Here is a 124,719-nt window from a genome sequence, read left to right as displayed (position 1 = left end):
ACCGGGAGATATGTCTATTTATGCCACAGCTGTAACACACAAGTTGCAGGCGCCAGCAGTAAGAATAAAAGTGGGTGGAAACTTGTTTTCGATGGCAATTGTAGTCGGGCCTACGTTGCTGATGAACCACCCCGCCTGTGTAGGCGGTTCTTCGTCCAATCCACTGCTGGGAAGAGATTAAGTCATCATATTGTCTGCGGTCGTCAAAGCATAGCGCATTTCGAGCCGGAGTCCAGAAAGCCGATGGGGTCGCGCGAGTTCTGCCTGCAGCGCACAACCGTCATATTTGTGTTCCTCGCAGCCACGTAGAATCTTTGCTGCGCAGCAATTCTTCTCGATCGATCCGGCGTATCAGACCTATAGATGGGTCGCTCAGGAGCGAGCCGGATCTTCTGAGCCGGCTCTTTCAAAAGAGCGAGTGAGCTACGGCTCACAGAAAATGAGCGGCGGTTCTTCTTCTTCCTTGATATTTGGCACATACCCACGAAGGGGGATTGGCCAGGGTTCTTTTGGAGCGCCGGCTCTTTTTCTTTCTCTTCCGTCGAAGCTCCGGGTGCGAGAAAGTAACTGCCCTACTGCCCTTTCTTACAAAGAGTGGCAGGCATAGGCATCCCCTCCCCTTCGGCTGTCTTTTGAGATGCTCGTTCAAGGGAGCGAGTGAGCCACGGACTCACTAAGCGGCTGTTTTTTTTTTTTTTCTTTTTTTTTTTTTTTTTTGAGAGCCATCGCTCAATGAGCTGCGAAGAGCTGTAAGCGGCCGTTCTTTTGAGAGCCGTCGCTCAGTGATCAGCGAAGAGCCGTGAGTAGCGGTTCTTTCGACAGCCGTAGCTCAGTGAGACGCGAAGAGCCGTAAGCGGCGGTTCTTTTGGTGAGCCGTCGTTCAGTGAACCGTGAGGATCCGTTCCGTTAGAGCTGGATCTTCTCTAGGTGCGATTTGCGCGTCATCCACTAGTAGCGCGGAAAACTGCAGTGAGGAGAAAGGGATCGAGCCGGCATATAAAAAAAAAAAAGAAAACGATCGAAACAGCTAGGGCGGTGGCACTCGGCACCTGTGTTCGCTCGAAAAACTTGATAGTCTGCCCGTCTCTACGTTCTGCTCTCGAATGCTGCAAGCAGTCGGAGCGTGGTCGGATGGGTCGGCCGCCTCGCCGCTGTCACGTGACTCCGCGCCGGTGACCCAGCAAAGCTGCGGGTATGCTTCGGATGGTCGTCGCCGGTTTCGTGCTTCTTGTCTTGCATGTCGCGACTGGAACGCTTTCCATGCTTGCTATACGTAGTTTACTGAAGCTGCGTTAGAACAAGGTGAATGCCCGCAGCCAGCCCAGCAGAAAAAAAAAAAAAATTAAACAGCACCGACTGCAGCGCGTCGTCTGCTCTAAACGAGAAACAGATGACTTGGAAAATTAAAAACCACACATTACAACCTGAACTGCTAGCGATGCGGCTTGACGTAGACTCAAAATGAATGAATGAATAACTGAATGAACGAATTAATTAATTAATTAGGTAATGAGAACAGTTGGTGTGCATTTGGCGGCGAAAACAGGAAGGTGGAACAAGTGGGAGCTAGGGGACCGGAGAACTGGTCACCACCAGATAGAAGGAAACAAGGAGAGAAGCCGAGGGGCTCAGAGCCGTGGGCTTTGAGATAAACTGACACAAAGTTGAACAAAAGGCCGGTTATAAGAATATTTGAAAAAACAAGAGATAAGGCAAGAAAATGGGGAGGAGGGCTAAAGAAGCACAATTAAGAAAACAGAAAAAGCGGACTCAAGCTTTAAGCGCATACTGCATTTAAAAAATGCTTTTAAATTATAATTCAGGCTCGCCCCTTAGCGATCCATGCAGTCACCCAGTCACAGTTACAGGTTCAAATGAGCCGGTGAGCCGTTCAGATGAGCCGGCTAATTTCAATGAGCTGAGCCGTTCTGCCCACCCTAATCAGTTCAGCCATCGATTCCGGAGCCTTACATCAACGCTCGCGACGGATATGACGTTGGCCAGTCGCCCAAATTTAGGTGTGATGCGACGCAACTTCAAGCTTTCGGAAGTGCGGCAGTGCCTGATGACGCCGCAGTGGAGTTCAAATTATATTTGCTAACAAGGAACGTGTATACGCTTTTAGCGATCCCTTTGAGCAAGTGTCCCACGTTATTTTCCTCGCACGTCCGTTTTACAGTCTTGCACTGTTTCGCCAGGTACCTGCTCGCTGCAGCAATGTTTGCTCTGCGCGTTTCTTTTTCGCGGATCCGTCGCCAAAACACTTCTTGATTTTTTCTGTGAAACGATCTCAGCATGTAAGGGAGTCTTCATGGTTGTCAAACCAAATTAGCGCCCTGCCAAGAAGAACACTGCGTTCGCTAGTTTTACGGTCGAATCCCGACGATGATACGGCTCACCCGTTTGTAGTTGGTTTTAACCACTCGTCGACGTCCTCGTCCGATTTCCGGCTCGCGATAATGCTGCCAGTTGCTCAATGCAAGTGTAGCTCGGCCAGTGTCTCGTCTTGAGTAATACATGGCTCAAGACGGAATTGGTCTTACTGGTTTATGGAGCAATTCCCATTTGGTTCCCATTGAGTTCCCATTGGAACCAATGGGAACTCAGTTGGAACTCAATGGGAACCATTATTAATATAAACAGCGCGAACACGAAGACAAAGGACAAGATAAAAGAAAGCCCCAGTACAAGCGCTTGTACTGTGGCTTTCTTTTATCTTGTCCTTTGTCTTCGTGTTCGCGCTGTTTATATTAATAATGAATAAGTACCAACTCGCCCAACAAAGTATCTTGGGGATGGGAACCAACTGATATACCAACTGGGAATTGTTCCATAAACCAGTAAGACCAGTTACGGTTTTCCCCAGGGAATGGCAGGGCCGGTAAACCAATGAGTCGGCGTCTTCGTCGAAGATCACGGGGATCCATGTTGCTACCCAGCACCTCCACCACAACTCTTACGTACTCAGCACAAAGGGTTTGTAGTGTAGGTACGGCGAGTCCCTAGGGCATGCCAGCTTGTGCTTCCTCTTTTCTACCCTCCAGCTTCATCCTCTACCTTCTCATGACGCCCCAAAGTACGTGACAATATTAAAAACAATATGTACCTAAAACATGAAGGCAACCATCCGCTTTCTCTCTATCTCTATTCATCTCGACCTGTGCCATAGTACTACCAGTACTACTGTGCCCGAATCAACAGAGACCCTGGCCCAGCCTCTGGTGCCGGACTTTAAATAGCTGGGCCTGTTGTGACGTACTCGCCGCATTCGTTTTAAAATTATTCTAAATTTAGAATCGTTTTCTTTAATGCCCCATGGCCTCGAAACTCAAAACAGGAGAATAATAAGCGGCGATAAAAAAATAAATAAAAAAAAAGGTTCATTTCTTTGTGTGCTTGGGCACTATATATAGTTTGGTTGCTATGCGTTGACTCTTTCTGGCGCAGGTAATATGCACAATACGCACAATATTCATACGGGCATCCCGTCGCCAAAACTAGCTTCTCTCCTGATAGGAGGAGGAGGAGGAGGAGGAGGAGGAGGAGGAGGAGGAGGTAAACTTTATTTAAAGAAGAGGTCGTAGGCGCGGGGTGGGTTGACGTTCCCGTCCCCGCGGTGGGCTCCTCTTCTAGGCCGGACGCCAGGTGGCCGACCGACGATGTCGTTCGGCGACCTCTTCGGCCCGCTCCGTGACTCGGAGTTGAACCTCCGGGTCGGAGCTGAGCAGCGCGGCCTCCCACTGAGATTGGGTAGAGAGCTGCAGACTCTGTGATGGCTTGTCTTGATTACATGAGTATAGGGTGTGTGGTGTGTCTGCCTTTTGATGTCCACAGAGAGAACAGACAGGGCTGAACTGCTCTGGGAACCATATGGAGTACATGTACGGATTAAAGAAAGTGTCTGTTTGAAGCTGCCGCCAGGTGACTTGTGTTTTACTTAGAGATCGATGTGGTTCTGGGAAGGTTTGTCTTTCTTTCTTGAAGTGGGTAGTAATTTCTTTGTAGGTTGTCATCCGCTCCCTGGCCGACCTGAGCTCAGGGCAGCGCACCTCCCGGTTAACTACGAATCCTCTGGGCAAATTGGTGCGCTGCCTCGTTCCCAGGATGGTCCGAATGGGCAGGGACCCAGAACAATGTGATAAGGCGGGTATGGAAGTTTTTTTGTAAGATTTTGATGGCTGCGAAGTGGGCCCTTCCTTTTGCAAAATTTTGAATTGCGGTTTTAGAGTCGCTAAGGATGTATTTGGCAGTGGTGGAGGTAATGGCTAAAGCTATGGCAGCCTCTTCGGCCTCCTCCGGAAATTTTGTTTTATTGATTGTCGCCGATGCGAGGGGATAACCTCGATGATCGACAACTGCCAGGGAAAAGGCATCTCTGTCCGCATGTTCTGCCACGTCCACGTGCGCCGTGTCTTTCTGTATTTAAAATCTTTCGTGTAATTTTTGTGCCCTAGCCCTTCTTCTGTCCGTATTGTATTCTGGATGCATGTTTAGGCAGAGGACGGACTATTAATTGCTCGTGCACGTGTCTTGGAATCGGCAAAGTGTGGGCCCGGGTCCCTTCATATTGTATTCCTGCTTTTTTTAGGATGAAACGTCCCGTTTCAGTGCTTGATAGTCGTTCGTATTGTGCGGTGAGGTGTGCTTCCATCATTTCCGCTAAGGTGTTATGAATTCCTAACTTTAGTAGTGTTTCATTTGGGGTATGACGAGGAGGTTAAGCGCAATTTTATAGGACTGCCTAATTAGTGAATCCAGGTCGTCCCTTTCTCTAACTGTACTTGGCTGTGGATTCAAAATACGCTCCACGCGAGCCCCTTCCGCCTCAACCATTCGAAACCGAAACACTCACGGCCTATTTTAGACCTCTTTCACTTTCACTTAACTTCTTGCATCGTCTGAACTCTCTTCTGTTTTATATATCTTCTTTTTTTGACTGCAAAGTGACGCCAGTGACGCGCTGTTCTCATTATCATCATCACTATCGTCCCCTTCTCTTGGCACGTGCTGCCCAGATGTTTTTAGTTTATGGTCCTGTTGTATGTCGTGCAAGCTGCAAGCCGTCCGCTTCTCGTGTGCGCTGCTTTTCGCGTCGAGCAGGTTGAGCGGGCTGTCGTCCTTGAATAGTTTGCTGTGCATTTTCTGCACCTGGCACTCCAGGAAGAACTTCCACGACCTTTATATGTGCCCAGGCGCGCCGATAATTGCAAGTTTGTGAAACGCAAGCGAATATAAAATGCTTGGTGCATCAGAGCGTCGCGCGGGAGCAGCCTTGTGGTCCCGCGTCTCGCGGTCCTTTACGACTCCGTGGAAGGATGCAGTTGACAGCTGGCACAGCTGACGCGGGCTCAATCGTAAAGCACTCCTCTTGGTTTGGGACAATCTATGAACTGTACATCCAACGCTTCGAGCGATGCTGCCAGCAAATGGTTCGTTAGCGTCCCGTGAGCAGGCTTGCTCGTCGCCACCTCTGGTTCTGGCTGAGGACGATTGCGGGTAATGCTTCCCCGTCTCTTCCTTTTCGTGTGACATTTGGCCCGTGGTCCGGCTGATTAGGGGTGAAAAGCGTGATCGCTCCGTTTTCTTCATCACATAACGATTGAAAGCTGTTGTTTTCTTTCCTGAAATCTGATGCCTAGACTCTCAAAGATACCGGGGCGAAAACTTGGAATGCTTGTATCCATAACTAGCAGTAAATTGTACGATCGAACTTAAACGAGTTCGTATTTTCTTGCGAAGAATTTCTGGCATTTCAGTGTGTGCGTGCCGTTTCTCTCATTTCTCTCATGAAGTCGTTGCTTACTTATCTTCAAACACGTTTCTGCTGTGCTGTTTGCTTGTTTCCTTAAATACTTAGTTTAATTAGTATTTATACATTGCGCATTGGTGTTCATCGCTCAAATGGTCTTTGTGAAAATCAACGGACATTCCGGGAACATTTCTAGTCAGAAAAGGGAAATGTAACTTTCGGTTTGGTTTGGTTCGTTTTATGTGGTTGATCGTCTCAAAGCAACTCTGGCTATAGACTTGCACTGCCCAGGGGGCGCCGCGAAAACGGGGCTAAAAAGCGCCCCCTAGGCGTCTGCTGGGTAGTACATCCCCGGCGTCTGCATTCGAATGCATGGAGTCAGTATGGATCCACCGCTTTAATTTCTATTATGTATGAATTACAACGAATTTAAGGCGCTGAAAATTCGTTTAGAGCTGCCACGACGTAAACAAAGGCAATAAATAATCCAAAGGTCAGGCATTATACGGCATGCTGCAATCGGAGGCAAAGTCTCGGCGCGCTGCCAGTCGATATAGCCAGGCGAGTGTCGCGCGAATTCGTGGAGCTCTACGAAAGTTTTACACGCAGCTGAGCTAAAGCAAGTGAATCCACGAAACCGCAACACGGATAGGCAGCGTAAATAACCCCTCCGAGGCACAAAAAGTCCTTCCGATGGGCACCATGAGCCGGCCGTGCACGGGTCGTTGGGGTTTGCGTTCAATGCATGCCTGTGATCTTGTAAGTTGATCCTAAGCTGGTTTTTGCTTTCTACGCCCTGTTTAGCTGATAAGTCACACTCACACTCGTAATGTTTGCAGATACAGTCCACATACTGGAAAGTCCCACAGAAAGCTGAAGCTGGGACTGCAGATACGTTCGAATTACACCGCAGCAGGCGCTTGTGTTCGTCGTTAGGTGCAGATATCATAAGGCACGCTGACCTCGTTTCACTGCTCAACTGATACATGATTTATGTGCTTGCAGCTCTCGAGCCAGAGTTTTTGCCTGTTGGGGGCAGTGGAGACTTTGCATATTAGAATTAAGCGCTCTATCAGATCAAGAACGCGCAGTGCATGACCGAAATGCTATTGTCGGCTGCTTAGTAATTATAAATATGTCCCAAATGACGCCTTTTACTGTTTTCTCTTGAAAGCGAATGGCCGCTTTCATCGAGATAGCAAACGTTTTCAGTAAACTCTAGTTTATCGTCCTCACTTTTCGTTGCTTGACGTACGCACGTGCAGTTCTTACTTACACAGCTGCCGAAAACAGTAGCATAATGGACGGTTTCGCTCTCGATCTCAAATAAACACTCGTATATAGCTGCACTCTACATATTTCAGCTGTGAGACGGCGGAGAGGCCAGCTTAAAGCGAACGGCGTTTCTCTAACCAGTGCATGCATGCCCATGACCGCCCGTACCAATCGCACCGTAGCCCCATTTTGTGCGACTTGAAAGAAGGCAGTAGAGTTGAACAATGAAATTGTTAACTTGTCCGTGGCACCCTACCACACGAGCAAAAAAAGCAGCGGTGACGATGTTTCGAGACGGATGGTACACGGCAAGATCAATTTGCCGCATGCTTTGAACATTTTGCCGGAAGGCAGCCACAGCGCTTCTTCTTCTTCTTCTTTTTTTTTTAATGTTAGGCTACTGTTGGTTCACAATGATGTCCATGATACATGACGACTCTTTTCACGCTCACGAAGGGGCAAAAAGAAGCAAGAATCGACGTAGAAAGCCTGCGAGATATGCGCTGCAGCATAGGCAGAGCCACCGTTGTACTACCCAGCCAGGCTTTACTTGGCTGCCACGAGGCGGCACCACCTTACTCAAAACTCCTGCGCAAGGTCCCTATGAGGGACTCCGTAGTGGAGAGCTGCTAATAATCTCGACCGCTTTGGGCGCTTTAACGTACGTACACTGACTTTGTACAGCTAGTGCGTGGTCGCCTTGCATTTCACCCTGACCACTCAGCCACTGCGGCGGGGAAAATTCCAAAAGCGTTAATGTAGCTGGTTGGAAACAGGTAAAGCCTCGCATATAGACATTGTGTGGTTGAGAGACATGCGCGTGTCATGCCATTTGCAAGTGCTGTTACACCTTTGCAACACTTCTTTCTTTTCTTTTTTTGATCTGACAGGTCACTAGATGATCTTCCTGTGCAGTCACCATTCCAGCCACCTTCTCAAGTATGGACACATTGGCTTGTGTCAAGCAAGCATTCATTTCATGAACACAATCATGTTCACTTCCCAAAATCAACTTGCTTTCAATAGAGGCACAGTGTCCTTGTACTTATACTCTGCACTGCAGAAATCACACCCAGATTGGATACTGTGTTATAGATAGATGCAGCTAAAAAAAAAAAATGTGGCAGATTCCTTTCAGAGGAAGCCTTTCAGCCACTGGCACTGACCAACTTTCATTGTGCCGCCTTTAATCCAATTATATGCCATGGCATACCCCCATCTCCCACATCCTGTGTTATCACGCTAGCATATCTAAGGCCTCCTGTGATGTGTAAAAGCTGGCTTTTTGTTGAGTTTAGCCAATTGTAGAAAATTATAAATATCAAATAAAGGGACTTCTGTTTTTAGGGCTCCTTTATTCGGCCCCAATTGCTGTTTCTGAAACTCTCCTACAATAAATTAAATGCAGAGTGAAAAGATGAATGGCTGAAGCTCATCAGGATCTCTGCAAGACCTATGGTTGTGCTTAACATTCACAAATTTTCACATTACTTCAGAAAAGTTGCGAGCAGATGCCAGTTTTATTTTTCCAGTTCCCAGAAACTTGAAAAACTGTGATCTCACGTTTGGAGTAGAAAACGTTAGGCAAGTTCAAGCAGGGTTAAACCTATGATCGTGTGAATGTTGTACGACATTCCAGTTCAATTATGTGTTTAGCGTGTTTTTGATCACTATCAGCCTCTAGCCTCGCATCCTGTTCTGGTATTTCAGGAGTTTGTACCGTCTTGTGCCTCGTACATTTTCTCTTCAGTTCTTACTGTCTCATGGCCACATCTTCAGGATCCATAGAAGTTTTATATTAGCCAGACTGAACATTGCATCAGGAACCATCAAAGGGAGCGTTCACTACAAATAAATTGAAAAGAAGACAGATGTACACACTCGGTTGTGCATGTCATCAGCTGTGAAAGATCTGGCTTTCCAAGTTTGAAGGCACACAGATTTTAGGAAAGAGTTCGAAGAAGATGACACGAATCAGTTTGGAACTCTTATAAGAAAAATCCGTCTGTTAATTATGTGTTTACACTAAGTAGGTATAATAAGATTGAGATGTACCAGATTGCCCAAAAAGAAGCTTTTCTGAAATGCATAGGCCATAAACCAACAGCCAAACCAGTCACAAACAGAAGCTGTGAGCGTTGGGTCTCTAACAAGGGATTTGCATATCCCTCAGCTATTGATGTAAATGACTGGTTATGATTTTGCTTTTACATGCTGTAGAAAATGTTTTGAAATATGTGCATATGGTGTAGAAATGTGCTCCCCCCCCCCCGCCCCCCCCCCCCCATTTATTGCAGCTACTAAGTGTTTTCTATTATGCTCTTGCAGGATGGTAAACCCTTGGCAAAGTTTCTTGAGAGCACCACTCTGGTATCGCAGTCGTTTGCCCAGTCTCTCCTGCAAAGCATCCTGACCAGTGTGGAGAGCAAGGACCCAGGTATGGTCTGCTTTTGAATTATTCTTTTGGTCTAGAGATAACAATATGGTTCTGGAAGGTTTGTTTACTCTTCATGTTGCAACCTGAAATGGTCGTTTAAAATGGTCTGTCATTGATTTGGCAAGCCTTCTTGGGCTAGCCGTCTCATTGTTGCACAAAGTTCTAACTTGGTGAACTTTGTTACAGGTGAGGAAGGAAGCAGACACAACACCTGTGCTGGTCTGTGCCGGCTTCCTTCCTTTGTCCATGTACACTCCAGATTGATTTTATGCTGAATCGAGACAAATAGCCTTAGAAGTCCTCTTCTAACTGCCAGTACCGACCCATCATGATGGTGCAGTAGTTAGGGTGCTCGACTGCTGTGCCCAAGGTACGAGATGGAATCCCAGCCATGGTGGCCGCTTTTTGATGAAGGTGAAAAGCCAGGCGCCTGTGTGCTGTGTGCTGTGTTGTCAGTGCACATTAAAGAACCCCAGGTGGTCGAAATTTCCGGAGTCTTCCCCTGCAGCATCTCTCATAACCTGAGTCACTTTGGGACGTTAAACCCCATAAACCAATCTTTTTTAAACACCCAGCACAGCGGAAGAAGGAGAAGCAAGTAGACGGGAACAGTGCTTTTCCCGCCTACTCGCTTGTCCTTTGTCTGTTGCGCTGTATGTTTAAGAAATGTTGCACCAACTGATTAAACTCTCCATTTTATTGCATCCCATAAATCAAACGAAACCACTATCAAGAACCCAGGACTGACTCTGTAACTCTAGTCGAAACAATATTCATATCTTCAAAGCTTCAAACTTTTTTTCAGTCTTTTTTCTATTGCTCATTTTCTCCCGACCTACATGGCCGGCAGATAGAAAACCAAATGCGGTTATGTATTACTTTTTGCTGTTCGTGGCTGGTGTCGATAACGTTTCAGTGATATAGGTGAAAAGGTCCAAACCTGCGTGGCTGTGATCGTTATTAGTCAGCAGAGTTGTTTATAAAGGATTCTCCCTGTTTTTTTGTCATCGCAAAGGAGTGCGTTGAAAGCCGTAGCCTGTCTGTAAGAGTTGCGTTGATCTATATTCTGCCCCACATGTACCAACAACTCTCGTTGAAGGAAAGTGATTGGGAGCAGCCTTTCGCCAAGCACAATTACAGGGAATTCAGCGCAGCACAAAGACACAGAAGAAAGGGGGCATCACGGGTGTTTACTCCAACTGTTTAATCAGTTGCAGTTAACACACATATATAGCCTTCTCAAATAAAGCGCATGCGTGCAAGGTATCAAGGAGAGGCATCAATCTAATCAAAGAAAGCGTGACAGAAATGTTTGCTCAGCGTCATAAAGGAATACCGACGTATCACTGATACAATTCGAACCTACTTGTTTTATATAGAAGGTTTCTAAAGTTTCTCGAGCCATCTGAAGCCTGCCTCTGTCCAGGATCCTCACATCGCGGAACTATGGTACACAACTGGTGCAAGCCCTACAGTGCTAAACAAGTCGCTCACCCTCATTATTTTCAATGTCTTTTGCATGTTTCATAAGTCGGTCCTTCATGCAACGTCCCGTCTGTCCAATATAGGATTTTCCACAAGACAGTGGTATCGCATAGAAGACACTGGTGGTGCACTTAGCGAACTTCTGGCAATGCCTCTTCTTACAGCCAGCCATTTTTTGGCCTTCGCACGTTATGCGACGGCTTAGCTGGGCAAGCTTGCGGGGGGCAGAAAGTACCACTTATATTGGAAGATCCCATATTGGACAGACTGGACGTTGCGTGAATGACCGACTTATGGAACGTGCAAAAGACATCGAAAATAAGGAGGGTGAGCGACTTGTTTTGCACTGTAGAGCTTGCACCAATTGTGTACCACGGTTTCGCGACGTAAGGATCCTGGGTAGAGGCAGGCATCAGACGGCTCGTGAAATTTTAGAAGCCTGTTCGAATTGTATCAGTGATACGTCGGTATTCTTCTATGACGCTGAGCAAACGTTTCTGTCACGCTTTCTTTGATTAGATTGATGCGTCTCCTTGACACCTTGCATGCGTGCGCTTTAGCCAAGAAGGCTGTATATGTGTGTTACTTGTTTTTGATTAAACAGTTGGAGTAAGCACCCGCTGTGTCCCCTTTCTTGTGTGTGTTTTTGTATGCGCTGTATTCCTTGTAATTATCAGCAGTTAACTCTGTTTCGCCAAGTTTTTCAATTTTCATACTAATCATTTTCTTGTCAGTGGCCGCGGTATTTCTGCATAATATCTGTAGCATTGGTCCTCCTTACATTGATTTGATTCCTCTGTCTACCTTAAAAACATTTAAAGTGAGCTGAAATTAAAATTTTCAAACTAAAGAAAGTTTTTCATTTAAATCCACCCTAATATACGAGGTTTTATTATTCAATTGCGTATTGTGTGTACTCTGCACGCAAAGACTTCAGTGCCCAATAATATCTGTGAGTACTTTTGGCAATAAAATAGAGGACGAGCTTTAAGTTTCTTGCTCAGAAAGAAGTCTCGACCTTGCCAGTTGTCAAAATGAGTTACTGGACTAGGGGCGTCTCACTTGGTCAGTTGTGTCCGACAGTAGGAAACAACTTAGAAAAAGTGCTACCTATGAGCCATAGTACACAGTCTCTGCTAAACAATAAACAAAATCAGTTTTTGAAATCTGCCTATACCAAATAAGTCGGAGGCATCAAAATTGTTTAGCTAGTAATTTTATTTGACGCTGAGCTTTTTATTTGGGTAATCAGAAATGCTTGAACAGCGAACTACTTGCTGCTGTGGTGGGATTTTGTGTAGCGGTTACTACAGACATGAGTTTTGTCTGACTGTAGTACTTGCTTTGTCTAATGTGTGTGGATTTGGCATGGGTAAAGCATTTCATTTTCATTTCTACCTTACATGTCTTTGAATCTTTCCTACAAAATTAAGTATCGTTCAACTATGATACAATCAGCGTGTGCATGCATGCCATATTTAAAATCCCAGGTTGAAACCAGGAAGGTCACTTGTGCTATCCGAGCATGTTTGTTTTTATTCATCAATCTGGCATGCAGTTTTAGTGCAAAAACAGCAGTTCAGACAACTGAGCTCCTCTCATCGCTTATTATCAGCAGTTCATCTGCAAAAACGCCTCTTGAACACAACTGAACAGAATGAGATGCACTCCTAAAAGCTGTTGTTCCTTCTGCTCTGTCACATCCAGGTGCTGCTTGCTTTAAGTGACCCCTCTTTGCAATTTTTTTTAGCTCGGTAACTTCTTTTTGTTCCCAGTGGTGGCAAAGGCGTGGGCTGACACTCTACTGGATGTTTTGGAACTACTTCCAAGGGCCACCATTTCTGAACAGGTGAGCAGTGCTTACTTTTATTCTTTTTTGAAATGTTCACGTCAGCTTGTCAGCTTTTCAAGCTGTCAGTGTCACGGAGGACTTAACCTTGAACAACCTTGAACGTCAAACTCCCCCTTCCTTCTCTCAAGTCTGGCAAGTACTGCACCTTTCCTTTCTTACAAGCCAGTGTACAGTATACAAGAGAAAAATATGAAAACCTGATCTTGACTTGGTTAGATGTAGGTGTCCACAATTCCATGGCATCCACTCAAAAGTATGTCTCCTCCTTCCTTTCTTCAAAACCTAATTTAAATAAATATTATGAAAAACTGTGGATTGAAAAGGCGGGTGTTAAGAGGCTATCGCTGCAGCACTCACAGCTTTCGCTCTATCACTAGGTTCAAGCCGTGCTTAAACCCCCACAACTTTTGTGACATTCTGTCAGCAATAAATGAAATGTAAACCAGAGAACTTAAATGCCAATGCAAAACCACGAAGATATTATCTTCTGGAGAAAAAATGCGCTTGAGGTTGAATAACCCTCTTAAAGGGCAGTCTTACTTTTGAGATGAAATGAACGCTTTCTGAGCATGGTCGCAAATACTGGGTCACACGAAGATGCCATGGGAAAATTTTATTGTGAGGTCTAAGAAGGCGAACCACGTAAAAAAAGAATTGCTGCCACTTCTTCATTCCTGGCCGTACAGCTTGAATAACTAATGGGACCTAATGGTGACCCTTGACACTGTGATCATGCTAACCTGTGCTTCCCTGGGCTAATATCTCATTTTGCAGTTCATGTTTTAGCTTTCTTGTTTGCATTTCACTTGTAGCCAGTGGTACACATTGTGTGCATCTAGCTAGCATCTGCATAGAATGTGACTTTTCATTTCAGTGTGATCAGAGCAATTTGCAATCGGGTATATTTGTATTGTTAGAGGACCTCTAATGAATTAATTAGTACTATTTACTCGCACATGTTTGTGTGCACGCCAGACATGTTTGTGTGCACATGTTTGTGTGCAGGGTCATGCCTTGTTACCACTCATAAGCTTGTCTTCCGAATGCAGCGGTGTAATATACAACTTATTTTTTTTATGCTGCCTGAAAGAGATTAGAGGTGTTCTGTCTTGATGCACCAGTTACATTGCTCAACTTTGCTGTTAGTCACAGCCAGGATCGAATCCCGGCCTCGGCGGCCGCTTTTCGATGGAGCCGAAAAGCAAGGCGCCCGTGTGCTATGCGTTGTCAGTGCACGTTAAAGAACCCCAGGTGGTCGAAATTTTTGGAGTCCTCCACTACGGCTTCTCTCATAGCCTGAGTCACTTTGGGACGTTAAACCCCACAAACCAAACCAAGCCTTATTCGTAGGTGCTGCAAGTCGCAGTGCAGAAAGGGCATGCCTCACAGTCACCCTTGTCTCGACTTGTCTCTTGTCGGCTTCTGGGGGCATTGGCTGCGCTACTGGAACCTTGCCTGTGAGTTCCTGCCACTTTTTGTTTGTCATTCTTTTTCGCAGTTATAAAATTTCTGCTGAGTTGAGTACCTTTTTTATTTTTTGAATAAGTGTCTGGCTATTATTTTTGGAAAAATACTTACCATCTACATAGTGCAGCTAGTTTCTGTACCACTGGTGTATTGAATATGGTGTGTATTATTAATTGCACTAAAGAGACTACAGCTGGATATTATGTCGGATTAAGCACGTGTTTAGTTCCTGCCAAGAACCTGTGATGTGATAGTAGTTGAGGTGAGGGATTAAGCACGTGTTCAGTTCCTGCCAAGAACCTGTGATGTGATAGTAGTTGAGGTGAGCTGAATGGCAGCATTAGTGATCAGTATGTTAAATGTCATTGTTTTTGTCTCCCAACCTGGTGTAGTCTGAATGGCAAGTGATTGTTCATCCAGGTCTCTTACATTCCGGATTTGGTGATAAGACCAATTGCTGAGTATTGCATTGCCTCCAAATAAGACGCTGTCTCTCAGTTTACTGGTATGCTTTTCAAATATACTCTCTGAACTATGAAGAAGCACTTCTTTGCCCAAGTAACATTCTTTCTTGTGAATAGCAAAAATATTGTGGTTAAATGCAATACTGAATGCTATGTGACCTCATCTCCGCTAAAGAAATTCTTCCTGTTGAATTCTTGCCACTTGATTACCACAATAAGTTGTTGCTACTGGGTATAAAACTGACTCCTTGTTGAAAGTGTAGAGGCATCACATTTTTCTACCGTATTTATGCTTTAGACTTACTAGTAAACATGTATCATCACTTCAAATTTCCTTACTCATACGAAATAATTCATAATTGCATTTCTTCTGCCACACAGTTTCAGTTTCACGTTGCTCAACAATGGTTGCAATGTCGCAAGTGAGTATGAGATTACGTGAATCTTGCGAAAACTGCAATACAGTACAGTGCAGTCCACTTAATGACAATATATATTGAAAAAACAGAGAATTTGATTTTTGTGACCGATGGGCATTATATATCTGGACCAGTGGCAAAAAAAAAAAGGAGGAAGAAAAGAACACACCCACATATTTTTCAATTCATGCAGGCTTGCCTATTTACCAGTGATGAGTGAGTGATTTGAACAAAGTAAATCGTCGTAAAGGGTACTGTACACTTTATTACAGGACACTTAAATAGCCATGAAATAACAAGAATGCTTAAAAAGTCAGAAATTTGCATTCACGTGAGCGGCAGCTAAAGCTTTACAATCGTTGGGAGCATCGGCTTTGGTAGCGCGTACACTAGCGGCAGTCCTTTTTTGTGCGTGAATCCATCAGCGACTGGATGAACTGCAGGACATCCCCAGCCTTGATGATCATTATAATCGTAGAGTGTGAATGACCATACATATTTACTTGCAAAATTCCCAACCTTGAAACCCTGTCAGAAATCTCAATGAATCTGCATTTTCACCTTGACAGAAATTTGCATCGGGTGAGGAGGACCTCAAAACGCTTCTTTTCTGAACTGTTGCAAACCAGTGCCGCCATCATTTCCACTGTGCTGACGTCATGCACTCACAGCAGCCCAGCAAACAATATGGCGACGCCCTGGAAGCCCTCATTGCAAAGGTCTACTGCCAGCGTCTTGATCAGCGCTTCTCTCACGGTCACGCAATCGTGCGATGGTGATAAGGCTGAACCATTTGTGTGGCCTTTGCCGCGCAAATGGTTCAGCCTTGACGATAGCACTCATTTCATAACCGCACATAATGCCCCCTTGCAAATTTCTCCACACCCATCTGTTTTCGGCACGTGTGTCAAGTTTTCATGTTATTCTCTTCTCAGTGTTTATTTTTTTGTCAAACATTGACAAATTTTCAGGGTAAACACATCTTCCGGGCGTCCAGAAAGCTATCTCTGTATCTGATATGCTGCCGATAAATGATCATTATATATAGTTTATTTTTACATAGGGGCAATGGGAAAACTGATAAATCCCAACATTTGAATCGTTATAAGCGATATAATGTTATATTTGGTATCGTTGTAAGTGGATTGCACCGTATCTTTTTGTCCAGTCGCTGTCATTCAGATTTCTGAGGCAGCTTAGTTAAGTTTGTGGGAACTAAAAGTACAAAGCAACAAATGGATTGCTCCTTTTTTTTTTTTTTATGCGTCATGTGGTCTCATATCTGCTTGTGACGTTGTAGCCTTTGTTCGGCCACTTGAAACCAAAACTGAAACTGTAAATACACTATTTATTGAGTGCTGGCAAATTTCATGCTCAGTCCACGTGTGCCAATTTCATATGCACAGTTTCAAAGTAAAAATATATTTGGAAAAATTTTGGGTCTTTACGCTTCTAAGAAAAGACAGAGCTGGACTTTTTGTTTTCCCCCTTTTTTCTCACTGTTACTGATATATATTCTTGGCTTAACCTTTTCAGTGACTTGCACATAATCAAAATGGATGAAATTGCTTTGTCAGTGCTTGGTTGCTCAGTCTCACCATGGGTGAGGTGTGGGCCAGTCAGTGTGTGTCCATGCTTCGGTGCATGCGTCAGACTGATGGGTAGCCATGCTTAACACAGCTTACACTCTGATAACTAGTTTTAACAGGGACAAACTCTGCAGTATTTTTGAGCTAGCTTTATCAGAGCCACAGATATCGACAATGCAAAATGGTGCTTGTACTCTTCTTCCTCTTCCTCAACTCGTGCGCTCCAAGACAGCTGGAAAAATAAACCTTATTGAGGACTGCGCCCAGCCATAAATATGTCATGCAGTGGTAAATTGCAGCCGCATGCACAAAGGCATTGGCCTCACTCATGCATGCCTGGGGTTGTCATGCAGCAACAACAAACGGATGACTTTCGCAGCTGCCGGAAGTGTGTCTGCAACATCGTGGCTGTTGTGGCAGTAGTAAATGGCAGCCTCTGGTGGCCTATCATTTGCTTGACGTCAACATACTTTTGACATATATCTTGCTGAATAATAGTTCCAAAAATCACCATCACTTTCTGATGAATCAGCCCACGAATTCTAAAAATGTGATATTTTTAAAGTAAATAGTGAATAAAAACTGTTGGTGCATGCTCAAAAACATTTCTTCTACACATTGAACACATTTACCAAGAACCTTTGAACCCACCTCCTGGTCCCTTTAAACGTCCCGTTGAATATGTTGCATGATCACTTGGTCTGAGTGCCTCTAACTTTCGAAGAAACCTTTACAAATTTTTCGGTTGCCGTACACTCCCAAATGCACTTTCAAATAAAAATCTTGGTAAGTCATAAGGTCACTGTTGGTCTATTGTACCAGATTTACTCACCTGGTGAAGTCACTCACGGTATAGCAAATGGGGTCCCCTTTCGTTATCAAAATCCGGAAAGGTTGTAATCGATTGCAGTGCAATTTGTATTGTAACATAATAAATGCACCTCCCAGATTAGCGCCAAGATTGTTCTTTTCTTTTTATTTTTACAAAACGCTTGTCTCCTTTTTGTGAGAGATGCTTCATCTCAAACAGTGTGCAGAGAGAGCTCCTACCTTTGGCGGAATCCCTGTGCCAAGACCCCGAACCGGACGTGCGAGCTGCCGTGTGCCGTCAGCTGGGAGCCCTCACTCGGTCAGCTGGGTGAGTGTGCCATCTCTGAGCAAAGTGCTCGTTCATGATTCTTTCACTGCCACAGTTCTTGAATCGTAATGCTTGCAAATAGAGCTGATGTGTTGGAAGAACTGGCTTCTGTGCACAAGTTTTCTTTGTTGATGGATGTTGATAGTTTATTGCCATTTGTTGATTGTTGTTTTTGCAGGCTGGGAATGACCAGGCAGTATCTTTTACCATGCCTTGTGGAGTTGTCGAGCGATGGCGACTTTGCAGTACGCCGTGCCGCTTTGGAGATGGCTGTTACTATGCTGAGCCTCCTAGATGACGGTTGGTATTCTCTTTGAAATGCCCTTTTAAAAGAGTACAGGCACCAGGTTTTGAAGCAGCCAAATATGATTGCTTTCCTCTCATACAGAGATGCTCCCAAGCAATGCCAACCTCTCGTGTTCCCATGAAGATATTTTATTTTAATTTGTCCTTTATCACAATCCAGGTAAAGACTCAGTTTTTCAAAACCCATCATCAGCGACATCTTTGTGGCGAAAGTATACACATATATACTGTATGCACTCGCATATGCTCACCATTTGTTTCTCGGAAAATTGATGCAAAGTTGGGGGGTACGATAATTATGCGGGAAAGATTTTCGAGCAAATGTTTTGGAGCGCTAGAAGCAAATTTAAATAGGTGTTAATCGGGATTCTTAGGCCAGCTATTGTAAATATAAATAAAAAATTACTTTCAAGCGGAATTTACTTTTAATTATAAGTACAGGGTCGCCAAAAGTGCGAATTGCTAAAACACTTTATTTGCCGCATGCAGCCTCATCATCACTCCCCGTATTTCATGGTATAATATTCACAGCAGACCAGACAGTTCTACTTATGGTCAGAGAATTGATCCGAGTCCGTGTCGACACTGCAATTGCTGCCTCCAGTAATGTACAGTACTACGCAGAACTTGTTGATGCCGAAGTGCCTGCTGGCAGCGCGGTTGCTATGCTGTAGCGCGTACTCGAAAGCTTTCAGCTTAAAAGCAGTTGTACGGCTTGCGTACCGCCCCATCGCAGTGCATCACCAAGAACACGGTAAATGGCAGAACAAAGCAAGTAACATGGTCAGAACAAAGGAACAATGACGAGACGCAAAAGCACCTCTCAAAATGGCGACGACTGCAAGCATCGTGGAGGTTAAAAAAACGACAAGCATAACCTATGATGATGATCTATTCGAGCATGCTATCGCCGCCTGATAGCGTGCGCTTAGAACGAGGCCAGCTAGGTTCTGTAGCAGTCCAAAGATGGTGCTTGCTACTACTAGCAGACGACTGTTGCCGTGGTCGGTGGTGTGATGATTATGCAAGGAAAAAGAATTTTTATTTTTGACGCCCAGTGCGGGGGTTGCGAGCACTATGCGAGTAAATAGGGCAGTAAATAACACGATGTCATCAAACAACTGTGGTAGCTTAGAGTCAGCAGAGCAAAGAGCAGTGATGACACGCTTTGGAAAGGACCAACACTGTAATAAAAGTTGGGCTTTTGTCACCCCTTCACTAGGAAGCCCATCTCATAATAAAATATGCTCGACTTACATTACGCCTTCAATAGCAGAACTACCAGTCACCAGGTGAGTTGCGTGGGGCAGCAAGTGCTAAGTGGCATTGAGGAAAAAAGCTCGCTTGTATTGCAGTAATCACTACTACCATTACCTCAGCTTGGCCAACAATCTCCACAATTTGTTTATTATAGACGGTCCTGTACACAAGGGCTGTTATGTACACGAAGAAACAGTACTAACCCATTTTTCAGATGCCAGATTGGCTGGCAGTGCTGGTAAGTCGGGATGAGAGAGCAGCATCTTCAATGTATTCAACACATCTCTCCAATCGACACTCCCAGCACACCAACCCAAGCTTCCAAGCTTGAATCGCTGGCAAGCATGTTGAAATCAAAGTGGTTAAGTCGGCAACATCTGCGTCATCAGGCGACAGAATGTCAGAGTCTGAAGAGGTTCTTGGCGATGACATTTTCCTGTGCATGCGATCGTAAGCAGACGAAAAACGCCACCCATATGCATTAGTAGGTTCTGTGTCCAGGTGATCCCGAGTCATTCAATCGGGGGTGTATTTGTGACATTTATTAATTTAGTTACTATCACATTACCCTCAACACCTTTTGGCATTACAGTAGGGGGAAGAATTACAATATGAATAGTGCTACATGCTGGCAGGAGGATATCACCCCACGCTCGTTCTCAGAGATATTGAAGATGAAACTGGTCTTGATAGATGCCCTGATAACTAATTGAGCTGTGCTGGGGCTTTTCGCATTGCAGTCCCTATATTTTGTACCATTCGATTTAAGCAGTAGTCCCAAAACAGAGAATGTATGTACGTGTCTATACTCCTGTAAGCGTAATGTGTGATTGCCTGTTGGCATTAAAAGATATATGAACTTGGAATTAGAATTGAAGTTTATTAAACCAGGTTCCAGCCAAGGTCTCAGCTACCATTAATGTACTTAACTGCACAACACTGCATGTCTAATACACTTGGCTAAAACTTTATTAATTTGGTTCGTGTCAATTCGGACTGCTACTAGGCTCCTGCAAAACGCCTGTCTAAGTCTAGGGCTTCAGAAGCTAATTTGTTCAGCCACCCTTGAGCTGGCGTTGAATAATTCGGATGGGCTCTTGAAGTTACACTGTGCCCTGCTCAGCGCGAAATCTCCCTCGGGCCAGAAGTGCACATTTCACTGTTTCCCGCATGCAAATGATGTGCTCGCAGCTGCAGGTGTGTTGATGACTAGCTAGCTGCGTAGTTTCGTTTTTTAAGGTTCACCATCAGCCCACGGTGATGGCGACTGGTTGGAACAATGATAGCCCTATCACTCCTTTTCTTTATGCAAGCAATCTTGCCATTGTGGCACAAACACATGTTTTCCTTGCATCTGCCCATGTGTTACTTTTATGTAGCAACACATGTGAAGAAGCACCAGCATTACCACATTGCACATGGAAAGAAGCCATAGAAATCCTTGCCATTATGGCACAGCTATACCTTTGATGCTATCGGCAGAGTGCACAAATCAAGTCATCACAAAAAATCACTATTGTCTTGCAGCTTTTGTCCCTAAAGTAGATAACCTCTGAGTAGCTTTTTTCTGGACTAATTCACCAGGATGCAAGTGGCTTCCGGCAATTTTTTGATGGCCGTTCGGTAATCCAACATTAGTATCATTCTAACGCTCCTTCTACTCCTTAGAAGTGTGAATTAATGAGGTGTTAACTTTCCTGGTTCTGCTGTTGGTTTTTGATTATTTGGCCTAGGAAGGGATTGCAGTATTGATATACTTAAGTGTCGGGCTATCGGTTCAAATTAACAAAAGTCCAGGGTAATGATATGCAGTCCATGGCACTGCTTTTTCATAGCTTTGCTTTGTTATGCATCCGTTTTACCGCCAACAAGACATCGAAGCACCTTCTCTTCTTGTAAAAACTTATTGCAGGTTGTGTATGCATAGCAGTATTGGTCCGACAGAACCGACACTAATTCCGAAATGCTCACATTATTGCTCCTTGTCTTCTAGCATCATGCCGAGACAGCTTGGTGTCCTTGGTGGTTCAGTGGAAACACCGCCCTGTCCATGAGCTTCCCTTCCTGGCCAGTCAGATGGGACCATTGTGCCACCTGCCGGCAGGTGGGGCACTGTTTCTTGCCTGTTCCTTATTTTTCCTCTTTTTTATTGCCTAAGTGTATATATAAAAGACTCCACCTTTGAAGCAGTGCTAATATTTGAGTGGCAAAAAATGCGACACAAGGCATTGACTGCACATGCATTGTTCACAATGGCAGTCCGGCATTGGTCTAGTATGTCTACTATAATTTGGCTCTGTGTCATATTTAACTGCCCTGTTTCTATGCACTGTTTTACATCACACCATTTTGATCACCATGTGCTAATTACCCAGCAAAATGGAAACCTTTCCTACTGACATTTGATCTGTATATCTATCTGCTTGAGATGTCCAAATGTCCATCTCAAGTGAGACGTCTGCATATCACCATCACAAATAGGCAAGCCCATCCAGTTTGCGATAGTTTTGCTACTGTTTTCTTTTACGTTCGTTGTCTCATTATTACACTGGGGTGTCACTTTAGTTCTTTTCCAGAGAAAGCGACTTGCACAGCGCAGTTTCGCTGACGGCAGCAACTGTGGCCCGTGTAGGAGAAGCGAGTGCTCTTAGCTCATTAGCCTACAGCGCTTTCATTTTGCTTTTTTCAACGTGCTCGCTTCACTGAAGCCAGCCACAGTCGCTGCTGCCAGCACAACCTTGCTGCGCAAGTTGCCATCTCTGGAAGAAAGGAATGTGGCACCCCAATGGTAGCTGGAACTTTTCCAGCTGCTCTGCTGTTCGCATTTTATTTGACGCTGATACTACATACAGTTAAACCTCCATGTAGAAAATTCCTCAATATTGCGAAGTTTTCCGAATCCCCAAAGCCGCCCCCATGGAAGTGCGTGCATTTTAAAACTCCATGTAACAAACATGTTGTGGTGGTTGACCTCGATATAATGAACTCAGTGGTGCCGACTCTCTTAGCTGGTGCTGATTTACTGGAAATTTGGCAGAACCCCGTAAGTTTCAGAATGGTAAAACATGAACCGACATGAGAGGAACGTCTACTATAGTAATGAGTGACCGCAGTTAATACAATATGCCGCATTTAAGTGCCGATGGTGCGTTACATGAAAAACACAGCAGTCTCCGCTGCTTTTGCTTTCAGAACAGGGCACTACGGCCGCTCAAGCCGAAATTCTAAGATGAGAGGCTACCATCTAAGAATGTTGGTTCAAGCTCAAAAGCAGCGAAACGTAACAGAACAAAGGAAAAAGACACAGGGCGAGCGCTGTGCGTCTAATGCTGCCACGCGGTTGCTCGCAGGCTCCCACACATCGGTAGAGGAAATAACGTAGCTCGCTAGCGACGGAGACAGTGCCGGTTTCCTAAGGCAATAAGGGTGGGCGAGCGTGAACATGGTTGAAGACGCAGGCGTTTACTCGCTCGGTGACGCCGCCCTCTCTCCCCCGACAGATTCCTTCTCTACTCTTTCTTCACTCTCTTGTAGACTTGTCCTGCAAGCCACGGCAGAGGCTGCCGCTGCAGTCGTGCAGCGATCGCAAAATTTTCACCGTTTCTATGCCTTCGAATAAATCTGATTTACTGTAAACACTTGCAAGGTGGATTCGCTTATAATGAATTCCTTATCTGGTTTTCACTATGCACGGGCCTTCAGGGTCTTCAAGCGAAAACTGCATATAACGAAAACCTGGACGTAAAGAAAAATTGCGAACATATTACAAATTTGTTATAAGCAGGTTTAACTGTACAATACAGTCTGAATACGACGGCAACAGTCCTTGAGATCAAACCCAGCATTGCTTTGTAGGCATTTCTCTGATCCTGCCTCATCCTAAACTGTTTGCAGGGATTGTGGACAAAGATGGATGGCTCCTGGAACTCTACCGAGAGTTGTCTACAGTTGGTTTGCACGAGTCTAAGCATGGTAGCCCTGCTGTCATAGATGCATCCGCATCCCAAGCCAACGCCATCCTGTGCCGTCACGCGTGTGCCCGATTCTTTCCAGTAAGATTGTCTCGAGTCCTTTGATTTTAATTTGTCGACCTTGGCGTTATCATTGAGCTAGGGCTCTGTGAAAGTGACAGTGTGGCAACAAAATATGGAAGGGTCACAGAGATTATGTCTTTCTCTTGTGAGGGGAAAACGCAGCCTGCTTATAAAAGGGGGACGGATAAGCCAATAAACTGTGTGATAAATAAATAAGGGTGTGCGAATATTGAAATTTTCGAATACGAATATGAGGGAAAAATTTCGTTGAATATCGAATATTTGCTCAGTGGGAAAAAAAATTGAAAATAAGAAAACAGCACACATTGTTCATCTTGTTTATACCGAAATTCTTATAGTATTTGCTAACCAACATTAAACTAGAATTAGACAGTATCAATTTTTATACTGGATCGATACAGCAGTTTTTTCTACAGAAATGACGGGCATGAAACTTAGTGGAGCAGTCATATCGCTGCTAAATGTTATAAAGTTCAATGAAACCGGAATAAGACTAAAGGTTTTTTTTACTCTTTTTCGTCATGTGCTTAGCATGCGTATACTTCTGGAAGGTTTCCCTTCACAAAATGGCCCCGTTACATTTTGAGGATGCTTCACTGCACTGTCAACACGGTCAAGCATTGCAGTGAAGCTCGAAGTCTGCGATGAGTTAGAACATTTTGGTGTACTATTCGATAATTCTTGAATATTAGAAAATTTCAAATATTTGATTTTGGAATATGAATATGAATTGCATGACAACCATGCTTTATTTGTATTTGAAGTTGTTAATATTCGTTCACCCCCATAAATAAGTTGTGCGGCATTTTTAAATATACCACAAGAATTTTTTTGTTCTTTTCTTCACCTCTTACATGCACCCTTTTTTTTTTCTTTTGTTTAAGTGAGCAAACTGGTATGTTCCTATTGTCTGTCCAGTGCTCTTTGATGGATGTATTTTCATCGACTGTGAATGCTGTTGCCAGTAGGAATGACTGCGTTGATCTTGTTCATGGCAGAGGGTTCAACATAAGTATTCTATTTATGCTACATCAGTATGCTTTTCATAGTAATATAGCCTAGCCCTTTTGGGCAAGAAAGCAAGAACATTATTCACTATGCTTCTCTCTTTTTTTTTCTTTTCATTATACTTGGGTTCATTTTCTTTTGAGGTCTTTTTAAATAGGTTATTAATGATTCTTGTCTTCTGTACCATCTCTTTCCCACTGTTGATGGCACGGAAGTTACTTTTGATTGAGCATACTAGTATAGCAGTTCGCTTTTCTTTTCTCTGTGGTTAAAAGAATTTGGGCATCCTTGATGCTAGCAATCAAACCTGCCGAGCTTGCCCACTTTGTTTTGGATGTAAAGGTATCACTTGATTACTGTTATTTTGGATATATTGGAGTTTCTGCTATCTCAGCGACAGCTCTTGGTGTGCATAAAGATGCGACTGTTACATATGGTGCAGATTGCTATGCTCAGATTTTATTCGGATTGATTATGTGTTTTGCTTTCTGTATTCCTTCTGTTTTTGCCAAACATGCGACTGGACTTTTCAGGATCATTGAAGAGCAGGTAATATTAGACTCTTTCCAACTTTCACCTGTAGACATTTTACTTTCTTTTCTCTTTTTATAATAATTTTGTTTTGGCTGAACTCATTGAGACACCCCCCCCCATTTCTGTTGAAACCGAAAACTCTTCCACTTAAATAGCCTGAACAATCTCAAAAAATTCAATTATAGGTAGTAATTTTGTAGCATGGAACACTAAATTTTCATTTCTTGTGAGCATATTTAGAAGAAGTCCACAAATCGCAGTATCAAAATAACCAGACAATATGGTAAGCACTTGAGCAAATGCACAAGCATGGTGGTTTCTTTATTTTTTTTTTTTTTTTCAATGGCATCAGGAGCTTAAATGAAATGACAGTCTACTTTATATGCAATGTGTCTACATAAATGTGCCAAAACGCATGCTGCCCAGCTCACTGTTGCAAAAAATAATTTTTTGCACTTGCTAGCTGACTTCCTAGCTACGATGTGAGGAGGGCTGAATCTACCTGAATGAAAGAAACCCTCTAAGGTTTAGGACAATCTGAGAAAAGTTCTGGGTTCATTGCATACAAAATGGTGTGCATAGCAGCTAAAAGGGTCGAAAATAGGGCTATGCAAATATTAAGAAGTTTTTAACACAAATGCAAATGTGTTTGACATTCGGGCCATATTCAAGTTCAAGGTATAGATATTAGAGACTTTCCATATATGTTCAACAATAGGCGAATACCTCGCACTGACTTTAATAGGTTTGACCATGGCAAAATGCAATACAGTACTAGAGCCCTTTTATAGTAAAGTCACTTGGACTGGCAAAATTCTTTACTATATCAGAGTCTTTACTAAGTTGTAGGTGATGACATGGCCCTGAAGATTGTATTAGGTAATTAAATGGCTAATTACTGAGCACGTCTTGTTGATTTATGAAAAAAAAAAAGCCACTCTAACATGCCTTCCATTCCTCTCTTATCGTCTCAATGTGCAGTTTTCTTTCTTTCAGTTATCAGATTTGTGTTTAGATCTTGTGTAAGTACCTCTTTAGCATGAATACAATGTGGCTACGAATACAACTGAGTTTGGTTTAATGTGAAAAGCAAAGCTTCGCATTAGCATGGCGTCTCCTTTTGCTGTTTTTGTCGTTTAAGAAGGAAAAGGTGAGAAATGTGCACGACAGTGAAGTGCACCAAAATTGCATAGCCATACCTCCACCACTTCCTCGTGCTTCGTGCTGCGAATGTTAGGCCATTTCTTCCCTTCCCTACTTCTTGCTGTACTTTTATTATTTTACTTTTTCAGCAAACTGCCCGCCTTCTTTCCACTTCATAGTCCGCTTCACTTTTTTGTTTTCCTATTTGCCGCATGCTTTCCCTTACTTCTAAAATGCATACGTAAAGTTGCCTTCTCCTCACAGCTGATCAGCGTGGTGCTAAAGCCAAATAAAATACACTTGGGGAGATTTTTTTTTTTTTTTTTTTTTTCAGAAAAGAAAAAATCTTGCGATAAATTTACCTTGCATCCTAGGTTGCGTGCATGTGGTGATGTCATTTTTGTGGGGAGTAGGTCACTGTGGCCAAACACTTTATCAAAAAATCAAACTTTATCAAATTTTTTTATCAAAAATGTCTTTAAAGGAGAAAAAATGTAGTAATCTATGCGAATGTTAGGCCATTTCTTCCTTTCCCTACTTATTCTCGCAGCACCTTTGCTCTCACTTTTTCAACTATCCTATGATGGAAGAGGAACTGGGACTTTACTTACACTTTACTATTTTTAGCGCTATCCAAATTTATTATATTGAGGTTTCACTGCATTTGAGTAAATCATCAAAAGATTGAATTTGAAGTGCCAGTAAAACAGCACAAAACATTTTCTTCTCTTTCTTATTGCTCATTAATTATTTCGTTGACCGATTGCACTCAAGTGCAGCTAGGCACGGATCTATGGCAAAATTCTACAAGTCTGCTTTCTCACATGGCGTCTAGAAACCAGATGGCCATTTACCATCAGTTCAAACAATCGCGAGGCGAATATGTTTACTTTTGCAGCAATAGCTGTAGTCGCTTCACTGCATGCTATGGTGGCAGCAGAGGGGAGGGAGTGCTGCATCCCCGCCCTCATCGCGCTACCCTGCCAAAGGTTCTCTTGGGGCTGGTTGCTTGACCACGTGGACGCAGACCAAGTCAGTGGCGGGCCATCAATTAAACAAATAGTGGGCATAATTAGGAGCAGGCCCTTGGCAGCGCAGCTTGCTCGCTTTTGCCTGGGATGCTTTCTGCGTAGAGATACAAAAAAGATTCATCTATAACTCCAAACATATGAGTTGGTGCTCTCAAATTTTTCTGCGGGCAAAAAAAGATTTTGTTACTATGTATTTGATGAAATTTCTTCTGAACAAGTACTGCATGTCATCGCTTACTCCTGGACTTCATAAGATCAACCAACCTTTTCCATTAATTTAATCAGTTCTTCATTCTTCATCACATACAAAGCTCATGTCCCGAGGCAATAAATATTGTTACAAAAAAAGTGCTGCAGTGAAAACTCGCAGGTTCGATCACCGACACGAAGTCAAATAAAATGAAGTCAATGATGACGATGGCCCTGTAATCTACACCTTGTAATCTTTAGTGATGAAAATTCTGGACAGCAATGGCTTTTCTGCATTTTCAACATCCTGTTTTGTTCAAATTGCGCAAAGTTTTGAATGAAAGCAAACTTGTTTATACTGTTGGTGTTGACAACTATCGGCTTCAGTTTGCATAAACTGAAAGTTACAAAATTAGCAAGTACGACTTGACGGCACTCGGTTATATACTTTTGCCATCTGGAGTTCTGCAAGCTAGATGAGGCAGTGCCTGGCTGGGTAAAATACAGGCACCTGCTCATAGCGGCCCCACTTGTTCTATCTAGCCATTGAGCGAACATTGTGCACATTGAGAGCACTCTGCTGTTGAGCATTAATTTTACCCTTAAATGCAGGTCGATAATGTAAGTTTTTCCCAGTGATTTCACTGCTCTGTTTGCTTTCAGGACTTTGTGCGACTTGTTGGTGCAAAATGTTTTGAAGCCGAGCTGCTGGTCACGTGGAAAGGACTGTGCACTGATCCTGACCTGTTCGTGCGGACTGCCATGGCAGAAGGAATCGGTCAGGTATGGGTTGCGCATACATGTAGCATCCGCAAAAAGGACAAAGCATGAAAAAAAGTTTCACTAAAGACTGGCTGTCAAGTGGTTGTGACAATAAACGGACAGCTAGAACAGCCCCATCCAATTTCTTGTTATTAATAAAAAAAAATTGACTATTGTAATACCCCATGTCAAGGCCCACCCCTCCCTGCCACCTGAAATTTGTAGAAAAATATGGGGTGAGCCCTGCCTCAGGGACAAAACAAAAAAAAAACAGATAAACTCAACTTTAATCGTGTGGTGTTATCTTGGTTGCTAGGCTCATTAAACAGTGTTTTACTGCCCATGAAATCCACTGCTTGCGTTGCATGGGGGCATCTTCAGAGGAGCACAACTTTTGAAGCTGTGATCAGCCTGTGCCTAAAAGCAAATGCAGTACAAAAACAAAACAAATAAAGAAAGTGTCAACACAAATTTAGAAAGGAAAATGAAGAATGTACAACTAGGTAAAAGCACAGTGAGAAAGGCATCCAAGTTATAAGCTAGCAAAGTGATGAGGGTGTTGATGTGCTTCAAAGTGAACGCAGAACAAAAATAAAATGGAAAAGAATAAGACCAAAGGCAAAGTGTTGTGAAAATTCAAGATGATGTGTTAACAAAGCCGTCACTTGCCTTCGCCTAGCTCATTCGCTATTTTTTGCTTGTTTGTTTGTTTCTTGGTCACAACGTTCGGGAGGGTATTTTTCACAAATTGCTAGGTATGCGGCTTGCATTTTCTAATAGTTAGTCAATGGCTTGGTAGCCTTTACATAACCGACATTTTGCCTAAAGGGGGGATGGGCAGTGACTCAGTATAATATGTTACGTATGCCTCTTTATGATGTACATTTATTACTGTGTAATTTAAAAGTTCAAGTTGAAATTTGGTTTACTCTAAAGCGGAAACCTCACTCGGTTGACTCGGTTTGCATTGCAAGCCATATTGAGTGTGATAGTATGCAACAAGACAACCACACTACATCTTCGTGCACTTTCCTTATTGGTCTGTTTTGGTACTTGCATCCAGGGTGAACCTTAGTTTGCCAATTATTACACTCGGATGAGGGCAGCAGAGAAAAGCATGGAATAACGGCACACACAGGTGGTAACCTTGCTCAACGGCCAAGACATTGTGGGCTGGCCACGCCTGCTCCTCTCCGAGGCCTGCTTGCTGCTTGCGGAAGGCCTGCTGGCGGATGGCCTTTCAACCATTGTCCAGGAGCTGACGGCTTGCCGTGCTCGCTGTTGCTTGCCATGTTGTGTTGGCTGTGACGACTGCTGTACGGTGAGCAGGAAGCCCCGTCGTTCCTCTCTCAAACTTCCTTTATTTTGGAAACGTGTGTTCTTGCTCGGACCAGCAGTTAGAGTAGACAGAGTATATATGAGCAGTCACTGCAGTATCTTTTGTGCCTGCCTCGTGAGAAAGCCTTGAAAACGTCTGCAGATGTGTTGTAGTAGGCAGTGGCTTCATTCTATTGATAATGCATGTTTCAAAAACTGGCACAAGATCTCTTATATTTTAATGTTGTAACAATTATTTGGGGACCCTGTTCAAACTGTCGTCTATTTTATACATACATATGTTTATAACGTTTTTGCAACTTGCATGCTGGTTATTCCCAGTCGGCAAAGGCAAACTATGTTTTCTCACCTGGGTGCACCTAGAAGAAAGTGTTGACAGCGAGTAGACTTTGAAACTAAGTAGGCTGAAAAAATGCAATCTCTGTGCAAGACTAAATCGCTACTGGGCTAGCCGTGCAAACAGTGTACACAAAGGATTTTGTTTCAGGTTGCTTCATGGCTGAAATGTTAAATGAAACAGTAGGTTTGCACAGAACGAATTTTGCTCCTACTCCTGTACTGAAGTCAAGAATGTCCACGATCATCCAGAGGCAAACTGTCTCCAAAAAAGAAAAGCATATGCTTGTCACTCGTCCTTGTGGAGTATTTATTTTTTTCTCTTAGTGTTCATACTGGTCCTACTCTTACAAGACACTGCACATGCATCGTTTTTTTATTTATTGTGAGATTTAACATCTCAAAGCAATACATAAACTACAAGGGATGCTGTTGTAGATGACTCGGAATTAAACCCCTGGGGTTGCATAACATGCACTGACATTGCACGGCTTGCAAGGAACCCGTTTGCTTTTCGCCTCCATCGAAATTTCGCGAGAATTCTATCCCGCGATCATCAGTAGCTGAATGCCAAAGCCAGAATTGTGCAACAAGGCTTTGTGCTTAGTCATTGTAGTATTGAACTATTTGGTTAATTGTATTTCATGAAGGCCCTCAGTTCACAACCAAGACCGCTCACATTATTTGGTGTTGCAGGAGGCCCATCTGGTCGAGCTGGTGTCCAGTGCAGAGGTGTGTCTGGAGCATCTGGGTTTGAGGTGGCGCCAAGAAGTAGCTGTGTGGAAAGCTCTTGGCTGCCTTGCTGGTCCTCTCATTCCTCTCTGCCTGCAGGAACAAGTCACTCAGCGCTTGCTACGACGGACTCAAGCAGCAGTCAGTGCTTGCCGAATTTCAGGACAGTTTGCAAAAATGACAGACTTGCTGTGCTGAGCTCTAGTTAGGAGTGTGTTAGGGCTTGAGAATAATAGTATGCATTATGTTCAAGAAATTTTTGCAAGAAAAAGAATGAATGGATTCCTAAAAATGATTTTTTCGACTTCTCTACGGCAGCCTTGTTCACTAACAACTACACTTAGAAAGAGGCACATGCTGGTAGTGTAGCTGTTAGCGAATGTAGTTGTTAATTAACAGGATTTCTGTAAGGAAGTCAAAACATCTTGTTTCTGCGCCCAAACCTTTGGTTGGCGAATCCCCCTTTTTTTTTTGTTAAATTAACTTACTACCCAACTAGAGGGGATTTCGTCAATCCTTAGATTTCATGTTCAAGAAACGATTGGCATCACAATCATTCTTTCTTACACTCTCTTAACCTTTTCTTCTGTTTTTTGAAGTCATTGTATGTAGTTCCTTTATATCCAACGGCCCACACATCGTTCGAATTGCATACTCAAGACAACCGTGTACTATAGTTGAACCCAGATATATATATCGAACTCAAAGGGGCAAAGGGATTGTGTGATATATCGATAACTTGATGTACAGAAATCTTCTTGACACCTGTCATGGTGGTGACAAATGGTACCGTATTTACTCGCATAATAGACCCACCCCCCATTTTCACGCTGAGAATTCTAAAAAAAAAAAAAACGTTAATCATTATTGCGTGCCCCATTTTGCATTGTCGTTGCAGTCCACAGTGCATTCCTTGGCAGTGCGCCAAGATGCTCGCGAGGATAACATGGCATGTTTCAGCTTTTGCGATGGGGGACTTCGTTGAGTGCTAGGGACTTGGTAGTAAAAGCATCTGGCACTGTTTGAAGACAGAGAAGAGGGAGGAAGGGGAGAGAGAAAGCTCGGAAGAATTTTTCCTTCCTGCTCCCATGGAGAAAAGAAAGAAGGGGCACACCCTTACGCTTTGCTCTTTCACATTGTTTCTCCTCTCCCCAACACCACGACTACATTGGTACGTAAAATGTGTGTATAATGCGTACTCAGGTGCAAAATGTGTACAAGCTGGCCATGTTGAGGCCAACTTGTTGTGCGCACAACCTTCTGTTATGTATTAGGTTGTAGACAAGTTGGCCTCAATTTTCAGCAAGCAGTAGCTTGTGTTGTGCAACTTAAGTCTAGTTAACCAACTTGGTTGGAACAAGTCAGCCAAAACGTTTTGCTTGTCAACAGCTTGAAAATAGCTTTTCTTTTTCTCATTGGAAATTAGTGTAAGTATGCTTGTGCAGGGACCACTACCCTGTCGCATAGCGGCCGTCCAGAGCCTGGTGGCCTTTCTTAAGTACAGCCTCTGTGGCCAGGAAAAGCTTCTCAAGGACATCGTTCAAGGTCAGTATGACTGCAGCCTAGTCTACCCTTTGGGAGAAGGTTTCCAAATGCGAGAGTGCATGCCCCAGATTTCGTAGTGCCTTTGTGAAGAGACGGCTCTGGCAATGGATTTTAACAGCCAATTAATAATCGATAATGTTCTGGCCTAGAGCAAGCAGCTACAGTGGGCACTTGTTAACTTGAACTTGCTTGATTTGATATAATTCTGTATTGGTTGGACTCGTGCTTTTTGTTTAATCATGATTGAGTGTACGATAATGGCCTCTCTTATTGCAAGTCCATGAATTTGAATACTTTCAATTCAGTAGAAGTTTGAATCATTGAGGGTTGGCCGTAATTGCAGTTCAGATGAAAGTGAAAGTGCGTGGAGGGCCGCTTCAAACATGGTGACTTCTACGATGCTCTGTAATTTAATTTGGAAGTGAGAACACAGTTGAGCCCAGTTGAGAAATTAGACATCTTGAATTAACTATTATGAACAAATTATTCTCTTTAGTACCTTGTGTAAAAGACCCACGTGGAGGATTAGTGTATTCTTGCTTTTGGGTTGCAGGTAAGCTCATCTGCTGCCATTTTTTGTGCATTGAACTATTTTGCAATGTTCTTCAAGTATGATAGTAGTATATCTGGGTTCAACTGCGTTAAGCTTGTGTATGCTGAATTTGCTGACAGTGTCTGATGAGGCCCTACAGTTCAATTAAGGTATGGAGAATGGTATTGCTTACTGATTTGCCCCATAAAGTGTAGTGATAAGTGGATCAAATATATAGGGGAATCCCCTCATGTTGAGCAAATTTGTAATAAAGGGGTAATTACGCATTGACATCTACCCAAGCGCAGCCATACGGTTACAAAGGAAAGCTATATGATGAAAGCAGATGATGAAGTTGGGAACAAAGCTGACTAAGGCAGAAACCATTGTGGTTGCTTATTTAATTACCTAGCTGATAAGTGACAATATGAGGTTGTAAAATTTAATGGAGCTGGGATAGACACAGCGAGAGTTCTTGCTGACTCCTGTGATGGTGTCTTGTGGTGTGATAACTGTTCATGTTCCTTATGTGGGGTATTGTGCAGAGTTGGCGCAGGGAAGGAGCTGTCGCAGCAGGGTCATGTTTGTCCAGCTCTGCTCCACTGTGGAAGACATTTGTGCTTTGGCACAGTGGGACCTTCTGCAGCACCTACATCGACTGGCTGGTGAGGAAGGCTGTACCAAGTCTGTGGTGTATGCTTTGAAGCGAGAGATTGTATTGAAAACAGCCTCAGTACTGCGCGATCTGCTTATGCATCACATTTACAGAAATCAAGGTTGACTGATGGTAAAGCACTATCCAGTGTTGACAAAATATGACGGGAAGATTGTCAAATGAATGCCTGTTCTCAGTGGAAAAGTTTCATAATGAACACTGTAGTGCGACACCACCTGTCATGAGCGTGTGATGCACCTTCAAGATACAATTTTAGTTAAATGAATGCTCTCTGGTATTTCTACGAGGGCTGTGCAGTTTGTGTTCTTCCTAAAGTCTGGCGTTTTAGTTGTTCTCTGAACATGATGAAAAACACACAAACCTTATTTTTAAGCAGGAAGACATGATGACAGGTACTGATAAGCAGCATCACCTATATTTTATGCTTTCAGAATAATTGCAATCTCAGTAACATTTAACATATTGTTTTCATTAGAGCCCATCTTCATTGCTAAGTGCTGCAGTCCCGTCCAAGCTCTCACATAGAAATCCATGCAACACAGACCTTGCCTCTTCACTGCAACTGCAACATTGTTCCCGCACACTAGGGTTCGAATGTCACTTCTCAGTATTGCTTCGTCCCGTGATGGCATTCTGACAGCCCACGCTTAGAACGCACAGAATGACCATGGCGGACCACCATGTGAGGCGCCGTGTTGCACCCACGCCAACATAGCAAAGTATGCTTACTGATGGCGTGAATCTAGCTGCAGCTGTTGGTGCAGTTTCTTCTCTGCTGCGCCGCAATTGTGCGGACATCCGCAGGCACAAAAACTAAATTATGTCTCAGCAGATGCAGTGTGGGCAGGGCTGTATGAGACAATTGCCTGGGCTGGCTCCGGAGCGTGTAAAAAGAAATGGCGGAAAACAGTATACACCAAAATAACAGCTTGAGGGTTGAGTTGGTGCTGCATAGTATCCAGAAATGTGGCACAACAAACACAATCACATGAGAAGAAACACAATACAGGCGCACTTTGTGTTGTGTTTTTTCTCATGTGATTGTGTTTGTTGCGCCACATTTCTGGATACTAAACAGTGTACATACATCTCTCATGCATGCTTCCTGACTGGTATTCTTTCTTTTCGCTCCCTATCGTGTGAAGAACGCAATATCTTGTTTCTACTGTGTACTGCACTGCAAGCTAGCACATGTAAAAGACATGCTGTGCAGTTTTACCATTTGGCAGGAATGCACTCCTGACTACACTTCATGAATTTTTCGTTTTGCGTTCATATTGAGCATTGAAGGAGCAGTATGTTGAACCGAAAGTTGTCGCTGATCATCTAACTTGGATGCACCATTCGGTCACTTATTCTCATGCATTATTCATTAGTACACTGACCTTGCATTGACCTCTGCAGCTGAAGATCCCGTGGAGAGCATCCGTCGCGATGCAAATCGCTGCCTTGCACAGTTGCAGTCCATCAGGAAAGCTGAACAATGCGCAGCCACCTCTTCTGTGAGTGACAAAAACGGCCTTGAGGTACGAGGCACTTGTGTAGCAAAGTTCTGCCCCTCCCCCCCATTTCCTAGCTCTGATAGTGCAAACTCGGAGTTAGGACTCCTAATCTCATGCACTCACCGGACTGTGTCGTACCCTGTTACATTCGCATTCCCTTGGAACCCACTGTATATCCTAAGACAGCGTGAATTGTCTACCTTGTTGTTTCTTTGGCAAACAAAGCACTGCCTTAGAGTGTTGTAAGGACAGAGCTTCTGAAACTGGGGTCTTGTTTCCTTAGATTAAAGTTTGCGCTCGTGTGTGTGTCTCTTCCTTGTGTCTCATCTTGTTTTGCACAATGTTTTCTTCATTATCTTGGTTCACCAATTGGCCCAACAATCAACACTACTAAGTTTCTCTTTGCCCCAACATGCCTTGCCTGTGCCCATTCCTCTTCCTGACCTCAGCATCACTTAAACTCGTGAAACAGTAGTCCAAACACAACGCTTACAGGCACAGTAAGCAGTGCCGGGCAGCTATTGGCTAAGCATGTAGCTACTCGTAATATGCAGAGGTGCAAGGCAGACTTCTGTACTCCTCTCCAGTTTTCGAAAAGTACCGTTTCAGCTTCGTAGCTGGGCACATAAGCACGTTCACACTATGTGCACTCTGGTACTGCTAATAACTCACTTAGTTTCCCGTTCCTCTAGTTTCAGGGTTTTTGCTTGAAGTAAAGGTTACGCCAACAATGCTGCAGTGATATCTGTGCAGAGTTCTTTTCTCTGTTCCTTTCTTTTTTTTTTCTTTTTTTTTTTTCAGTAATCATTAGTGGAGTGAGCTTTGCATTAAGATGAGTTGATGTACAGGAGATAGTGTCTTTTAGTTCTCTGTGCTGCATGAGTGCCTTGCCCTCAATATGAAGTTTAAGCAGATGACAGCCCTCATCTCATCATTTCAACTGTCAGCCTGCTTCTTTAACTTTCTATCCTCTATCCTTGCAAATAAACAAACACATGTAGCTCAGTGCTGAATAAGTCCAGTTATTCCCCAGGTAAAATTAGTTCAACGTCTTATCTTATGCACCCTAAACATACAGAGTGTTCAAAATTAACTACCTATATATTTATAAAGAAGTGTTAAAAGCAGTTTGCAAATGTTGTCTGTGTAAATGGGTTTGTACAGCCAGGCAGACAAAAATTCTGGAAAACGTTGTCATTGCAAACTTAGTAAATAACTAAAGTTCATTAATTATGTTTAATTGAAAACTCGCATGCAGTGTCATTCGAAGACTGTTCTATTTTGTACAGTTATTATGGCGCTCCTAGCCCCACTGGGGTGGCGCAGTGGTTACGGCGCTTGGCTACTGTTACCAAGGATGCGGGATCTACTCCTGGCCTCGGCGGCCGCTTTTTGATGGAGGCGAAGAGCAAGGCGCCCGTATGCTATGCGATGTCAGTGCACGTAAAAGAACCCCAGGGGGTCGAAATTTCCGTAATCCTCCACTACGGTGTCTCTCATAGCCTGAGTTGCTTTGGGACGTTAAACCCCACAAACCAAACCAAACCTTTATGGCGCTCCTGTATCCTGAAAATTGCACATCTAAACCTTCAGCCCCAAACCAACTAGTTATGCATGTGCAACACCGCAGCAATCGGCATGAAGCTCCCTCTAGTATGGTACATCTACTGGGTATATAGCACTTCGCTCGATAAGACAAGGGACACGATTTGCTGAGTGATATCTATTTATTCTTGGCCAGTATTCTCATTCTTGAAAGAACATTATCATCATTGGCTGTTAATCCACATTTTCGTCAGGAAAAGCACCATACACAGTTACCCGGGTCACATCTAGGAGGAGGTTCTTGCACAGTTCCATGGTCTCGCATACGTAATTAGATGGTGGGGGCTTTTTGAAAATTTAGACGCGTATCTTGGGGTACATGCATATTATTGAAGTTCTACAACATTGAACAGTTTTAGAATGCCACTTTCAACAAGTTTTCAGTGTAAACATACTTGCTAACTGTAGTGAATAAAAAGTTTATTATTGAATGTTAGTTAACTACTGAGTTTATGATGACAATTTCTCTCAAAGTTTGAGTCCACTCGGCCTCATAACCGATTTACACAAATCATTTTTGTGTACTGCTCTAAGTATCTGAGTACCCTTTGAAAAAGTCGGATATTTCAATTATGAACACCCTGGATAATATGATTAAACAGTGAGTGTCTGTTTTGCATATTGTTCCAGGTATTTTTGAGTGAACAGTCTGCTTTTTACTTAACTCCTTCACAAACTGATGATTTGAGATAAACTGGAAGAAAGCCATTAGTTTGCTGTGTGATGTCAGTGCATGTTAAAGAACCCCAGGTGGTCCCTTGAGCCAGGATATGGCACTATTTGGTAATGGCAGTCACAGAGGTCTTTTTTAATTGTTTGAATTGAGCGCCGGGAGAAGCTTTAGGTCCCATTTTCTCGACAAGACATGCCTCATTTGCTGCTGGACGAAAATTAATATAACCAAATAAAACCAGAGACTGAACTCTTAATTATTAAGAACAAAAATTGGATGGAGTTGCTATCAGCATCCCCAGTGGTCTCAGTGTTGAGACCAGTAGGTAGGCGGCCCCTCATTTCAAGTCCAGCTTTTCCTTGCCCATTGTTGCTACCCTAATTAAGGAGCCAAGCTAATCCTGTAACACCTTCATAGATCGTCAGACTTTTTTAAAGTAAAGTTGGGAAGAATTTATAATATTTCCTGGTCCTTTTAGGATGTGGGTTGGGGTGTACGCTGCGGAACATGGCCAGTGCGTCACCGCTCTTCGCGGCTGCCAATCAGCATGCAACACTTCCAGTCTGGTGAGTTGGGTTGGGTTGGTGAGCTGTTATTCTGGGAACTCGTCCCTCAAGCTGTTATTCGGTTAATCATAATAATTTTGGCCAGTGAGAGACTGCGCTGCGGGCTTTCTTTGAAGAGGACTCTCATAGCTCAGTAAACCTCACTAAAGCTTCCTTAAAGCTTCCTTTATAAAGCTTCCTTTGTGCATGCACATATCTCATAGCTTAGTAAATCTTACTAAAGCTTCCTTAAAGCTTCCTTTGTAAAGCTTCCTTTGTGCATGCACATTGCAAAAGCCTGACTTTTGTTGTCCAAGCTTCTATGTTTAAATATGAACTTAGTGCATAAATTTAAATAGTTTGAACCTATCGAGTAGCACATGCTCTTTTAGTGTCATTGTCCATGCTATGTCTTATTTTTGGCGCCTTATTGTATTTGCGGCTCATTTCATGTAAATTTTGCTGGTCCTTTGATCATATAGCATTCATATAATGTGCACTTGTATTTTTTAAGTTTATAAATTTGAAATTCTAAATACAGTGCTGTGTGTTAAGTGTGAAATATCCTTTTTGCTCCACGCCAAGGCTTATTTAAAGTGTAACAAGGGTGGTAGGTCATGATGGCACATTTGTGGGCAAAATGTAAACTTGCTGCTCCCATGTTTTTCCCGTGGCATTTTTTTTTTAATTATATGGATAATCGCCATAGCAACACTGTGAATCTCTGGAATGAAAAATTGGAGCGACACTCTAATTTTTCCCCCTTTAAGCGTATGGCACAACAGCATCAATGGGCCCCGTCAACGATTCCTCTTGCCGATGTATACACAGACGCAGTTTTGTCTTCACAGTCACAATTATTATGCGAAAGAACATGGGCATACATGAAAAATCCCGCTTTAAATAAGCCATACAAATGTATGAATGTGGTTACAAATGTATGCTGTAGTTGCACAGCCCAATAGGGTCAGAGCTTCGAATTCCTGCTAATTATCCCGCTTTCTTTTCAGCGCAATTCATTTGCAACCTAATAATGTTTAACCATGGTGGAGCGTTATAAACACAAATTATGTAATGTGTTATTTGCTCTTCAGTTCCGTCACTACAAATGTGACATCATACCTTTTGACCAATCCAGAGCTTCACGGCGCAATGCTGGATGCTACTGACAGGATTCCAGATTTCACGCTGAAGGGGATCCTTAGCGCTGTCGCACTGAATTGTGTATACACTACCAAAATCAAAATGCATGCATAGAGTATCATCAAAGCTAGTGCAGTTAGGAGAAGCTTTTTTTATTTTTTCCACTCGCTTTTAACAGGGAAACAGCAGAGAACTCCTTCATCACCACACCTTCACAATGCAAGGTAAGCTTGACAACAGCCATTTCTTAGCGTTTAACTCGGCTATTTTTGCAAAAAGTGGGAGGGAAATGAAATTTTCTCTTTTTCTTGAAGTTGTCAAAGGTCTTTTAAAGAAAAACCTGACATATATATGCATCATTTTTCCTTTTTGCACATAAGTATTTAAGGCACTCGGATGCTGCTGCTTATAATGCCGCTTGCTTGTGATGAGTTGGAAGTGGCTAACAAGGAAAATTTTGCCTTTTTTTTTTTTTTTTCAAACAGTAAATCGTTAGACAACAATGTCTGCTACTAGTTTTTAAACTCAATAAGCCGGATTCTCTGGGAGTTGAATATCAGCCCCTTGCCTGCTAAGTGTTCAATTTGCTTTTTCATAGTGCTTGTCATTACCAAACAATCGAATTATTTAGAATACATTTCTCTTTGTCTTGAGGAAGTGTATGTTTCTTATAGGTTATTTGCTTTCCTTAATAGCATCACTGCCGTAAGTTGTGAGCTAGGACATTTTGTTTGACAAAACGAGGCATTTTATTGTAGCATAGTTGTATTGGTGCAAGAATAGCAACTCATGTCAGTAGGGGTGTGTAAATATTGAAATTTTCAAATATATGAATCGAAATACGAATATTACGAAATGATGCCTTCAAATATTGAATCGAATATATAAAATATTTTATCTGTAAAAAAAAAAGAAAGAAAATTAAAAAATGGCAAACATGATTTGTCTTGTTTATTTCAGAATTCACATGGTATTTGCAAATAAAATTGAACTAGATTTGCACGGAAGTATATGCCTACCAAATATTCAAGAATTAATTTTTTACATGTTTCATCGTTTGTTTCTTTCTTTCTTTTTTTCTTCTTTTTGTACAAGAAGGACTTGCATGAAACTAAGTAGAGCTGTTATATCGCTGCCTAATACAGTAAACTCTCATTGTTTCGGCCTTCAAGGGACCAGCAAAAATGACCAACTTATCGAATGGACCTGGAGACATTGTCGAAAGCATTTATATGACTAACTTTATCTGATGAACTCCTATGGTTGTCTGCATTTGAGACAAAACCAAAGTGAGAACGACGTTTTTTCCTGGTTTAGTATTTGGTTTGGTTTGGTATGCATACCTTGCACGCACTGTTGGGAAGGCCCTGTTCACAAAAAGGCCCCATGACGTTTTGAGGGTGCACTGCAAAGTCCACGCGATCAAGCATTGCAGTGAAGCTAGAAGTCTGCGCTGAAATGTTCGGTGTATTCAGTAATTTTCAAATATTAAAGAATTCCGAATATAAATATTTTTTAAATTTGAATCGAATAACAAACACATTCGATTCATATTCGAAATTTCGCATATTTGCACACCCCTATATATCGAATAAGAAAGCAGCAGTGGGTGTGGGGAAGGTAAAAAGCTATAAGACCAATAATTGGTCTCATATTTACAACTGGTAGGCTTCTGTTTAAATGTGATACTCTACAGCAGAATGCAAGGCATGCTTGTTACTTTTATTTCTGCCAGACGCACCATTTGCAAACTACATTTGCAGGGCTCTGAACAGGGCACTTCAGTCGCCTAACAAACTGGCCGCACGTGGCAGCAAGCCCAGCCGTATCCCAGTCTTGGACTGTGCCTACAGGTAAAACTTAATGGCTTTTGTCCTTTGTGCTTCCATGTCATCATAACTTTACTGTATCCTCATTTCGGCGGCTTTGTAATGGACAGTTTTGTTGCAAAAGCAATACTCCGACAGCCAAAGCGAGACCTCAGGTAGCTGCAGCTACGCCGCGAAGAGGAGCTACGGTGACTTTGAGCCACCGCCGCGCCTAGCAGATGGCGTGCGTTGCCTAGCAACGCGCGCGCTAGCTCCTCCCTCTCGCCGGCGCTCGCTCCGGGGGAGGAGGTGATGCCTCGGGGTATAACCCTGCGCGCTTCTGCTCGGCTGAACTGTCTCGCTGTGAATAAAGGCAAGGAGAGAGCAAGAAGACAGACTGAGGTGAGGAAGAAGCAACGTGCTAAAGAAACAGAGGAAGTGCATGCCGCCCGATGTCAGCAACAGCTTGAGAGAGAGGCAGCTAAGCGTGCTGCTTCTCAAAGTGCTTCGACCTCTCAGTGTGACTCTGAAGCTAGCTGCTCTAGTTCCAATTAATAGCCATACTTCATCCTTGCCTCCATAGATAACAACAAAGCACAACCAAGCTAAACATAACCACAAAGCCTAACCATAGCACAACCATAGCTCAGAAACAAGCTGTCGCCAAGCTGTGTTGCTTTCGCATTCTTGTTAACCAGAGCTAAACCACCGCTTTTTGTGTGTCACTGTGGACGTTTCTAGATCAGTGACTTCTTTCTCTGTGGCTGGTTATTAGTCTCCTTCGCGCTGGCTTTCTATCTATCACTCCTCTCTTGTGCCTGCCGTGGTGTCTCAGTGACTTTTGCATTTGATCCCGACCGCAGCGGCCATATCATTTCAAACGTTAACCACGTTTTACTGTTTTTTTTTCTTGTTTCCGCAAGAAAAAAAATTGGAAGAGCTAAGGTGACACTAAGGCTTTGCACTTTAATCAGAAAAAATTAGTTGTGATTTAGCTCTGGCTAACCCTAGTCGAATTGCGAAAGCAACGGTGAATGCTTTTTTTGCCTGCTACATTATTCCCCTATCACTTCCTATCAGTGTAAGGTGCTACATTATTGAGGACACTTAAGCTCATCTTTTAAGGGTATGACGCTAGAGCTTAAGCTGCCAGCCCACATATAAAGTCATGCTTTAACCAAGCTGTATGGACTTTGTCTGCATGTTGTAAGGGTAACGAGAATGCAAACGGTTCTGGCAGGCTGATTCTGACATCACCCTCCCATATGAAAGGAGTGACCCGAGTTGGCAGCTCCTGCCTGTGGCATAGGGGTAACGTGAATTTAAATGTCATGGCAGGCTGAATTTTTTATGAGAAGACTGTAGCTACGCCTCTTCACATCGTAGCTGCTGCCATCCGAAGTCTCGCTTCGGCTGTCGGAGTGTTGCTTTTGCAACAAAAAAAAGTCATTATAGATTCTGTTTGACGATATGGGCCTGCATTCTTCTGTTGCACATTCCTCTGCCCTCCTTATAACCTCCTCCTTCCATGGTAGCCACTCTCTAGGTTTTTCATGTGACAGCCACTTTTTGGTTGTGTATTCATTCACTCTCGCCATAGCTTCCCTAGGCACCAGGCCACCAGTTGTCTAAAATGCCGCGAAAAATTGGTTAACAACTGTATATTGTCACCAACACACGTAGCAAGCAGCACAACAACCGAGCTGGCCCTTTTTAATCAAGCGAAGCCCGAGAGAGACGAGGATGACGCTTAGCCACGTGCCAAGACATTCGGCCACTTGGTGGCGCCAGAAGATGGTCAGCGGTGTGGCATTGCCCCCCTTCCAAGAGGCATCGACCCGATGCCGCAAGCGTAGGGGAATAATAGAAAAGCAGGGCAAGTTATACGGGACAGCCTCTGGCTCTAGTTTGGACCCTAAAATGGTTTAACGATTGTAATATGGCTTCATTCTGGCAACGTGAACTATTTCAGATTTCGGCTGCCGAGAGAAGCGGACAGTGCCTTGTGGTAGCACCTCGTAGTTCATCGTGCTGAGGCGGTGGAGCACCTCGTAAGGTCCAAAGTAACGCCGCAGAAGCTTTTCAGAGCGCCCTCGCAACCGTATTGGGCTCCAGTGCCGAATTCGCTGTCGGGCAAGCTGGCGTGCAGCTTCTGCATCACGAATAAATTGGTCAGCCCCCACAACAGTGGAGGGAGTAGAATCTGGAAGAAGCATGGCATCTAGCATAGTCAAGGGTTCGCGTCCATGAACCAAATGAAATGGAGTGAAGCGTGTTGTTTCCTGGAGTGCAGTGTTGTATGCGAACGTAATGTACGGCAGAATTCGGTCCCAGTTCCCATGATCGTCGTCTACATAAGAAATCATATCGGCATTTGTCTTGTTTAGCCGCTCAGTCAGTCCATTAGTTTAGGATGATAGTCTGTTGTCTTGCGGTGGGTGGTGCCATTGAATCGAAGTACCTCACTTGTGAGTGCCGACGTAAACGAGGTTCCTCTGTCAGTTAAGACAACTGTTGGCGCACCATGACGGAGTACAAGGTTGTGAATGAAGAAATGCGCAACTTCCTCTGCGGTACCACGGGGAATGGCCTTGGTCTCACAGTAGCGGCTGAGGTAGTCAGTGGCAACCGCTATGTACCTGTTACCCATGTAGGACTTCGGAAATGGGCCCAGTAAGTCCATGCCAACCTGTTGAAATGGGAATTTCGGGGGATCGATAGGCTGGTTTAATGGGTGGTGTCTTCCGCCGCTGGCACTCACGGCAGGTACGGACATAGCGGTGCATAATGGCAGCTAGCCTGGGCCAGAGCTGGCCCTTTTTAATCAAGCGAAGCCCGAGAGAGACGAGGATGACGCTTAGCCACGTGCCAAGACATTCGGCCACTTGATGGCGCCAGAAGATGGTCAGTGGTGTGGCAATATATTCAGTGTGTGAAAGAAGGCTAGGTCGAGACGGCAAGGTTGTGACGGCAAGGCCAGCAATACCTTGTCTAGCGTTTTAATTCGATCACGAACCCAGGCGCATGCCGGAACCGGCACCACGGGACGATGGTGATGGTATGTACAAGTGAAAGAAGATCATGGCATGTACAAATAAAAAAAGATCCATGGAAGGCTCACACAATCGCTACAATATAGTCAGGACATTTGCAGTTGTATTTGGCCATGCTGTTCTTTGACACTTGCTAACACAGGTGGAAATTTTGCCAAGTCAGACAGGGACCACTTGGAAAAATGTGGGGCCATTTGACAACTGGGACCACTTCTCAGTTTAAAAAGCAATAGAATTGACACAGAATTACATGCTTTCGTGGACGTTAAGGCAAGCACACAAGCTTACATATAACACACAAGAAATGAGTCAGATATTTAGTATATTCGATATGTATGCACCCACTGTTTATGTATCCTTTTTGTGAAAACTCTCATACTGACACCAATGTAGCTTGCCTGTAGAGTAAAGTTATTCTATGCATTTTTTTCTGTGGTGATAGCAGAAATTTTAAGTAGAGTTCAGTAGGTTACAGTGCCAACAGCTATTACAATAAGAACCACACTAGTTAGGCCTTATGTTCAAAAATGCAAATGTTTTACGTCACAAATGAACCTTGGTGAGACCACTTGCTTTCAAATGGGACCACTTCGATACCCACTTCATATTTTCACCAGGGAACCTGCGATAATATGCATGAATTTACACAATATTTTTCTTTTATCACACACAGTTAATAGATTGTGTGGTCAATCATGTCATCTGGTAAACACTAGCTGTCCCTCGATGTACACTTTACCTTGCTCCTCAGCTCATCATATGACGAAAGGTCTTTGGCACTGCTTCACGCTGTACAAATAGCCAGTATGCTTTGGCATCATTGCCGCATTACTGATGCATCGAAAAGTGCCTCACAGCTGCAAGGCTGCTAGCGTCATTTTCAGTAGCTGACTCCAGTTTCATCTGTAACCTTAGTTGCAATGTGTGGATGTCTTTTGGTGGGCAGTGGACAGTTGCTTAATGAGTATTCCCTTGGTGAACACTTTAGGCCAGGAAATCAACATAGCATGGCCGCTCACCTTGTTTGACCACAGCTCACCAGATGTCACTGCAGGTGCGGCAGCTAAGGACCCTTAGTGGTGAAACAGGCCTACACAACCTTTCACCACGTAATGTTCGTGCAGGTGCAAGAAGCAACTCGCAGAACCCATCAACAAAGAAGATCCAAGTTGAAGCTTCGTCTTGATGGCCCAGAGCGCTCGGTCTCCTTTTATTGTTTGTTTTTGCTTTGTTTACTGCCAGTTTGGACAAACAATGCGCGAATCAACTCATGGCCCTGAACGTACAGTGAAGTGCCTTTAGGGGTGCCTCAAGAGACACTGCTGTTCCAGTTTCTGCAGCATGGAAGAAAACTGATTTTTTGTCCTTCCCCCAGTGCAAAGAGGTCAAAACAAATGCTATATTGTGACCCGCCCTTGTGCATTCATTCAAGATGCACTTTAATAATGCAGTCTTAAGAGTGTTGTAATGTGAAACACAAAATTATGATCCACTGTCGGACATATCTGCAATGCAGAAATGCTCTCTTGATCCAAGGAAAGACTCGGCTTAACATATTAAGCTCAAATTGAAAAGTACTCAGGTTTTTATAAGTACACCGCTGCTTGTTGCATCCAGTTTTAAATGTGCTGAAAAGACATTTTGTAGACAGGCCCGCATGGTAAACAGTAATACTCGTGGAGTAAACGAAAAATTAGGGTGGCACTGAAGCTCTGTCTTTCAGGGCTTGACGTGACAGCATTAATGGCTCCCATTTGCCAGCTCTCTTTGCGTACATGCACTTTGTTACTAGCCCCAATTAATTATTAATTGCTATTCCTTTAATTAATTAATCTTATCTCACTCATACTCATTAGCATACAGTTGTATGCTACTCATTTATGTGAAAGGCCACCTGGCATAGATATAAAGCACCACTTTAACCAAGCAAATGTGTCTGCATGGCATAGGGGCAGCGGATATAACTCAGGAGCACAATGGTCCCGTTCTGTTAACGTTAACGCGGTCATGTTAACGTTAACACAGTCTGTCCATTCTAAAAGGGGACACCCTTACCATTAACCAATGCTTACTCACAAAGTTGGATATTATACAGTAAAACCTCGTTACTAGAGACACTCAAGGGACCCGAAAAACATATCTCTTGTAAGCAAGGTCTCTTGTAATCAAAAATTCTAAAATCACTGTGTTGATCAGTTTACTGCACGTCAGTATATAAATGCATTCGCACGCATTAACAGGATATTGTTCAGGAAAGCTTAAAGAAGTTATTCATTCTAGTATGTATTTTTGTGAGTGCAGAGTGTATTCCTTCCCAAATTCTGGATGTAAAGCACTTTACTTTGCAAGCCTTCCTGTTGCTCTAATACCTTTGAGGCACTCTTACATGCTCGTCACCCTCAGATGCTTACAGGTTTATCACCCTCAGGTGATTCTCAAAGAGAAAGACATCAGGATTCTAAGCTTTCATCTTGTGATCAAATTTTAACAGCGAGGAGTTAAAAATGCTGAATGTCATTCATGCATTTTGATTTGCTTCGTAGGTAACAGTAATGCGATGCCGTTTTGACTTTCCAATCATGGGGAAGTACTCCTCAGTTCCTGACATACACAACAAAAAGGACACTGATATGGAACAGAATTTAGCTAAGGGAATCTGAAGTGCATCATGTACGAGTTGGTACATTCCAGATGCATTGCATGAGCACACCTGGATTGTGTCTCTTGTAAATAGTGAAGAATTTACTCCACGGACCTGAAAATTTGTCAGTAACCGAGTGTCTCTTGTAACCATGTCTCTTGTATGCAATGTTGTTAACATGGCAGACGTAGGAAAACCAACCAAACCATTTTCAAATGTCTCTTATAACCAAGTGTCTCTTGTAACAGTGTCTCTTGTAACGAGATTTAACTACCAAGTTTTCTGGTCTGAAATATAACCCTCTATTGTGCAGTGCTGTCAGTCTTAGAAAGGGGACAGTACTATAGTGGTATATATAAAAAAAAATATTACTTACAAAGTGTTAAGTTTAAACAGACCTTCTGCTTTGAAGTATGTTTGCTCCTCTACTGTACTACTGTAATATTTCACTAATCTTAAAGTGATGGTCTTACATATAATTCTTTTCTTGAATAACTGATTTTTTCTACTCGTTGCAAGTTTGACGCTTCAGTAAGAATTTTCTGTTGGCCTCCTGAATATGTATCATATGTATACCTTCATACGAAACCAGACAGTATTAGTGCAATCTCTGATCATGGCATTTAATATGTTACGAGGCAGCCTGGATAGTCATGTCGTCATAGCTTCCTCAGGAATGTTAATTGTTTTGTTAGTCTTTTAGCTTGTGCAATAGTGTCTGGAAATAGCAGTAGTCAGGAAGTGCTTTGTTTCCTGAGAGACTGTTGCTGTAGTTGTTGACACGAGCCCTGAAAGAAATGGGCTCTTTTTTAATTTGTTGAAATGTGCGTGCACTTCTTTCTGAGCAAAAATAGTTGCAGAGTTACTCTGTAATCATTCCTTTTACAAATAAAACATTTTTACTTTCCACCTTGCTATCCTAATTGCACTGTTTTCACACTGAAGACCCAAACCATGATACAAGATGTGGGGTTATTTTTGATAAGGTGTACTGTTATCAGTGCATGCCTTACACACGTACTGCAGGTTCAGATCAGAGCAAGCCGAGGGCACAGCCTGCATGCATGTGCACCTCGCGCAGGAAAAATGTACACACCTTCTGCTGCCCGAGTCGATAGCAGTCTCCCTGTTCGCTTTCCACGCGCGGGAAGAACAGAAGGAAAGGTTGAATTACAGCAGTTCTCAAAAGTCCCTGCCGCGGTGGTGCAGTGATGCTAGACTACCATGCCCAAGGATGCGGGATTGAATTCCGGCTGCAGCTTTCCAATGGAGGTGAAAAGCTAGGTGCCCGTGTGCTGTGCAATGTCAGTACACATTGAACCCCAAGTGGTCCAAATTTCCGGAGCCCTCCAGTCGCTTTGGTACTAATAAACCCCATAAACCAAACCAAATCAGTTCTTAGAAGAGCCCCCTTCAGAAGGGGTCAAGAGCATGACTGGTGCCCCCCCCCCCCCCACCCCTCTCTCTTACAGAGACCCTGCCCGTGTGCTGTGCGATGTCAGTGCACGTTAAATAACTCCAGGTGGTCCAAATTTCCGGAGTCCTCCACTACGGCGTCTCATAGCCTGAGTCGCTTTGGGACATTAAACCTCGCTAGCCAAACCAAACCAGTTCTCGGAAGAGCTCTCTTCAGAAGGGGTCAACAGCATGACTGGCGTCCCCTCCCTCTCACAGTGCCCTGGCCCACAGGGAGTCTCTAACGAGCAAAGCAAACTGCAGCGGCCACGTGTTACATGTTGCTCAGGGAGTACAACCCCACAAAGAAAGGAAATCAGGAAAGAGACCTTAAATATCAGTGCATCTTTTCTGGCAATTCAGTCATGCTACCTTTTGCTGACAAGGTTGATTACTGCCTCAGATCTCATCATAAGGGAGCCTTTCCCTTTGGTGAAATGATAGATCAGGATCATCATCACCATCCTGACATCCACTATAGGGCAGAGGCCTCTCCAACATCCCGTAACCCTTGCCTGCTGTGGTTGCCTTAATTATTCCCATATACTTCCTAATCTCAATCATCCACCTAACTGTCTGGGCACCTTCTGTCTTCTCTTTATTTGTCCTTGGATTAGTTGTCTTCATTTATACTATGAGCTCTGGCTGCCCATGCCTACTTTTATTAACCTGGGAAAGCCAAAGAATCGGGGTGGGTATGAGAGGAGTAGTAGTACAGTGCAGTTGGACATTCTGCCGGCAACAAAGGAGGAAGTAAAGAAAGCCTTAAAAGCAACTCTAAGGGAAAAAGCAGCATGGAATGATTAGGTAACAACAGCTATATTGAAAAACTCTGGGGATATTGCACGCTATAGAAACTGGCTGTCCTCTATGTGCAATGTATCATGACCTCGAGCCTACCAGAATCTTGGCGTTACGCTAACATCATCATAATGCATGGAAAGGGGATGTATTTGCTGAGGTAATCGCTAATAGAACCAGGACCACAGCGCACAGGCACCTTGCTTTTTGCCTCTCGAAATGCGGCCACTGTGGCTGGTATTGAACTCTCATCCTTTGGTTCAGCAGTTAAGCGCCCTAACCACTGAGCCACCACGGCAAGAATATAACCAACCTTTATGTGTGGGGTGGGGCTGGGTGGTCAAAATTAAGCTTTACCGATTGGTTTAAAAAATACAAAGGGCAGCACACAAAAATTGTTTTTGTAGATTGGTTATGCTGCCAAGTCGACCCAAACAGAAAAATTGTCATCATAATGTCAGTAATTAAATTCATTATTAAGTTTTTGTTCGCTACAATTGGCGTGCACTACACTACAGATGAACTTGTGCAAGAATCCCTATGCCTAGCTGTCTGGAAGGCTGCAAAGGTTTTGCTGGCCTTATGTGCTTTTCCGTGGCCTAAAATGGAAACATAACCATAATGTGGCGTATTTGTGGGCACATCTGCTCCTGTGCAAGGCAAGAATACTGTGTCACCAATTTTCGTTTGGTGCTTGCCCATTTTTTCATTCACAGCTTCTCTCTAACCTACATAGATATTTTATTGCGAAAGCAATACTACTCTAGTTTTTGAGCCTTCAGCGTAGCGCGACCGGTAGCCACGTCTTACCCCCGTGACGCTGTGACGTGACACCCTACGCGACTGTAGGGTGAGAGCTGGGCTACCAACTCGAGCGGTCGGTGTAGCACGGTCGCAGCCTTGGCGCAGTGCGTGACATCACACCCCACGTGACACAAAAGCGAGAGATGGGCAGGAGCTGCCAACTTGGGTCTCTCGTTTCACATGGGACGGTTATGTCAGAATAGCCTGCTAGGACTCTGGCATTCACGTATGTTACCCCTATAGGTCACTAAGGCACATTCATACGGCTTGGTTAAAGCGGGGCTTTATAGTATGTGGGCTGAGGAAGAAGAAAAAGCTCTTGGTCACCCGCAGCTAATGCTTTCGCTCAATGTTTGGTTCAGCGGCACTGAACCCTTGTAATGTTTTTTTTTTATTGCTTGGAATGTAATCTCTGAGTAACAACCCGGCAGCTTTGTGGGATCATGCGACATTTGCCTAAAAAAATTCAAGAGGGCACTTTGGACCACTACAGTGTGGTGAGGCGGAAGCCATTATAGTGCAGGGGATTGTAGCCCTCCAGTACAGCACCTCTATCTCCCTCTTCTTTCTTTCCCACCTTCCTCCCTTCCTTTACAGCATGGTACATGTGTCCGCGAAGAATTGTAACGGGTGCGGTGCCTTTTCTATCCTGTAAATAAATTTCAAACGCCACTGATGCCTGCTGTACTAACTTCTCCTAAACACCTGGGTCTGCTTCTGTTTGCTGTGTGGTGCGGCAGCACGCCTGGATCGGATGCCTGGCGGGGTCAGCTTCGTATATGCATGAATCGCCTGGGAACGTCATGATCTGTCGTGAGGGTACGTCGCACACCCCTTCTCAAACGCAACCAGCATTTCAGTGTACTCATCAAAGTTCACCACCATTTTATAATTCGTTTACAGGAAAGGAAAGGCGCAGTATCTGTCACTGGCGGAATCCTGCTATTATCCTCGTGGTAGACAAGGGGAATTGTGAAGAGCGTTTCACGATCCGGGGCGTGGCGCAGTTGGTTAAGCGCTGGGCTGGGGATCCAAGGGTTGGAAATCGATTCTCGGTGGAGACAAGGTTTATTCATTTATTTTAACTCTCACTCTGGAAAGCATGACACTTCTGCTGACAACCTTCTGTCGACAACGATGAGGCCTTGGTTGCAACTTTTATCCTCAGCATTTTGTTAGCAAGCTTTAACAATAGTTCCCTCGGTTAGCTCTGAATGCTTAGGATTGTGAGGCAAGATTCGTTTTCAAGTTCTTGGAGAGCACATCCAGCACAGATAGTGTTTTCCGAAAAAGCTGGTAACAAATCGGGAAACCAGAAGGAGCTGTGCATCAACAGCTAAATCCTGAGTAAATTTAAACACTGATAAAACCGTAGGCACCCAAGAACCTTACATTTGGATAGCAGTCATTTGGTCCAACACTGAAAGCCAGTAAGAAGCAACATGCCTAGCATTTCACATAATGGAAGCGTTGTCCAGAACACTATAATAGAAAGCAAGCAATCGGATTTTGTTAAATATGCATTTCAAAGCACTGGGGCTCTGCATGCCTTGTGCAAATCCCTTTTTCATTTTTGAATATATAAATTGTTACAAACTCTACCATAATAAGTAAGTACATAGCAAGAAACTTCAAAAAGCTTCCAGCGAATTCTACATTAGCGTTTGAGGAGACCAAATCACCAGACTCTTCGATAAGCTATGTTGCCACACGGAAATAGTGCAGCAGCATGCGACTGTCACCTAAATGTGTGTCACATACCTACGAGAGTCTATAAATCAGTGAGAGCTCCTTTTCATGTTCAGTAATTAATGCCAAGCTTCACATGTACACGAAGTGGGATACTGCCGCTGATATGTGACATCATCAGCCTTGCAGACATTGAGGGTGTCTGACAGAACAAAACAAAGGATTTTGCATCTTGCGCGTGTTCTGTCACATTCCTCTGGGAAGGCATGTGCTGTGCGCGATGACGAGTATGGTTGCCTTAGTTCTATTGTTTGAGGAATAGACTGTTCCAAGGTCTTTTCTTTTTCCCCATTTCATGAAGCGGGGGGCCGGCCTGCATGACACATCCACAACGTACGTGTAATTACGGTATAATCTGCCTTTTTCACCGCAACATATTCGATTGCAATATAAGCAGTGGCTTTCCACTTCGCTTCTTGAAAAAAAAAAAAATACATTTCAGTAAATATGGTTAGTACACACCCATCAGGGCTGGGCAAGATACTTCGAAAAAGTATCTTTGATACCGATGCTCGATACCCTGAAAAATTGTATTTGCGATGCTGATACAAGGTACTGGCTTGAAATAGAGTTTCGATACTGAATACTATGTACTGTATCGTCGATACTACGATACATCACTGAAATCCTAACATATTAAAAAAGGTGGTAATACGATTGATGACCTAGACAGGAAAAGTAGAAAGGTAGGCTTGAAAATCAATATGCAGAAGACTAAGGTAATGTTCAACAGCCTCGGGAAGGAACAGGAGTTTACATTAGGTAGCGAAATACTGGAAGTAGTAGGCGAATATATCTACTTAGGACAGGTAGTAACCGCAGATCCGGACCATGAAAAGGAAATAACAAGAAGAATAAGATTGGGATGGAGCGCATTTGGCAAGCACTCGCAGATTATGACTAGCAGCTTACCGGTATCGCTCAAGAGGAAAGTATACAACAGTTGCATCTTGCCTGTACTCACCTATGGGGCTGAAACGTGGAGGCTAACCAAGAGAGTTCTACTTAAGTTGAGGACAACCCAGAGGGCTATGGAACGAAAAATGGTAGGGGTAACATTAAGAGATAGAAAGCGTGCAGAGTGGGTCAGAGAAATAACTCAAGTTAACGACATTCTAGTGGAAATTAAGAAGAAGAAATGGACATGGGCAGGACATGTAGTGCGAAGAGAGGATAACCGATGGTCGCTGAGGGTAACAAACTGGATTCCAAGGGAAGGAAAGCGTAGCAGGGGGCGGCAGAAAGTTAGGTGGGCGGATGAGATTAAGAAGTTCGCAGGGGTCAAGTGGATGCAGCTAGCACAGAACCGGGTTAAGTGGAGAGATATGGGAGAGGCCTTCGCCCTGCAGTGGGTATAATCAGGCTGATGATGATGATGATGATGATGAATACGATTAGTGGCCTTAGAAAATTTTACCATGCTTCCTGGAATCTTTAGAGCATTCCTATAGCGTAGTTTTTCTGAAAGGGCTTAAGGAATACGCCAGCACAAAGTTATTATTTGGGAAGCTTACCTTATCAGAACACAACATTGAATTGAAGCCATGGTTGCAGTTCAGCGATTGCTTCCACAAGCAGCCTAATGAAATATTTCTTTATACTAATGCTCTTCATGCGAACCGATCTGTGAGCATTTGGCTATTCATACAAATACAAAGGTGCAACCTGCGTGCATTTGGAAAACTGAGCAGGTATATTGCCATTAGTCCGATAACAAACTTTTGAAGCTCCGCATATTGTTGAAAACTAGAAGGAAAACAAGAAAAATAAAATGGCTGAATGTTATTTAGTCCCGAGGGAGCGCGATGTGGGCATGCTAAAAGCGATGCAAATGAGAAAAGCCTCTCAACATACGCACACGAGCACACCACAGTGTTGTATTAGATGAAGATGCCTTTTATCAAAGTGTAAGAGTGAACTATAGCCGCGTTGACTCAAGCATCCTGAGGATAGTTAGGAAACTCGAGGTTCACTAGCGTCGCTGGAGAACTGCGGCTGGTTGTAGATAAAAATATAGAAGTATCTTTTTTTAACAGAAAGTGGCGGATATGGTGTCAATCAATTCGCATATTTCAAAAATTTTGTTTAAGTTAGGTATATATTTGCAAGCGTTATTCAAGGTTTGCCAAAATGTATTTTAGCAAAAAACATTTCTTGAGAACGCATAATTTGTTATTCGAACTGTACTGGAAAATGGCATTCATTGCTTTCATGCCATGCATTCCATAAAAGTTTGGAAGTAATATTTTTTCTAGAAAATGTCTAGTAGACGCCTGCTCCCTGTGCAGTTAAAAAGGATGGATTTGCTTTCCGTCAAACTCCGTAACTAGTAAAACGTGGTTAGCCGACTGCATCGTGATGGACCGAGGCCTTAGAAGCTTGTGTTCTTGCCACCAAGCAGAGCCAGTGCACGGAGCCCAGGGACTTTGGGTTGTGGGTAAGTTACTGCGTCTAACAGCATACTGAGGACACTTCTTGACGATAATCAAACGCCGCAGAGATGGGGGCGGATGGCAAAAGGTGGGAAGAGAGGGTAGAGTAGTGTGCATGGTCCCTACTGCATGTTCGCCTTGCATTTTTGCTTTGTTCATATCTCTCTGTGTGTGCTCAAAAGTAAAGCACCTCGTAAACACCTACTTACCATCGCCTCCTTCAGTGGGAATCTGGAAATCTGGTTGATGCTGAGGGACCGGGTTATTTGTAGGGAACCCAAGCGGTACTACAAGCCGAGCTGTCTCAGGGCCTGTACTACCATCTGAGTGAGCGCCGTCAACCCAGCATCTCATTGTGGTTTCAATATTTGAAGTTTTCTTTAGTATCGAGTATCTTCAAAATACACGATACTTTAAAAATGTATTTTCGATTATCGATACTTTCATTTTCAGCACACGATACCTAATACCGATACACAGAATGTATCTAAATATAGTATCGAAGATACTGCCCATGACTGACACCCATCACACTCAGGTGATTGTAGCTTCAAGAACATGTGTCATTAGGAGGAGTATGCCAGTGATTTATTTTACAAAGGGCAGTGCTGTACAAAAGTGCCAGGGACCGTATATGTACAATGTGTGGGGTGACCAGGTTCACCTCTGCCCTGGGCTTGCTGGAGGGGAGTCACCGAGAGAGAGTATTCCTTGCGCCGTCAGAATCTTTCCATGCCGAGTCTTGAGGTGGCGCTTGTATGTGTTTCGGGTCTTGAACCTGCGGGTTGGAGGGGTTCAAAGAGCTGCCATTGCTGCCGTTCCATTTGTCCGGCCCTCTCTCATAATATCACCACACATTAATTAGCACACAGATAAAAATGAAAGAAAAGGGTGGTAATCTGAACACAGTTCGCATTTTGACCAGGAAACTAAGCTAATCGAACAAAAAAGCTCGGCTGACCAAGGCTAGTTGGCACATTACGTGGGTTTAAATCTACCTCCAGCTTGGACACGGAAAGAGAAGGAAGTGCGGTTTCTTGCGTAAACCTAACAGGTCCAAGCACCTGTAACCAGAACAGATAATTTACCGGTTACAAATGTTGAGAGAAATGCCACTATACTCCTGTCGATCCTGAGCAAACAAACACAGCTGTTAATTTGACCTCTCTTGTTGTTTCCACACTGGTCATGGCAATGTTGACCTGGGAACTTTTCCAACGACCAATAGATGGGACCGGTGTTGCCGGGGTTCTTCTAGAGCATCCTGAAGTATCAATTAAGAATGCCAGAAGAAAGTGCCAGTACAGCTACCCTTTGACATCAGCTGTTTTTTATGGCGCAGCTCTAGAGGCAGCCAGCCTCCCTTACGAAAGTGGACAGAGCTTTCACTCTCAAACTCTACTCAAAGGCTTCAAAAGCTTTGGGAGTGGTAAGACACGCAGAAAGGAAGCCAGTAAAAGCACTTTCAACGACAAGAAGCCCAGTGGAGGTCTCAACGAACAACAGGATCTGCAAGCTTACCTTTGGTTGCAGTCTGTGCACTGGTATGGGGTCTCGCCAGTGTGACGGCGAAGGTGTTCCTTAAAGTGGCTTGGATGCCTGAAGTGGCGGCCACAGTCCTCGCACGCGAATCGGCTCTTGTTGTTGTGGATGAGCATGTGGTAGTTTAGGCTGTGCTGCCGCGTGAATGTCGCCTCGCAGATCTTGCAGTTGAACGGCTTGATGCCTGTGGGGAACAGGGACAGAGAGGACAGTGCATGAGTGGTTGTACTTGAGGCCATATGCAAGCTGCTTGAGCTTACCATCTCAATTGAAACTCCATTGTGAGCTCAGAACTGTGTGAGCTCTGGAACCTGCATCTAGAGCTCCAGAATGCAGATCAGCCAGAAATCACATTCTGGGCTCCAGAGAGACAGTCCAGAACTCCAACTAGTAGTAAGTTCCAAATAAGCTTTAGGAATGCACTTCATAAGTTTATAATCTAAGAATCGCAGTCCGAGGTCTAAATGTAGAGTTCAGAACTCAATTCTTTTTTCAGAGTGTGAGTCCGGAACCTGCACTCGACTCCTGGAATGCGAGTCCCAAGTCCACATCCCGAGTTTCAGAACATAAACTCTATGAATATGAATATCAAGTCACAACTTCTCAAGACTGTGTAAGTCAAAGCAGCATTATAGACTAGCTCAAAGCAAATCTGAGTCTCTTCAAGTTCCACTGAAAACCCTGCACGAGCCAAAACCCCAGTGTACCTAACACAGGCAATTTCTTTCTGTGAAAACCAAGTAGGTCCAAGTGCAAGTTAAAATGGGTCACCTCAGCAGCCATTTGTCAAACAGCTAGAAGAAATGCTCTGCTGATTTACTGAAACATTACGTTTCCTCAAGGGAAGAGGAGAGGGCTCAGCACTAACTGCTACTATGAAAGTGGACAGGAGGCAGGGAGCGGCATTGTACGTAAATGACTTAAGTGACAAAAGGCTCCTCTCGTAACCTAGTATACAGCACGAAAACACAGTGGGCGCGGCCCCTGACCACGCAGGATTTCATTCTTTTACGGTTAAAGAATGCTGATGCATGCATAAGGCAAAGCAGAATCCAAGCCCAACTTGCCTGCGTGGCTACGGTAATGATACATCAGGGTGGCCTGGGCAGTGAACACTTTGGTCTTGCAAATCTTGCATACTAGGGGACCCCGCTCATCACGTCGCTTGCTCCGCAACGCCTTGATGTGTTTCAGGGCCAGCCTCTGCAGAGAAGAGAGGAACATGCGTGGGGACCATGAGTAGTGAGCCATGTTATCAGCCCACTCTTCTCTTGTTACTAATAATACGTCACTAGTTCTCAAACAGAAACACACAAAAACACATTGGTTCAAACATGCAGAGAACAAGTTCGGCTACAATTAACACATCAGAAGAATAATGTGTGAAAACACTTGCACTTTGAAGCCACGCATGGCAAAGAATAAATGTATGCTACACAATCCACCTCTGGCAGGTGGGTACATGTGCTACCCTTATACCATTCTTTGCAGTTCAAAGCCGTGAAGAAAAGTGAATACCAAACAGATGTGAAAAAAAAAAATATATATATATATATATATATATATATATATATATATATATATATATTTTAAGTTAAGTTGCTTCTGCAAAGTTAAGCAAACCGGTTTACCAAAAAAATTCTAGGGGGCACTTAGGACCGCTAAAGTGCTTTGAGGCGAAAGTGTCTACTGTGCGGTGGTCCAAAGCCTCCCACTATGGCACCTCTCTCTTTTTTTTTTCCTTCCCACCTTCCTCTCTTCCCTTAAAGCGTGGTTCATGTGTCCACGGAGAATTGCGAAAGATACTGCGCCTTTTCATTCCTGTTAACTAATTTGAAACGCCGCTGATTTCTGCTTTACTGCATCTTCTGTATGCTGTTTGGTGCGTGCGGCATTCGAGGAAGCGCCAAATGAAAGACGCAGCACGGATGCCTGGATCGAACGCTAAGCACGTCAGCTCCGTATATGCATGAATGACGTGACTGGATGTGACGTCACCATATGTCATAGTCACAGTCATCTCTCTCATTATTATCATCACTAACTATCATTATCGGCCGCTACCTACCACTAACTAGCGATGGTGGTCTCCATGGCAACCGCACTGGCATGACACTATGCAAGGAGGACTAAGATATGTTTCTCACGTGCCGGTGTGGCTAAGCCAAGAGGATTGACAGCTATAGTGGGACAAGATGCAAGATGCCGTGAGTATTGGCATTACAGGCTTTCACCTTAGGAACGTGAGCAGGCACGCAAGCTTCCATCACTGGAATATGAGCTGACTGCCTAACAAGACAACATAGCATTTTTTTTTTTTTTTACAAGCACCTACATGTCACAAGCTTTCGTCCACAACTGTGAAAACAAGGCATGCTGCAATGGCCTCGTTGTAACAGTTGGCTAGCTTTAACATCCCCAAATGAAACTGCCACACAACACTCACCCTCTCGAAACTGGTCTCGGCAGTCTGTGCTGTTGCTCCCCTTCGACCTGGTAAGCGAGCCCGGCCCTTGGTTACAGGCTGCTGAGGTTGCTGCTGCTTGCCTCCTCCATGCTCCTCTTCTTCCTCGTCCTCATCTTCATCCTCATCATCATCTTCATCTTCAGAGGACTGCAGCAATGGGCTTGGACTGCGCCGTCTCGCATGGTTGCTTCCAGGAGTGGCCACTTCGACCACGGATGAGGTGTTGGGCAGCAGTGGAACGTAGACATATGGAAAGGCTGGTGTGGCAATCACAGACTGGCATGGCACGACGGGGCGTCGTTCCACAATGTCCCCGCACCACTCCTCCAGGTCACTGTCACCGGAGTCATCTGCGAAAGGCAACCAAGCTGATCAGAAAACAATACTGAATAGAATTTATAATAACAGCTGATAAGAATTTCAGTATAATAAGAATATGTAAAATTCCCAGGCTCAAGTGCAGACTTTTGGCTTTTCCAGACCCTTTCTGCCACCTATGAGAACAGTGCAAACTCAGGAGCAGACTGCATCCGTAAGTATGGTAAAACCTCAGAAAAAAAATATAATTATCCAAATTTTGAATTATTGAATGGCCTCTTCCAAAACTGCCAAAAGCCACTTGTAAAGTAAAATTTATCCGGCGAAAAATTCGGATCATTCTGGCAAAAGCCTCGCGACCACAATTTTTCGCAGTTCCGTGAAATGTTTAAATTCATGCTTACTACCACAAGTGTTGGAAGCATAATTGCTCCATAATGGTGAAAGTATTCATGGCTTCTTTGAGCAAGAAATGCGGAAGAGCTTGGGCCGCTTCACATGTGGTGTTGCATATGAGGTGAGTTCACTGCACAAATACCATTTTAGAGTGCAGCTCTTTGGCACCCGTTCCTGCATTTCGCGTCATCGTAGGCATTGTCCCTCGTAACCAGCTCCACAGTCTGGGCAGCGTGCGCTCCTTTCCCCCTCCCTCATAAGAGAAGCACCAGTGACAGCGTACTGTGCAGTTCAAGCATCAGGCAAAATATCAGCAACCATTTGCCAAGCAGGTCATACCTCAACACGGCGCCACTTTGGGAGCCTGGCAAAATTGACCGACGACAGTGGCAGGGCATGCAAATAAACGAGCTTCAGATGTCATTCACATGGCAACAATCCAAATTATCCGAGTTAAAAGGCTTCGAACTAAAAAGGTTTTGCTGTAGTAAGCGCTGCCCTTGTGTAGCCGACATAGCTATCGTCATTTAGTAAGCATGCATGCACTAGAACTTACAAATTTTGTTAATTTTCCAATGATATATTTTTTTTCCCAGTGATATACAGATATTTCTCACTGCCTCATGACATTCATATTGTAACAGTAGTAACAGGACTGTGCATAGAGTGCAGTCCTATTACTATTACGGCTAACAGGCACTCGCATTTCCATGCCCCGAGTGGTAGCCATTACCAGTCACGCCTTTGCATCGTGTAGCAGTTGTGCTTCCGGAGAGGACTACTAATGTAATGCCCTGCTCCTGAGCCAGTTCTAATGCAGTGGCCAGCGTACCTTGCCCAGTTTGGCAAGAGCCAGGACAATATATACTATATATATATATGCGCAATCTTGAACGTGGTGGGTAAGGCTGTGTAGTTGGCAGGGTGACGGCTACCTTTTGTTGTTTTTGTGGTGAAGACGCCAGGCATTCAGGACTTGCTTCCGTAGACCCAGCAGGCCCATTGGCCCACAGGTATGTGCAAAAGTCTTTGATTACAATACACTACACCGAGAGGGACGTTGTCTACCACAGAGAAAAGTGCCTAAGTCAACTCTATATAAGGAATACCGGGACAGTGCCAACACAGTAACAGCAGTTCAATGAGTTGTTTTTTCTCTCTTCCTTCTGCAGCTGTTACTGTTCAAAAAAAAAAAAAAACTCACACATGCATGTTTGCACAAAAAACGAGCACCACCTGCACACAGTGTTTCAAACTACACTTGTTCCTAAACTATTGTAAATTCTTGGTGATCCAACTAAGAATGCAGTCCAAGCTGACATCCGTTAAAGTCCACGGCACCTGACACTCAATTTGGAGATGGGCAAACTTGTGCCAGTTAATTCAGATGAGAAGTCACATCGATATACGGCCCCTGCAGAACCAGATATCGTCCAAACAAACCCGTTCAAACTTTCAATTTTAATAGCGTGTAACAGTGGAGCCCGCATATTTCAGGTGTATACGCTATGGTAAGAGCGAGAATGACTGCTTCGTGCGTTACTGGTTATACAGCTTTATTCTGGGATGGCGCCGTGCCGTTTTAATGTCTATGTACATTTTTCTCTCTCGCATCCACTAGCATACTCCACTTTTCAAACACGCGAACCATTTTGTTTTGAGGGTGCCCGATAAGATGATAAGTGAGACACAAACAAGCCTTGCGCTACACCACGATTGGTACCACGCTTCCCTTACCTACTGCCAGTGGGCATCCCGGCCCCCAGTAACAGTGGTCCTTCTTGACAATCTGCGCTGGCCAGCTTTCGGTGGTGATTGGGGCCTTCTCTTCTTTTGGCGAGACGTTGCCACTCTGAGGCTTGCTAGTCGGGACCTTGGTTTTGCTTGCCATCGTCAGAGACTTCACAGCCACCTGGTTATGAAGCAAGTGGGAGATGACGAGATATTACCTACTTCCACCTTTACATAGGGTGGAATCAGCGGAAGCACGTCTGTTGCACATGCGAAAAGAACGATCCCCTGTGCAACTTGAAGATTTGCACAGAGATACTTCTAATGTAGCAGCCCTCAAAACGAGTCCCTTAGTGTGAACATCAAAGAACACAAAAAAATAATACACTAAACTGGATGCTTATTAGAATATGAAACAGCCTAGGGCACAATATACTTTCAGTCAACATTCTAAATGCAAGTGCATCAATATATATATAGTAATATACAAGGTGCATAACAGTAACAATGCTGCCTTTCTCATTTTTAAAAAGAACTAATTTTTGTGCAGTGGTACTCTTAAAGCATAAGAAGTAACAAAGCTGTTCAGAGAGTCTGGCAGGGTTTGAATCTGGCTCATCGCGCTGTTCTTCAAAATGAACATTGGACACAATTTACAGACCTGTTTGCTCAGCATAGGTAATGAGCTCACTGTTACACTGCACACAGTGTTCAAACAAAGTTTTGCCATCAATATCCAGCTGGTGACAGATCTTTGTCCACATTCAGGGACAGAACACTTCATCGCGATGTTCCTTTTACCTGCTTTTACCACATGGGGGGAAAAGGCTGGTTTTGAGCTAGCAGTTCCTCTTTTGTAACTGGTGTTTCTACGCCAGTGCTCCATAGCGCAATACTTTGTTGCATATTGCAAAAATAAGCCTGGGTCCACCGATCCAAGTTCGTCCAACAGAAACAATTCCCTACTCCGACGTTCGTTTAACAGAAGCATTTTTACATAAACTGCATAATAAAACTACCAGAAATGCTTTAAAACTCATTATGAAAAATTCATTTAACTGACATTTTCACAATAGAGTTTACTGTACATTAAATCTAGGCATTTCTTTCTTTCAGGGGCCATTTAGACATATGCTGTTTTTTGTTTGTACGCCAGGCACGAAGGGACATCAACCAGGACATGCAGGGGCTTTAGTGCCTCTCAAAAGCCGCTGAAGTTCCCATGGCCATTAAAACAACTTGAGAAGCCCTGCTTTAGTATGAAACGCTTTAAGAAGTGTCGCATACATCGCACGACACATGTACCACAGCAGCACTGTGCCCACAAAATAGCCATGCGTGTGACAACTGTTACAGTGCGCCTAACACCAGTAACTTTATAAGGAAACGACTTAGTTGGCGAAACGACTGGTGACGGACACCCAGTGCCTTTCTTTCAGGCAAAATTTTCAGGGCATCAGCAGCCAGAAGAGCGCCAACACAGCAAGTATTATCCCTCGTAACCTACAACTTTTGTACAGAGACGACAGACGAGCTACAATTGAAATCGGCCATGTTGACCCACATTAAGTACAACTTCCACAAGCTCCCAGCACACTTGCTTCATTCTGGGATACCAAACTTGCTGTTAGCCCCATCAGTGACACAATATGTGCATACAGTATCTTGCCTTCTGCCTGTTTCAGTTACCATCATGATGTGCCCAGAACGATCTGAAGCCAGGCATGCAAAATGAAAAGAAAAAACTGCTTTGAAGTAGAGGTGTGCAAATATTGAAAATTTCAAATATGAACTGAATACAGATATGAGTAAAAATGCCTTCTAATTATCAAATGTCTGATCAGTTAAAAAAAGATGGAAAATTAATTAATAATTAATAAATGTAAAGTAAATACTGTTTGTCTGATTTCTTTCAGAATTCACATAGCATTTGCAAATAATAATAATAATGTATAATTGCACAGAAGTGTATACCCTACAGAAAAATTCAGTATACATTTTATACAGGATTCCATGCACCAGTTTTTTGCACAGGAAGAACTTGCATAAAACCGTGCGCAGCTGTAATATTGCAGCTGAATGCAGTAAAATTTCATTTGGCATTCAAAGGACCAGAAAAAATGTCCAAATTAACTGAAAGCTCGAATTATCGAATGAGCCTGAAACAACTGCCAAACACTGTTTGCATCACAGTAATTTTATCTGATGAACACTTCTACGATGAATGCCCGCATCTGAGATCAAAGCGAAGAAAGAACGACTTTTTTTCCCAGTTTCATCAAATGCTTCGCTTCACACACAGTGTCCCAAGGCACTCTTCACAAAAGGGAATGTCCCTGTTCACAAGACGGCTCCGCCACGTTTTGCGGATGCTTCACTGCGCAGCCCACGCGGTCAAGCATTGCGGTGAAGCACGCAGTGAAGGAATCTGCCGAATTCGAAAATTTTCGGTGTATTTGGTAATTTTCCAATATTCGGAAATTTCGATGTCAGTTTTTCAATTACGAATATGTACCGAATAAGAAACATATTCGATTCATATTCGACATTTTGAATATTCGCACACCCCTACCTTTAAGACTCATGCCTCAGGTATTCTACCTAACAGCCAGTATGGCAGTGGAGAGAGTGTTTTCATTTTCTTGCGGTACATGCCTCACAGTTTTAGGACGCCTAAAATAGACTGGACGTCTTATACAAAATGACTTCTCCCAGAAACATTAAGATAATGAAAGCAGCAAAAATATCCCAATGCAGATTTATGTGCAGCCGAACAGGAAATCTGCTTTTATTCGCTAGGGGGGCGGAATTCAAACATGTGCAGCATGGGCATGCTCCTTCAATACAACAATAAAAATAATGAGATGAACAGAAAGACATGCAACGCTCCAAACAGTGCACAACTGAGCAATGCAAAGCAAAGGAGAAAGAAAAACTGCAAACCTTGAGTGTGGTGCGACCACTGTTCTTGGTTTCCACTTTGGAAGTGGCAGGGGCAGGCCTGGCTGGGTTTTTGACTCGGGCTGGCTTTTTGCTGCCACTAGGAGTGGCTCCTGCCGTCGCAGGAGCATGCAGGGAGGATGGCCCATTCGCCGTCCGCCGGTCATTCTTGCTGGACCCGGACTGCTGCTTGACCAGGGGACGCCTCCGCTTTCGGCTAGCAGCGCCACCCTCGCTTTCTATGGTAACGGAAGAAAAGCAACAGCCTTAGCATCAGTACTGAGGTTAAAGGTAAAAGCCCCCCCTCCCCCCCTCTCCCTCTCAATACTTTCCAAATGCGACAATAGAATGTAACACATTTTCTGCAATCCAAACAGCGGTTCCAGATCACAAAAACAGCGGTAGCAACACCATGCACTATTTTTACAGCAAACGCAGAGCGGATTCAGACAGTGAGTGGAGCCTTACAAGCCCGTTCCTTTCAACATTAATGAAAGCATTAATTTAACGTAAAGGCAGTTCCAGTCCCTAAACAGTAGACCATTTCTCAAAATACCGGGTGGAACTACTTGTAAAAAGCAAGAATACCGAACTGAAACAAACCAGAAATAATAGCCTGCCTGACAAAGTGATGATGTCAAATGAATTTCTACAGAAACAAATAGCTGTACAGTGTGTGGAAACTATGATTCCACACATTAAATGCCTCAGACAACCTGATACTACAGTCTCGAAATTTTGTTCCAGTGAGGAGTGGGCGTCAATCTGCCGTGAATGTACTATGTGATGCAGCTAATGTATTGCTGCCCGTAGAAATTTGAACCAACAGCCCCAGAATGGCATACTTTAAAACTGAGTTGCGACGGGATAAAATGCTACACAGCCAGGCATGTATCAGAGAGACTCAGACGCAGTCAATAATGAGCAGCAGCTTCTAGGCCATAGATCACAAGGTCAAAAGTTACCTTGAAGACGGCGTCTCCGGGCTTGAAGTGGTTCTGCAGTAAATGGCGGCTTACCCTGTCGTCCAGGGGCTGTGTGGGTGAAAAGGTTTTGCAGATATTATGAGATCACTCTTGGTTATCTGATGTTTTTCACATTGTATGAAAGCTAGATCAATACAGGCTGCCAGCAACACTAACTCTAGTGCTGCTTGAAATGACAAATGTTTCCCGAGTACAACTTTAGCAAAATGTGCATCTGAAACACATTTTAAAAGCAAATAATGAGAGAGGCTTTGAAATAAACTTTAAAACCAGCTTTGAAAATGTTCAATATGAATGGAAAGAAAAAAAAAATGTGCTCAAGAAAGCATTCACCCAAGATGAGGGAAGTGATTGATAAAGGGATCCGTTCTCTTTTCTTTATCCTGGTTACACAGGCTAAAGATGAAGGTATTTAGATGAAACAGATGGAACTTTCATATTAGTGAAGCATGTCAAAAATTACAGCCACATACCCTCAGCTAGAGTAAAAGAAGGGGCCAGGTCATTTGCGAAAAGATTAACACAACAGTGATGTCATGCATGGCTGCCGCTGAACGAACGCAAAATAGATGCAATAGACTATAAATAACTGGGCAAATTCGTGGTTAAGGGGAAGTCATCTTGCATTGATGTTCGGGTTAGAGCCTCAGGTTCCATTTCTATTGATTGAGTAGGCCTTTGCCGGATGGGTCCTGGGTTGCATGCCTGTGGGGTGGGCAAATTCGTGGTTAAGGGGAAGTCATCTTGCATTGATGTTCGGGTTAGAGCCTCAGGTTCCATTTCTATTGATTGAGTAGGCCTTTGCCGGATGGGTCCTGGGTTGCATGCCTGTGGGGTGGTAGTGCCTTGGACGGCGGCTTTGTACTTTTATGTTGTTGTCTACCTTTATGCCGCGGAATAGGACAGGCAGACGGTATGATGGCATTGGCAATGTGAAAATGGAGAAAGTGCAGCTGGTGCTGTCATAAAGACACAATAAAGATGGCAAAAGACCCTTACCATTTGCTTCAGCCAGAAGCTTGGCTATGTGCGCCATCAGGTGGGACTTCATCTGAAGACGGGCCTTGTTCTCGTTGCCGAAACTGGAGAATGTCTCTGCACACACGCTTGGCATAAGGTAGCACCGATAGCTGAACGTGCGCCGCATCTCATTGCTCGTAAACTCTGAGAACATGTCCAGCAGCATACGATCAGAGAGGATACGGATCTGATCCAGCACTAAAGAATCTGCTTGCAGCGCTGACTTGCGTGCCTGAAAGATGACAATTATGTGGTTTAAATATCCAGCCTGCTTCATTCAAATCAGCCTGTCTAGCCAGCTGTTACGAACTTCACATCCCCTGACATGACACTGTAACACACTATTCTTTCCTTCCATAAACTCTACGACTTAAATCCCTTACCCTTTTCACTTACTGGTATAATAAGCCTCGAGTCCGTATTCCGAGTTTGCGTCATTTTAAGAAGTGTTAATTGTTTTCGTCCTGACCTTGAGTCATCTGATTGGTAGAAATGCCGGAATCGAATGTCACTTCAGTTGCAGTCACTTTCAGTTCCGACAATTCCACCAATCAGATGAGGGCGAAAACGACACTTCTGAAAACAATGCAAACTCTGAATAAGGGCCCTGGTCAATATCGCAAAATGGACAGCGATTCTACCTAGGCCATATTATTTAATTAACACCAGATGTCTATTGATCTACTGTGCCTCTTCTTGAAGCTTTTATTTCTCTTCAAGGTATGTAATAGACATTTATTAATGTGAAGGCATATGTCTAACGACAACGTCTATATGGTACGAAAATCAGAAGCACGCCAGCGGGTGATAGCTGGCAGGTGATATGGCCGGAATCGATTGCTTTGCTGTAGCATGATTCAGCACTTTACAAAGTAATGTAATGTAACGTGGAGTTTATTGAGCCATTATGCACAGCCATGACCCACAGTCATTATGCAACATAACATGACTCCACTCTTTACAAAGTAACTTAGTGCTTTCACATTTTCACACACAAGCAGGCTTACATGCCTCTGCCAAACTTTTTACTTCTTTTGTGGTCTTCTTTTACCCACTGCACTTTCCTTGAGTCATGCTATTTTATGAAAGTTATGCTTTCCACCTTTTTTTCTTTTCTTTCTGTTAAGGCTTTTTTTTTTTTTTTTAATGCTGATGCTATGAAGGAATGGCAGGCGAATAAATCTGCAGCTGAAAGTTTTGTACACTTTGTAAGGAAAACACTACACTGACAAAACTATATTCGCAAGCTGATTATTTATATGGCGCTCCAAACGTTTATTTTGCATTTTATCTTTTGCATTTTATCTTTTCGTTTGCTTAGGCAGGAAGGGGGAGGGGGCGCAAACCGTGACATCATTGATAATTATACTCGGGCACAAGCGCGTCGAATTATTTTCCTGTACTGCAGAAAGTGCGGCCGTGCGGCGCGTCAGTGGAAGAGATGTTTGATTTTTTTTTTTTTTTTAACAATCACTAAGCAGGCAAATCCAAATATAACAGACAAGAAACTTAAGGTAGAGTCGTGGTAAACTTTTGCATGAGTATATATATATTTTTTTACTAGAACTTATCATTAGCCTATAATTTTACAATGAAAAACTGAAAAGGAATCGTTTCGGAACGCTTTTCGAAAGCAAAAGGCGGCGCCACTGTTGCCCGCCATGTTGGGCCGCTAAATTCTGCATTTTTCATGGCGATGTGTTGCGCTCGCTGAGCGGCCGCCAATCAGCCAGCTCAGCGGCCGAACTCCATTTAAAAGCTGAAACCGAAAGTTTTCAAGCAAGTGAAAATAAAAACTTCGTCCAGACACAGTGAGCAGACGAAAGTGAACGTAACGCAACGCGCCTTTCACTTTCGTCTGCATCGGGAAGAGCGCGCGGAGGCCCAACAAAACTGCGCTCACCTTGTGAGTGGAATCCTTCAGCAGCACGGGATCGCTTTTGAGCGTAGCAGAGGCCACTTCGGCAAGCATGTCCAATAGTGGCACCGAGCCGAAGTTCTTTTTCGAGTTTTCCTCGTCCATTTCGGCATCCCCGCCGCCTCCGTTCACCGCCTTGCGCGTAGTGCTCGGAATCATAGCGCACGCAACCTTGTTTCTGCAACAATACGAGAAGCGGTGAGCGCTTTTTGCTAGCGCGACGGCTAAATCTTGTCATACTATCGGCGCAAAGTTACCGAAACGAGGTATACACGTCGCAGCCTCTGTGCTGCCGACACAGCGACGGACAAGTGGTTTCGAGGCAAACACTTCGCAAGCAGCGGGGAACAAGTACCGAGCGCGCTACGATGCAGACGCGCCATGTCTTCTGCACGAAATTTCAGGCCTAGCGAAACAACCAGCAACATTAGGCCTAACATTCTTTCGGCCTCGAATCGCGCTGGCGATCTGCGCTGAAACAATCGAGATCGCGGTGTTCCTCTGGTCCTTGCGAACGTAAAGCATGTTTGCATTCAGTCGCACAGCTTTCCCGGCAGCGAAGAAAGCAGGCGATGCAAACAATGAGCCGCTGTTTTTCGCAAGCAGCGCCTAGCAGTCGACACACAAAAACATTCCATGGCGAAAAGGTTGTACGGGGATACGCCGGCGCTGTGCGAGCGAAACTGAACGCTAGCTCGCGACGGTTCTCACTGTTTCATGCAAACATATCGTCACGTAGCACGTATGCGAGCAGTTTGGATGCATTTCGCCAACGGTTAGCATCGCAGAACGACGCCATCGTCTGTCATGCTCGTCTGCTATCTTGGCGCGCGTCATCGCCGCCCATATATACAAGAACACAGTCACTTCGTTGTGAAGTGTGAAAAACCACTCACCTTCGAGAAATCCTTCCTGTTAGCGGAATCGCATATTCTAAACAAGATAGTTGCTACTACGTTATATTGCGTTTAAAATGAACGATTCCATTACACTTGTTTCTTTCCGACGTGGTGAATTATGGGAAGGGCTTTGACAGAAGACGCTAGTCACTCCAAGACGAAAGAAAGCCATGACGGAGGCGTTTGCAGGAAAAATATTGCATGTAAATGACAAAGCAGGCGTGTAATTATTTTTCCTGTGCAGTTTTTTATAAAATTATAAACCACAAAATTTAACTAGATTGCTTCAAAAATTTAAAGTGCTTGTGATAACAAATAAAATATTACAAAAATTTCTAAACCAAATTGTATTTTGTACTATTTTATATTTTTTATTATCACCGAATGTTTTGACAAATTTGAGCTGTGAAAAATTGTCCTAATAGTTTTCGTTGATGCTTGTGTAGCTGCCAAATTGGCGCTGCTGTAGCGCGTCGCAGGAGGTTCTCAAAATAGCCGTAATGTGACGACACTGTGCAGACGAGATCGCTGTTTGTTATTCGGTTTTCTTGTGTGGTGCGGTGAATGCTTCCCAAGGTGGTGCCTCTCCGACGCTAGCGGACGACAGCAGCAGGAGCCTGTGCGTGTGTTGTGTGTGCGGCCCCGAACATTCCGACCCCACCGCGGCCCGTCTGGGATGGCGATCTGTTGACGGTCACTGTGATGCGAGTAAGCATGCTCCGAACTGCTTGGCTTCGCGTTTCGATAATCGTGTCGTCGCCTCGCGGATCGCCCATTCAGCGAGGTTTCCTGCCTATTTAGACACAGAGCAACGATAGTAGCTGCCAGCCCACCCACACATTCTGCGAGATGTGCGTTTTTTCTCTTCGCGCAGCCAGCTTGGCTGTGTTCTGACGATCGGAAAGCAAAGAAATCGAGGCGGCACGATCACATTTCGTCGCGCCGCAACACAATTTCTCCTTTGAGACCGCTAATTGGTACACCTTTCCCGTCATCGCCTGACGAAACGCGCCTCGCGGCTGTCAGCAGGCCTTTGAGTCGACGGGCGAAACCTCGATTGTCGAGGAATAATCGGAACCGTTCTCTTTGTTGTGTCGCATATTTGTCGGTAGGAGTTGCCGGTTATTTTATTGCGTTTCTTTTGCCTGTGATAAGCGGCTGGGATGTCCATATCGCGCCTAGAAGGAAACGGATGCTTTGGCCTTCCCCTAAGAAATAAATGGAGCGGGCGTCAGTTTCTCACTGCGCACATCTACGGTGACAGCTACACTCGGTCCACGGTGTCGAACGAACCCCTGGCGCGCTTTCGGGGCTGACGTACCGATACCGAAACTGGCGTCACCGCCTCAGACGTCACCCGCTTCAAAGTGCTCGAAACCATGGTCTGCGTCTAATTAATCGGCGCCTTATCGAACTGGAAACCCGTTTCTGTCTTGCAAAGTGTTTGCATAAGACGACCAAATGTTCATCACAGAAAATATGTATCATTGGAGTCTGTAACTAATTAGCAGGCTTTCTTGAAAGTACATCTTCCAGGTGGGCCTGAAAAATGAACCTAAGACATTGACCACCTGACAGAATGAAACTAAAAAAGGCTGGTCTACTGTGTAGTGTGGAGAAGTTAACAGTTTGGAGACATGATGGCCATATGCATGTGTACCATATTCTGAATATGCATTGTGTGTGTACGTTTCCATATTCACTCATGAGAAGAGAGGACCATCACAGAGGATACTGTATAATGAATTGTTTGCTGTATTGTGGTTTTTGTTCATTTCAGTTGTCAGTTTTGGAATACAACTAAAGAAGGTAGGAAATGCACATAGAGATTTTGCTTTTCTGCAGCCTAATAAACAAAAATAATCCTCAGTGTGAATGAATTTACTGTCCCCACTTTTGTTTTCATTGTTGTCAACAGGCGTCTGCAAGTGCAAGGAATTGGGCAATAGATGTGAATAATAAAAATGCTATCTACATACAGTTTTGGCTCCGGTATAATTCTACATGATTAATTAACAAAGGTTGTCCTCTGTGATGCATTGCGTCAGCAGCAACATAAACTAATAGAAGGATGAGAAAAAAAAGTGTCAAAGACATGCTGATGTACACTCACACATATGTCCTTTTATTTGTTTTTTAAAGGGATGCCACTGCGGACTACATACAATTTTTGTTCAGAGTGAAAATTGTTTGTTTTGCACCAAGCGGCTCATTTATTGGTGATAAAACTCTATTTAAAAAATGCAGCACATTTTCATCCCGCCAATTGATTAAAAAATTTTCTCATTACCTCAAGACTGGAAGGGACTTGCCAATCGCTATTTGGGGTTGAATAGTAGTGTAGCCCAGCCTCGGGAATCTTCATTAGTAAATGACTTTGACGTCAATACAATTTGTTTTTAAAAGCAGCTGATGGCACTGACACCTGCATTTCAATTTTTTTTAACCTTTTTGATCTTGTAACTCTATTTTCGGAAAGTAATGTTTTCTTTTTTTAGAAATGTGCTGTCTGCCAACACAAATGGTCTTAAATATTTTCTCAGTGTCCCTTTAGGCACAGTTTGTATTGTCTTGCAGTAAATAGGTCCACCGAGATCTTTTCTATTCAATAATTTTTTTTGTGACTCCTTCAAGTACTTGCAGAGAAGACGTGCAAGATTTATTAGATGTACTGATTTCACTAACCAATTTTGTGCATGCAGGAATTCTTATTGCTGATTTTGATTACTTAATACACAACCGTCATGAAGATTATAAAAGTAGGTCAAGGTGTGGGTCGTATCTAATGGTCAGTGGAAGTTTGCCTGAGGCCAACCTTTTATGTCCTAAGTGTTTCAGTATCTCACACTGAACTACATATGTCACCAGAATGATTAATCACAGAAAGCTGGCTTATAATAAAGATAGCACTCACACTGTTTACGAATGCTCTCTCTCATGGAAGATTATGCATTGCTGATCACCTGAGCATTTTTGTATTTCGATAAAGGAAAAATGCAAATGCCACTGTGTCCCTTTTAGGGCATAAGAACCCAAAGGAGTCGTAGTAATTCTGGATCTCTACAATGCGACATCTCTCCTGTCTAGGCAAAGCTTTGGAAACCCCCACATACCCTACCTGTTGTGTTCCGTGTCTGCATTAGCGCTGCATACAAATTTACAAAATGATCCCAGAAGTAAATGTTCTGTGTATACCTAATACTCAGAATTATAGTAAGTCTTACTGTTACACTAACAATGTGGTTTTCTCCTAATTTTTTTTTTTCATTTGTGGGCTCCTAACAGCATTCTGGAACAGCTGGGAATGCAGTTATAGTTCATTATTTACCAAGCTGGATAGGATATGAGTGGGGAATAGGCCCCACTCCTTGCCATGTTTCTATCATTGTGCTTTTTTTATACCATGTCATTGGTAACGGCGTGTATTATGCCCTATGCTCACACCAGACAACTCTTCTGTCATCTCTTGGCACTTTTCAGAGCTCGGCAGTGCTGTGAAGCCTTCGTCAGATGAATAAATATATCTCCTCTGAATTCTTTATGTTCTTTTGGAAAGCATACATGCACATTAGTGGAGTGTGACACAAGAGAAGATGAGAAGATTTGGTATCTATGAATTCATGGTTTTTTCATGTCCGTTCAGCAGGGTTTGTTTGTGTGAAAAAAAAAGTGGCAAGTTGTCATTTTATTGGAAGAAGCTCATTTTTTACCTTTCCCTCAGGTTCTGTCGAGTGACCAGGCGCGGCATGAGTTCGGTCTGGAAGCGGCTACAGAGAGTCAACAAGCATGCAGCAAAGTTCCAGCTTGTGGCATCCTACCGGGAGTTGATTGTCACCGGTAGCAAGAAGTGGTACGTGCAAAATTATGCATTTTAAACTAGATAAATAAATGATGTTACACCGACTATTCCTTGACCAGCTCCTTTGTTAAAAATATAGACTGCTTCCAACTTTCTTTGATTGCCATCTTATCTAAGAGGCAGCTCTAATTACCAATATGTCAAGGCACTTTTAACTAGTTGCCTTCTTTAGATATCACCACCGTTCATGCACATGCTTTCAGCAGTGACAGATATGTGTCATTAATGTATGCTTTCCCCAGTTCTTGATAGCTGTGTTATGAACTAGGTAATTAATAGTTCAATCAGCCAAGTGTTCTTGTTTCACCAAAAACAGACTTTAGCCTGTGCAGAGTACTTGTGGCAACTCCCTGGGTACTCTTTTGTGCTGTGGGTGATAATTATTTAGTGACAGGCAAGTCTTTAAGCCTAGGCTCATGCATTATTTGTAAAAAATAACAGCAGTTGGAGCATAATGAAACAATAGTTTATGATGTTTAGGCATTATATGCTTTCATAAAAGGGCCTGATTGTTCCTCAGTAACGTTGATGTGTAGATTTATGCTGCTCTTCAGTGTAAACATTCTTATCAAAAGCCAAATCGAAGAAAACATAACTAGTAACTAAAGTTAAAGAACAAAAAAAGAAACGAGATGCATTTACAGCTCTATGTATACCACGTGGGTGTGTATGCTGGATATGTTTACTTTATGAGAAGTCGTGTGATAGGGGGCACGAAGTTTCTCCTTATAATGCTGCCTCATCACAATCAATGCTATTTCGTCCACTGAATTAAAATTAAAGCTTATTTACCAATAATATTATGTTGCAATTTTGTCAATAGACATAATCATAACCATAACCATGCAACATATTCCGGTAATATTTTTCACCATACTAATTGTTCCTGTATATGAGATGGCTTTGTTTGCCAGAAAACCTCATGGGGTCATGTTTTTGTAAGAGCAAGAAAACATTTTTTTTACGGATGCTTTTTGACCATCTTCACTATTTGTGTTAAAGTTGCGAAGCATTTTCAATTTTATTTTTATTGTTATACTTATTACTATTATTATTAATATAAAGATGTGCACGCTGTTAAGCATAGTTGTTTACAGTGTGTTGCACCGGTGACAGTACACATGCTGTGATCCCTTCTGCGCGCAGGCAGCCGCACAAGTTGTTAGTCATATGGACCAGAAGAGGGCGCCGCGTGGCTTCCCAGGTATGTGATCTTTTGGCAAAATTATTAGCAGTCTATCAGGTTTATTTGCATAACCAATGCATTTCTGTCTTCTTATTTCCAAAAAATTTTCAGATAGGTGAAACCCTGCTATAATAAACTCGGATATAGTAAAGTGAAACTGAAATCCCAGTTCATCTCCATAAACAAATGTACATTTTTCTCCCTTCAAAAACATTTTTGATAAAAATCAATTTTAGTAAAGTGCATCTGGTTGCAAAAATGTACTTCTCACGAAATGACATCCCTGCACGCGCACTACCTAAGATCGGGAAACAAATCTTTCTCTTTGAAAACAAAGAAGAAAAACTTGTTTTAAATGGCTTTACCACCAGGTTCAGCAGCTGTGAGGAGAAGCCAACTTTATGTAGGCCTTGGAGATGAGAGAAAAAGCATGCGCTGTGTAGGGAAAAAAAAAAGATTAAAGCTGGAAAAAAAAGTAAACATGGAAAGCAGGCGGTGCAGTTCATTTAAGCAGTAAAAGAGAATAAAAGTGCAGCGAGAAATGAGCAAGGGAACAAACAGCCAAACATTCGCAGCACTGTGCAGCGTGACGCACCGGGCAACGTTGGCAAGAAGTGGAGGCGCGCCGTGTGCGGCTTTGCCGCGCTTAACTGCCACATGCATTTGTTATCTGTTGCCTCTTGAAAGACTATAGACACCAGATTTTGTTGCCATTTTTCTTTTTGTTAAATATGCATAAGGCATTCTTGTATATGGATTACCATGCAGGTTTTGCCTATGACCGCTGGGTAATTTTAAATTGAATTTTCTTTTCTCGCCAGTTTCAGTTTTGGTTTGAAAAGCCGAGATATGGCTGTGACGTCACAGTCAAGTCAAGGTCAGGCGTGGCATAAAAAAACAGCGATATAATCACCGTCTCTTCACCTTTTGTAATTCCTGTCCTTGAGGCAGGCTGGCTTCAGTGTTCTGGTGAATTAAAAGGACACAGGACCGATGATATCGCTGTTTTATTCATTCCTCATGTTACCTAGACTTGTCTTGACGTCACAGCCATCGCACGACTGTTGAAACCGAAACTGGTGAGAAAAGAAATTCGATCATAAATTATTCAGTGGCCATAGGCAATTATCATATGACGATCCGTATACAATATTTTCTTATGCATGATTACAGAATATAAAACATGAACTCAGAAATTAAGTGTCTAGACTCCTTTAAATGACAGAAACAGCAGAAGACGATGCCATGTTCATGCAAGCCATTGGATTTTACATGAAATCAAACTCGGTTGTAGTTGTTGTAATCGTAGCTATTTTGAATTCATGCTAAAGAGGTACTTCCGAAAAGTTTAAACAAAAGAATGTTATAACAGAAAAAAAAGAAGAAAAAACTGCACTGAGATGAAAAGAAATAGATGGAAGTCATTTTAGAGTGTTTTTTTTTTTTTTCTTTTCCATAAAGTGATAAGGCATGTTTTGCAAGTAGCCATGTAATTACCAGACAGAATCTTCAGGGCCATGTCATCACCAACAACTGATTATAGTGAAGGTTTTTGCCAATCCAAGTGACTTTACTAGAAAGGGGTTTTGCTGTTAATTAAGGAGGGAATTCATGATGCGGGGAAAAGTCTCAGAAAAAAGTTGCAAGGGGTAAAAACATCAACAAAGGCAAGGTTGGTGGATTGATAAATACTTCATGCAATATGACTTGCCTTCTGAATAAAACAAAACAATGCACTCTTCAGCACAGCTTCCATAACCTGAAGCATATGTGACAACGTTCATCACTGACCCCTAACTCAGGTTAACTGGCCTGGTGTTCTATAATGAAGTTGAAACTGGAGTTAGTTCATTAATTTAGTAAATCTAGTAAAACAGCATGTACAGCATGAAGCTTATGCAATAGGTTGCTGAATTCATTATTTCTCGGACTCCTTGTGAAAAATTTTTATCTCCAGATGCTTTTGTACTGTGCCGTATATACTAGTACTTGACATACAAGATATGTAGCTTTCTGGGATCACTTAATTATTTTCATGTTCTGAAAATTGTCTGCTAACATTTGCTATCATCGGCAGACTGCACATTACTAAGGATAGGGGCGTTTAAAGTTAAAAGGCCGTGGTGCCACTTTTTGTGAGGCCACCCCTGGGTGGAAATAGTTTGGAAGCTAAAGCCACACTACCTGCACGGGTCAGCTTCCTCCTCTCTCATGTCACTTCACTGCTTGCAGCACCAATGCTCCTTGTGAATAGACATCTAACCTCTGTCGCACTTTTCACAATGCACCAGATATACATGGCACCTTTCCTTGCATTTTCTTCCTCTCTAAGGTGCGTTCATTTTACGAGAAAAAAAAAAGAACATACTCTTTGACAGCTAAAGTTAGGAGTGCACCCACTATGGGAGGAAATGCAGTATGTCCAATAAGTTTTTTCAAACACCATATGACCTATAAAGTGATTTGATTTGAATTTAAAAGCTGCGTATTAACATGGAAAGGTAGGTGGAATGCCTGGCATCATTGTTGTGCTGTTGTTATAGTTTCTGAAGCTGTTGTCCCTCATGGCTTCGCTATCAGATTTTCATTTTTTTGTTGCTTGGTGGTTCAACCTGCCCCCATCAGTCATACCACAGATGAGAGTCTCAGTGCATGCTTATTGTAAGACAAGCTGGGCAGCCATACAGCCTGCCTGTATAATTGCAAGTCACTGTTTAAGAACTTAACAGTTGTGAGGATTTGTAATGAACATTAGGGGAAGAGGTTTTTGGGATGAGACGCATCAACCTCCTCCTCAACTTGCATTAAAAAATATAAATAGAAAGATTGTTTACATTATGCAACAAAACTATTCCAAGCCTCTCTTTTCATTTCTTCTACATTTTGCTCGACATGTGTGTAAATTTTGATCTAACAAACTCTAAGCAAAATGGTGGGTTGTGCAGTCTTCACACCATCTCGTTTCTGCTTCCGATGTCATCACTATTCTTACTTTTTCACAAGATCTTGCTTACAAAACCAAATGCCTGGCTGGCTGGTGTGTCGTAGCCATTTGAGACTAGGTCCAATGCAGCCACTTCCAGAGAAAAAGCGAGTTGAGACTGCCTGGCCATTGCGTGCAGGCACGGTCATGGGAGCCAACCATTCGCGAACCGTACCGGGGTCGCGTGGTATGGCCCGTCCCCGAAAACGTGGAGGTGGCTGTCACTCTGTTCCGGGAGCCCAACAGCAGCGTCTTTGAGGACAAGGACTGGAGCTTTGTCATTGAGGACGTACGTACCTCTACCTCTCTTTCTGTGACGTGCAGTTAGGCATGTAGCCTGCATTGTGGTTTATCATTATGACCAAGTCAGCATTTCAGAACAGGGTTAATGTTCTTTTTTGGACTTCTTCATTATCACAAGAAAACAGCAGCAAGACATTATGAGTGCTGCGCTTGCAAAACATTCGCCATTTGGCTTGATTTTATTTTTAGCTCTTTAATGTGGTTTTAATCTCGTTACAAGAGACACTCGGTTATAAGAGACATTTGAAAATGGTTTGGTTGGTTTTCCTATGTCTGCCATGTTAACAACATTGCATACAAGAGACAGGGTTACAAGAGACACTCGGCTACTAAGGACAACTTTATCAGGTCCCTGGAGTAAAATTTTCACTATTTAGAAGAGACACAAGCCAGGTGTGCTCATGCAATGGAGCTAAAGTGTACTAACTCGTACATGATGCACTTCAGGTTCCCTTAGCTAAATTCTGTTCCATATCAGCATCCTTTTTGTTGTATATGTCTGGAACTGAGGAGTGCTTCCCCATATTGGAAAGTCAAACGAGCCCGCTGTTTCAGCCACTGGCATCGCATTACTGTCACCTACGAAGAAAATCAAAATGCATGAATGACATCCAGAATTTTTAACTCCTCGCTGTTAAAGTTTGACCACAAGATGAAAGCTTACAATTCTGATGTCTTTCTCTTTGTGAACAATGCTTCTTGCAGCACCAAAGGTACCAAAGTTCTCGAGCTCAAAACCGCCAAAGTTATTTTTCCCTCCAAACTCCGCACCCTACCTTCAACCAACAAACAAAGGCATTATGCACTCTGTCAAGTTGCTGTACAAAACAAGGTTGATAGAATGCCTGTTGCTCGACAGGTAGCAAGACTGTACAATAGTAATTGATGCGAAGTTTGCTGTTCAGGTGATTTCAGGTGTCTGAAATGGCCTGAGAAATGAAGCTGTGTAAAACCGTTTCAGACAATCAGGCTTTAAATGTGGTGACATGATGTAAGAGGACCCATATATGGATACTATGGAAAGCTTCCTTGAAGATGAAGTTTGGGCAAGCATCCAAGAAACTGCTGAGGTACCAGGATCTTTTGAGGAATTCATATCTGCAGATGTAGATCTTGTGTGCTCCCGAAGAGCTTACAGACTGTGCAATTCTCACGCAAGTAAATGGTACATGTTTCACAGAGGATAACTACGAGGACATTTTAGAGGAAAAGTGTCAGCATCTGAGGGTGACGAGCATGTAAGAATGCTTCAAAGGTATTACAGCAACAGGAAGGCTTGCAAAGTGAAGTGCCTTACCTCCAGAATTTGGGAAGGAATACACTCTGCACTCACAAAAATACATACTAGTATGAATAACTTCTTTAAGCTTTCCTGAACAATTTCCTGTCAATGCTTGTGGATGCATTTATATGCTGATGTGCAGTAAACTAATCAACAAAGTGCTTTTAGAATTTTTAGTTACAAGAGACCTTTGCTTACAAGAGACATCTTTTTCAGGTCCCTTGAGTGTCTCTTGTAACGAGGTTTTACTGTTCTCGTTGTTTAATTAAAACACTTGTCACATCATGCTGCCAGATGTTCTGTTTGGGCTTCACTTTGAATCTTGTCACCTTTTTTACATCGGTGTATAGTCACTTTGTTGGTCTAAAGACCTGTGCATGAAAATAAAGAAGGAAAAAAGAAATAAGGGGATGAAACTGAGGCAGAATAAATTTGGTGCTAGCAGCCAAAACATAGAGATCCTCAAAAAACTCAGCAACTCTTAGAGTTCTTGGGGCCGTGTCCAGCGCAGGTTTCGTTTGGGAACCGTTCTCTTTCAGGATGACATTAATTTGACTTCAGGGAGACAGCAGGCACCACCTTGGGAAGAGGGCGGGAAAGGCAGCGGCCAATCAGCGATAGCGTCAAATCGTAGGCGTGCCCGTCACAAGCATGGGGTTTTTTCTGAAACCAAATACGTGTACCAAAGTGGTGTTAAGCACGGAATAAATCTAATAATTACGTAGTAATGCAAACTAGTGAATAACAGACTGAAATATTGTTGTAAACTTCCTGTTAACAACTGCCGCGCTATTTTCTTAGCTCGTGAATACCTTTTCCACCGCTAGATGGTGTTGCATGCATGGCGGCGGCGTCTGATTCATTGCACACAGTGAAGTTTTTCATTGAATTGAATAAGTTCTGTCATTTACACAAAATGGCAAATATCCTAAGAACGAGGTATAGAACACCGTTATGATACAGCTCAAAATCACGCTAGCTCTATGACAGTGTCGCTCGTGCCCACGATGGCGGGCATGAGCAAGTGGCTTGATACGGGCACCACGCCGGTGCGACCGCCTGCCTATGCTGTGGGCAGCGTCCTCAGCCTTGTTGGTCGCTCAAGAGTTATGAGTGTGTGAACTTTCCATGAATAGCTGTCAATGCCGAACGCAGCCGATGGTGCATGGAATTCTACCGCACTTGATACAGACGTCGGCCACCATCTGTTCTCTATCTGCTGATCTGCTGATGTACAAGAGGAAAAAGCCCAGCATGCACACTTATGGACGCAAATTATTGGCTCTATTGCTGCGGGAGGCAAATGGTCATGCTGCTATTGACCGAGAGCTCCCGATCGAAAAGTAGCAATCAAAGCGCATAGAGCACCTTCGCTTCTGACGGTAGCCTGGCTTACCCCTTCGTCCCCACTTCCCTTCACGATCAGCACACAGTCTGCCCTAGCGCCTTAATTCATCAGCCTAAAATGTTGCCGCGAGCCCCTCCTCAGACATGTAGAAGGCGTTTCTTGCCTCTGTTGGCCAGGGCCACAAAGCAATATTATATATATATATATTTTGCTGCGCCTTGCGGCCAGCCTGTGAGCACAAAAGAAAGAGAAAATGACGTTTAATGAATTGTTAGCGGGCCTAGCGCGAGCGCTCCTGCCCGCGCCACTGCCCGCTTCTTCCTCCTTCCTCGTCCGTAACATTACCCAGGGCCACCGAGTGATCATCCCGATCGTGGACGAGAAGTTTCTTGATGTTGATGACTCCATGACATGACGATGGGCATGACTGGATGGTTGAAGAAGAAGAGGAAGCAGGAAGAAGACAACTGCTTGACGCCGCGATGATCCTTTGATGAAGCTTGATCCAATATGCTTTCGGACCACTGATCTCCAAGATCCGATGGCCGAGGCCCAGGCACGCACCGCATGGCATAGGCAGGTGTCATGTGTTCATGTGAGATGGCGTCTTGGGTCTTTGGGGTCTCAGGTCGGCAAGACGGGTCAATAGGGTCACGTTGTCATCTGCTCTCTCGCTCTGTCTTGTGGTCATGTGGGTGGCGTCTCAGGTCAGTCTCCTTCGCCGTGTCTTGTGGTCGGGGCTGGGGACAGGGTGGATGAACGCCAAGGTCTTGTTGGGTCCGGCAGGCTGGGGACCAGCCATGCGATGCCTCTTAACGCTCAGCCGATGGCGCAAGAAGTCGCAGGGTGCCAAAGCTCCTGACCAGGATGACGGAATGATGATGAAGTACCCCGCACCTCCAACCAAATGTTACGTGGCGGCCAGCCGGTAAACACAGGAGAAATAGAACTGAGAGATGATGTTCGATGACAGTGAGATGACGTTTAATGAATTGTTGGTGGGTCTAGCGCAAGCACTCCTGCCCGCGCCACTGCCCTCTTCTTCCTCCTTCCTCATCTGTAACAATGTATGTATATATATATATATTGTTGCAAGGCAGCAAGGCGATGAAAACAGGAGAACAGAGAACACAGAGAGAGATGATGTTCGATGACCGTGACATGCCGTTTTAATGAAATCTTGGCGAGCCTAGCACGAGTGCTCCTGCTCGCGTCTTCCTCGTCCGTAACAATATATACACACCACAACTGGCCTCAAGCGGCAGCGCAAGAGCACGCCGCTGCCGCTCGGGTATGGAATGAGGATGCATATGTGCCACCATGTTTACAAATGATGAGTGCAGACTTGTTTCCTCTCAAAGAGAACTAACTTGCGAAGGTTCCTGCACCAGCCAGCAAAACAGTTCCTTTCGGAGCGATGAAAATGCCCCGTGACGTAGACAAAAAGCACGGAGCTGCCTCTGGAAGTTTGGCATCACGCGGACGTGACGCCAGTTAGCCAATTAGGAGCGGTGAAAGGAACCAGTCGCCGAACGGAACCGTTGCTGCACCTGGCCCTTGAACAATTTTTCTGCAGATTGAAGATTGAGGAGAGCCAAGGTCTCAAGTTGAGGTTGCTAGCTGTTGCTTCCCAAAAGCAGTGCAAAAACACTGCATCTGAACACTACTGTTTTTTATTCAGTTGCTTTTTCTTATTGGAGGGTTCCAAAAAGCTGCTTTGTGCAAACTGGTGTTCTATTTGCACCTTGTATGTTGCATGAAGTAATGTGCTGTTTCTCTTGATAAGCGTATCAAGATTGGTTCTTGCTTGGGTGGACCAGCATCAATCACAAGGTGGCATTAGCTGTAACTTATGCTTGCGGAGAAGTCAATCAAGGGAGAGATTTGACTTGTGGCAGCACCTGGCGGGCCACAGTATAACCGTGAAAATTAATCATCCATTGATCTGCGTGCCGTCTGCTTACTAGTTGATTGCTTTCCCAATAGATGGCGCTACCTGTAAAACTAGCTGCTGACTTCCTTCACAAACTGGGCTCCCAGATGGTAGAATTTTCTCATTAATTCCAGTGAATACATGACTAATTTATGCTGGATATTTGGCCGTAAAGAGGCCATTATTTGCACTAGGAAATTTTCCAAGTGCATAACTCTCTTGTAAAATGAAGACTACATGTGTTGATGGTTGTTGCAGATTTCGGCTCAAGGCAAGCGGCGGCACATAGCCGTTGGCATAGTGAACGTGGCCAAGTTTGCTCGACCAGAGCCGACGCAGACGGAGCTCGTCCTACACATGCGGCCACTGTCGCCCAAGTGCGCTGAGGCACAGCTGTTCCTCACGCTCTCGTGCAGCCTACTGCGCGAGGGAAAAGCCACGTAAGTTCACCGTCGCATCTTACTCTCCTGCATGTTGGAGGCTAGCTGGAGCAGAATCAAGCGCACAAATCCAAGCACAGTTAGTTCCATTTACAAATATAGATACTCGGATACATTGATGCATGTTGAATATCAAATATGCGGTAAGAAGAGGACAAAGACAGGGGGACAACATGGCTGACTTCTAACAAGGTTTCATTGCAGATGAGATCCGAGTCTTGTTACAGGCAATGGCGGGGGACTATTAGCAAGAAATGTCACCCGAGTATGACACTCCCTTCAGATCTGTCCTTTTTCCACGACATATTCTATGTTCATTTTCATATACTGGTCACATACTCTTTAATCCTATACTACAGCGTCCCTCACAGCCTAAGTCGTTGGAACACTGAACCCTGTAAACCTTAACCTTTTCATAAATGAGAATATGTCATTAGCCGAATTAGGGCCCTTGAAGAGACTAAGAGAGTGGTTATAGTCATGCAGTCTGAACTCATGGACTAGCCAGTGTGCCCTTCATCGGGCAATAGACCTCTCCTGGCCTACATCTTCGGAGCACGTGTCTCTGGACCAATGGGCAAAATGTACACCTCACGGAGGGGACGCTAAGTGGAAGAAGAAAGACTGGAATACAGTGTGAGATCGTGTATTAGGGACAACAAAGGCGAGACGGAGTGTTCTTCACTAGAAAAACCGGTTCATTATCGAAAGTGGCCAATTTTGCCCATTTGGCAACGCCTCTTTGACGTCACAGTGTTCGCACCAGGGAGAGGTCTACGAGGGCACAAACTCTGCCACAAATACAAGGCAGGATGAAACAGCGCAAGCAATACTGCTCAGGATAGGCCTTGACTCCTGGCTGCCTTCAAGCAATGCACAAAGGTGTCAGACAGTTTCCAGGAAGAAGTACATTTCAGAATATGCTGGAAAGGGCATGAAACTAGCTGTCGTTGTTTGTTTGTTTTTTTGTTTTGTTTTGTTTTGCAATGTTTGGAAAAAGTGTATGTAGTTGGCTAGTCTTTTTTCATTGCCGGAGTATGTCAGTGACTAAATATAGAATGTTAAAATTGACTAAAAGGCTGTCAAATTTGGTCAAAGAGAGCATAAAAAATTTCTGGAAAGAATATCAAAGCAAAAATTTTTTAATGTGCGATTTGGTGAACATTCGTTTGGTTGAGTGCTTCCTTCGTAAGGTGGGAATATGTTTATTGAACAAATCAAAAATGCTCAAAGGGTGAGAAGGGTGCTGATTTGTTTTGAAGTGAGTATCAAAGCGTGCTGATAATGGTTTCAAGCTGAAGGATGTTAGAAGTTCATTTGGCTCTTTTTTAAGATACATACTTGCAACAAGTCCTCTTACATTACCGAATTTCTATTGCTGCAGTAGACTCTAATGTATCAAGAACTTCAGAACTGCTTTTGCACCACTCGCAAGTGATTTTTTGATCCTGCTTAAACGAGTATTTTGGGAAAACAAAAGAATAGGTGATCTAGCCAATGGTGAGAATATGGCCTCGTTTTGAAAAGTGTAACCATGCAAGAAGGGTCAGATGAACTGGATAGGTATATTAATTATTCCACGCACCGTGCTATGATGCTTGAGTTATGAAAAACATTTTGTCCTGGAATGTCTAGTTCTCTGAAGACACATGGTGCGGTTATTTGACTTTAATTGGCTCATAAGCCTTTCACCCTGTCTTGTAAACCATCCGTGAGAAGTCTGCAGTGTCATTGAGTGCAAGGCTCTCGTCGACCTTGCAAATTTTGTTCAAGAGCATTGGAAGATGTCCAGAGACCTATAATTGAAAACCTCCGCATTGATATTTAGTAATTTCTTACTGCCAGCAGGTGTAAAAAAGAATGTTGTGGTCGTCCTTCAGTTAAAGTTAAACCTAGCACAACATTGTTGCAAGCTACCTAGTTGGTTCCTGTTCAAAAGAAGGAAAAACCGCTTCCTTGGTGTTGTGTTTGTTTCTTTCCTTTCATCCTTCTCCTTTTACGCAGTTATTCGTTTCTTCAGTTGAACCTAGTTAGTGCGAACAGGTAGCGGTATAAAATTTCATCATAAACACGCTCAAGAAAAGGGCAGTTGTCCAGTGAAGGGACGGCTATTCAGGCGATTCTTACTTGAGAAATGAGGTGGCCATTTTCGAGCTTTTACTGCTGTTTCGTAGTCGCTCGCAGCAATTCAAAAGACCATGAAAACAATAATGTGCACTATCTAGGTTGGCTTTTTCAGACTACAGCCATGCCTCATGGAAAATGATGCATCGGAGCAAAAGCTATCTTTGCTTTCACAACCTGCACCAGTTCACGCTGCTGCTTCCGGGTAGACAGTTGCGAGATGCGCGAACGTGTGCCGATCTTCTGGCTAACAACTCTGCCTGCCACTGTTGACAAATCTGAGATGTGTACGAGATAAGTGCACGATTTTGGCGCAAATGCTTGCCGAACCACGGCTAGTCACTTTTGTAGTGAAGCCTGCTCCCTGCGAACCCAGAGTGCATCGCTTGGTACTGGGGAGCTTGATACGTCCATTTAATGGCCAACTACATTCGATATATGAAGTAAAAATTGCATTTTCTTGTTGAGAATGATGTTCGTTATATCATGGGTTGATGACTATACCTTTACTTTATCTCTGTATGCCCTCATAGATGTGGCATCCGCAGAGAAATATTGGTGTCTGTATGTGAGCATTTTGTATTACAGTTGAATCCCGCTATAACGAAATTCACGGTGCACGAAAAAAAATTCGTTCTCGCGGAACTTCGTTATCGCAAAAATTTGACGTGAAACGCAGAAAGAATTGCCCAAGCAGCAGCAAAGGCGTTTAATGCCAAAAATCTGTAAGCTTGGTTTGCTTACGCTTCACGGCGAGCAACGCCGTCACGCGATTTTCGCACTCGGTCAGCAAACCCATTGCATCATCGTCGTCTCGGACAGCAACGAAATTCCTGATGACATCAAAAGCGTCCATCACCTGTACGGCGGTTGCCGCAGCCGGCGCTTCCTGTACGTCGTCGTCTTCTTCATCGGAAGAGTCCTTATCATTCCGGGCAGCTTTTATGATCTGCTCATCACTCACATCTTCGTGAACAACAACACAAGCGTCAGCGCCGATGTATTCGGCGAGCTCGAGATTAGGCGGCACGGTTCCTATTTCTCCCAGCGTTTTCCAGGCGGCCGCGATCCCCGGAGCCGGTGACGCCTCTTCGTCGTCGTCTGTAACGCCTGGTGTTAGGCCAGCAGAGTGTACGAGTCGACCTTCGGCAAATCCGGCGTGCCTGAAACAGTTCACAATTACTGAGCGCCCCAGTGTGCTCCAGGCAGCAGACATAATCTGCAGTGCCACGTACAAGTCCACCTTCGTGTCTCGGCCGGTTTCAGTGTTAAAAAGCAGCCGCTGAATTAACCTCCCGCGGTAAGCGCGCTTCAGGCTAAGAATCACGCCCTGATCGAGAGGCTGTAAGACAGACGTGCAATTGGGAGGGAAAAACCTCAGCTCCGTGTTAGTGAGCTTGACTTCGTCGGAGTGATGCGCTGAACAATTGTCCAAAAGCAAGCAAACTTTACGGCCCTGCCGCTTCATGTCGCGGTCGAATGCCATCATCCACTCGGTGAAAATAGCGCGGGTCATCCATGACTTGTTGTTCGCCTTGTACTGCACAGGTAGGCTACGAGTTCCCTTAAAACAGCGCGGCTTGGCACTTTTGCCTATGACTAACGGCGGACGCTTGTCCGAGCCATCCATGTTTGTGCAAAGCAGCACTGTGATGCGTTTTTTGCTGTGTTTGCCGCCGTGACAGCGCTGCCCCTTGAAGTCGAGCGTCCTAGCCGGCAACATCTCGTAGAATAGCCCGGTCTCGTCGGCGTTGTAAATGTCTGCAGGCGCGAAGTTGCTTAAAATTCCGGCCATGTTACTCGCCTTCCAAGCAGCTGCTCCGTCCACGTCTGCTGACATTGACTCGCCGCACAACACTTTTCCAACGATGTTATGGCGGGCCTTGAAACGGTTTAGCCAGCCAATGCTGGCTTTAAAATCATCAATGCCAAGTAGGCATGCATAGTTCAAGGCTTTCTGCTGGACGATGCTTCCGGACAGGGGGACGTTGCTGGCTCGTGCTTCCACAAACCACGCATGCACTGCTTTGTCCAACTCTTCATGGAGGGGCCGCGTCACCTTTTTGTGCTTCGAGGATGTGCCTGAAGCAAGTGCCATTCTCACGCTGTCCTTATTGCCTAGAATCGTTGACAGCGAACTTGCAGGAATTCCGAAGTCTTCAGCAATTGCCGCTTTCTTCCTTCCGCTTTCTGCTTGGGCGATTATTTGAGCTTTTTGCTCAAGGGAAAGAGTTTTGCGTTTTTTCACTTGCGTTGCCATCGTGTCCTGCGGATGAAAACTCGTCGTTGTCGAAGAGAAAGGCAGCGAGTGAACAACGCGACCACGACACAAAGCCAAAATGGCGGAACTGCAATCACGTGATTTCATGCTTAATGTGGCTTTGGATTTGACTTGGACTTCTCGCCAATAAAACTAGTTTCGGTTTCGATTTTGAACGCGAAAATTTCGTTGAAGCGGAAACGCTCTGCAAAAATGGTTCGTTGTGCAGAGAAATTTAGGCCATTAATTCTTATAGGATACTCGCGGGGAATAAAAAATTATTCGTTGTCGCGGAAATTTCGTTGTGGCGGTATTCGTTGTGGCGGGATTCAACTGTAACAGCCTAGGTTGTGCCATTATTGTTGAATTCATTTGGCACAGATTGTTGTGGCCAAACAGCATCAGGTATGGTGTAGGGTTCGTTCTTTTGGAAGTCGCTGTTGACCCAGGAACAAAATCATAAAATTGATATAGCACAAACATACTAGCTTTTGGCTTATGACTTTTCACAGTGAAAGCAGGGATGAAGTCTCAAAGAAGTGAAGTTACTGCAAACCATCACTGCAACACATAACATAGAAATGCAAACAAGGAAGTAGGCGATGTAGTTCTGCCATCTATTTCCTCATTTGTGTTGTTTTTTTTTTTTGGCTGTACACTGTAAGGAGCCCTGTCAGCTCATTCACTTTCCTTCTTTTCTTCGTTGTAATGGTCAACCACAAGTGGATCAGTATTAATGGCTTCTCAGGGGAAGATAGCATCCTTTTCTTTGTGTAGCACTGATTGTAGCTAATCTGACTTTTATCACTTCTGTCAAATACTTGCATTGTGGATTGAGTGTGGTACCGGTAAGGTGGCTGATAGCTTGTCAAGTGTTTGTTTGCATCTGTAACACCCCAAGAGAAAAATGTGGCGCTATGTTTTCTATCCCTTTCAAAGGGTTCACAAGCCATTTGGTTCGCTTGTAGGTTTATTCAGTGATGTTCATATAGCCTTCCCTGTCCATCAGATCTCTGCAAGGCGAACTTAAAGTTATGTTCCACAAATCTTAGAAGGGAAACACATTTCATGATCAGTGGTGAAATTCTAAAAGTTGCAAGGGGAGCACATCTGCCTAGACCCCGTAGCGACTACAGATTCGGGTAGAAACCTGGAGAATGAGATTGTGAGCAGGACACTTAGCCTCATGTTATTAACACCAGTTTACTGATATCCCTGAAGAGAAAAGAAGGTAGTATTTGTAGCTTCACAAAGTCAACTGGATGGCTGAAATGGGGAGCTCTAATATAAAGGCTTGAAAATACACTGAGGATAGTGCAACAGGCTTCAGAAATGAAAATGATAGAGACAAACCTAAGAGAGAGAACAATGTATATTAGAGAACAGAATTTAGTTAGCATGTTCAAGCTGAAGATCAAGAGTAGCAAGTGTGCATAGGTGTAGCATGCTTGCTGTGCAGAGGGGAGAGCTTTGGTAGATGACATCAGAGAGCCGGTTATGCAGACAAGATTAAGAAGGCAGGTTGGTCGGGACTACCACACTGGTACACTACTGCACAGGGCTGATGTGTATATGCATAGTTGTGCGAGGGGTGTTGACTAGTTTATTGCTGAGTGTGGCCTCTGCTGGGGCGTGTGCGTGTGCTTAGAGGGTTTTGCGTGCGTGCGGTGCAGGGATGAGGACATGCAGAGCATAGCGAGCTTGCTGAGCGCTGCGCCCCTGGCAGCCCCCGACTATGCCAACCTGGAGGACTTTGAGGAGGAGGCGTCACCGCAGGCCTCCGCCCAACTCTCCCAGCTGGCAGCCGAGTGCTCCAGTCTGCTTGGCGGTGACAGCCCCGTGCCTCCGGCCACCAACAATGACCTTGGTGAGCTTGTGCCCATTGGTACCAGGCCCAAGCAGTGCCAAGGGGTGGTACTTGCAGCACCCGTGCGTGTGTACTGGTAGTAGTAGCGCTTGGCTGGTACTTAGGAGGAGTGTTAGGTGAGAACGCATGCTGCTCTCAATCCCGTGGTTGCTTTAGTTCCTCCCTACTGGCTTTACAGCATTTGTGCATTACAAAGTGATCGTCAGGGCACTCAGGACTGCAATTAGCTGGATAGTTTTTGTGTAGATGTTGCACGCTTACAAAGGAGAAACCAGGGACATATTTGGGCAACAGCGACAGCTATAGACTCTCATTGTTGGCGTGGCGTTTTCTGAGCGTGCTTAAAAAAAAAAAAAAAATCTTCCTTGCTTCATTTAAATTGAAATTAGGCTTATTGTTCCTTTCTCATGAATTTACCCTGAGAACAGCAGTCTTGTTCTTCCATCCATTTTCTGACCCTTTCATTATTTTGAAGACTTTGCCAGCAACCAGGTCAGCGGCTGCTTAGAAGAACAAGAATAATATTTTATCATATCAGCATCATCAGAGAATCCAGTGTTTTTGACGTGCCTATATAGTGTAGTTGTTGCTATAATGCTTATTTCTAACATGTAACTAACATTGCTAGAGTTCTTGATGTGTCCACGCACATGTGTTCGGCGGCAGAGAGAGAGGTTTTCTTCTTGGCTTTGGCAGTTAACTGTTTTTATTCCGAAAAGTCCCATAAAATGTGCAATGGGGAGGAGAAAAGCTCACAACGTAGTTTATATTGTTTGAGATCAGCTGTTTGAAGAGCCATACTTTATGCGCACCCGAGTGATGGGTCTGTAAAGTAGTTTCTTGTGCTTTGTGGATATCGTGTACACATATGTTGTATCCCATACACCATTAAATCGTGTCATGACCGTTGTTCTGGTTTCACGAGAGGTGCCGTCAGGAACCTACCTGGAACCTATCTGGAAAAGGGCAGCGGTCATTTGGTTCCCAGCTTTTAAAAGTCATGAGGCAGAGAATGGGCCAGAGTCAAAGATTCACATATAGCAGTGACCTTTATACAACGGAGGGTCAGCGCAGAATACTTACACTTCACACATTAGAACAAGTACTGATACTGAAAATGGGGATACAACAAAGAGAGAGAGAGATATATATATAATACGCAACACAGTATCCATGGTGTGGAAGCACTGTCTCACCCTCCTGCTCATGCCTCAATTAGGTAAGTCAAAAGAAAAGAAAACTTTTGAGAATGTGTTAGTCGATTTTGCTTGGGTCAGGGCTGCTGCTTTCGAGTGTTGTGGAGAGGGCATCAGGTCACATGCGCAAAGGTACATTTCTGCCTCTGGTTGGAGGAGTGTTCCCTGTGAAAATTTTTTGGGGGTATGCATTTCTTCTTCTTGAGAAAGAGGCATGATTTCGATCGCCTGTTGCTCGCTTCTGCAGACCTGTCATTGCGGGAGCAGTCTGCCGTAATGGTGGTACAACAGCCACCGCCACCACCAGAACCTCCAGAAACGACCGAGCCTCTGGAGGAACCAGCCAAGGACCCGCAGGAAAAACAGGAAACTGCAACTGTGAGTTTTCTTCACACACTGCTAGCCATTGTGTCGGTTGATGCTAGAAGAGCGCATACGTTTCGTTGCAACATCTGTCTCAGTCTGCAGTCATTACAACGAGCTCGCGAGGATTCACACACGTATAGTTCAAGCTTTCGCTTTATTCGAACTCGTGCTTTATTCCAGTTAACGTCGCGCATTGCTAAAAAGGCTCCACTTATTTCAAACACTGTATATCTACGTGTTTGAAATACAGTAGAAAACGACTTGAACGAATGTCACTTAAACAAAGTATTCAGTTGTACAAACTACCCCGTCAGGGTGGTGCAGTGGTTACGGCGCTCTACTACTGTGCCCAAGGACGCGGGATCGAATTCCTAGCCTCGGTGGCCACTTTTCGATGGAGGCGAAAAGCAAGGCGCTCGTGTGCTGTGCGATGTCAGTGCACTTTAAAGAACCCCAGGTGGTCGAAATTTCCGAAGACCTCCACTACGGCGTCTCTCATAGCCTGAGTTGCTTTGGGACGTCAAACCCCACAAAACAAAACAAAACAGTTGTACGAACTTTAATCAATTCCCCTACCGAAGCTCCATTGCAAGCTATGCAAACTCCCTTCATTTTAACGAAATTCGTTAGTGCTCATTTCAGTTCTACATTTTCCGCCGCATCATCCTGTGTTTCCCATGTCACATTCAGCATTTCAATGAGCACAACCGGCACTTTTTGTTGAATTTGTACGTTGCGAACCACGTTTCACTACCGCGTGACGCAAACTAGCCGTCATTTCACCTTAAACTGAATTGGCTATCTAAACAAGCTTGTAGCCAACGGAATTCATAGCTATAGCTTTGCATGCCTTATTGGCTCCACGGCCAGAGCTTCAGCCCTACTAAGCCTTTTAACTCGAAGAATGCCATGCGTATGCATGCTGGTTAACCGTGATCTGTGGAAGCAATGACGTGCTTGCAGGAAATTAAGGCCTTTGCTGCCCTGCACACCGTTCTGCCGAACAGGGTCTACAGTGACTGAGTTTAAGACCACTGCAGTCCTAAGTTCAAAAGTGCTGCAAAAGGTTACTGCATTCTTCTTTTACAAATTAGCGTAGTGTCAAATTTAAATTGGGTTGAGATATGACTTGAGCACTGAATGCTCCAAATTCGCATGTGCACAGTTGTTCTGCACATGACTGCCCGTTCCCTCTATGCAGGAACTCCCGAGTGAGGACCTGCTGACCTGGTGCCAGCGGATGACGAGTGGCTACGCGGGTCTCAAGGTTACCAACCTGACGACGTCATGGCGTAATGGCATGGCCTTCTGCGCCCTGATCCACCGCTTCCACCCTGAGCTCATCGACATGGACTCCCTGTCACAGCACGACATTGCCGGCAACTGCAAGAAGGTCAGAGTTGCTCCTCATGGCCAACTTGTTTACATAGTTGAAGCATTAGCACAAAATAGACAAGGCGCAGAAGAAGGGAACAACAAGGGTAATGTTCTCTCATCGTTCTGTTTTGTGTTTTACCATTCTTGGTGCTGCTGTTTGAATTGTGGCCAACACTTGTAAACTAGCCATTATTCGTAGTCTGCTGACGCGGACATGTTGCTTTGGGCTTTGCTCTCTTCTGAGGCACTACAAAGTACCATTCATGAGGCGTGCACATGGTCGTTAAACAACTAGGTCTTATTTAGATGGACTACCATGGAGTTGGAACTTCAGGGCACATTTTTTACAAATGACAAACTTAGCATATTCCAGACAAAATCAAGTGCTCGTATCATGTGCTCTGGTAATCAAGGCGCGAAAGTATTAAAGTTTTCATATCCTTAGGGAGAGGATCGTCTGCCACTCGTAAGACAATTGTAGGAGAAAATGCTTCATGCATCGTTTTTTGTAGGAATTTTACCATCTTGGAAACACATACTAACACTTTCCTGGGGTGCGGTAACACTGGTTCATCTAAATTTCTATTAATTACTAGCCAGATATTAGTATTTGAAACTTTAAATGCGAATTGTATATGTTTGTTGTTCGATTCGTATCCATGGTCAATAAGCAGATATTCGAAATTTCCAAATATTTGAAAATTACTGAATACAGCAAAATTTTTCGAATTTACCGCAGTTACCCCGCAGTGTACTCTTCACCGCAATACTTGACTGCGTTTGCTGTGCAGTGAAGCATCCTCAAAACGCAAGGGGGCCGTTTTGTGGAGAGGGCCTTCGCGACAGCGTGCGCGAAGTAAAGCATATCAGGAAACCGGGGAAGAAATCGTTCTTCCATTGCTTTCATCTAAAGATCAGATAAAATTTATTTTAGTGCAATTGGTGTTTGGCATTTGTTTCAGACCCATTTGATAATTTGAGCTTTCAATAAATTGGGACATTTTTTCTGGTTCCTTGAATGCCACATTAACGAAAGTTTACTACATTCAGCAGCGATATTACAACTCTGCTCAGTTCCATTAAGGTTCTTCCTGTGCAAAAAACTGGTATACGAAATCCTGTATAATATTTATAACAAATTTTTGAGTAACTTGTACACTTCTTAACATTTTCCTATCCGCGGGAAAAGGGGTGGTTTTTGGGTGGTGTCATTAATATTTTTTTTCTTTAACAAAGTTTGCTTGGTACAGGAGTGTCTGATATCAAATTATAGAGGAGGAATTCCTCTTCACAATGTTATTAGTGACAATCAACATATTTATTGAGTAATTGATGAAAAAAAAACTATCAGCAAAATATTGTAGTTAAAAAAACGAACACACAAAAGCGTCAGAGTTTTTTGACACAAATAAATATACATTTTTTACAACAGGGACCAATGCAACATTGCAGCATTCTAGCTTTCTGTGTACAGTATTTGCTGAGGAAACAATATTCGAGATTAGAGAGTTTTAGTTTCACGTACGTGGGAGCTTCACGTTCGTGAAGCGCCTACGTGTGACCAGTGCGCATGCGCAGAACCTGAAGAGTCCGCGGGAGTTTCACGGACGTACGTGAGATTCGGATTTTCACGTTGGCGTCTTCACGTTGCTGGCGTACGTAGAGTTGACGACATGGCGACGCCCTGCCCGCCCGCTTCACAGCAATAACAGCTTCGCCGCTAATTCCTCGGCGCGATATCATGTTCTAAACTGTTGTATTCGCTTTAAGCTTACCCTATCTTACCCTCGCGTAAAGTTTCAAGTGACAAATAGCCTTTTGTTTTTAGATAGAAGGACGATCTTTCAGCAGTTAAGCCTGACGCAGAAGCGTTTGTCGTCGTCATAGCAACGATCTTGCGAGGTCACGCCAGACCAGAGTTGAGCGAGAAGTGGCTAGAGTGCCAGATGCAAGCCGGCAGCCAACCAGAGCCAATCCGTTGTAGGGGGAAGGTCGTGAAGTTGTAAGCATGAGTTCTGTTGCCCAGCGAATTCGCTTTTCCAAAAGCGACGATCTGGATATGCTTCGCGACGTGAGAGAATGCAATCCATTCGAAGACTGCATGCGACACGCTGTTCGGTGGACGCATATAGGTATGCGTCTTGCTAATTGTTCACTGTAGAGCAACGACGTTGAGAACAGCAATTTCCAATTCGACCGACTCTTGGCTACGGCCGCACTATGGCTCGGCTCAAGGCAGCTCGACTGAACAAAATTAGTTTGGTTCATCTGTACTAGATGGCGCGGCATAACACGTACGCACAGTTTTTCGAGGCTTGTGTGAAAGGTCCATACATTTTGCTTCACGTACACCACGTACGTGAAACTAAAAGTAGTCCTGGCGAAATTCGCGCAGCGCACGTAGACTTCTCACGTTTGCGTACGTAACTCTGTACGCACGTGAAACTAAAACTGTCTATTGACTACGCCAAGGTCGACCCCTGGCTGTCCTCTAGTGGAAAACACGACTCCCTGCACTACTGGTGGCAAGTAATACTGCCCAAAAGACATTGTCACCCTGCAGGTAACAGTTGTGGCCTCAGAACAGTGATCTCTTCCGATCAGCGCACAGCAAACGCGGAACTTTTCGGGGGTGAAAGCGAAACTTATCGGGGCATAGCTGTCGACATTCCGGGTTGCATTGATGTAGTTTCGCTGTCAGTGCTAAAGTCTGAAGAGCTGAATTCTTCTTTCGAGTCATCACTGCTTGCTGTTCGCATCCAAAAACGAGCTCTCTGATGCGTCAACTTTTGCGGAACTGCGCTGTTTCCGTACAGCAGGAGCACAGCATAGGTGCCATGATGTAAACAAGGAGCGCCAATTCACCTGACTTTGGAGACCGCCTGGACGGGCGCAGCACGGCGGGAAAAATAAACCCAAAAGCAAACTTGAAAACAGGGTTCTTCTATTTCCCAAAGAAGTGGTTCAAAAGCGGGAAAATTCGAATCGTGAAACCATCGATGGAAATAGGTGCGGACAGGAAAGTGTTAAACAAGAAAAAGAATGTATGTTATTGTCCTTTTTTATTGTTATTTAACTGATCAGATGTTCACTATTTGATTCGATATTCGAAGACATTTTTTCCCACAACATTCGTATTCGATTCATATTCGAGAATTTCAATATTTGCACACACCTACCCAATATATTTTAAATCATTGTCTTGGAAGGGCTGCTTTATTGCCTCACAAGGCCTCATGTTTAATCTGCATGCAGAATTCAGGGTGTGGTAGTTTTAATTCCATAGATGTGGGCTAGCATTTTCATAGCAATCCTTTTTAGAATCTCAGCTAACCTACCAAATTTACTGGCGTTGCTCGCGTCCTGTGCGGACTTTTGTGCTTCCCCATGGCACTGGACGCACATCTTGATCACATTTTTGCAATCCTATTTCAGTTTGTAAGATTAAAGAAACTAAAAGTAAAACATTTCAGCAGTTTCATGACGAGTGCATCTAAAAGTAAAACATTTCAGCAGTTTCATGATGAAGGCATCTCTTACCATCCTAACTAGCCCTGGGAACAGTGGTTCACTTGTTCAACCTCATACAAGCAAGCTTTCAAAATGAGCTGCTACACTTTAAAAACGTTTTAGCTCTTAACGCGAAAACAGACATTTAGCCCAGCATTTTACGCCTAGTGGGCTTTAGTTCTCTGTTAGCCATAAAAACTCGCACTGCGTGAATACATCTTTTCAGCTGAGGGCATTCTGTGAAGTTCATTTCTCGAAGGTTATTCCTGCTCGGCGGGCAATCCTTTGAAAGGCATCTTTGGCTTCCGCAGGCGTTTGAAGTGGCAGCATCCCTCGGTGTGTCCCGCCTCATTGACCCAGCCGACATGGTGCTGTTAACTGTTCCTGACAAACTGGTGGTGGCCACATACCTGCACCAACTGCGGCACCAGCTGACAGCACCCCCTGAACTCCAGCAGCCGCTGCCTGAACTGATCCGGTCCATGTCCTCTGGCAAGAAGCAACAGGATGGTGCGAGTCCAGATGTTGTGGAGCAGTCCAGGTGTGCCCACGCTGGAGTGTGCATGTTTTTTTTATTTTTGCGTGTTTCTATGGTTTTTTTAGCACTAACCCTTTTTAATTCTTTAATCATCGTGGAGAAAAGGGAAAAATTTTTTCACCCAGGTATTCAAAAGTTTCTTTTTTATTGTAGCACATCGTAGCGTAATAAACTTTTTCTTTTTAATCATATAAATAATGAAACGGAATGTGTACTTTTGTTAGCAAAATTTAAGACACTCTCACATAAAAAATGTATAAAAATATTGGTCATATCCACTCAAGAAACTGAATTAAAAATGTACAATGTGCATTTTATGCAGAACTGTGCTTTGTTAGAAACAAGTATTCAAGATTCCAGAACTCTTCATGCTAAAGGCTCTGGTCAGGAAAAAAAGGTCAATTGTTCATCCATAGTGATTTGGACTACTCCACAGTGCAGTGCCAAAGGCAACGCTGATTTGTTTTGAAGAAAATTGTGTCCACTGCACCACTGGGGACAAGAATTGTCTGAAACATGCTCGGTTCCTCCAGAAAGAGCCGTAAAGCAGTGGATGTCCTCGGCAGCGGCAGTAATAAAAGTTACAGGCTGACACCTGTTGGTAGTCTTGGTGGAGTGGAGCATTCATCTCCTTCCAACCTAAGATAAGATGAATGGACATATTTTAGGTTGGAAGGAGATGAACGGCTTTCTGCAAAAAGGCAAAGATGAATGAACATTGCCTTTTTGCAGAAAGCCGTTGCTTGCACCCGCAAAGTCAAGTGTCAATGCTGCGAAATCGCGAGAACACCGTCATTGGTGAGCAGGGTTGGCGTGCTAGACAAGGACACCACCTTGGGTTCTATGCTTTTTACTGATTACTGCGTGTTGACAGATTTCGTAGGCAGTTTAAAAATACTTCCTCTTACAGCTGACAAAAAAAAAACAATTCTGAAGCTAACATAGTCTTACTTGTTTTGAAGTGGCCCAGATTGCTCAAAACTGGGAATTTTCACCATTGTTCAAAGTGAACATTTTGAGTAGGCGCGCTAAACAAATTGTTAAGTGTCGCATCAGGCAGAATCTCATTGTTTAAAGTAACACTTGTCAATGCCAGCATCAAATGCAGTTAGCAGTGTTATTTGAGCTGTTAAGTATAGGACTTACCTAGGGTACACATTCTTTCCTTCATCTGTGTGTTTTTCGCATAGTTGAAGCGAAGCGTCTCTCTTAATTGTGGGAGCTTCACTGTACATACAACAGATTGCATGCTAAACTTGTGAGCTCGTTACAGGTGCAAGAATAGCCAATCGTAATAGGGCTTGTAGTTGGTGTGGCCCCTCAGAAATAAATGCTGGTATTGACTGTCCCATCTGTTTGCTTCCTTTGCAGGCCTGTAAGTAATAACTCCGATAATGTGCCTTCCTCCCCCATCATAGAAGAATGCCCAGCGATGCCAAGCCTAAGAAAGCAAGGTTCGACGGAAAGGAGTCTAAGCAGACAAGGCTCAACGGAAAGTAATCTAAGTAAGCAAGGTTCGGTGGAAAGAAGCTTGAGCAAGCAAAGTTCACTGGAAAAGGGTCTCAGCAGACAAGCCTCGACAGAAATAAGCCCAGCAGAACAAACGCAGATGGAGAGGAGAGAATTGAGGAAGGGCCAGGCGGAAGGGAAACCGGCCGTCAAGGAGGAAACAGCGCAGGAAAGCAGTGCAAATGGCGACACAGTGCAGAGAGAAGTTGGACGGACTGACCAACCTCTCATGACACGGCAACAGTTGATGAACCCGTTTGACTCTGACGAGGAGGAGACCGAGAAACCAGGTAACAAGCCCAGACTGCTATTAGCCAGGACACAAGGAATGCAACAGATTAGTAACAAAGAAACCCACCAACGAATTAGCGGTGAGGGGAAGGGCAGAAGAGTTCAGGATCTCGCTACAGAATAGATATTCAGCTCTAACCTAGGAAGGTGGCATTACCCTAGAAGCAATGAACAATAATTTCAGAGATATCATTACTGAGTGCGCTGTAGAAGTAGGCGGTAGGATAGTTAGAGAGGATACCGGTAAGCTGTCTAAGGAGACTGAAGATTTGATTAAGAAACGCCAGAGTATGAAAGCTTTCAATCAAACAGACCAGATAGAATTGGCTGAGATATCAGAGCTAATCAATAAGCGCAAGGTGGCCGATATAAGGAAATATAACATGGAGAAAATTGAGCGTACTGTAAAGAACAGGGGAAGCCTTAAAGCGATAAAGAAGAAATTGGGCATAGGCAAAAACCAGATGTATGCGCAAAGGGACAAGGCGGGCAACGTCATCACGAATATGTACAAGATAGTAAAAGTAGCCGAGGAGTTTTATACAGATCTGTACAGTAGCCTAAGTAGTCAGGACCGTAATGAGATTGACGGTAGGGAAAAATATTCAGACGTTCCACTAGTGACAAAGCTCGAGGTCAAGAAAGCATTAGAAACTATGAAAAGGTGGAAATCAGCTGGAGAGGATCAGATAACTACAGATTTGTTGAAGGACGGGGGGAATATCGTGCTAGAAAAGCTGGCCACCCTGTATACGTAGTGCCTGGTGTTATCGACGGTACCAGAACCATGGAAGAATGCAAACATTATCCTCATTCATAAGAAAGGGGACGCTAAGGACCTTAAAAATTACAGACCAATCAGCTTACTGTCTGTTACGTATAAGGTATTTACTAAGGTAATCGCTAATAGAACCAGGACAACCTTAGACTGCAATCAAGCAAAGGATTAAGTAGGTTTTCGGAAATGGTACTCTACTATCAATCATATCTATACCATCAACCAGGTGATAGAAAAATGCTCGGAATATAACCAGCCCTTATACATAGCATTCATTGATTACGAAAAAGCATTTGACACTGTAGAAACTTCGGTGGTGATGCAGGCATTGTGAAATCGGGGGATAGACGAGCCGTACATGAAAGTGCTGGAAGATATATATAGTGGATGCACAGCAACCATAGTTATTCATAAAGAAAGTAACAAAATTGTCATAAAGAAAGGTGTTAAGCAACGAGACACGATCTCCCCAGTACTATACACAGCTTGCTTAGAGAAAGTATTCAGAGACTTGGAATGGGAGCAGTTAGGGATAAGGATAGATGGAGAATACCTCAGTAAACTGCGATTTGCTGATGACATTGCCTTGCTAAATAACTCAGGAGATAATTGCAAAGAATGATTGATGACCTAGACTGGAAAAGTAGAAAAGTAGGCTTGAAAATCAATATGCAGAAGACTAAGGTAATGTTCAACAGCCTCGGGAAGGAACAGCAGTTCACATTAGGTAGCGAACCCCTGGAAGTAGTAGGCGAATATGTCTACTTAAGACAGGTAGTAACCGCAAATCCGGACCATGAAAAGGAAATAACAAGAAGAATAAGATTGGGATGGAGCGCATTTGGCAAGCACTCGCAGATTATGACTAGCAGCTTACCGGTATCGCTCAAGAGGAAAGTATACAACAGTTGCATCTTACCTGTACTCACCTATGGGGCTGAAATGTAGAGGCTAACCAAGAGGGTTCTACTTAAGTTGAGGACAACACAGAGGGCTATGGAGCAAAAAATGGCAGGGTAACATTAAGAGATAAGAAGCGTACAGAGTGAGTCAGAGAAATAACTCAAGTTACTGACATTCTAGTGAAAATCAAGAAAAAGAAATGGGCATGGGCAGGACATGTAGTGCGAAGAGAGGGTAACCGATTGTCGTTTAGGGTAATAGACTGGATTCCAAGGGAAGGAAAGCGTAGCAGGGGGCGGCAGAAAGTTAGGTGGGCGTATGAGGTTAAGAAGTTCACAGGGGTCAAGTGGATGCAGCTAGCACAGAACCGGGTTGATTGAAAAAATATGGGAGAGGCCTTCGCCCTGCAGTGAGTATAGTCAGGTTGATGATGATGATGATGATTTTGATGTATCAAAATGCACCAGTATTTTGATGTATCAAAATACTGGTGCAGGGAAAAAGATTTTCCCATCAGACACAAATTATCAGTGGCCTTTTTGATTATTTTACACTTCTCATTGTTCATCTCAAAAGGTGAAATTCATGCACCTTGAAGCCTGCTCTGTAAAAGTTTGGAAAGGAGAACCATCAGAAAGGGGCCTGTCTGGCCAACAAACCACACTGCATAGCAGGGACTGAAGCAGTGTTAACGCGTCACAAATTTTGTGCTCCTTTCCTCCACACAATACTGCAGTGTAGTTCATGCAATGTGAAAACAGAGCCTGTTTTTCTGGCAATGGCAACAGAGAAGATGGGTGTTAACGGGTCATTTGGCTTGTCGATTCTAACTTAGCCTAACAGCTGATGCGGAACATCGTGTCACACTACATGAACTCCTGCACCAACTTATTTTCTTTCTTTCTTTTTGACACTGTGAATGGCGTGCTGCTCTATACAGGTGCTGACACGCAAACAAGCGCTCCTGAGAGACAGGAGGTGCGAGTGGCTTGCCGCGTGCTTGACCTGTCACCCACCAAGCAGCCTTCGCCACCCGAACCACTCGTGTCACCACTCATTGATCCAAAGAAGGCAGGTGTCACTGTGAGTCTTTCCAACCTTGGTAGGCACTCTCTGGCAATGCTTGGTTTTGGGTTTGAAGATTTATTTGACATGTTCAGTTGCTTCTCAGTGAAGTGTGTTAATTATTGCCAATTCACATGATAGAACGTTCACCCGTGCACCAGGCGTTACGTGACGTCTACCTTCTGCTCCGTAGTGTCCACAACTGGCACTATAAGGAGAAAAACCACGCCTGTCACTAATTCATTTATTGCCACTCCTCAAACCTTCACCTTTGCAAGTAATCGGATTAAGCATGTAAACTGTCTTTTGCCGTGCTATTAATGATACTCACTAGCAGTCATGGCCTAGGCGCGAACCTCGCGAAATGGAAGTGGGACGTCACATACAACGTTTGGTCCATGGTCATCTATGGTCCATTGTTCTGCTGCGGGAATTGGCCTTTACTAGGGACGCTATAGGTCAAAGCTAATGATTGCAGCAACTTTTTGAACTTTTTTTTCACTCGTCTTTCTACAGCACAGGGGTTTTACCAGCAGAAATAACCGAACAGATATTACAGCTGGCAAGTATCACCATCAGATAGGTTATTAGTACTCATAGATGAAAAAGCAGAAATCACCTTTAGGTAGGCATTGTGAGAGACTGTTGCACAGTCTTTGTCCCATGTCTTAAGCTGTTCAGCAATAATGCTTGATTGATGTGTCCTTACTAATGGTGTCTTTGGCTGACGGCACCTCATGGAGTTTCCTGCACGTTTGTGCACTGCCGCATGCCCCACTGCAGGAGCACATCGCGAGTGCACGACATTGGCCCTATGTGGAGACATGATGAACCACGATGCAGCCCCATCATACAGCCTACATTAGCAGATGGCATGAGCAGATGACAGTCGCTGTACATCTTTATTTCGCTCGGTGATGGCCAGAAGTAAGTTTCGGCAAAAAGAGAAAGGAGGCAAAGCCTCTCGAGAGGACGCATTTTTAAGGCATATTGAATCGATAGTCACTACCATGGGTTTATCTGTGCCTCGCTGACCAGTGACCCACGTGTATGTTGTGCCTCCAGGGTTCGAGTTAAAATTTTTTGATCCACCTTAGCTAATATAGAAGATGGCTGATAAAAGCCATACTTTCTGGCAATATTTATGTACGTGGAAGGATATCACTAAAGCAATGCTGTGAGGAGCTGAGCTGGTATTGAAATTCTTGGGAAAATGATTTCGGCAGAGTAGCTGAGTTTCTGCGATGCATTGAAACCATTAAGCATAAACCTGCACCTCCATAGTCGTAGCATTTTGCAAGGGTGCGTCACGTTTCACTGTGCCTGGTACCCTTGCCATATGCCCAATTTAAACATGTGCTATGCATTGCTTGCCCATAATGAAATATGCAGCTTGATAGGAGTGCTTGTTATTAATTGAAGAAATTTGTAACTGCTGTCACTAGCATTATTGAGGCTGCGTTTCAAGAATATTACAAATCTGGGAAGCCACTGTGAACAGAGCTCACAGAGATGACAGCAGTTTGCGAGTGTTTCGCACAGTTTTGCTGAGGCAAACAGAGACATCCTACTTGTGCCATGTCTGACGTCACTCCCTGCACATTGGCACGGAGGCAATGCATTTCAGCCAAATACACCCATAAAATTACCTGGTCTTCTAAAGTCATTGCTATAGTCAACCGAAGCAGGCATCAGTTTACTCAGATTTGCTTACAGATGCCGTAATTGCTTGCGTATAACACACATCAAAATTAGAAAAATGGTTTTATAGGTGGGGTTGCCGGTTATCTACAATAGAAAGGGGGGGGGCTTTATGGCAATGCTCGGGCTCCCCGTGTAGTCTGCCATCCCCATTGACATCGACAGCCAATAAGGAGCCAACAAAAGCATGGCCAAATCCACACCCATAGCATAGTCTGTTTATTCTCCATGCCATTGGTCACGCTGCTTCATTCAGCTAGCGGTTGTTGGGCTTTTTGGCAAGTGCTGTTCCGACACCCAGTCAACTCAGTTTGCTCTGTTGACCTGCTTTATTTTGGTGCCATGAGTGCGACTCGGCAGCAGTCCTTTACAGTGAAAGAGAAGCTAAAGATTAGAGCCACTGCCATAGAAATCTGCAACAGAGCTGCAGCAAAACAACATGACGTCGATGAGTCGTGCATTCGCGACTGGAGAAAGACAAAAGAGTCATGAAACAGTGAACTAGGACAGGTGAGTATTTCGTGGTCTGAAGACTGGTTTGTACCCCTGCCTTGAGACGCAGCTTTCCAAGTTCATTGAGGAGCAGAGGAATCATGGCTACGCTGTTTCAACAAAGTTTCGCGCGAGTTTCGTGCAAGCCGTAGATGGCTTCAGTGCTTTATAACACGACCTGGATTTTCAATGCGACGGCAAACAACAATACATCGGCAGCTTTCTGATGCTTACGAGGAAAAATTGTTGAGCTTTCAACGATATGTCATTGGACTTCGGAAGGAGCAAAGCTATTTGCTGTCTCAGGTAGGAAATGCTCACCAGATCCCAGTATACTTTGAGATGCTGATGGACATGACTATGGAAAAAAAGGGTACCAAATCAGTCAGCCACTTGATGTGTGCCTGAACAAGCCATTCAAGACACACGTGAAGTGGCTATATGCCCAGTGGATGGCTGACGGCTTTTACGCCCTCACACCAACGGGACGCATGCGAAGGCTCAATATTTCGCTGCTCTTCCAGTGGATCGGGGACGTGTAGAAAGAGATACCAGCCGACTTGGTGTGTAAGAGCTTCAAACAAATGTGCCATCAGTAACAGCTTGAATGTTTCCAAGGACGACTACGTCTTTGAGAGTGGCGATGAAGCCTCGGATGGTAGCAGTGAGAGCTGCGACGACTGAGAATCTCTCTCTCAGCTTCTCTCTCTCTCTCACCAGTGATGTTGTGGCGGTCGTTTGAATAAATGTTCTGAAATCGAAATGATGACCGGTTGTGCAGTTGTATCTTCCCAGTTATTTTATATTTTATTTTTATTTTATTTTTTCAAATAAGCATGCGGGTTATACGCGAGGATTTTTTTTTTTGGGGGGGGGGGGGGAATTCAAAGTTAGAGGTGTGCATTATATGCAGGGGCGGGTTATGTGTGAGTAAATACAGTATATGTCATTCACAAGGAACAGGTAAAACATGGAAAAAGAGATGCTTATTTTCAACAAGCATGTCAGTATTCGTGACTCACCATTACTGGTGATTAAAGCCATATTTAAAGCACCAAATAAAAAACCCTTATATTTTTGGCATGAGAACTTGTTTAACTGCCTTCTTTATCAGGCCAGCAGACATTCGCATGACTGGCATGTACACAACCACACACAGAGACCGTCCACTCGGCTGGCCGAGCTGCAGGAGCGGGCACGAAAGCTCCTGGAAGAGGCTCGGCAGCCAGCTGCAACCCGCGAGCTCAGCCCGGGCTCCACGGAGGAACGGCAACACCAGGAGGAGCTGCGTGAGCGGGCACGGCGCATCATTGCCCAGGCTCGACAGGGCCACCACAACAATAACAACAACAGCATCAACAGCATCAGTGAGCCCAGCAGCCCTGACACCGTGGTTCCCAGCAATGGCCAGCCGGCTAACGGTCTCAAGGAGCCATCTGAGGATGCGGCTAGTCAAGAAGAGCCCAAGGTGCGGCAGCCCGCTTCGTGGAGTGTGAGACTCTCCGAGGGTGAGCATAGTTCATCATATTTCTCGCTCGCTTGTAATCAAGTCAATTTTGGGTTGCCGAAATGATTTTCAGGCATGCATCGTCAAATTTGTACTGGGGGGCAGCATTTCGAGGCGACAGCATAGAAGCCACTAGGACCAAGCTGTGGTGCATAGATTTTTGTTTGAGCACAGTGCACTTGTGGGAGCTTACACTTTAGTAACTACATGAATAAGACAGCACATATACACTGCCCAGGTTGCACGCATTCAAAAGCTGCCATTTTTTATGGAATGGGCCTGTTCAGAGCAATTGTAACTTTTTGCAGAAAAATAAGACTCATATCGGTGCCCAGTCCCAAAGCCTCACCACAGTTAAGCATTTCTGAACAGGCTCTCAAAGCATTCTACCGAACGACAGGTGCTCTGACCTGCAGGAGGCAGGGGTTTGAGGGCGAGCGATCTCCATGTGAAGCTAGCAGTCCCCCCTGCTAAGTGTTCCTTGACTGGTAAGGTGAACAAATCACTTTCACAGCCCATACAAACAGAAAAGTCTTCTGTTTGTATCGGTTATTTTGGACGCCTGAATATGCTGAACAAACAAATTTACAGTGAAACCTCGAGGCGTTGGAGCATGCATGTTGGTTCTGCCTAAGGTACGTACGGAGTAGACTGTGAGAGCATAACAAAACTGCACCCTCCTAGAATGTCCAACATGCACTACTGTAGCATTGTGAGGATTTGTGTTCTCCTTTGATTTGCATACAGTGCGTGCTTGCTGGCACAGTCATTGAAAGGTGTTAGTTACACCCACGTGGTCAGAACGTAGGGTCTCGGCATGCTCATAAGCATGAGCCTTCATAGTTTTGTTTGTTCTTTTTTTATTTGAGAATTTTGCCATCAGGCATAGTTAAAAGGAGCGGGGAGTAGGAGGAAGCTAGAAGAAGGAGTGTAAAAGGTCTCCCTTAAATAATTGCATAGGTTGCCGATTAGCTGATTGTTTAGCGTCCACTTCCTGTAGTAACAGTAGGCCTGCAGTGGGAGCCTTCATTGTCACTGTGATGACTGCCACTTGAGGCGTATAGGCGCACTTGACAGAGTGAGTCACATCGCTCGTGTGACTGCTGTTTTTGAGGAGTGACTTCACGAGGTTTAGTGCTGTATTTACATCTTGCGAGGAATGTTATTCGTTTCTTTTTTCTCAAGCAGCGTGTGCATGCATACCTGTGAAAATCGCAAATATTGCAGCCACATTTGGCTGGGCCTATATCGCCTTTCAGTGTAATCTCCATCAACTTGCATGGTTTTATGCCACCGGTGAACATCTTTCTGGTGATCCGTCTTTACACTGCCTTTTTACTTTCCGGGGCAGCCATGTCGTCATGGGGCGGATGATATTCTGATGATTCTCAAGCAGTGCGAAAAGAAGAATGAGAATGCTAAGCCAGAACTCTAAGGAGGATGGGTCTGTAGATCCAAGATGAACTTGTAGTTGCTCCGTTTGTTTTCAGGACACTGTGAGGGTGCCTTTGCACCTGCCCTTGGTGACTGGGAGTGCAATGCCATACAAGTTGATAGAGGCTACTATGAAAAATAATTTTAGTCAAACAGACAGGTGGTTTTATTTTTGTCAGTTTCATAAATTTTAAACAGATGGCCTTTGAGAAAGAAATTTAGGGGTATTACTTTTTTTGTTTTTTGCATTCATCATAGTGTATGGGTTTCCAGATCTCTTGTTTGAGAACACAGAGCATGAGCTTTTGCTAATAACGCAGTCATTACATTAGCACAGACTTGTGCATTAATTGAACTCACACGTGAGCTGCAATCAGTCATACTTCAGTTTCTCGCCCATTCTCATCAATTTCACCCTGTGCTCTAGGAGCTATTGTATAATTTGTCTACATGTATTTGCCAGAGTTAGACCTTTGAGCTGTTGCTTGCTGGGCTGATTAGCTTTTGAGCAGCCTCAATTGAGACATTAACCTCTCTACAAGAGGACTAATAATTCCTCAGCAGCATGGCAATGAATCATAAAGCTGGCCTAATTTGAATTCTTAATGCCCATTGTTGTCAGGTTATCTATATCAACTACCCATCTTGCGGCACACAGGTATAGACACATACTAGTTCACAGTCATGTTTTCTATCACAGTGTGAAGTTAGTAAAAGAGTTTATTCTTTAACCATTTTGTTACCTTACTGCTGTGTTTTAGTGCATGCAGTTTGGAAGCTTTACCATGAATTGAGCATGCCATATGGCAGCCATGAAAGCTAGCTAATCTACACTCAGGTCTTGGTAAAGGGGACACATGTATGTTGATCTGAGCAGGATTTGCCTGCCTGCACTGGTAGTGACATGTGGAAAATTTTGGCTCAAGCCTGCTCTGAAGCAGCCTTAGTTCTTATTACTATTGCCTGCAGTGGTCACACTTTGTGGTGTGGCTGGTTTAGAACTGGAACTAGACCTGTTTTTGTTTTTTTATTATTGGTAATAATAACAGGCATAAATGCCTCTCCATCCTAGATTGTTTGCTCAACTGTGTCTGGTTGTGCGCCATGTTAAAAAAAAAAAGAAACGAGCGATTCGTTATTACCGGGGCAGAATGTCAAAGCCCAACAAGTGAGGCAGCATCACTTTCTGGAAGAATTTAGTTCACACTGCCTTGTATACTTCTGGTTAAGTTTACATACCGCATCAGCATATTTCAACGTTTTGGGCTAACCGACCATGCATGCCACGGTGCTTGGTGCTGGTGAAAGGCGCCACCAAGCAGTGCATCTTTGTAAAGTTTGAATATATATTGGGTGACAGTCTGGGCAGGAGAGATGTTTATACCTAGTAACGTTCTCACCCCGTATAGCAACCCTGCATGACGCACATTGCATGTTCATTTCGTGCACGGGACTGTGAGTCGGGGGATGGGTTGGTGGTGGCTGGTCAATGCATGCTCCCTCAAGACTGGTGGTCTGGGTTCTCCAGGAAGCAGCTTTCGGCCCACCAGGTTTTACCAGTTCCAGAAGCGCCATCTGGGGGGTGAGTCAACATTCATGCTTGCCATAAGCATACTAGTGCCACTTCTGCATGCTTTCGAGGCCTCGCTTCTTTTACACAGCTGCATGGTGACAGTGTTTCTGAAAAACAAATGCTGACAACAACTTGTGCAACTTCGCAACTTGCTGTGAGAGTTTTTTGACTGTTTCCCCTGGTGCTTTCACACAAACAGGACACGACTGAATTTGCCATTCTTTGCTTGCATCAGGTTTCATGAGGAAAAGTAAGCTGCTCATATGATAGGGTTTATTAATCTAGGCCATAGAAAGTGGGGACGGAGAGGCATGAAAAAGCAGAAATTAAAAATACAGAATTCGGGAAGAAGAGATGCCGTGCTATGATGTTGTGTTACTTTTCACTTTGACGTTGCTTTTCTTGCCCTTTGTACCACTTTCTGCCAACGTTAGTTGCTCGAAATTTTGCATAGAAAATGCAATAATGCAATAATGCTGCCTGTATTCACTGGTTCATCTCTTTTTCAGCAGGCCCAAACAGCTCTATTTTCTTGATTTTGTACTCTCATTCCCAAGGAGCTTGTTTTTAATTTTTCGGCTTACTATTATTATTATTTTAATTTTTTGCAAAAAGGTGACAGATGCAATGTGACCAAGGTGCTTTCGTGGGGAAAATAAACATTGGTCACTGAATTTTTGCTGTTCGGGAGAACACAACCTTACCCTTGTTACAGACAGTCAAATTCCATTATAATGAAGTGCTCAAAAATCTAATTTTCTTCTCGACAGTTCATCAAACAAATTGTGAAACTGCAGCTGATCTTTATATCAAAGTTCACGCCTTGCTCTGCAGCGAAATCTGGGGTGCCGCAAAGTACAGGTGCAGAGCGTCCAGCGCTGATATTGCCTGTCTTGTTGTCGTAGTACTTGTTTTGCAGAGCGCATAGCCCTACTTAAAGAGATCGTGAAATGCCTAAAATAAGGTTAAGCAAAGTGGACAAGAGATGGGTATTCCCTCACTAGTCACTCCATCGCAGAAATTTTCAGCCGGCTTCATTAACACTGTAGATATTGGCAGTTGAAAATGGTGCTCCTCCTCTCCTCAACACTCTGAGACACACACGAAAAAAAAAAATTGCTGTGGTTTAGCTTGTGGTTAAATCTGGAGTTACGAGAGAACTATCTTCATAGCTACGCTTAGGTTCGGCTTGAAAGTAAAGACATGGCTTTTGCACAAAGAAGTTTGGTTTCAGCTTTATTTATGCCATAGGGTGCACTTTTGACCATTAAAGTGCAATGAGGTGAAAGCCTCTATCGCGCGGTGGTCTGAGGCCCGCCACTACGGCACCTCGTTCTCTCTGTTTTCACTCCCACCTTCACGATGACGCAGTAGCGTAAGCTACCAGCCAACATATAAAGCTCCGCTTTAACCGAGCCGTATGAACGGGCCTGCGTGACCTAGGGATAACGTGAATGCAAGAGTTTTGGCAAGCTGATTGCGATATCACCCTCCCATATAAAAGAAGAGGCCTGAGTTGGCAGCGCCTCAGGAAGCACTACGTCCAGTCAGTGCTCGCCCATGTCAGCTGCCGGCTACGGCCTCCCATGGCTTCTTCTTATTTCTTCACTCTTCGTACAGGCATGAACAGGCACGGACAGGCACGGCGAAATGGCAAGACTGGCCAGTGTAGCTCTTACTACTGTACCTCGCCCATGAATATGTCATATGCTGACGTTCAGTTTGCAGACCTCTGGTCCTTGTGCCCATTTTTCCGACCGTAGATTTTCTTCCTCCCCCATATTCTTCAATCATTGCCTTTTTCTACTTTCTTGTCTGCATTGTGTGCTATTTTTTCTCTCCATTGGCATGGCTGCTTACCACGGCTACTGCAGTGTTTGTATTGTCCTACGCGGTTTTTGCTGTGGTGTCGACTGCTTCTGCCCCCGCCCACTGCAGCTCAGGGCCTGCTACAAAAGCCAGCTGCAGTTCCACCACATGCGTTCATGTAAAGCAGCAAATTGACCATTGGGGTTTCCACATTTAGTTTATTGTACAAGCAAATTTGTTGTATTCGTCTTAGCAGTGTAGGCATTCCCAGCACTTACGAAAGATAAGAATTTGGCCAGGAGGTTCTTTGTTATACAGGTCTTCTCATTGTAGAGGCGTTTGGCTGTATAAGCACATAACTCCCATCATGCATCAAGAAAGGTAAAATTAAAGTTGCTCTAACTGTTGCTTTGATAGCTTCCTAAAGTCTGGCTTTCTGTCACTAGTCTTTCAAAGAAAACATTTTGGGCAGACTTCTACACTGTTTCAGAAGCCATTTAATTTTTGTTGACATATTCCCTGACATTGCTCAGATAAAGGACTCAATGTAAGCAGAGTTGTGTGGCAAGGTATATGCTGTATATACTGTAATTCTGTAGATGTTTACAAGGACACTATCAACAAACTCATTGTATTGTTGATGGGACCTGTTTCACTCCTATCATGACACCCTAAAGCGAGCGACTGCTGTGTTTATGCAGGCTCTGAGGACTCTGAATGGTCTGAGGAGCTGAGCCAAGGAAGCGAATTGACTCACGTGAGTGGTGCTTTTTTTACAGGGACTCCTCTAGCTAAAGTTTTTAGCTTAAACAGTAACGGAAAATGCATGGGGTAGAGGCACTATAGCACTGCAGTTGATTGATGCAGTGTACTAACTCTGCTGTCAAAGCAAGCGCCAATATATACATAGTGAACTGTAGCCTCGGCCACTAAAAGTAACCAGAGCCATTCCAGTAGTTTTTCGCTCGCAGCACCAACATAAACACCAGATTTTCTAGAGGATGGAGCATTTAACGCTATCATGTTAACAATGCTCCATTCCTAAAACTAGCTTATGCAGCAGTAGATATTTCTCACGGGACCAAACACACATCACCATGGTCGGACAGAATTGTTATTTTTTTACTACAAGGAAACTTTGCATGCAATTTTTTTTCCAGTATTTCGCACAATGTTACGTTATACATGTTTGTGCAGACAACTATGGGTTCTTGCATGACCCTGTTTCATGACATGGCAAGTCCACCTGACCTTACAAATTCACTCTGTGCGTCACGCATCATTTGAATCTCTCACATTTGACCTTAAGAGTGACCGATAGATGCCTTATATATGTGAAAGGGCTTCTCTTGCACAGCATGATAGCGTGATCACATTACGAACTGGCGCTGAAAATTGCGTGGCATTTCTAGGCCTACGTGAATGTTCAACAGTTTTGAATATTCAGTCTAATCTGAAATTACTTTACATTTGATTTTATACGAAAGTTTTCTGAAATTTTGCAATTGTTCATCTCAAACAAACACGTAGAACTCTTGCTCAGCGTGGTTTCGGTCAAACAAACCTCGGTTGGATGTCTCACAGCAAACCAGGTGTTGAAAGTGTCACATGTAGGTCCCACACCCCACAAATATGTTGGCTCCTCGCGTAAGTCGTCTCTCTCTATTTCCATTGACGTTTTGGCAAAAGATTGGCACAACTTCAAAAAGTGTGACGGAGGTTCAATATGCTTTTCCTTTTTTTTACATTGTGGCCTTGTGCATTAGGAAACTATATAATTTTGAAAAGTCATACTGTGCCAATCAATCTTTTGGGCACGAGAAGTACTCAGAATTATTCGAAGAGAAATTATTATTTGGTGCGAACTCGTTTCGAACAAGAAAACTTTTTTCGGGTTGACCTGCACATTATGTAAATACCGTGCAGCTTTCCAGCACGCAGCGGAAGCAAACCTATGTTGAGCTGGAGCTGGAGGCCTTGGAGCGTGAGCGGCAGCGAGTGGACAGCCTGGCCGAACGCTTTGAGCCGTACCTGCGGCAAGTCATGAAGAGCGGTTAGTGTGGTCTCTCTGCGCCCTTTGCCTTAATTGAAAGACTGCCCTGCATTGTTAGTCAAATCTCGATCTAACGAATCACATGGGACCATCAAAAATAATTCATTATTTTCAATAATCATTGTAATGAAAAACTTGCGGTTATAAGCCAGAGGTAAATCCTGGGTGTGAAAATGACGTGCATTGGCAGCAGACACGTATGCAGACGAGCAAAATGTCAAATGAAAGTGTTGCACTCACTTTGAAGCTGCTTTAGTTGAAGAAAATTGTTCTTCTGGCACATGCAGCACGCATGATCAATTAAGAATGCTTCCACACTTCCACTTTGTGTAACACTTCACCGGGCACGTCACTGCGCCGAGGTATGAAAGTGCAGCATAAAAAATTATGGGGGACACTTAAGCTTTGCCTCTAAAGGTGCGAAACAGTAGCATAAGGCTACCAGCCCACATATAAAGCTCTTCTTTAACCAAGCCTTATGAACGTGCCTGCATGGCCTAGGGATAATGTGAATGCAAGGGTCCTGCATGGCAGGTTGATTCTGATATGAAAGGAGAGGCCTGAGTTGGCACCTCTTGCCAAACATAATGTCAGGCAACCCTACGTCCGGTCAGTACTTAGCCATGTCAGCTGCCAGCGTCATACTCATGATTTTTCACTCACAAGGTCAACATCGGCGGACGGCCGCGGCGCCGGATTTTCAGTAAACGGAACCTTTAAGGCTATCACATTAAAGCATCGGACTTCGACATGACTGCATCTACTTTAATGTTCGATGGAGTTTGACAATTGGCCTTTCCAAATGGTCATGGCGGTCAATACGGAAGTGTCACACTGTCTGCACAGGTTGATTTGCTTTTTCCCTGCATTAATTGCTCGCAGTGTGTCCATACTTTTATGCAGCAAAAACTGCTTTTTTTCTTCTTGGTGCTGTCATTGGCTACATTACTTGTTGGATCTCGCTAAAACTTTGCAGTAACATTGGTCACAACAAAAAAAATACCTGCCCACACATGTCAATGGCATGAATGACCGGGCGACGACGCCTGCTAAGCTACAGCATATTAAACCACAGCTTTGTGGTGACACTAGTATAGTTGGCACTCTAAATGGTGACGATGATAGCTACTGGCCAAGGTGCATACACATAGAGACTGCAGTTTCTGTTTCACTCAACGGTTGCGGCGTTGTTAATCATAGCCAGATTTGTAATACTGATGTTTCTTGATCATAGAGGAAAAAATAAATTGTGTATGTTATTCTTAAATATGTGCTATTTTGAAATTCGTAGTTCTGATATATGTTTACATTGGAAATGTTAAAAATCAGGTGGTGATTTTTAAAATATTTGTAAATTTGAGAAGTTTGTTAATATGATAAACGAATTTGACTCTGTGAGGGAGCTGCAGAGTTCTGTTCCCAGTGGTTCCATAATGGGGACTAATTTTCCTCTGGCCTTCTGCCCAGCTTTTTTCTTTTTGGGAAAACTTGGGCAAACATGTCTATGGCTCCCCCACCTCATTAAAATCAAAACTTGTTTTCTGTTGCCCTCATTTTTTATGTCACCTTTGTGCCATTGAGAATTAAATGATCATTGTTGTCGGGTTTCATTTAGAAACATTTCCAACAAAAAAAAAATTAATTGAATTTACAAAAACAATTTGTCATCTTGGTGCAGTACCTTCACTGTTTGAAAATAATGGTTGTTTCTCAGAAATAAAGTACAATTAAATGAAATTGGGACTAGATGAGAAGGACAACCATCGGACTTCTGAAAGCCCACTATTGTTATTCGTTTCACAATGTTTCAGCTGACGCTCTAAAGTGCCACTGTAAAAAAAGTGAGGGTGTAAGATGTCAAGGTCACTTGCATGAGATATAATATGGGTGTCCTATTTTTCAGTTAAGTATAGCATTTTTTTTTTGGCCCATACTTCCCTGTGGTTGCAGCCAAATGCAATTGATGGCATTCCCTGTCTCATTCTGCAGGCAACGAGGAAGAAGAGGACCGCTGTATGCAACGCTGGTTTGCATTGGTCAATGAAAAGAATGCTCTGATACGACGGCAAATGCAACTTAATCTGCTGTGAGTCATTCTGTTGGTGTAATATCACAGTGGCGTCCCTCGCTTGCCAAATCGGGGTGGTTTCAGATTCACAAGGTGCACTGACAGAGTGAACTGGGATGCAGTTCATTAAAGAGGTTCATTAGGGAAGGGAAAACTGTAGGTGGCTTGCGAGTGGGTGCTTTTCAAAGTATGCTGTAGTTTCATTTAAAATTTGTGAAACAGCCTGGAGAAATCCTTTCTTAACAGATGAAATTCCATCTTTAGAGGCCATTTAGTAGAAAGAAGATGAGAAAACCTTGCTTGCAGGCTAGATGTGAGCGATCTGAAGAGGATGCGGCTTTGCCTTAAATGCATCCCCCACTTTAATGCCTTGGCGCTGCGGGTTCCTTAATAAATAAATAAATGAATAAATGAATGAATGAGTGCTGAGCCACGAATTCATCTCTTGTGTTCTGGGCCCACATAACTGATGTCGTTCGGGTAAAAGTGAATTTTTCAAGCTGTGAGGCTGCCATGTTTTAGAATATAAGGATGTCATTTATTGCATTGCAGCACATTTCCAAGGATGCAAGATCGCGGTGTTCGGTGATGGAGCTAAACTGGCATGATCCTTTCAGTGAAACCGTATGAAGAGGTTGGGGTCATAGAATTTGTTATAACTGACTTTGTTTTGGTTGTTTGCTAAACAGTTGTAAGTATTACCTTGAGTCATCGAATGTATGAAGTCTGTCCAAGGTCACCTATCAAAGCAGCCTTGAATTAAAAATAAGAGAACGTAGATGAGTGGCGATAAGAGAAAGTACTGAAGTAGGGGGGGGGGGGGGGGGGGGCAATTTCTCTGCTATATAGAATGAAAATGGTGGTATATAATGAATTGACCTCTATGCATGCATGGACGTACGTGTGCATGCATGCACCAATTTATCGCACCTATGTTTGCAGCACGACTCATAACGTTATTTTATCATCTACGATGCATATTTGATGCGCATAACTTTGCTACACTTTTTTCACTCCGCTATGCAAAAGCATGGCAGTTTTTGTTTTGGTAACAAATTTTTCAACTATCACCATTTATTCAATCATAATAATAACAATAACAATTGGTTCACAGGAAAGGGAAGGCACAGTATCTGTCACACATGTTCTGTGGACACCTGAACAGCACTGTAAGGGAAGGGATTGGGAGAGAAAGGGGTGGAGTAGTGGAAGGCTCGCAAGTAATTTCGACCACCTGGGGATCTCTTGACATCGCACAACACACGACGAACGCAACTTACTTTCGCCTCCATTGAAACGCAGCCGCCTGTTTGGTGTTTTAGGAATGGTAGTAGTCGCTAAGAAAATATCTTATTTCATAATAACTGCTTAGTAACGTTGTGTTTTTATTTTTTGTCCTACACAGCAGTGAGCATATGTGAATTTGCTGTGAATGCAATACGTTGGGGCAGTGGGAAGGCTGCATGAAGTGTTGCGCCCGGTCATGCTTCCTAACCAGTGCTCTTGTCCAGGCATCGGAAAGGAAAACATCGTTTAGTCGGGCACATGAACTTGGAAACGACTCATGCAACTGCACTGCAGCTTTACTGTTGCAGATGGCTGCATTTAACGGAATACTAATTTATGCTGAATCCTACAACTAACTTCTTCTAAGATGCATTGTGCCGTGAGCCAGGTGAACTCATTCGGTCAGGGGCTTATCAATAGGTCTCACTTAGAGAGGCGGTTGTGATGGGTAGTCTCAGTTGGGTCATGTATATGTTCTTCAATTTTCTTTTTTTTTTTCATCTAAAAATATGGTTCAGTATTGTTTTCCTGTGCAAAGTTTCTTTCTTGGAGAAGGGGCTGAAGTTTGACCACTTCCTCTGATCCCTTACCAAAGTTTGCTCCTTGATTCGGTTTAGAAATACAGTACCTGCTTAATAATTGAAACTCAGGTAAATGAAAATTACAGATGAATACAATTAAATAAGGTTATTTGGTTGGTTTCTTACGTGTGCGGTAGTGAAATTCTTAGGTTAGTTGAATGCTTGCTTGTTGCCGTCGGTTAAATGGCACAAAAAGCTGATCATTCAGAATCTGCCCACGCCTTTTACAGATAGTCTCACAACCATCAACAAATTCTTTGTAGCCAACACTATAGTCAGTGCGAGCCAATCCAGTAGGCCTCACAATAATTTTCATTGCCCGTGTGGCTCTGCATTAAGCTTTCATGCGACCAGCGTTTCTGCATGATAAAGAATGCCAAGAAATGCCCGTTACAGTGGACCCTCATATAAAGTTGCGAGTTTTGTAGGAGCTTGACCAAAGTGGCCTAACTAAGGCACAAGCGGCAACTAAGTTCGACATCCCCAAGTCAATGCTGTTGCGGATCTACAAAAACAAAGCCACCATTAAAGGGACTGTCAAGGATGGGATCTTCACCTCAAACCAAATGCAGATGACAATGGGGCTACATGAAGAACTAGAAAAGGTTCTTGTCTGGGGTTTATATATGTGTGGAGCACCAATTTTTCTTTAAACGGTCCCATTTTCTAGCAGAAGGTGCTGGAGGTGGTCAAAAGCACAATGGGTTAGTGAAAGTGCTGCACTGAACAGAAAGATTAATTCTAGTAGTTATCATTTAAACTGCTATAAACTTGTTTCACCAAAGGCGAGAAGTTCTGGTTTGGTATCTCTCTTATGTGCAATTAATTTTCTTAGCTAACTTTTTTGAGGTTCCACTGGACACTGTGCTTCGTTAGCTCTTTCTGTACCATGGGGAAAATGACAATTTTTTGTAGGATTTGACAGTCTTTATTTATTTTTTTTGTGAAAGCTATTAGATTTGATATTTTATGTAGCACATGAAATGGAAGCTAAATAAATGTGCTTTTTATATATAATATTGAGCAGCGAAATAGGCATTGCAACATGAAATTTTAATTTCCAAACTTGAAATCAATTAAATTAAGAGATGCAGAATCAGTGTTTGTTTTGCATCTCCTTGCTTTTTCCTGTGTATTTTATGGTGCAAAAAATATGCATTATAGGTGCCAAAAACAAGATCTTATATTAAAAAAAAGGAACAATACATATAAATATATACACTCGTATCTGAAAGGAAAAGTGTAATTTTTTTTTTCTGGGATATACAGAATGTTCGGTCTTTTATTAGTCACCATCTGTGAAAAAAAACAGAAGTTCTAAGTTGAGTAGTGTTCTTGGTACAAAGTAATAACATGACGTGCAAAACAAAGCCAGCAACAAAAACAAGACTAGTAGCTAGCGTATGGACACCGATGTTTCCACCTGGTATTCATCATCATTGCTATCATAACTGAATTCTGACGCTGACAGCAGAATGTTCAGACTCGCTGCTGTTCATTTTGCCGATAAAATCAATCACAGGCAAGACGAAGTCACAATATGTATTTGCAACAGGTTCAAGCTGACCATTGTTTCCAATAGATGCAACAGCACGCCTTCGGAAAACATTCAAAAAATGGCGCCGTGAGAAAGAAAAAAGAAAACTTTATTGAAAACTAAACTTGATTAGCTTGATTACATGCCGAATGTTGCAGCATGTCCATAAGCAGCACGGATGACTTTGAAATTATCACATGAATTTATCATTAGCGGGCTAATGATGCTCTATGGGAGAGATAGGGAAAGCGGGAAAGCTGTAGGGAGGATGCAAAGTGCTGGCCTGAGAATGGCAACAAGCAATCTAAGGCTCCTTGCTGTATCCTGAAAATAACATGGACAGCGAATAGTTGACCTGAGCTCCATTCCTTGGAAGGCACGGAAGGGGCTGTAGTGGTTATTCATCTTGCACATTACTGTTGTTGGTGAGATGCAAGCTGGAGTAAACAATACTAATGCAGGATGCAGGGGTGCAACAGCTGAAATAGGATTTGTAGTAATTTTTGGAGCAGCGCAATTTCGTTTTGGCGCAGTAAAATCTATATTTGGAACAGGTCAGAGAAAAAAAGAAGTACTGCACTGTGCATCACGAATTCAAATTTTAGAACCTTTAAACAAGGATGAAACTTTTTTTTCAGCACAAGAAAAAAAATGAGATGTGAATATTGGGCTGTATGAATGTGATCCACAGAAAATCTAGGAAGAGCCGCCTATCACCCGCGCTTAGTATATTTCCTTTAGGAATCCGGCGAGTACATATTTTTGTAAATAAGCATTTTGTACTGCAAGCCATGCTGCTACACTAAAAAAAGTTGAGCCATAAAACCAAGGAGGTTAATTTTTAAAACTTGAAAAAAAGGCTAGAGAATATGCATGTCTTTTTTTCTTTTTGCATCTAGCGGGGTTTGACAATGTATTCTTAATCACGGGGTCTTATCTTGCTCGCAAGACTCATACAACAATGTTTTACGGTCTGCGAAATCCACAGCTTGTGTCGTGCGAGGGCAGCTCCAGAAGAGCCCAATTCGAAGCCATGACTGCGATTAGTCTGTGCTCGGAGCAAGCGCAGTGCAAAGCAGAAAAAAACTCTGATTCAAAAGTGAACACAGAAAAAAAATGAAAAACAGCACCCAAAAGACAAAAAGGCAAATGCCAAAAGCAAACAAGAAAGTAAGTCGTAAGTAAAGAAAACTGATGAGTGAGCGCTTCGACCTATGATTCTCTTTAGGGGCTGCGGTGGTGGTTGTGACTCGGTATTTTGATTAAGGGGAAGTGGGCGATGACTCGGGATATTAGATATGTATTTCATGCACAGAGCAGACCTTATAGTATTTAGATGTTCCAGCATCTGTAAACATTAATTTTGGCAGTCTTCGGCTCCACTGCACCGTTATCGAATTCAAAATCTAAGGCTGCTGCGCGTTTCCCGACCTGGTGACGTCCAAAATAAATTTCACATGTACTACCTCAAATTATATTAGCACGAACACAGAAGCCATAACTGGCGCACCTCCTACACCACCTGACTTCGGGAAAGTGAGTCTATTGACAAGACAACATAAAAACAACTTTATTGTTCATGGCTGTATCCTGTTGGTTACGAGTTTCAGAGGTTGCTCGGAAGGGACAGCAGGCAGCCACCACTGCGGCTGCCAAACCCTACCGCACCATTTATTTAAGCTTCTCTTCCTAAAGCTTTACCTGGTTTCATCTTCTGTCCCCGTTTTGGATGTGCACAGCCTCTAATTATGCCGCTTTATCGCGGAGGTGTCTTTTCCTTTTTTGGGGGGGCCATGTGCTGTGCGCCAAGCTGACCAACGCGGTGGCGCATAGTTCGAATTATCCGCAGCGGAACTGACTCGCGTTCGAATTAATGGCCTTTTTTTTTTTTTGTACATAGATCTCTGTGGAGTTTGGACGGATCAAGTAGTGTAGTTCGAATTATTGAGCTTCGAATTAACGAGCTTTCACTATATCGTCCACACAGAACTCTTAACCCTTTCCCTACCGCTGACGAGTATACTCGTCATTAGATTCTGTACCTATATACCCAATGACGACTGCGTAAAATTTTGCTCACGCAGCGAACCAATGACGACTATGCTCGTCCTATTGCATCTAGTTGCGGTTTGTGACACTAGATGGCCACACTTGTCCACACTTTTCTATTTGTGTGTCGCCTTTCGCCATATTCCTGCCTCTAACAGCAGCACGCGAAAAATGGCTGCCCCTCTGACGCACGTGAGTGAAAGCTCGTACAAAAGAAAGTATTGTGACGACTCCTCATCAGATTATGACAGTTCTGTTGAGTTGTACTCAGATACGGAAAGGGACGTGTTGTCATTTGAGGACTGACGATGAAGATTCTGTGGATAGACCGGAAAATCTCGTAACCGTGAGTGGTGCCCCATAGATTTATCAAATCCGCCTGCTGCACAGCCGCGTTTCCCGTTCTCTCAAACGCCTAGGATAGCTGAAGTTGAACCTGACGTTGAAGATATAGTGGCGTGGCTTGAAATGTTTTTTGATGAGGAGCGCTTCGACAGAATGCTTTTTCGCAGAATACTGGTGTCTTGCAGTAAAGCCTTCTTTAAACATTTTTTTATGGAATTTGTGCAATAAAGAATCCCTACTGCATCAAAAGAATGGTGCCGCTTTACTCAGAATAAAAAGCTTTATGAAATCAGCTAAAAAATATTTCCAGTATATTTGTAACAATTTTCCTCCTTTTGCGTGGGAGGGAAAGGGTTAAATTGCACTCAAGTACTCACAGACCACAGAGAGTTTTGCATTAGAATATGGCCAGGAGTATCTTTTCAGGGACCCTTTATAAAGAGTCCTAGGTGGCCTTATCGTATTTGTTCGCCTCACGCTACCCAAACCACATTCGAGGCATCACAGCCACCCCTGGGCTGCTAAAGCCAAAACTACACAAAATAAGAGATCCATCTATAGATTATTCCTCGGACCTAAGGGAATCCACCTTTTTCGAATGGTCACTCCGCGCATGCGCACCTCCCATGGTTGAAAACGAACCGCCAGCCGCGCATGCGCAGTTGTTGCGCCCGCGATCAGCTTAGCCAGAGCTAATCGCGGAGGCCACGCGCAGTCATATTGGAGACTTTTAGTTTAGCCCTGCCACTTACCGCGGCCGTCTGCCGCTACCGCGCATCGTCAGCACAGCACACGCTGATTGGTCCCTGCGTGCGGCACCCGCCAAAATTTGACGGGAACGTGGCGCCATCTGTCGCCACCGGGGTGATCTGCGCATGCGTATTGACGCTCGCGCGGTAGCGGTAAACTAAAAGTCTGTATTCTTGATACGCGTACGCTACAGTTGGTGGTAGCTATCAAGCACACACATCGCCAGTTTGCAGGCGCAACTGCGCCTCGTGGAAGCGGATCACAGCTCCGTCTCCCAAGTACGTTTGTTCTCAACTTGTTGCTTGGTCGGTTGGTTGGGCTGGGTTGGTTTGGGTTTAACATCCCAAAGCGGCCGAACACTATGAGAGACGCCGTAGTGGGGGACTGCGGAAATTTCGACCACCTGGGGTTCTTTAACATGCACTGACATCGCACAGCACACGGGCGCCTTGCTTTTCGCCTCCACCGAAAAGCGGCCGCCAAGGCCGGGATTCGATCCCGCTTCCTTGGGAACAGAGGTCGAGCGCCGTAACCACTACGCCACTCCGGCGGGGTTCTACTTTGAAATACCCATGGCGGCACAGACCATGGGCACAATATACTGGTAGTGTACATTATCAAAATATTTCAATATTGAGCCGATGATTTGTCCTGTACGCAGCAGGAAAGCGGCGTTTCCTGCTCTTCTAATTGCTTCCCGAAAGGCGGCTGCTAAGAGATGCGAAAAGTGACCATCCATCGGCCTGCGAAAAAAAAAAAAGGGGGGGGGGGGGGGGGGAGGCACGAAGCGTTCCGCGCAGTCTCCGAGGCCACGTGCGCACGAATTCGGGCCCCAGATATTTGATTGATGATGCGCCCGAACTGCCCAGTTCGTTTTTCCACGGATGCCAAGATGCATACGCACTCATATTCCGGAAGCGCTGCTCGAATCGTGCCTTTTATGACAGGTGCATATTTGATAGCCGTGTTGTCGTTTTTCTTTGTGTGTGTATATGTGTGTGTTTGGGAGAGAGAGAGGGGAGGGGGGGCGTGCGTGCGTGCGTGCGTGCGTGCTTGCGGCGTTTGGCGTTGATACTCGCAGCTTTTGGCCGGTTTAATGGAATCTACTTGAGCGAATTTAATTTGTCCAGTGTTTAGGCGCAATTTTCCAATGTGGGGTACATTTGAATTACTCCCTTTGCATGTCACCCGAGTGCAGCCACATGGCTACAGATGAGAGCTATTCATTATTAACTTCGTAGTGTAAGGAAAACCATCTTGGTCCGGGGTTCGAATCCGAGATCGCCACCTCGCCGAGGTAGTCGATCTACCGTTTTATTTAGCGAGGACGGATAGCATATGGTATACGGTGAACAATTCGAGGTGGGAATGGTGTTGGCTTAATGTTTAGGGGAATTCCCCGAAGTTGAGCTGCCGTTTGTAGCCGTATGGCTGCACTTCGACGGACGCTAAAGAGTACTTATTGCGTTATTACAAATATGCTCCATTTTGATCCCCCCCCCCCCCCCCACACACACACAAACATTGGACCAACACTATTCCCACTTCGAGTTGACCAATTAGCTATCGCCCTATCAAGTTTTAGCAGTCCTGTTAACTTAGCTAGTCGAGCGCGACTTCCTGTATATAGTTTGTATCGGAGTATATAGTTCGTATCGGGTATATAGTTTGTATCGGAGCTTCTAGAAGGCTATGCGTGCTGTAGTCAATACAGCGTTGTAAGAAAAAAAAAAGAAATAATAAACGCCGTCTATTCGACTTAGGATAGCGGCGCACTCACCAAAGACGTCCAAACAATCTTCGTTTCAGCTTGCTTAGGGCAAGGGTATACGTTCTGTACAGTTTCTGGAAGTTAATTCTGGCTACGATCGTCGTCTGTCTAATTGGGATTTCAGCCTATTCGATTCGGAATGTGGGCCGTAGTCTGTGTGAGCGGACAGAATAAAAGCGTGCCGCCGAGTTTCATTGTTTTGCCAGTAGCGAGATTTAGAATAAAAGGGGGGTGCGAAGCGCATGCTCAGAGGGATTGCCGCACTCGCCCATTCATCGCAGCATTCCGCGCGTGCGCATTGGCGCCCGCTATTACCCTATCCTGTATTTCGTGTCCATTTGCTTGCATGCTGGCATTTTAAGTGGCACATGCAGTTTCCCTTTATTGTTCTTTCGCCCAAGGTTGCGGGGTCGAATCCCAGCCTTAGGCGACTTCATTTCCATGTGAGCGAGACGGAAAACATACTGGTGCGTTGTGCGATGCCGTTTGAAGAATGGGGTTGAAATTATTCCTCAACACAGCACAGCCATCGCGCCACATGCAGTTGTCGCTGTAGCTTGTTCGCATTGCGCAGTGCGGTGCAAGTCGGGAACCCATGGCTGCGCTAACCGTCGGCCCAACAGAGTACGCTACTATAGAGTCCCTAAAACGTATAGAGCCCAACGTTGCCGATACAGTCCCAATATTGTGCCGATGATTTGTCCTCACACGTTGAGAGTATACCTGCCCCAGACCTTTGAGCTCTTCTTTTCGAGAGGTGTCCAATACAGGCACGTGTTGAGCGACGAACGAAAGCGCAGACTTTAGTTCAAAACCAAAACGAATAATAGATAAACGAACAAACGCGTTCTCTAATGAGCGAGAGGAAAAGGTCCCCCAATGATGGAAGAGAAGGCGTTGTCTGGCAGCCATGGTTGAGAGCGGTCGTTGTCCCCATTCCACTAAACTACATGGTACAAAAATAAAGCGAGAACGAGGCGATGGCTGCCTAATGAGCACAGACTTTGCCCACAATGTCTTCGATACAGATGCGGGGCAGTGTCAGCTGTCAAGCTCCTTCTTTCCTCCCTCCCTCCCTCCCCCCGGCTTAACCAACGCTCCGGCTTTGTAGATAGTCCTCCAGCGTGGACCGCGCACCCTCTGCTGTTGACCCTCGGCAGCTCTTGTCACAAACGCCTCTCGGATTTGCGTGCGAACGGGACGTGTTTGTGTTAGCGAAACATGGCGGGGGACAGGTTCAGTTGACAGGCACGGTGTCGATGCGGCGTCTGTTGTTGGCATAGTGCAGTCCCACCGCTACACTATACTCCTAGGCTTCCAGCGAGATCTGGTCATGTGCATTTTGCAAGATACTGTTGCCTGTCTATATGAGCACAGTCGCCATTGAATATGTCCTGTTACGGTTGCACATTGCTTGCTATACGACAGTGCTTCACTATAACGGCATCGACAGTGCATTGTCCAAGCCTGTTGAGTTTTCATCATGGGGCGTCATCTTTTTTTCCGCCGCCTAAGAAACGCCTTACACCACGTTAGGGGATTGTGACGCATAGCGCGTGTTGTTGCAAGTCGAATGGTCGAGCGCGTGACACGGTGTCGTGGAACATCCTTTCTGCAACCCGAGAAAGAGAGACGGAGAAAAAAAAAAAAAAAAGCGTCCCTTTTTTTTTTTTTTTTTTTTTGGGGGGGGGGGGGGGGGGGGTATCCCGCGCTTTTTCGAGCAGAGCTGTAGGGAAAAACACAAAGCTCGCGCTGTGAGCGGGATGGGCTCCCGGTTCGGAACCCTAGCGCTGAAGGCAGCGCGCGCTAGCTTTTCTCGCAATTTCTCTTTACTGCGTGTTGCGTCTGCTTGTGTCTTCATCATATTCTTCTTTGCGCAGGGAAAAGGAGCAGGACCTGGAGCGGCGCTTCGAGATGCTCAACGAGGAGCTCCGGGGCGTGCTACAGCTCCAAGGCGAGTGTCTGTCTACCTTGCTCGGCAGTGTGCGTGCGTAAGCGCGCGCGTGGCGCTGCGATAAGCCGCTTACGGAGGAATCAATGGGCCCGCGAGCGCGGGTGTACAGCGCAGCGTTAAGGGAGGACGTGGAAAAGCTGAGGGTGGGAGGGAGGCCGGTGTTGGGTGGCGGTGCGGCGTGCTGCTCGCTAATGGAACCTCGCCGCCCTGGCTCGCTCGTCTGCTTTTGCTTGATTTCGGCGCGTTCGTTGCCGCCGCTGCTTCTTCCCCTGTGCAGACTGGCAGAAGACGGACGCCCAGCGCAGCCGTGAGGCCCTCCTGCTCGAGGAACTGGTGGCGCTGGTCGACAAGCGGGACGAGCTGGTGCAGCACTTGGACTCCCAGGAGAAGGCGTGCGTATGATTAGTATTATTATTTTTTTAAGTACGTTGACTAAGCGAGCGAGCAAAGCGCACAGTGCATCTTTGTCTCTAATGGAACGACGGCGGGGGCTGACTGACGTCACGGCGAGGCCAGATGGTGGACCGGCGCCAGGGGTTCTTTCGTGCTATTCGGCGTACGCTGGAAAGAGACACTGACGTCGTTCGGGGCATTTTATTTTTCGGTCGCTCTGTTTCCTTTCTTCTCGACGCCTCGATCGATCTGTCAGGCTCTTGTTGTTTCTTGAAAGCGAGAGAAAGAGAGAGATGGGGGAGGGGGAGATAAAGAGAGTCTTGCTGTGGGTTAACCGTACATGTCGCTGACCTGCAATAACGGAATACATCTGCAACGCACTGAATTTGCTGGACAGGTCCCGTGGAGATTGCATCTAGGTGAACTGCGAATTATTATATCTAGCTCTTACTAAGTTAGCAGCCATTTGAAATACGGTGGAAAGTTTTTCAGCCTTAGTCGCTAAAAACTGCAAATTAAAGGTAAAAAAAGCTTTCTTTTATTGGTGGTGTTTCACGTTGGCAAAACATCCGGGCTTGCAGTGTGTGTATGTGGCCTTTATATCCTTGTATTCGTGGTTAACTGGCACAAACTCAGAAGAAAGCATCATTTCCTGGAAGCATATAGACAGCAAATATTCTGTCAAAAGTCTCTTCCTTCCGTGTCTCTTATTCCCACGCAGCATCGCCGAGGACGAGATGATGGCCCTCGCCACTCGGCGGCAGCGGCTGCAACCCGAGAGCAAAAACTGCCGCCTCCAGTGACGACGACGAGTACGCGTGAAGAGGGGACAAAGACAGTCGACAAAGCGGCGGCCGCGGAAGCAGTGCCTCCGGCCGCCGTCGCTTCCTTTTATTTTCTTTTTCGCCGCCAGGCGGCGTGCACAGCAGCAGCAACAATAAACCGTCAGCAGCCAATTAACGGGGCGTGAAACCCGAGTCACCTTCCGGCCGGCCGCCGCCTCGTGGCGTTAATTGGGGAGGCGGTATATGGTGCTTGTCTCTGTGTATATGGAAAGACGGGAGGAACCCCTACATGTCCTGCCCATGTGGAAGCGTGCGAGAAAAAGTACAGTATGTTCTGCCCCGCGGCATCAAAAAGTGCGGTGCTCTGCCACCGCCGCTACGGGGCGCTTTGGTCGCTGTCCCGAGCTCCCCACCACACATCTGTGCTGTTACGGCGGCGTCGTGCGTCGGAATGGAGCGCAATTAGCGGTGCTGAGGCGGCGACGGGTACCGCCCCGTCGCCGCCCTTCCCCGTCCTCGCCTTCGCGCGTCTCCCACTTCCTTCCTCCGCCTTCTCCCCCCTTTCGCATCCATCACCGGGAGGGTGGCAGAGGCGCGTGCCGCGAACGACGCAACCGCATTCCAGCGGCCATTGTGGCGGCGCGGACAGTGATGAAGCGGTGCGCCTTCGCTTCGTCGTCTTCTTCTTGAAGGCCTCCTCGCGTTCTGCGGAGAGTCATCCGTCAGCGGCCTAATCTCCCCCTCCCCCACATCCCATCTTACCGCCACCCTCCGATCGATGCCGCCGCCTCTACAGGCCGGCCGGCTGCCGATGTGCCGGGCTCTGTTCTCCCTTTGGGACGCGCCGCCATGCAAATGGCCGTCGGGCCGCTATATAGGAGAGAACGAGGGGAAGAAAAATAACGCGGGCGACGGTTTCCGATTACTAAGCGCGATAAACAAAAAGAGGCGCCGCCCCAATCTCATTGCGGCGCAACACCTCCGGTGCATGTCAAGTTCGTGTCGTTGCCGATGCGTGTTTTAGCTCCGTTTTTGGATACAAGGCTGGTGGTTGCATTCCGGCTGCCTTCGGAGGACTAGTTGCTGTCGGGGACTGTGAAGCTGCCTTGGTGTTCCCTCAGCATGTTGCCGCGAGCTGTTGCTGCTGTACAAACACTTTATGGCCTTAGGGTCGCCAACGGAGCTCACTTGAAGGGCTTTCTTTTAACACCTGCTGAAATTTAAAGGCCATCATTCCCCCTGTATTTTTCACAATTCTAGAAACGCTTCACAGCACTCTGTCTTCCCGCCCCTCCCACCTTTCTTCTCCCAACCCTCTTCGCATTTTGCCTCGCCATTAAACTTGTCGCGGCGATAGCAGGTCGAGCTTGCCTATGTATATTGAATTCACTCCAAGCTCTGTTTTCAAGAGCCGTGGGCCGCAAATATTGTTTAGCAAAAGGCTTGCTTGCTTGTGAAACATTTTATTTCCTAACATTGCGGCACTCGGGGGAATAGGGGGGGGGGGGGGGGGGCGTGCTTGCGTGCGTGCATTCGGGGAGGCATTGCTTACTGCAGTACAGAAGCCATTAGAGCTTGAACCAGCCTGTCCGGTTGGCTGATGAGAGCAGCGCCAGCTTGTGTAAGCCGCCGCCTCGTGCTTTTCATTTTCTCTCTGCACGGCCACAAAAAGCTCTCTCATAGGTATGTGGTTTCTAATGCAGAAATGTATTTTATAGTTCTCGAGTCGGATTTTTTCACCTACTTAGGAAACGCATGGTGA

General features: G+C 44.3%; 3 protein-coding genes across 7 annotated transcripts; 2 read left to right on the top strand and 1 right to left on the bottom strand.

The window, feature by feature from the left end:
• The first annotated feature begins 5,042 nt into the window (after nucleotides 1-5,042).
• LOC146172725 (serine/threonine-protein phosphatase 4 regulatory subunit 4-like) lies at nucleotides 5,043-47,266 on the top strand. 3 transcript variants are annotated; one of them, XM_084584152.1, is made up of 19 exons: nucleotides 5,043-5,496; nucleotides 7,915-7,963; nucleotides 9,353-9,461; nucleotides 12,722-12,795; nucleotides 14,149-14,255; nucleotides 17,768-17,875; nucleotides 18,054-18,175; nucleotides 21,435-21,545; nucleotides 23,336-23,493; nucleotides 28,065-28,184; nucleotides 29,302-29,484; nucleotides 30,534-30,710; nucleotides 32,015-32,114; nucleotides 33,192-33,311; nucleotides 34,727-34,824; nucleotides 37,581-37,668; nucleotides 38,969-39,014; nucleotides 40,554-40,643; nucleotides 44,776-47,266. In XM_084584152.1, the coding sequence occupies exons 1-19, from the start codon at nucleotides 5,414-5,416 to the stop codon at nucleotides 44,822-44,824; spliced, it is 1,992 nt and encodes a 663-aa protein (XP_084440278.1). In that variant the 5' UTR covers nucleotides 5,043-5,413; the 3' UTR covers nucleotides 44,825-47,266. The 3 variants fall into 3 exon arrangements, with proteins under 3 accessions (XP_084440278.1, XP_084440276.1, XP_084440277.1); XM_084584150.1 differs by having other exon boundaries at nucleotides 34,727-34,848; nucleotides 44,776-47,265; XM_084584151.1 differs by lacking the exon at nucleotides 44,776-47,266 and adding an exon at nucleotides 44,640-44,721 and having other exon boundaries at nucleotides 34,727-34,848.
• Nucleotides 47,267-54,076: 6,810 nt separating this feature from the next.
• Nucleotides 54,077-67,886, bottom strand: LOC146172724 (uncharacterized). The gene is made up of 10 exons (XM_084585048.1): nucleotides 67,748-67,886; nucleotides 66,837-67,029; nucleotides 64,913-65,165; nucleotides 63,893-63,961; nucleotides 62,931-63,166; nucleotides 59,994-60,168; nucleotides 57,522-57,892; nucleotides 56,143-56,278; nucleotides 55,055-55,259; nucleotides 54,077-54,311 (listed from the first exon to the last, which is right to left on the bottom strand). The coding sequence occupies exons 2-10, from the start codon at nucleotides 67,008-67,010 to the stop codon at nucleotides 54,194-54,196; spliced, it is 1,737 nt and encodes a 578-aa protein (XP_084441174.1). The 5' UTR covers nucleotides 67,011-67,029; nucleotides 67,748-67,886; the 3' UTR covers nucleotides 54,077-54,193.
• Nucleotides 67,887-68,245: 359 nt separating this feature from the next.
• On the top strand, nucleotides 68,246-123,132 carry Ehbp1 (Eps15 homology domain containing protein-binding protein 1). 3 transcript variants are annotated; one of them, XM_084583928.1, is made up of 19 exons: nucleotides 68,246-68,458; nucleotides 71,472-71,600; nucleotides 72,756-72,813; nucleotides 75,918-76,067; nucleotides 80,903-81,084; nucleotides 87,142-87,335; nucleotides 88,779-88,909; nucleotides 90,099-90,290; nucleotides 94,096-94,325; nucleotides 95,694-96,121; nucleotides 98,744-98,874; nucleotides 102,221-102,569; nucleotides 105,531-105,584; nucleotides 108,086-108,141; nucleotides 109,311-109,437; nucleotides 111,427-111,523; nucleotides 121,706-121,779; nucleotides 122,057-122,171; nucleotides 122,894-123,132. In XM_084583928.1, the coding sequence occupies exons 2-19, from the start codon at nucleotides 71,497-71,499 to the stop codon at nucleotides 122,973-122,975; spliced, it is 2,754 nt and encodes a 917-aa protein (XP_084440054.1). In that variant the 5' UTR covers nucleotides 68,246-68,458; nucleotides 71,472-71,496; the 3' UTR covers nucleotides 122,976-123,132. The 3 variants fall into 3 exon arrangements, with proteins under 3 accessions (XP_084440054.1, XP_084440053.1, XP_084440055.1); XM_084583927.1 differs by having other exon boundaries at nucleotides 98,744-98,886; XM_084583929.1 differs by lacking the exon at nucleotides 105,531-105,584 and having other exon boundaries at nucleotides 98,744-98,886.
• Nucleotides 123,133-124,719: the final 1,587 nt, after the last annotated feature.

The sequence above is a fragment of the Amblyomma maculatum genome, chromosome 11, assembly GCF_055883805.1.
Source record: "Amblyomma maculatum isolate TAMU_Amacu chromosome 11, ASM5588380v1, whole genome shotgun sequence".
Lineage (NCBI taxonomy): Eukaryota > Metazoa > Arthropoda > Arachnida > Ixodida > Ixodidae > Amblyomma > Amblyomma maculatum.
This window is presented reverse-complemented; position numbering and strand designations above follow the sequence as displayed.

What these genes read in the sequence shown, in the direction of transcription:
- LOC146172725 (XM_084584150.1), top strand. Translation starts at nt 5,414, where the DNA reads ATGCTGCCAGCAAATGGTTCGTTAGCGTCCCGTGAGCAGGCTTGCTCG. An exon ending in TGTGGAGAGCAAGGACCCAG is followed by an intron (nt 9,462 to 12,721) that starts GTATGGTCTGCT and finishes TTTTGTTCCCAG; the next exon opens with TGGTGGCAAAGGCGTGGGCT. An exon ending in CCACACCTTCACAATGCAAG is followed by an intron (nt 39,015 to 40,553) that starts GTAAGCTTGACA and finishes CTACATTTGCAG; the next exon opens with GGCTCTGAACAGGGCACTTC.
- LOC146172724 (XM_084585048.1), bottom strand. Translation starts at nt 67,010, where the DNA reads ATGATTCCGAGCACTACGCGCAAGGCGGTGAACGGAGGCGGCGGGGAT. An exon ending in CCGGAGACGCCGTCTTCAAG is followed by an intron (nt 63,167 to 63,892) that starts GTAACTTTTGAC and finishes CCGTTACCATAG; the next exon opens with AAAGCGAGGGTGGCGCTGCT. An exon ending in TGCACAGACTGCAACCAAAG is followed by an intron (nt 54,312 to 55,054) that starts GTAAGCTTGCAG and finishes TCCAACCCGCAG; the next exon opens with GTTCAAGACCCGAAACACAT.
- Ehbp1 (XM_084583927.1), top strand. Translation starts at nt 71,497, where the DNA reads ATGAGTTCGGTCTGGAAGCGGCTACAGAGAGTCAACAAGCATGCAGCA. An exon ending in GGCGCCGCGTGGCTTCCCAG is followed by an intron (nt 72,814 to 75,917) that starts GTATGTGATCTT and finishes CATTGCGTGCAG; the next exon opens with GCACGGTCATGGGAGCCAAC. An exon ending in AAAAACAGGAAACTGCAACT is followed by an intron (nt 88,910 to 90,098) that starts GTGAGTTTTCTT and finishes CCCTCTATGCAG; the next exon opens with GAACTCCCGAGTGAGGACCT.